The 144179-nt window shown below is 38.5% G+C and overlaps 2 long non-coding RNA genes across 2 annotated transcripts; one reads left to right on the top strand and one right to left on the bottom strand.

Moving 5' to 3' along the window:
* Positions 1-37059: 37059 nt before the first annotated feature.
* Positions 37060-50898, bottom strand: LOC142052415 (uncharacterized). The gene is made up of 3 exons (XR_012658829.1): positions 50648-50898; positions 38422-38564; positions 37060-37829 (listed from the first exon to the last, which is right to left on the bottom strand). It is a non-coding gene; the product is annotated as an uncharacterized LOC142052415 (long non-coding RNA).
* Positions 50760-100104, top strand: LOC142052414 (uncharacterized). The gene is made up of 5 exons (XR_012658828.1): positions 50760-51418; positions 54619-54764; positions 93590-93799; positions 96094-96246; positions 98106-100104. It is a non-coding gene; the product is annotated as an uncharacterized LOC142052414 (long non-coding RNA).
* The last annotated feature ends 44075 nt before the right edge of the window (positions 100105-144179 follow it).

The following is a 144179-nucleotide window of genomic DNA, read 5'->3' on the forward strand; positions in this document are numbered from 1 at the left end:
CTTGTTCAAAGGAGAGTAAAAAATTCTTATCTGAGTGTTCAAAGACACAAGCACACGATAGTGCATGTGTACAGATCATTAAAATACCATCAATTCCCTGCCTCCACGAACTATAACTCAGAGCATGTGGTGTCTCTGTACATTTGTAAAGTATCAGGCAGTGCTATAGAGGCTGCTTCACAAATTAAAATGGCACAAAAATCGAAAATTCAAAAAAATGCAATTAACTGTGAATAAGCTCTCCTGGAGATTTTTCAGATACAGAAACACTGCTTGGTTAAGTAAAATTCCTTTTAATCCAGTAGCTTTCAATCTTCCCAGATCCCTGTGGGATGAAAAGATGAGCCTTGTGGCATGCTTGGAAGGTTAATGAATGTGGATTCTGGATATAGTTTCAGGGTGAAAGACTTCTTACTAAAAATGGGTTATGGAAAATGTTTAAAAAAGGGCACTAATCTGAGCACTTCTGTGAGTTTACAACAATAGTTCTACATAGAGAATAAACACGATTTTTTTAGCTACTGCCTACGCCATTGAAATATAATACTATGAATATCAGCCACAAGTAAGTAGCTCCTGCAAACACTAAACTCTGGTGTAACAAGCTGGCTTCATGAAATCGTGCCTTGTCAGACAGCTGCATTCAGCAATAGCTCTTATATGTGAATAATCATTGGTGTAGCTTCAGACAGAGGGCCCAGCACCAATGTGCAGTAGTTCAATCTGCACATTGCCAAAGGGCAGGATACCTGCGACAACCTCTTCAGCCGGAATAAGTGGTTGTGCTTGTCTCACCAAGGAAAGAGGTCTTTGCCAGGACTGTTATTTAACCCTCAGGGTGCATCCCAGGGTCTAACAGTGCCCTGAAACACAAACCTCCCATCTCAAACTGTCACCCAGAACAGAGTCCTTTCCAATCCATTCAATTACTTCCTACAGCATTTCAGTGTTGCTTTAGTTTTTTTTCAATCTTGGGACACATCCATGTATCCATCATCCATGCTTCAGTCTTGAAAAGACATATGGAACATTATTTTTCATACCAGGAGGCTGAAGTAGGACAGAGTTAGATAAATACACAATATGTGTAGTTCTTTCATCCATCGTGTTCTCAGTGGATGTGCTTTTATTTCAGTACAATTGCAATAGTACAGACCACTTATATTAAATCTCTAGAGCAACAATCACTTTGTGAAATGACTTTTCTTGTGAAAATTCAATACGATGGTATCTCTCAGCATGATATTTAATTATTTGTAGAATGCCCTTTTTCCCTAGCCCCTCAAAAGTTCTGCATGTGCCCAACTGCATCTGACACTCACACACCTCTAAAAAATTTGACAATATTTGGTTTTAATTTTAAGACCTTTTTCCTGGAGGCAAGTGAATAGGTGAAAATCTGAGTTCTACCAGAAAAATAAATAGTCTGTCACTGCCTTTTGGCATTTGAGAAAATCCTAAAGTGGCAACCAGGGTGCCTTTCAAGGACTCAAAAACTGGAAGCCCAAACCCAACAACACTAACACCCTTGTAATATAAAAACATACTTTCAGAGCAGTGTAATGAATTTTAAGAAGCCTGAGAAATAATACTTAGTGTTTATTTAATTGATCTGTTGGATGTTGTTTTTAATATTCCAGGTGTCATCAGTCAACATGCTAGGTATTTCACTGCGTTCCTTCTGAGATCACTGGGAATCTTTTCAGATTTAAATAGGATCTCAAGCAGATCAAAAATACAGAATTATGATCCTTCGGCTGGCTTCCATAGAGGCTGCTCTGGTGTCTAATTTAGATTTCATTAGGCTGACATGATATCATTAATTAGACATTTCACTGATAAGAGAATAGATTTTTGTCTTATCAAGAGAAAATCAATAGCTTTTCTCAAGGGAACTCTGACAGATCTAATTTTCCTCGACTTCATGAAAATATTTGAAATGATATTACATGGAGAATTATTATTAATATTTCCATTCATGACCTTGGCACAAGAAGTAGGAATGTAGTAATGAAACATACTGACGGCACAAAGCTGGAAGATGTTGTCAATACAGAGATGGATTGTACTGTAATACCACAGAAAAAGAAATGGCCTTGAGGGCTGGGGTAACATCAATGGAAAGAAAAAAAACAGTATGAAATTCAGGGTCACGCACTTATGTACCAACCCCAAGGATTTATTTTGCACTGCAGATCATCAGTTAGACTTGACAGAAGGACGAATAGGCCATTTAATCACTGAACATGAGATCACCTGATCATGAGATCACCTGGTTCAGCAGAGGAATTTCAGCCAGTGGCAGGAAGGTAAATGAAATCGTGGGGTACAAAAGGCATTTCCAGAGATAGATGCTAACATGGAAAGTCCTGAGTTAGATCATGTCTGGAATACTGTATCTGACTGTGGTCTTCCATGTTTAGGAAATATGCTGCACGTGAAAAGTTGCAGAGAAGGGTAACACATGGCCTAAAGAATTGTTGTTTTAAGAGAGAGAAAATAAAAAATTATGCTCATTTAGCCAAAGAGAGAACAGCTGAGAGGTTGTGTATTTGTCCTCTGAATGAAAAGGAAAAACTGTCAGTGAGGAAGAACTAGTTCATAAACGTGACAGGCAAAATAAGAGTTGTATAGAAAGTGGTTATGGAAGGGTCTAGACTGGAAACTGGGATGTTTTATGGTTTTGGTTTAGACTGGGAACAAGGATGTGTATTAAGTCTTGCAATATGGGTAGTAGAACAAAAATCCCGTTAATTAGCAGTAAGAAAAGAAGGCGTCCCTACTGGATCAAGCCAATGGTATATCAAGTTCAGTATTCTGTCTTCAACCATGATAAAATTTGGGCATAAATGTCAGAAAATCAGCTTCAGAACTTGTGGTAGTTAAAGACTAGATTTGCATTCTCCCTTTGAAATAATAAGTACAAAAGCCAAGTGGCATTAATTTTAGTTAGGGAGAGCCTGTGAGCGTAGACACTTCCTGCAGTCAGTTCCCTTTGTATTCCCTTCGCATTCAGAATTGTTGGGCTGGTGATGTTAGATGCTGTACCCCTGTCTTAAAGAAATCTGTTTATAGACCTGTTCCCCATGAATTTGTCTAATCCCTTATTTGTTTCTTTAGTGTTGTTTTATTGATGGTTTTCTATTTTCTGTGATAATGGGGGTTTAGGCTCTATATCTAGGTAGGTCCCTTCCAGTCATCTCACTTGTTGCAGCTCTGAGCAGGAGCAAGTGTCTACCCTTGCTGGACTCCTGTGATCGCTTTTGTCACCCATTACATAATTAGAATCCTCAGCTATGTGACGCTTTTAACGTTAAGATATGTTTAGCTTTTTAAGAGCAAAATATTATGTTTCCATAGCATAGAAACTAGTATTCTGATGGTATCACATGTTCTTTAGTTGTCAAGCAATATTTGAAACAAATATGCATGCATTCACGTTTTAAGATGCATAGCAGACATATTTCAGGCTTTAAATAGGCTTTTTGCCTTTTGAAATGACCACTCGACTAGAGTTGTTAGTTCAGTTCCCACTTTCAGAAGGCAAGGACCAGTGGTGATTGCCCAGCATCTGCGCGTTACACAACAGAGAAAGGGAAGGGAAGTTGAATTTCGTTTACAGTGCTGATGTATAAAAGACAGTCAAGACTGTCCTTGCATGAGTTCAGACAGTGGAGCTGGAGGCAGATCTGAGCTGGCACTTACTCACCTCCAACACACCTCAGTCTTTCAGACTCTCATGGGAGTGGATATTCCATTGTCTAGCTGCTTCACTTCAGCAAGACTGCTGGTGTGATCAGCATCTGCATGGTCTGCATGGTCTGCATCATCAGTGGCATTTTGCCTGTACCTGCCACGTGCCCTTGGATGTCATATTTCCCATACAATGTTTTAGAGCCATGACTCCCATCCTTATTCTCTGTGAGATTCAGATAGTCATAAAGAACGCAGGAAATGTCTCTCTGGGAACCCCCAAATATCTGTTAAAGGTCTGATCTTTTTTTCAGTTCCCTTTTTTTCATTCATTCTTTTATTTGCTTAATATTTCTAAAAAAAGATTTTCTTTCCTCTTTGGAATATGTCTCACTCCTCAAATCAAAACTACAAATACTTTCATAAATATGCAGAAAGGTTGTCTGCTTTCCCTTCTGCTAGTAGTTAAGTATCTTTTGTTGCAATAATTTTAACCAGAATGGTATTGAATTTCTTGAACTGATTCACAACATGCATTTATGACCATTATAGTACCTGCTCCACAGGCTCTTACTCTTCAGAGATGGAAACATATCATTGCTGTTAAGAGCTGTGTATGATGATTGTGCTCTCCCCATTTTATGGTTAACAGGAAATATGTTTAAACTGCATAACAAGAAATAGGCAACTCAGAAGAGGAATTGGAGCACAAAACCCTGTTCTGCAAATGATATCATTTTATAGCATTGAGTAAATGTTAATAGTCTGTAGTGGTAAGTTTAGAATTCATTAAAAACTGCTAGCATATGATTTTTTTTTCTTGGAAGATGAGAATTAGTAATTTAAATCCTATTTGTACTGGCAAAAGATCCATGCTTGTAATTGACATCCAGAGCTTCTGGTAGGTGGTGGACTTGTGGCTCATTGGTGAGGCAATATTGAAAGAAATTCTAACCTTTTCCAGACATGCACAACCTCAGGTCACAGTCACATCAAGGATGGAGGCAAGGGAGGATTTAATGTCTTTGAAAGTCAATTCAATACCATCAGCTTTAGTTTGCCAGTAAGTCTTATGAATTCTGTGTGTAAGCTTGGAGGGCTGAAGAATGTTTCTGGGCTTTCATATTCAACAGTGTAACTTAGCTGTGTCCCAGCTCTCTATTAGTACCACTGTGCCCTGTCTTCCTTTTTGCTAGGAAGAGAACCTTGGCATGTGGAATAAAGGCAGAAAACCCATGCTACAAAAAGTTCTAGTCAGAATGATCACGAAATAGGAAATGCTGTAGTGCACAGAGGGAAGTAAGCCCCTATCTAGCCAGCAGGAAGCAGATTACTTGCTTAGGGAGGTTGGTTTATGACCTTGTTGGCTGTGGAAGTTATTAGGGAAGGCAAGACTTATTGACCCATAAATCTAGGAGAAGAATCAGGCATTGTAAATATCCTGAAACAGATGAAAACATACTCACAGAATCACAGAATGGTTGGCAGGGACTTCTTGAGATCATCTTGACCAAAACCCCTGCTCAAGCAGGGTCAGCCAGAGCAGGTTGCCGAGGACCATGTCAAGCTGGGTTCAGAGTATCTCCACAGATGAAGACTCCACAACCTCTCTGAGCAACCTCTGCCAGTCTTTGACTACCCTTACAATCAAAAAAACAACAAAAAAAAGTTTTCTTGTGCTCACACTGAATTTATGGTTTTTATTTTGTGCCCATTGCCTCCTGTCCTGCCTGGCTCCCTCTTCTTTTTTCTCTCCCGTCAGGTATTTGTACACATTGATAAGATCACCCTGAGCCTTCTCTTCCTCAGGCTGAACAGTCCCAGCTATCTCAGCATCTCTTCGTATGAGAGATGTTCCAGTCCCTAATCATGCCCTGAAACCCAAACACAAAAAGTCTGCAAGGCTTGGAATAATTTCTATGAGACCTCTAGGAGGACACATACATATTCCATACACCTTCACCTCAACATATCAAACAATGATAACAAGAAAGACAAATCTGTGAGGATAATTATGGAAGAAGTGCACAGCCTTGGTAAAATATCTGAGAACCGCATCTTCATTGGTGCAATATGCTTGCAATTCCTTGAAGATGTTACAGGCTACATTATTATACAGTGAAATCCTCAGAGAAGTGGAGAGTATTAGGAAAAGCATAATTTTTCAAAATTAGATTATGATATAACGTCAATGTAGTACATTTTCACTATTCGTTTGTATGATTCCTGAGAGTTTGTTTTTCTGACTACTACTTCTGTGACCCTCTTAGGATCACTTTTAGAATGAGTTAGGCAAATGAAGACCACTTTCTGAAACACTTTTTCTAACTAGAGTTTCTGTGTCTTTCTTTAGTTTCAAGGAGGGCTTGTCTCCTACGCAACCTGCTTCCTTTTTCTGTTGTTCTACAGAGTTTCTGCAGTTTCTCTATTCCCCCCTTATTTTATATGCTGCAGTACATATTTAAGAGAAAAACAATCACAATATGATTTAATAGGTCTCTTTATGTATGTTTGATAGTTGTATTCCACCAAAAGCTTGTGTATTTTATAGGGAAGTCATTTTGCATGCCCAAAATGAGTTTTCAGAATGTTTTAATTTTAGAACTTAAGAACATTAAAATGCATTACGGCAACATCACAAATGTATACAACCAGGAAAATATTTTGTCCTTATGAAAATGTAACTTGTATTATCTTCCCAGCTTTACAAATCATTAGTATTGTTATTTGCTACTGTGCCTCATAATAAGTTAAAATAATGTCCTGTCTGACAAAGAATGAAAAAAAAAAAAAGCCATTTATTTGAAAAACTCAAAATGGTTTCTACATCCCCAGCTCCTTGGGTCAGCCTGGCCTGAGATGAAGCTGGGAGGCACACACAGTAACAAGCAGGTTACGGTATATCTGTTCCTGTCAAGTCCTGCTCCTGACTGAGCGTGCTAAATCAGAGCTCTGGAGTCTCTATTTCAGTAAGAAATATAACATCAGGGTTGAAACTTGTCAGTTCCTAGATTAAGGCTTCATGTATGATGAAGGCCCATTAAAACATGAGTGCTTTTGAGAAGAACACATGCGAATGGAGGATTTGTAATCATAAAACTGACATGGTGCCAATGGAAGATGGCAATATATTCATGCCTGTTGAATATAACGTGGAGAAAGCTGACTCCAAGCATCCATATATTAAATGTTAGGTCCCAGAAAAGCAGAACATTGGCCTTAAAGTAGTGAAATGTGGATAATATGAAATATAAGTTCCTTTTATTATCCTTCAAGTGTTAAAACACTGGAGGCTTGTGTTTTCAAGCCTATCTGAGCAAATACGAGATATATAAAAAACCCTGACATATATATGTGTGTGTGTGTGTGAGTGTTCATGTATAAGATTGCAGTTCTCAGGGAATAACTTCTGTCAGACAATTGCAGCAGTGTACTGTATCAGGAGACTGGATATGGAATAGGAAGAGTTTTGCAGTAGAGCTGAAATTACATTCACATTGTGTTCCATGGTTGCACGGTTGGACAAAGAAACATGGTTTCTCAAATCTAGTGTTAAGCTATGAATAGATAGTGAGCCTTTGTCCAGCACTTAAAGACGACTATCTGGTTAAAACCATCTGATACATAACGGTGCTCAGAAGGGACAGCTAACTGAAACATAGACTGTGTTAGCAGTTAAATTCTGGAAAAGTATCACAGAAGTACCTTTCTTAAACAATATGCCACAGTAGTTTGAAAATGTTAGGGTCTGATTGTCAGTATATTTAATAGGTATAACACTGGAGTTACTTAAGCTTCTGCAATTTGAAATCACAGAAGCACACCCTGTGTTTAGTAGTTTTTGGCAGATGGTGGAACAAGGTAGCTGTTTTTTCCTGCTAGAAGATAAAAATGCTACTTGACAGAGCATAGAAAACCATGTTGCTTTAGCAGCAAAATTATGAAATCTGCTGTTTTAGTGGGCTGGAATTATAAAATAAGGCTTGTGTCACAAGGAAGATAACAGAGGAATAACATAGGACACTGAGGTTTTTTAGGATATATTTTATTTAACACTGAATTGTAAATTCGTATTCACTGTAATGGCTTTTCAAAGAAGTTTAATTTTTTCACACATTTACAAAAATAATGCATTTTGATGTCAAAGAAGAATGCTTGAGGCCTTACTGTGTCCTTGCAGTGCCTGTTGCGGGAAATTGTCCAGAGTTTTATTTTTAATACCTAAAATTAGGCTCTGGGCACAGTATGGAGGCAATAGATAAGCACTGTTGCTATAGAGTTTTTAAGTTACCCCCATGAACCTTTTTTTGCCTGCTCCCTGCCCAAGATAAAGAGCTAGCACTGTTAGTTATATGTTAGTTACATGTTTGGAAGGAATATTTGAGTCATTGTGATCTGGAGTATTGTGCTTCCTTGGTATTTTAAAAATATAAAACTGACTGCAGATCAGGAAAATATTATGAAGATGACGAAAAACTGTTCTAGGAGTGCTGCAGCTGGTGGTGTGTTTACCCTTCATCTTTAGAGGAAGAATTTTAGTTTGGCTTGAACCGTTAGTTTCTTTTTGTGCAACCTTTATGCAGTTGTGAGCTGTGCTAAAAGGTACTTGAAGCAAAAATGAGTAATACCAGTGTAGCATTTGAAGGAGAAGTATTTCTTCTCTCTCCACATAGTTGTGTGAGGTTGTGTGTAATGCAAAAGATACACGCAATAAGAAACAGTGCAGAAGCAGAGAAGGAATGAGACTGTTCTAGGCTAGGCTGGATGCCAGATATTAAGACGATTTTTGTTTTACACTGATTTTAGGAGAAGCAGCATCACGTCATGTGCCATTTATAAACAACTGATGAAAGACCATGTAATAGGCCATTACAACAAGGCACATATTTACTTCAGCTGTAATGCCTGTGCAAAGTAGTTTTACTTTAGCTGTAACACTGACATCAGTCATGTAATTGTCATGGAAAGTTACTGGTCCGGGCACAAATCTCCTCACTCGTCGTCACTCTCATGATGATAATGTAGCTGGTGGCACTTTACTCACCCATGTTGGAGAATTCTTGCCTGAGGGGGTGGAATTTTGTACAGGCAGCAAATTTAAGAGAGTTAAAAGGACAAGAGGTTTCCAGATGCCTTGAATTAAACCGAATGGTTATTCCTAACCTTAAATGTTTAACTTCACTCTCTCAGCAAATTGCTTTCAAGATAGATATTTATTTTCAAACAAACCAGTTGCCTTGTGAAACTGTTGGTTGGTTAGGGGAAAAAGAATTACCTAATGCTTCTGAATAAAATATCTGATCTCCTGTTGCCAAGGCTGAGTCACTTCCTGTTACAATAACAAGACTGTCATCAGCAAACTTCTCTAGCTACACAGCATAGTTTGCCAGTGTATGCATGGCTTTATTTGTCCATGTTGTTAGAAAGTTAGCGTAGAAAAACATACTGTACTAAATTTGGAGGCACCAGCTTTGTATTCAAGTGCATTAGTGTCAGATCTCAGTTGCATTTATTCCTGATTGTATAATCTCCAATTTCTTCGTGCAACATAATAATATCCACCCAGCTGTGTACAGTAATGTTGTAATTCTATCAAGGGATTCTGGACACAACATAATACATTAATATCATCAGAGCTTTCTCAACTGGAATTTGCAGGATCATAGTCAGCTGTTTCTTATTTACAGGCATGAGATTTGAAAAATACCTGGAAGTTCATTCTACTTGTCGCCTAACAGAAAACCTCTAGCTTTTTTCTTGACTGTGGTGGGTTTTAAAGACTTGTTTAAGTTATCTTCCGAAATATTAAGCATGTGGTGGTTTCAGTCACATCTGAGCAGGATTGGCGCTCGCTCGGCTCGCAGGCAGAGGTGGTCTGCTTTCGCTGCACCGCTGATTCAGCAGAGCAGGAATTCATTAGGGCTTTTACATAACAGGTTGGAATTCATTTCCTGGGCAAAATAAGTTGGCAAAAGCCCTTTCTGCAGTTAAAGCAGCTAGAAAATAAAAGCCCAATCTAGTGTTTAGTTTCAGTACTATTATTGCTTCTCCCCTCCCCCAGGTTTCAAATATTATTTGGGAGCAGTGTCTGGCAGGCTGGGTTCTGGATGATCCATCAGATCTGTATGTGAATCGCAGTTACTGACTCACTCTGTACAACACAAATGACTCTTCCAAGTCTATTAATAAGAGGTGGGGGATGGGGGTTTTCTTACATGTTCTTTGGGGGTTTCATCCTGGTCTTCTGCCCTAAAAATCAAGTGCCGTATCAGGTCCTCAAAATTAAGGGGCAGTTGAAAAGTTAACCTGCACTTTTTGTGCCTCAGTTTCCTCCCCACCCCCACCCCCACCCCCCACCATAGGAAAGAGAAATGATAAAACTTTAAATTTATTTGATATTCACAGACAAGCAGAACTACACACACCGAGAACTCTGGTCCTTTTGAGTACACAAAACAGATCCCTAGGATCTGTTTTTGTTTTACTGTTTACTATATTTACTATATTTAATATCTGTCCTGCAGGATCATTTATGGTAGTGCTTCCTGAGAGCCATGTGATGGTTAGTCCTAGATAGCCTGCATCTCTCATGCCTGAGTTCTTCAGCCACATCCAGAGGAGTCCAATGGAATGAAAGTACTTGTGAAGTGCTACTCACAAGAGGGAGGGCATCAAACTGATCTGAAGTATGTCAATTTGAACATCCTTTTCATTCTCCCACTTTCACAATCAAATTGGTATAATCGTGGCACAGAAAAAGGATCTTGTTAAGGGCTAACCAAGCTTAATCTGCAGTTTTCATGCTTTTGCATTTTTGTAAAAGAAAAAAAAATTTCAAATCCTTTTTTCTTTTTAGTTTAAAAAAAGAAAACAGAAAATGTAGGTTGATATGTTTAAGTTGACCATGATGAATCTGGGATAAGTTACTATGCTTTGTTCTCTGATACACAGAGACATTATTGTGCAGTCCTGGATAAAGTCACTGATTATACTGTTGGGCCATGAAAGCAAAATGTGTTGCAAGGGTTTGGGTGTCTGTAATTAACCGGTTGTAAATGCTGTGGTTGGTGGCTAAGCAGCTGTTGAGATCACTGTCAGAATTTCACCACTGTAAAGGAGCTATCGTGTTATTCCAATGTTTCAGGATGGAAAAGAACAGTTGTTTATGTATGTTTCTTTTTTCTCTAAAACAGAGCAAATGTGCGCTGCAAACTGCACTTACAGTGGTCTGGGCTATATCAGTGGAAAGGATTTGTATTTGCCTGAGATTGTCTTTGTCTTCAGTGTAACGTATCAGACACTGGGAGTATCACTGCAGCCTAAAGGTTCATTTTTCACAAGAGTTTGCTGCCACATACCTTGAACAGTGATTCTGCTGTGCGCAGCTTTCCCTGTCCATGCACTGATTCACTCCCAGAATACATCTGTGAATATAATTGAGCCTTAAGTTTGGATATTAAGAATCTCATGCATTTTTTAAGAACACATATCATTTTAATACTGGATTCAATCTTCTTAGAGCTGTCTTAAAATAAACCTTGCAGTTTGACATGGGTAACTCTTTAGTATTGATGTGTAGACAACAAAGAACTTGGCCACTAGCAAATTATATCAAATGCAGCAGGTCAGCTACTGATTGCCTGAAAATCCTAATACTTGTAGGTGAAACTATGGTGTAAGACCTTTGGCACTCAAACCTCCTGACTATCTAGTTCAGGGAACGGTGAGTTTTCAGTTACAGGGAGTGGGAAGGTGATGTCATTGAAAAGCTATTACCCTTCTTTGATATTAGTAAATGTGTTCAAAGTTCTCTAGGGACCTCTAAGGGCTGGAAAAAACCTCCCTACCAGAGTTTCTGTGGGATAGAGGTATTTTCTCTCTCTGTCAAAACTTCTTTACCAGTTTTTTTGATTAGAATGCAAGTGAAAGGCATTTAGGAAAATAAATCTGTGTCCGCACTGTTTAAGAAAATGTTGAAAATGAGGCTGGATATATTTTATATCGCTAATGAAAACAAAGACAGGAACAGAAAAATGCCAGAAGTGTGTGCGTGTGTTTGTGTGTGTGCATGTGGAAGAGGGGGAGGGGAGACAGGATAAAGTCCTTTGCAAAACAAAGTAGTCAGTGCCAATGTTGATGTTTTTAAGGCATGCCTTTCACTAGTCACTATGCAATAACTTATTAGCAATCAGAACCGGAGGGCTGGATTCCTCCTTTTTCTCTTCTGCATGTACAGTATAAAAGAAAAAAAATGGAGTGAAAGGTCCTGACAAATTGCCAGTCCTTCTCCTCCTCCTCGGCTAAGGGAGCAAGTGATGCAACACCATGACTCTTTCCTTCTCGCGTCTTGCCTATCGCATGGGGAAGTGAGTGATCGCTTAGCTTTTTCATGCCTACGAGCTGGGCTGGGCTTTGTCTTGCTTGTTCCGATGACAGGCAGCTTCACACCACTTCTGACTGTGTGCTGTCCTCACAGGGCCCAGCCCAGCCTTCAGGACATTTGAAATTTTAAATACGTCTGGGTCTGAGTTCTGCTGCTGGCCTTTGCCTTTGTAACAGGGCCGTCACATATACTAGAGCCACAAGCCCAGGGCACGTGCTAATATTGCCAATAACAAACATAAACTTCTAATTTGCCTCTGCCTTCCCCCTCCCAAATGTATGAATTTAGATTTTTGAGCTTTAGGGTCTATGTATTGTGAGTTTTCTTCACAACTGTGAAGCCCAAGCTTGGTTTGATTAATTAGGGAATAGTGGATTCTCTAATATTTTCCGTGCTGCGTGAGGCTTTTAGCAGGACAGCAAGTATCACGAGACTCCTGATAATATCATGGGAGTTAACAAGGGTAGCACTTGCAGATTCAGCCTTTTTCTGAAAATAACATTCCAGTGACACAGAGATAAACTGAATGTTTGAAACAATCTTGGAGAATATTTTACTTTGTGGGGGGTTTCTTCTTTACATAAAGACCTTCTTCAGAGCATCTGAGTGGAATTTCAGTAGTCACGTGACAGATCCCGTCTCACTTGATCAGTGACATGATTTGGAGAGGGAAGAGACGAGAGGAAGGGAAGGTTCGACTCTTTTTACAAAAGTTAAAAAATGTGACAAGGACATTTGAAACATATTTTTAAACTGTCACTGGTACTCAATAGCATCATAGTCCACTTTGTAGCTTTGCTGAAACAAATAACGTTTAGTAATAGCCAGCAGTATGCACAGAGTCACTGGTGATTTCATTGGTGACACGTCTGATACCTGTCCTCTGCTGGGTTGCAGCTGGTGCCACGGCCTGAGAACGCCGGAGCATCAGGCAGAATTCCAGCACACTGAGTCAAAGGTGAAATGCCAGCACCAGGGAGTGATTGCTGGTTTCGCTGGCTGAAATACCAGTTGTATAACACATTTATTATACTTACACAGGGAGAATGCAAATATAAAGCAAAGGAATAAACAGCAGAACTACACTGACGGGACGAGTCAGTATTCAAACATGATAAAGAGTACAGCTATGATAAAAAAGCAGTAAAGTTGGCTGACATGTATTGTTGATACAGCATGGGACATTTATGAGGGCACTTTTATTTCCTTAAATAGGGAGCTGCTTTTTTTAATGTGTGTGTGTACACCACATCTCACATGCAATTCTGAAAACCTGCAGCTGTTCTGATTCAAAGAAGCAGAACTAAAGCAATATTTATAACAGGCATATGGGCAGTACTTACTGAAATTTAGGTCCCAAGCATGCAGCTAAGCCCATGGACATGAAGCATACACTGGCCACCAGTTCTTGTGCTTAGTCAGGCATATGCTTCAGTGGCTGCAACAGTATTACTTTGCTTTGATTGACTTCTACCATTTCCCAAGACTGAAATGTATTACTAATATTGGCCTATATTACTCATTGATCTTAGAAGTTGGGGAGCCTTTGCCTTTTTTTAAGAAGAAAAACTAGCTCTGGAAATAGAAAAATACAATTTATTGCCTGGTTTGCATTTTTCAGTCTTTTTCTGTTATCTTGTGAGATTGTTTCAATTTTTAGAACCAACACAGGACAATCTTCGTTGGTATACTGCATCTTTTTTTTTTTTTTGTTAAATGTGATCTACCTTGAAAGGGTACCACAGAAAGAATGAATTTTGTTGCAGCTAGGAATACTAGTTTTGAAGTTTTCTAATTCTGAGGGAAGAAAACTTAAACACATTTAAAAATAAAGCCAAGTACTGCACACAGTAACGATACTAGAAAACCAGCAAGATAAAGTGATATTTCTGATAGAGAAGTCTTACAATTTTTGGCCATGAAAAGATGTAAGAAGAATTTCTGTGCATCAAATTAACTTACCATAATACTTACTGAGTCCTCTTTCTTAATGCAAAGATTCTAATTTCCAAAGGGAGAAAGACAGAAGTTTAATGAAGAGAAAGATCTCAAAAAGCTGAAAGAAGAAAAGACTCAGTTACGGTGTGTTACTGATACCATGATTAACATAATAGCTGTCTCTTAATGAAATCTAAGAAGTGACAGACTTCGTGATGGGGTGTCCTCCAAGCAGACATACACATATGATCTCTCTCAAAGGATGTTCAAGATCTCAATTCCATGACGACTTGGTAATGTGCTTAGCTTTATGCATGTGAGGAGCCCCTTTGCTTCAAATTACACATATGCTTCATGTTTGCAACCTTACTCTTCCAGGACATCTTCCAGCAAATTCAGCACTCCTTTTCTTCCAAAAGCTAACTATGTTACACGCTTTCCTCCCTTTCAGTCACTTAAAAAGTCATGATCCATTAAGTCAATGGCAGAACTCCCACTGACTTCTGTAATGCCAGGAGTTAAGCTCTCTGCTTATGAAATTTAAACATTTCTTTTTAGAAAACTTTCCAACTTTATGAAAAGGTCATTTCAGTCCTGCAGCTCTCCAAAATGGTCAGTGTCTTACACTTTTTCCTTATATTTAATATCATTTATTATCAACACTTTTTATTATTATTATTCTTTGTGCTTTTTGGAAGAGATGCTAAGGATTGAGATCATGTCTACTTTGTCTGAACATTTAAAGATCCCATTATAATATTTATAAAATTTTTTGAGCTTTATTTCTCAACCCTGCCCTCCTGTGCAAGATGCTGGATGTCAGATTTTTGCTACTATCTGCATCAGAATTGTCCGCCATCCTCTGATACAATTCTTGTAAAAGATCTTAGTGGGAGCTCTGTGATTGAGAGACAGTGGCCAGGAGGTGGAAGATGCTGAAGATTTCTATCGAGGTTCATTTTCAAAGAAATACAGGATGAGTTTATATTTAGCCTCAGTCATGCCAAATTTGTCCATATCTTTCATCTCTCCCCTGAAACAGAGGTATGCTGGAAAGATTTTTGTGTTCTCCATGTGTCCTCCTCTAGCCTTGGCACTGCTAAGAGGTAACAGAGGGGAAGAATGTGCTTCAGAAGAAACAAAAGGAAGCTGTAAGGAATTGGGGAGTTGCTGCTAATGGATTTCCTACATTCAGTTGTTTCACCATGTTGGTTCCAAATATACTATCAAATACAGGGCACACAACAGCCCTCAAAGCAGCAGAGGTGACATCACATCTGTAAGTTCAGAGTCAGGGGTTGATGACTACTGGCATCAAGCACTGGTTCTGCAGAACACAGATCATTAGGTAAGATGGATCCTACCTTTTAGTTCACATGTAGATGCTTCGGTATTTTCAATTTCTGTTAAGCTAATCTGAGTTGAAAGTGCTCTGAAGTAACAGTGCATAATGCAGAATTAAACTTCAAACCCTTCCTGAGTGCACTGAAGTAACCCTCTAACATAATTATATACTATTCACCACCATATTCTTCATAAAACAAAAATATTCCCACTTTGAGTGTTGGTCTTTATGGAGTTTTTCTGAAAGTCGAGGCCAGATACCGATGAGACAGTTCGGCTAGTCAGTGCCTTGACATGTTTCATTTTTGGCTTGATTAAACCCTGATTTAATGAGATACTGTACTACATGGAAGCACATCATCTTCAGTCATTTAACACTGAGTGGAGCCTGAATGTTTCACTTCAGCAGTGTCTCTGCACTTTTGAAATTAAAAGAAAAAACACAGAATAAAACATAATGTAAGTAGACTGGTTCATTCCAACTGCAGTAGGCAATCACAAAGAGAACCATTCTGAGACTGCCCACTTCTTTGCTTCTCTTTTCAGTCCTATAGACTATGCATTAGTGCTTCTGAGGTTTTATTATACTGTATAGAATGTGGTTTGAATTTAAGATTTGTAAGGGAAAAACAGACAAAAGAATAATCTCGTGTTTCCATTCATCTTCCCTATGTGTTATTCCAGAGACTCAAAAGGGTGACACATTGTCTAGATTTTGTGACTGGTGAATTTCTTTGTTACACGGTGTCTTAGGATGACAGAGATTTTTGACCTTCTCTTCTGCACGACTTCCAGTGGAGGGGCAGCTCCAGAGCGCTGCAACGCCCCTGTGGATCTTCTCTGTCGGATGGCATCTAAGCATCTAAAAGCTTCACTATATTGTACTGTAGACTGAGCAGTCCTGGAGCTGTACAAGGTCTGAGGTACTACTACTATGGTTTAGGCTCACCTCCCTTTGCAGTGGTTTTGCACTGGATGGATTTCAGTTGAACCCAGTGACACAAAGAGTCAAGGTAATGTTACCGGTAGACTTGTGAATATATTGTTCTCAAATACATTCTCACTTGTGAACAAGGCCTGATGCCATATGGAATGGCTCACATCTATTTCTTGGCTTTGGGTTAATTGTGTAAATTGAAACAAGAGTCTGAAGAAAAAAAAGGGTATATTAAGAATAAATTATGTCATGCTGAGATGAGGTTAATTATTTAACATCTGGCAAAAGCAGATGGATTCTCAGTTAACACAGTGGAATCCATTCAGTCAGCACCTTGATAAGCACCACATCTTTTTCACTGTCTCAGATGCCTTCCTGGAGATCCTGTGCTTTCCAGTTGCTCTGAAGACTGGCTAGGCAGCACATCAAGACAGTTTAAAACGATTGTCTGCCATTGCCTGCAAGGCTTTGGTAATTTGCAAGTGTGAATGATGTACGCTGGCAGACAGCTTCTTAGTGTGTGGCCCATTTGTCCAGCAATTTGACTTTTTACTTAGTAGCTTGAGTGGGTTTGGTGCTGTACATCGATATCCTGGGATGGATGTTCTCAAAGGTATTTTTTGTTGAGGTGTGGTCACTGCATACAGCCAGTGCCTATTAAAGCATTGTATTGCAGCTATCTGGGAGAATATGATTCAACATGGTGACCACACATGATGTGCTTGGTGGCCACCCATAGGAGTGATGACTTATGGCTTGCTAGCAGGGGAGGTGGTCTTCCCTGAAGGAATCCACAATAAGTTGTCTCTATGTTACACAGGGTCTAAATAGATTTAATGTTTAAGGAGACATTTTTTACTAAATGTTGGGGCAACATGGCCATCTTGAACTTATTTCAAGAGGAAAACCCTGTGGTCCCTCTTAAGGGTCATTCTCAAAAAAGCACTTTCAAATTATAATGATTAATTATTCATATGTGTATGCTCTCCCCTGGTCCCAGGTAGTATATCTGTGCAGGACTTCCCATGGCCTTCAGTTTCTCAGCAGCCTTTTTCCATGTGCCATTTGACTGTGTAGGAACCTTGTAAGACTATTCTGTATCAGCAGAAAAAGCTTCAGCCCTGCTGTATGTTACATTCATACAAGAAAAAAAACCACAGAAATCAGAATTTCAGGTATATTAAAACTTCTTGTGAGCAAAGAACAAATATAAAATATCCTTGAAGGAGAAAAAAGTCAGTGTGAACTTTATTTTTATACCTCTCTCTTCAGATCCTGTACACCCGTGAACCTGTTGGAAGTGCAAGGCAGTACTACCAGTGCTGTCATGCCCAGTACGCAGAGACAAATGTAAGAGAAACACTTTTCCTAGTACTTCATATTTGTAATCCACTGGATTAAAATCCCTGGTATTGCTGTTTCTAAGTGCTGGTGTTCCTTACACAGCACCTGGAGGGTGATGCCACCGGCCTGTGGGGTTGCAGGAAAGTGCTGGTGTTAGGCATGACATTCAGAAAATGCTGCTCTTCTCTCATTTTAAAATGGTATAAATCACAGGTCATTCCACTGTAACCAGCAGATTTTTCTGCAGTCAGTGTGAAATCATCATCCAATTCAACAACTTCATGTCTCCGAGTCTGGAGATACTCAGCCTCAGTGCTTCAGACCATTTAGCCAAGGCAAGTCTTGTGTGTTTCCTACTTAACTAACACTTACTTGCACAACTGATGGCCAAACATTCTCTCTGGAGTATTTACCATTTCCAAATATATTTATCTTTCAAGTAAATAAATTTTGTGTTAATTAGTGACAGCTCACTGCGAAAATATTCACTTCATTCTTTTATCGCCCTGTGGCAGAGTTCTGCGTGCCATGCCAGCTGTCCTTCACAGCAGGTCTTAAAGGTTTGAAGCCTTATTTGGTGTCTGCAGTGACCTTTTAAATTCCAGAGTAAAGTTGGGGCTAGACAACTCGCAAATATAACACTTGTTAATAAAATGTCAGCTTTGTAGCAGTCAGGCTTGTGTGCAGTTCTCAAACTGCATTTTCCATCAGCCTCATGGCTCAGGACTGTATACATGTGGTGGCACAGTTGCAAGAGGGGTAAAAACTTCAAAAAAAGCTTCCGTCTGTTCCTGCCATGTAACCAGGTCACAGTGCTACCCCCTGGGGAAAAAATCGTTTCCCCCAGTTACATTCCAACAAACAGTTGTTAGTTTCTTCATTGCTTAGGTGACCTCAGCTAAACCCAGAAATGCCAGGTTTTAAAGACTAAAAGATTGCCTAAACCTTCAATCCTTGAATCAATAGCAATGTAAGAAATAAGAGTAGCAGAGGAAAAAAAAAAGGGTGGAGCGGAGGGAAGGGGGAGAAGAAGCAGCAGAATGGCCAGCAGATGTTTCCTAAATAAGGTATAAACAAGGAAAATGAGCAGTCAGATTTTCCTTTAACTTTATAGTGCAGTTTACAAGTTCATTAAACAGGATTTCTGAGCAGGGCAGCCATTGCTGAAGGATTAAGTTGAAACATTCTTGATTTCCTGCTCAACTGACTCACTTGATAAGATGGTCTCTAATAGCATCATCAGCCAGCCACTGAATAGTTAACAAAACATTTGGATTGTATAAACTCCTGTCGTTTAGATGGTTCTTGACCTTTTACGTGTAGGTAATGATTACTTACATATCTGCAGGCATGCTGAAAGCTCTTTGTAATGTACGCAAGAAAAATAACACTGACATCATTCAAAACTGTCACTTTTTTAGTCTTTTAATACAGATATTATAGCTGTTTAGATTTTAATGATCTGTCTGTATAGTTGCCTAAAGCCATTTCTTTTCCATCTATTTACTGAAACCACATAAGCAATTCATGTGCTGTTTTAAAGATTTATCCAAGTTTAGGTATTGCCTGTGTTCCTCCTGGAAAGCTAGGTCTGGCGTTACTGTGATGTTTGGCTCTTGTCATACTGTAAAAAACAGTTTTGGTTATTCTACAGTGGGACTAATTTTTCTCGTGTTCTGTAGAAGATTTTTAGCTGCAGAAAATCTCTTGTTATCAATGAAAACTTTACAATAGACCTCAATGGATTTCTAATTGACTCAGTAATGCACTTTCATTACTGCACTAATACTAGACAGCTGGAAGTTGTCTAGTACGCATACAATTCTCATATAACCTATAATATGGAATAATCAGAATACTTTGAAATAATCATAAAGGGAAAATTGGCAAATGGCCTGTTCTGCATGGGGGCGGGGGGAAAATCGAACCTTTGAAAATCTATGTCATTGCACGAAACAATACAGGCCATTTGCAAAGTCTCTCTTCCACAAACTGACTTGAGAATGTCTGTACAAAGCCCTAATCATCTGAGATCACTAATATAGCTGCACTTTCATAACAAAATAAGAATGTTGGCTCTAATGTCTTTGTTAAAATAGAGATATTCCCATCTTTTTCCAAGCCCAATAGAACAGTCAAAATCAGCTCAAATTATTATCACCTCATATTAGATATGAGACTATTGTTAAATGGTGTATGCCAATGCTGTCTATATCACAATATAATAACTGTTTTCAATCACATGCTCTAAAACACTATAAATTAGTATTCCATAGCTGATTAGAGAATAGATTTTTGAAGAAATGCTTAAGAAATGCCTTAAGAAATATTTAACAGGACAGGATATATCTTTCTATCTTTGTATTCTTTGTGGAGCTGCTGTGTTCACTTAATGGAAATTGACCTAGAATCTCTGCAAATCCAACAGCAGCATTTGGTCTACAGTATGTAAACTCATTTGTTTTGTTTGTAAATCCTTTTCAATGCTCCTATGATCTTGAAAGACGTCATTTCTCCCTTTCAGTGTAAATACTTTTATGGTGTTGGCAGTCCCAGCATTTAAAAAAAATGTATTGAAATCTTGTGAGGAATTAGACTACAGGTCTCTTTAAAAAAACAGGTTCCATGACATTCAAAAATTAGCAAGCATTGCAAGCTACTTACACAACAAAATAAGTGCGATTTGACAATGTTATTGAACTCCATCATTTAGATTTTGTTACATATTATAACAAGAATGTTTTTTAGCTCCAGTGAGGATAAAGTCTGTGTGTGTTATTAATAAAAGCATCTTCCTTCTCAAAGCAAGATGGATCTGGATCAGCTAAGGTCTGTTTGTTTGGGTCTTTCCCCCTTATCCTCGCTTAACATAAGATAGTAGCTTCCAAATAATTTAGAAACTTTTTTTTAAATAGAGCATTTACTTGTTTACTTACTTATTTTTATGAGTCCTCCTGCTAACCAGAAATTTTTCATAGCCAGCAATATCTGAATGACTAATTTACTTGATAAAATACTTTCTAGTGGCATCAACATCAGTTGCAGGCCTAAATACAGAGAGGTAACTACTGCATGCACTGATCTTTTAGACAAATGCACATAAGGTATCCATGTTAGGTGATGTCTTCCATAGGATTAAGTGTTGTGGGATGGAACTGTGAATACAGCAAGGAATAAGATTATGTAACATGGACTAAGAAAGGCGATTCTTATAAATTCGCTGCTCTCTACAGATCTCACAACTGTATGGTAAATTAATGCTCACTGTCACTTCTTTCAATCAGCAGAAGCCAAGCAAATAAAATAAGCTGTCACATTTTTAGTTCTTTTCAGAGGGAAACTGAAAATATTTCTCAAGCTAATAAACTTGAGTCTAGGACTGCTGGTATGTGCTTGACTTTTTCAAACAGTATACTTCAAAGCGTAGAAGCTAGATAAGCTAACAGCTCATTCAGTGAAGTTATTGTGTCGAAGGAAGCATGTCTATCAAATGCTTGCTTTACAAATTTGAATAGATGTTGTTGTTCTCAGTAATGTCACCCACTCTGTGGCTGCAGGCATTGTTTGAACAGAGGGAATGTGAAGCATTTTTTATATTTTATTCAGGGGTTCTTCTTTGCAGGGAAATCAGCCATTCTTTCTCTGGATCTTTGTTATCAAAATGATGATGGAAGCAGTGCTGGGGAGACTAAGTAGATAGATGGCAAAGGTGCTGAAGTTCAAGCTGATCATTTAGCTGTATGGTCCTCAGAGCAGATGAATCCAAGTGTAAGAAAAGAAAGATACCATGACAATTAAATGTTGCTTCTCGTTTTCAGAGAAACTGGGTCAGAAGGCAATATTAACATTGTTGGGGACTACTAAGGAATACATCTTTGTTTTTGTTGTCTACCAGCTGTAAGTACACATCACACAGTGGCTGACTTCTGTTTCTCCATGATATGCTAGGTCAGTGTGCTACAGACATCTGCACATGCTGCAATCCGATTGTAAGATGAACACCAACAGCCCAAATGCATTCCTTGTCTCAGTTACACCAATACAATCTGGCCCCTTGTGTTTATTTCAGCACTGAGTGAATTCTTTTGGTTATTTATAGATCCTTCTGAGATTGTGTCAGTAGGGTGAGAGTGAAGCTGCATTAGCAGCTGGAGTACTCCAGAGAGGTCTGTTGGCTGGCACTTGTCCACTGGCTGTGTAAAAGTCATGGCAGAGAAGTGGCCTTGCATCTTTGCTACCATGGAGCAGATGCTCTGTGGACTTCGGGCCAGCAGTGAGACACCTCAGCCACAGACTGGAAGAAGGACTATGACTCATGGTTCTGCTTTTTCTGCCCTGACTCTCCAGGAGGGAAGTAATCTCTTTCTCTGATATGTATGAATCAGAGGTAGTATTTTTTTCCTGGTGTTCTTGAGAAAGGCGTTGGGAAGGAAATAGCAAATTATATGTAATGGGCAGGACTTTGCTTTGTCCAGAGAAAGTCAAAGGACAAGACATTGGTTGCTTTACACAGCTGCAGAACCTGTTATTGCTCCCTTATCTGACTTGCCTGAAAAGCTGTATAGCTCTCTGCTTCTTCATGTATCTGCACTGACAAATACCTTTAACAGACTGTACTGGGTTTCTGTCAATGCCTTCAATCCTCCATGGCTCCATTAGAGTTGCTCAGGGAGTCTCAAAAATGGCTAAGGAAATTAGATGGACAGGAACTGAGTGGAAGCTTTCTAGGGAACGAAAGGATAGAAAAGTAATTTTGTAGGTTGGCTGAGCTCTTGATGAGATGTTTAACGCTGCTGCGATTTAATTGTATTGCTAATGGTGCATTAGGGTTTTTGAGCATTTTGGTAGGAGTCTCTTGGTTATTATTTAAATTGAAGGGAATAAAACACAATAGGTGTCATTAAAAATCTCTGTCTTTATTTTGGAGAGATTTAGTAGCACTTTGTGTGTATCTGGTAAGAGACATTGCTCCTGATTCTTATTTTCATCAATACTTCTTTACACACTTTGGCCAGGTAAAAGACTCATGATGTTGTCATAAATTATTTATATTCTTCCTTTCCGCTCTTGACAGGACTTTGCTCAGGCACAGTGCCATACTATACTGCTTTTGAACAAGCCACAGCTGTGCTTCCAATTCAGGCACTAGCTCAGGGAATATGTGTTTGTGTGCCTTGGCCCATGGGATAAATCAAACAAGACCTATCATTTCGACCAGGTGAATATTTTGGTCTATATCTTGGACGAGCTTGTCTTTGTTAGAGACACCACTGTGTTTTTTAGCCTATCTTTTATTAATTAATGAAGGGCCAAATAGCAAAGATGGGGGTCTCAGAAAGGGGAAGCAGATAATACCCATGCTATTTGCTAAGGATGTGCCACTCTGCTGCACGGGAACGTACAACAACACAGTCATTGAGTGAAGGTGCTTAATCCTTTAATTCCTGTAACATAAAATGATCTCCTAGAATTTTTCTCTTCAGATTACTTGATGTAATTTCTATGAGTTTGTGTAAGAATATATTTTATATACAAAGACAAACCCTCATGTGAGGTCAAAAACTTACCGAGGATAAATTCCTTTGGGTGAACTTTGAGTTTTATTGTGTTTTTCAGTATGATTTCAATAATGGCTTCTTTTCTGTTGCTTTGCTTTGCATTTCACTTTCCTTGTCTCTGTAATGTTATTTTGTGTTTCTGAAACATCTCTCAACTGCTCCATGGCCACATGTGTTTCAAAGGAGACTGCAGTAGTGCCTAAAAGATGTTCTACTGATCTCTTAACCCATACATTTTTATCCTCTCCGAGGAAAGTCATTTCTAGATGACAACACACTCATTTATTTTGGTTGCATGTAGATGACCTCTACCTCTGTTGTCATTTGAGTGTTAAATTTCAAGCTATTACATTATGGTTTCCTGGCTACAGAACTGGGCAACCTTATTAGTTCTTCTTGCAGTGCTAGAAGAGTGTATCAAATCCATTACTGAAATAATGCTGTGTAATTGTGAGCCCAAAAGACAGAAAAAACTTCAATCACAACTTTTTCAGCTGGCGTAGTTGAGTGCTTGTTTAATTGCACGAATAAAAAGGCAGTGCTGCAACTTGCTTTAACTCAAGCCTGAGTTAAAAGATCGTCAGGAATAAGTACTCCTGGAATATTACTGGACTACTGGAGTGATTACTATCTCAGTACTACTGTCAATAACAACATATTACTTCTGCATATTGCTTAACTATTTTCATTGTAGCAAGATGACCACCACTATTAGTAGCCTTTTGGGCAAGGGAATAAGCTTTTAGATACAAGAAAAGGTATGAAGTGAAATGTGTATTCATGTTTCCTTTTAATTTGGAAGGGGGGAAAAATCTATTTTTTTAAAATATGTGCTTTAAAACAAAGGACAGTCTCTGCATTGGTTTCTTCATTTAGCACTGTGCCTGATTTAAGACCTTTTTTCTTTCAGGATTCAAAGCAGAGAGCTGGCCTGAGGAATCTGAAGGGCTTTCAACCACAAAAACCACTGTATATTTATCAAAACCAATAATTTTTCACATAAGATTCCTAAAAGACAGAGGACTCATCCTAATAATGTTCATACTTAATTGCCTCAGGGGACACCATCAACAGAAAATACTCTTTGCGTCTGACAATGAAAGGTAATTATTACCAATTAAATTAAAGCTTCTATCTCAAATACATAGGAAAAAAAACTAGAGATGGTCTTCAGCATTGTAGTTTCAGTTTCTGTTATTTTGTTTCCCTATTTCACTGCAGTTGCTATGTCAGCATAACAGTCCTATGGTGATATGAGGATATGGAATAGAAACTTGGAACCTACTTATTTGTAGCAGATTTGTGGGTTTGGACTAACTAGTTTGGTAATTTTTGTTTAGACAGTAGCAAGAAACTGCTTCATGGGAAGCTTTAACATTGGTAAATATTTTTAAGCACAGAAACATTTTTCTGTGTCTTTGCCCTGGTTAGTCTCTGATGTTACAAACAGTTTTCCACCACTTTCCTGAGAAGATTGTTTCACAGCCCGAAACTTTGATTAGAGAGTTTTATAATTTATTGTTTGCATTTTGATATTAACTCTTTTCATTGCTGACTTCTGAGGAAAACAAGGATCTGGTCGTTAAGTGGGGATACACATCACATAATTTAGAAGTCTGCCGCATAAATGTCTGCAGCTGGGTGGGTGGGTGAGTTCCATTTAACTGGCAGAGGCATTTTCAGAGTGTACTCCCTCATACATATTTTAGGTGTTTAGTTCAGGAAAAGATGTGTGCCATCCTATGACCCACTGACTATGTTTACTAGATACCCATTGAATCTATTAAGCCTGGGAAACTGGACTCTATGTCCTGAACTGTAGAAGTCTAATGAGTCTTATCCAGAAAAGTACGTGCAAATCACAGAGATGGTGAGAACAACCTGCAAGGGTATTATGTGATATTAATTTGCAAAGTATATAGGCCCATGATTGGTCCATTTGGCTGTTCCAGACTGCTGGCCAGTGAGAAAGAAAGGACAAGCATAGCTGGAGCAAAATGCTCACGTGGATGCTGGGATATCAGAGAGAGATGAGATCCTACAAAAATTATGTTAATTCATGATGCAGGTAATTCTCCATCGCAGGAAAACTTTTTGAGACCTCTGTATTATGTGAGATGATAAGCAGGTATCTGCTGGCAGGAGAATACTGAATTAGGGACTCATAAGAAAAAATCATTTGGAAAACAAAAAACGTGAGTTGGAATAATGAAAAAAAATTAGAAGTTGACATGCAGACAAAAATACACTGAAAATAAGACTGAGTAAAGTGAACTAAGATTTTGTTAACGCCCTTGGAAAATCTGGGTGAAATTGGGTTCCCGCTGGAGCAGACACTGGATGAGCCTTACATATGAGACATCTCAAATAATTTGAAAATAGATATTTTGCTCAGTTTACAAAATAATTTTTCCATGTTAAAATTTTTCCGTGTACATTGACTGGGCTCAAGACAAAGACAATGCTCTATGGGGATTATTCAGTAGATAATCTTCATACTAAATAGTTATTTCTCTTTCCCTTCCTTGTTTTTTTCCCTCTGTGTGATTATTTCATCTGGTTCTTGCCCTCAGCTACCTGTCTATAATTATTACAAAGATTATTCAGGAATGTGTTTGTTGGAAGTAAGAACAGGAGCATCACCACAGCTCAACAGTGACATCTTGATCCATAAGTCAGTGACTACCAAAAAGGACATCTCAGACAGTCATTCATTCATTCCTGAGACATCCACTGAGTTGCTTTCTGGTACAGTAATACTATAAAAAATGCTAGCTGCAAAAATGCTAGTTTCTATCACAGTGTGTTAAATCAAGTGGAATAAAGAACTGCAGGAGTTCTGGAGCACCCATTTTCAAGATTGTTTTGGATCAATCGCCCTGTGTAGCTCAAGCTTGTTTCTTCAGTATGAAGAAACCTACACAGTTACAACTGATCCCAAGTAACAATAAGAAAAATAAGGAAATAGGGACATATTTTCTTTTCAGAACTGTAGTTCTCTGAGAATTCAGTAAGAATCAATAAAGTGCAAAGTCAGAAAGCAGCTTTTGTATCTGACAATTTATTCAACAGACAAAAGAACTAAAACTGTGTCCATTTAGCAGTGTTTAAACATACAGATCAGAAAATTCTGATGCAACCAAGTTTTAATGATACAAAATCTACCAGTGGATGTGTTGGTATATAAATGTGTTCCAAATCACATGGTTTGAATGAGAAAAGTTTTGTTTAAGGAAATTCAAATTCAACCAAATCAGATTTAAGTGACTCAGATTTCTAATTTTCACACACCTTTCTGATGATTTGATACAACTCTGTTGACGTCAATGATAATCTCCAATTAAACCCTATGGGAAAGTATATAGTAGTAACTGAATTTTCTATAATCAGATTTCTATCTATAAAATTAAGGCTGAGCTCCCTTTAGATAAAATACAGAACTACATGTAAATATGTACCAAAAAGATTTAAGATTAAATACATGCACATTTTACAGTAGAAAAAGGAAATTCAGTACCTAGTTGATATGATGTGATGGATTAATTCCTTACAGCCTGGCAGCGTGTAAGGATGCCACTTATGGCATGTAATAGGCAAGGAGAAGGTATATTCTATATTTAGCTGATAAACACTTTTAACACTGTTTATAGAGAGAAGTTTAACTGCAAAAATGAACTCAGTTAGCCAATAGAGCAAACAATAATTTTTAACACAAGATGTAACACAAGATTCTTATAACCTGGACAGGTTCAGATGATACTGGCGAGATGTGCATTTGTTTATAATAAATCTTTCCTTTTGATCTCCAGCCTGCCAGTATCAATCTCTCCTGATCCAAGGAAGCCCCATGTTTTAGTCAGAGCTTAAATTAAGAATGTTGGAACCACATAGTAGTAATGATCCTGGTAATCGCTAGGAATCTGGAAACAATTGCAGTTCCTGTTGAACGTATATATGTATGTTCAAAAAATTCAAATAAAGAGATTCTGTTAATAACACTAGTTTAATCTACAGATTTGTGAATTCCAAGGATTCTTGCATGGTGTTTGCTTTGGAATAGTTTTGTGAAAGTTCTTTTGCTACTGGATAAATGAAATGGTGGTTATGGGGTGCCAGGACTGAAGCCCAAAGTCATGAGCAACATTTCCATTGACTCCCTTGGATGATAAATCTAAGACTCTTCAGAATCTTTACCAATGTCTTTAGGCTGCTGCTGATGTGAATTTCCTCCTCCTATTTTTCTTTTTTCTTATATTTCTAGGCTGCTCCCTTTCTTAGATTGAATTTTGTCTACTGCAACAGAGTTCTGAACTTCAGTATGAAACATATTAGAGGAATAAGCCATAAACGACTCTGCAGTTCCCAACTGGGTGTCCATAAGGTGCCCTCACATAAAAGCATAGAACAAGAAAATAACTGCAGTAAAATAATAAAAGATCTATTTCACTACTTATGCCATAAAACCAAAACTAATGTCTGGCTCTAGCAGACGTGCCATATTCTTTTAAATGGCTGAAAGGACAGGAGCTGCTAGTAACGATTAATTTCTGTAGTGGGTAGAAGGGAGATCTCAAGGGAAGCTTGTTTTAGCCTATTAGTCCTCTTTGCATCCATTGATCTCCATTTCCCTTGAGGCCTGCAGGTGAGTATTTTGCTTCCTCTTGAAGCTGGTAATGCCAGGAGTTTTGTCTCCAGCTTCTTCTTTCTTCTCCCTCAAAAATTTAGTTCACATGGGTGGGACTTGTTATGCTGGGTCCCTACCCAATAAATCTCCCCAGACTTGATGCTGGAACTAGAGGTATACTGAGTATGTACAGGACAAGATCCCAAACAGCTATAAGTCTTGTTTATGGCCGTAAATGGGGTTATCCTGGTGAACATCTATCTATTAAAGAAAGCCAAATGTGTGGTAACTGAGGTGCTTCTTAACTAATACTACTGGTAAACCAGCCTCTTACACTATATAACTGACTGGGAGATAATTTGCCACTATTTCTTCCTGGCTTTTCTTCGAACCAAGGGGTAGAATGAAAAGCTCTTTTTACCTAATTTTTCAGCCCTTTCTTTGAATTTGGTGAGTGTCTTGACAAGCTCTACAAGCTAGGACATGGAATGGTCTTGGTGTTTGGATCACCGGGAAGGTCAGGAGTAGCACTATTTGTATCCATTACTGATGGCATGTGCAAACTCATGAATGATTAATCTCAGAAGTGCTTAAGTATGCTCCATAAGTTCCTCTCAGGTTTGTCTCCCACATCCATGAGGACTTGCAGTTTTAACCTCCATATCATCAATTCCTTGCTATTTCTCTGTCTCAACTGTCTTTCCTTTAAAACCGCTACAGCCTTGAATTAGGCCATTATTTCATCCCTTAAAATCAGTTTCCATTTACCCAGTTCACCACGTTCTGAAACCACAGTAACTCATGATTGCTGGGGCCAGAGGGGAATTGCCTGAGAGATGTGTAATGCACTGAGCTAACGTGTAAGGCTAAAGTATAAAATTTAAGTTATAAATGAAAGTGACAAGCAAAATTTTTCTCCACTTAGCTTTATTAATGATGCAATATTTTATTGCCTGTGGCTAAAAGTATTTATTGTCATTGTGTTTAGCTGTAATTTGGTTTCATAATTCAGTGTGCTTTTTACATTTTTTTTTCCATTTTTTCCCCAATATCCCTTTGTTTCCATGCAGATTGTTGTCATAGAGTGTTCATGTAGTAAGTGTGTGGTCTTCTGGGAACAAATATATGCAGATTGGCATTAATCTGAAGAAGCAAAGGCTTAACTGTGGGCTTATTTTTAAGCATGCGAGTATGTGGCTACACAGAGTGTCCTTCTAGGGTCACTAATAAAACTGCATGTGTTTTTTTGGTTGTAGGCAGAAACTTGTATCTGGCAACATCAACCAGCAATGTCTTCAACATTTATTTAATTACACAGAAAGTCCCACTGAGAGCAAAGGGAATATTTGTGTGCTTTAAATTAAGTATCTGGTGGGTCACAAGCAGTGGCATCTTGCAGAATCAGGACTTGAATTTGTATATCATATATTAGAGTGTGTTCAGAGAAAGATAATGAGAGTGACCACAGACAAGAAAAAACTTCCAAGAGGAGAGTTTGAAAAGATTAAATGATTTGGTTTATAAAGGAGAGGAATAAAAGCAAACGTATCAAAAGTATGTGAAAACAGTGACTGCTATTTAAATGGAAGAATGAGAATGTCCCTTTTCTCTCATAAATAGTATAACAACAAGGAAAATAAAAAGCAAGCTGGAAACCATTACAAGGAAACACTTGTTCTACAGCGTGTAGTTAGGCAATAGAATTCATTCTTAGAGTAAATGAGACTGCTGAAGATTCCTAGTGAGGCTGAATATTCCCATGGATAAGAGCGGTACCTGGAGTTATAACAAATGGTATGCAAGCAATGTAATAATATTTATTGAAATGGCCATTAAACCTTGTGCTCCAGGGCTCAATGTAACCTAAATGGGACTAGTGCTGCTGTACAAAAGCAGATGATATCTGACAGAAAGGGCAAATTATATCATACCTGTTTGATAGGAGGGTCTTCTGCCATCTTCTCAGTTATCTGCAGTCTCAAAGACAGCATTAATGCTTAGATAGAGCTAGAGTCTTTTCTTCTGTAGGTTAACCTAGTATAATCGTTCCACTTCTATGTATCTAATATACTTTAAAAGGTATAGATTGAACATTCAGTGTACTGTCTGTTGGTAGCTTTGTGTAGTATTGCTAGTTCAATAGACTGTGCATTTGAGAGTTTTCTTCAATCTGTGTTAAAAAAAGGGAAAAGGAGGTAAAAGAGACATTGGAACTTCATTTTTTTGGGGGTTGTTTTTTTAATTGGTTTGTTGCTTTTTTTTAAAATTAATTGGAATAAACCCCCTTGATGATTAGGTCTTTTCATTGCAGCATTTTTCAGCATAAGTGACCCTATCATCGAATATGTTTCTGTTCTGTCACCTGTTTTTATTGATTTTAATATTCTTTTTTTTAAGATGAAAAACCTTTAGAGTACTTTCAAATCAAGGATCTTCATAGAGGAGTTTCTACACTCTTTGGCTATCTTTCATCTTTATTACCATAATTCTAAAGAGAGTAGAGAAGGATGATGGTCTTGATGAAATCCATAATGACCACAACAGAGCAGAAGAAGCATCATGAAACGCCTCTTTGTGCTGTAAGTACATGGACAGCATAAATAAGAATGTGGTCTCACAGTACTGATTTTTGCTGAACCTCTCATCCTCAAAATCATGTGGCTTTTCAAAGCTGATTCAAGGTGGGCACCTAAAATTCCCAATTTGCCAGCAATGCCAGTTATGTGTATTTCTTTGCCTTGTTGTGCAGCTTCAAGTGTGGATTACAGAAGTTAACATCTTGGTGGGCACTGGCATGTTTACAGCAAATTGGTTGTTTCACTTCTCGCTTCTGTTATATGCACATCTTAATTTTTTAATGTAATATTTCTACTTAATTACAGGAAATGTCACTTACTATACTGATGGTAAAATGAACACAGGCAATGTAAATGACATTGTACATTTTTACAATGAGAGGGAAAATGATTAATTATGAGACAGAATAAATTACTCATACATGAAATGCTTCTAAGAGGTGTAAGAGGTGGAGGTAGGAGGTGCTTCCAGTTTAATCCCTTCTGTAGAGGAAATTAGCGTCAAAGTATTTAAGACACTAAAGAGCAGAAATAGTCTTCGTGGCCTAGAAGGGCATATAATGGTACCTAACCTTTATAGACATACAACGTATCATCTTGAAGTTTATTCACTGTAAGGATCACTTCATTCATCACTCCAAGTATGTTGTAGCGTCATAGCATATTCCTTTACAAATTCTATTAGAAAGCATGAATTCAGTCATGGCTAGTATAAACCAGCTGGAGCATGCTTGCAGGAGAGGTCACACACATAAGATGAATCACAATGAATTTAATGAAGTAGAAGCTGCAAATTGATGACTTTAGGTCAGCCATGGAAAATTTCTGGAAACTTGATCTTAACTTGTAAAGAGGCTATAGGTCTATACATTATTTCTGTTCATTGTCCAGAGATTTAAGCTATAGCGGTCCCTGTGGATGAACACTGTTCACCCAGTAATAAGGTCAGATTTCTAAAGAAGTTCGTGTACTTCAGCCTTACTCTGCCTAACCTAGGTTTAGTCTTTCTTGCTTTGCTTTCACATATAAGTATTTAATGCTTTCTATCAAGATGGAGTTGGTATTCTAAGGGAGTTGAGAAAGAAATTGCTAGAGGAACAGTGTTTTAGGAGGGGAAAAATATATTTATTTGCATGAAGAGGACCCTTTTCTCCCATGAACCCTTGAAGCAGAATGCAGCATAAAGCTAACATGTCATCGCCAAGAGTTCACGACAAATAGTTCAACAAAAGCTTTCAACATTTCCCTTTCAGCTTAAATGCAGCTCTTCCTCAGGCTGAGGGGCCAGCAAAAATTAAAGCATCATTTGTTCTGGAGGGTAGGAAAAAAGGAGAGGGAAGGGGAGTTGGATCAGCAGAGGGTCACATTTTTGGGCCTGGTAGAAATGGGACAGCCAAGTAGTAGAAGGAGACAGGGAGAAGATTGGAGGATATTGAGGCTGGTTATTAGATACTCAAGAGTGGGGATAGCCTTTTCTTGTATTTATCTTTGGTGAACTTTGTTAATAGAAATAATTTTCATTCTAACATGGAGTGTAAAGAGGTTTTAAAAACCCTGCATTTGCCACAGAACAGATGGGGTTTTTTGGTTTTTTTTTCTCCCAGAGAGCCGTACTGGCAACCAGCATTGCACAGGCATCTCTTCACATTCCTCCCTCTGCTACATCCCTCAAGGTATATACACACACACATATATATACACACACACATATATACACAGACACACTTAGAGGATTCAAAATGCTGCTAACTCTCCTGGCGTCACAAAGCCAGTAGAAATAAGCATAAGTCACTAATAAATGTTACATCCCAAAGCTACAGCATGAAGAAAGATGGCCTCTTTCCCAGAAGCTGTGCACTGAATATTTAAATTTGTTTGCAAACCAGCACTGAATGCTGTGTTGTCAGCCAGTGCACGTAGCTAAGTGCAAGTGGTGCAGACTGCAGTTAATTAGTAAGTTTGCTTTGCTAGACTGTGACTATACCAACTTTCTTCTCATAAAATACCTTTCATGTACAGAGCTGGAAACAAAATGTTCCTCAAAGAACAAGAAAAAAGTTCTGTCCACATGTTTAACTCTTCTCCAGAGTGTCACCAATTCACAACCTCCTAAATAAAACCAAATCAGTGTTAGTGTGAACATGCAAGGGGTTTTGAATGTCCTTATCACATCTCACTATTATCTAAAGACTTCCTCGTGAGTATACATTTTCTCTGGTATGCTTAGTGCCTTCTTCTTGTACAAAGTCTCTTCCACACGCAGTTATACATACACTGAGTGTCTCAAGTGGTTGGTGTAATGTGTAAATTTTTTATTGTTGTCCATTATGTAGACAATTTGAGTTTTAAAAAATAATTTTATAGAGTTAAAATAACAGGAAAATGCTATTTAATCATAGATACGATTTGGCAACCAAGTCTAGTCCTTGAATATAAATGGCTAAATATATTTGTGTTATTTGAAATATTAATTAATTTATTTTTTACGTGAGGCAATGGCACAAAAGTGGAAGGGCAGAAGTCAGGGATCATGCCTGATATATTATCTTTTTTTCCCCTCATTCATGGGGATTTATTTTGAAACCCAACCTGCTCAGGACTTTGGAAGGGTTCTTTTGCCTGCAGTTTAAATCCCTTGGTCCTAGTTTGCTTTTCTCATATATACCAGAATAAATGGTATTCCACTTTGTTGAAGTCAGTGGAAATCCAGAGAGGTAAAACCAATAGAAAAAAAATTAAACCTTTTAAAGCAAACTTACCACAGTACGTTTGTAAAGGTGAAATTAGTTTAGTCTGTTGATCACTTGTCAAAGTCTGACATTATATAAAGCATTAGCAGCTGGAGTCTATTGTTCAGACAAGGATAATCAGCAAATCCAAGTTTATAAATTGTTGACTGGAAACAATGGTGTAGAGATAACCCTGGAGATGTCGTGAAAGACTTCACTGGAGTTTATTTGCATTGCAATTTTGCTGGAAGTCACAGAGGCTTGGCTTCCTACCTACTTACTGCCATTTATTTTTGATATGCCCCAAAGCATCCATGACACTTATTAAAATAGAACGGTGTCTAGGCAGCCAGCAACGCTACTGTATCTTGTTTCAGCTGTTACTCTATTTTAAGAAGTTCCAAAGAGGTTCAGTGTACATTTTCAAACCTACTGTGTCTGTTGATTCATGTAGCTTGTGCAACCTTCGACCTAGATCAAAATTTCCAATATTTAAGAAGGGAATTTGCGTAGCTTCCAGTGTCCATTTAGTGTTCTGGTTCAGCAAGCTATTATTCTCATTTATAGAATTTTCTGTATAATTTTTTGTACAACCTACAGGTTATATTTGCTTGTAATCTAAAAAATTCCACCTCACTAATCCATATTATGCACCTGTATTTATCTGTGCCGTATCTTTATATGCCTTTGTTCAAAATGTGCTTTTTTTTTTTTTTTTTGCATAGTGTCATTTACACTATATATGTATGAATTTCCTCTTCTAATTTTTTATGGCAAATTCTTTCTGCAATTTCTGGATGTGAGCCAGCCACGTTAGAGTGAAAATTGGAGCTATTCTCCCCTCAAGCCTGCCAATATTCTCACAACGGGGAATATTAGTTTATAAATTACCCCAGGGAGAAATGCCAGTCACAGAAAGCTCAGGAGATCCACAGGAGCCAAATCACACCTTTCTGATATTTCACTGCTGTGAGCGTTCACATTCAAATGTAAACAATGTTTACATTTAAAGCTGCATCCAGCATTATGAAAGAACACTCTGCCTCATGCATCTTGGTGAAATAGTTCTGTCTGAAATGTCTGTTTCTTATGGACTGCCTTATATTGTATTTTATTGGGGGAAAAATTCTTGTGGGAAATAAGCCAAACTGCCTAATTATTCCTGACATATTACCTATCAGAATATTACCGTTAGCAGGGGAACAAAAGGCCAGCTTCTCTTATGAAGTTTGTTCTCGTTGCTGGTAATTTAGTTTGCTTCTCCCAAAGAAGCAGAGTTTTGAACTGATGAGCATTTTGAGATGATGAGTCTCTGTCTCAGAAGCTGAAAGTATGATAATGCCATGACGCGGAGGATGCAAGTCAGATAGCATAGTCTGTAATGAGATACATAAAAGGACAGTGAATTATCTCCTCAAAAGTAAAGGCTATCAGACTGGAAGGGTACTTTTCCAGGTTGTTTCAGTCAGCATATCACTGCATGAACCACTGCAGTTACACCAGCTGTGAAATCTTCCCTCAAAGAACTAATTGTTTGATGACAATTGTGTCGCCAATTTCTGAGTCTTGTTTAATACTTCATACTTCCTGTCTGCAGTGCTGTTACTGGATGTTGCATGATTACGCCGTTTATGGCTCTGTCTTCTTCTCAGTGAATATGCTGGAAAAGCAGTTTCTCACTTAAAAGGTTCAGGCTCACTGTCTATCGCAAATGTCCTGGACACTTCACAGACAAAAAAAATGGCACACAGCCCGTGACCCAAAGGCCTGGAGTTGTAATTAGATTTTGAATTAGAGGAGAAGATACAAACTCGTACATTTGCATTAAATTTGTTTGTCAGAGGTTACCTAAGTGTTTAGTACTTTCTGGCCTAGACTACCTCAGAGTGAATGTAAAATTTAAACTCAGCTAACCTTTGCTTATTTATGCCTATGTAGTTTGTTGTTCTGAATTTCTTTATATACAGAATGCAACTGAAATGTAATTGCTACTGGAGAGGAATCACACCAGCCAAACCCCTTCCAGTGTCTCATGGGCCACACAACAGGGGGTAACATCCTTTAAACCTCAGTGGGGAAAAGGCATAGAAACAATTGTCCTGCAAGGAGCAGGGAGTTGGCCTCGGTGATCCTCATAGGACCCTTCCAATTTGAGATATTCTATGAATACTGGGGACAGTGGACCAAGGCAGGTTTGTGGCCCTCTGTGGAACAAAAAGTGCTGACAGGAGGGAAAAGACACCATGAGAAACAAGATTTGTCAAATAGAAAGGCAAAGAATTAGGTTGTGAGTTGAAGATAATGTCAGGAAGAGTTAAAGTTGACTGGACAAAGTGTTTAAGGGTGGGAGGGGGTATTATCAGGCATCTGTGTAAGGGTGATGTTCTTAGACTGGACTTCAAAAATACTTTGCCATTTACATTTTTTAAGACAAACAGTTACTTCCCTTTGATTTGCACACCTCTCCATCTGCTCACGGATACTCTGTCGACCAGCTCCAGACCTGCATGTGTCTAGCCCTCCAGCTATCCTCTCTTCCACGCTTGCGCCCTGCTACTTCAGGGCACGATGGGCAGCAGGCTGGAATTCCCACTGCTTGGAGGACTAGTTTTCTTCCCCTCTCCTCATTATCTGGCCCAGCCCCAGACACCTCCTTGCAGGGACAGAGAAGGGTGTCCTGGGAGGAGCAGTAGCCCTTGCTACGATGCTCTCACTCCCTCCAACCCAAGATGTGCTTTCCCACCATCTAAAATTGGGTCCAGGGTGGACCACTTACAGAAGCCGCAGCAGGGCCTGAGGGACTTGGGGGCACGTGCGGGAACTGCTGCTCTAGAGAAAAACATTTTCCGTGTTCCCTACAGACAGTTTTTATTTGTTTATGTTCAGATACAAATCTCTTCAATTGTTTGGGAATGATAGGTTTCTCCCCTTGGAACTGAAAAACACAACCTTTTTGAGATAGAGGTAGAGAAAAGCAGCTGGCATTCATAAGCTGCTGCTTGGCACGAACAAAGGATATTGAGATAAGACAGTGTAAAAGAAAGGTTTCTGTTCTCCCCATTAAGGGCCTGATTATGCACAGATGCAGTACAGGCATGGGGGAGGCTGTGGAAAGAGAAGGGGCTGTGAAGCAGCAGGATCACAGATACATCACACACTGTGGGAATTTACCCACCAGCTGCCTTAACACCTTAGCAAACCAAGCTGGGGTAGTATTTCCTTTTTTTTGTTTTTCTGGCTGTGTAGTCAGAAATATTTAATATGAGAGCAGTTCAAACACAAAGAGAGAGAGGAATGGAAAAAGTATACAAATATGGTCCATGGTTTTTATGCCTTTTTCAGCTCTGCAGAATTCTGGAAAACAAGATTTTATCAAAATCTTAAAGGTTCCAATTGTTTGAGCAGCTACTTAGGCAGATTAGAAAATGAAAGCAAAGAAGTGTGTAGACTAGTTTTCCTGCTTTTATTTTTAATTTTTAAAATTTTGATATTGAATATCTGTGGCATTTCAGTGAGATCAGGTCTGTTTGTATTTCTTTCTGAATTGTAATAACTTTGAAAAAAAACCAAAAGGGCTTAAAATAGTTCTTACGAGTAGAAACCTTGCCCAGGCCCCTGAACTGGGTTTATGTCTTGTTAGATAGAAGTCAATGGAAAACTCACATCAATGTCAATGCTTTGGGGCTTTTTTTGTTGCATTTATCATGCCCAGATAGACAGGTGATAGATAGAGAGCTACACATACCTGGAATATTTTTTCCATTAAAAAAGTGGCAGATATAAACAGACACTATTACAGTAACAAAATACTTCAGCACCAATTTCCAAAAATTCATTATGGTCTCCATTAATCAACGTATAACCTGTAATTATAATTTATAATATAAACATTATTAGAATAATAATTAGAGTTTTCTTTTTTTTAGATTTTTATTCCCATTTATTTCAGAATTAAAATTATTAGCAGAGGTTGACGGAATCTAAAATAGCATTCATACAGTGAAGAAAAGCATCAGTCCTACATTCTGTATTAAACTAAAACAGATAAGCTTACAATTAATTTAGGAAAACCCATTTGAAACAATTTATTTGAGTAAAAAAACTTCCCTAAGTGGATTAATTATATTTGTTGCTCAGATGGGTATAGGATCCATAAATGATCCCATTTTCTAAAGGTTGCTTTAAACTGTATCACCTAGATGAAATCAAACCTAGTGGTTTGATTATGAACCGCGTCAATCAAAACAGCAGCAGAGTCTCTTCATGGCTGAATACAGACCTTCAAAATCTGTGGCTAGTTCATCGTACGTCAATTCACCCTGAAGACAGTACAATCCATCTGAGCTGCTGGCTCGTCACAGCCTCCCATCCAACGCCTGGGTGCTGGTGCCCCCCTTCATTGGTAAGACACTGCCTGGTGTAGGGCCGGGTCGAGTCTTTCCGTGCACCCACAGTAAATGTCGACTCCAGTAGCCATCAGATTTAAGTGAACAATCCAAAGGAATCTCAGGTAGCAGGAGGCCACACAGGTTTCCTGGAAACTTTGCAAACTTGCCTTAGCGTGGAGGCGTTGCAGTGTCACCCAGCTTGACCCTGAATGCCAAGTCCAAAACCCATCAACTGCCGCTTTCACAGCCAGCCGGCTGAGCAGAAGGCAGAGCTGTACTCCATGGCCAAAATACATAATGGACCAGATCCTCATCCTATGTAAATAGGGAATTGACTGTAACACAGCTATGCCAATTGACTCTAATCAAGGCTCTGGGCCAAGAACTCAAAGGGCATGTCTACATGGCTCAGACCGGTGGTGTATTGCAGATCTCTGAGCTAGCTTCAAATACTGCACAGTGGAGTTCCATATTGGGATATTAACTTGGGTCCCAGAAGCTCCTCAGATTGCCAGTTACCTTGGCTACAACACATCATGATTACAGCCATGTACATACTGCTTTGTACGTGTCTTGTCAAGATCTCTGTGTCCTGTCATGTTACATGATATTGCGCCCAAAGTCACACAGATTACCTGGTGATAGCAATATTGAGGGTTTGTACACTCCCAAAGCAGCATCATTTTTTTTTTTTTTAGTTATGCTTGAATATAAAAGACTGTGCCCTGCTTTTCAAAATAAAACAGTTTTGCCACATATTCTTGTGGTCATGCTCCTGGTGGGAGATGCATTCAACTGCTTTTGTCTTCATTATGCTGCCCGTATCTAGCCCTTGAGTACCAGAGATGCTGGAAGGCTTGAAATCCTTCACAGTGAGCCCGGTGACTAAAAACTACCATCTACCTACCTGAAATGATTCAGATCCCTTCCTTGTGGATGGTTGGATCCGACGGACATGCACAGTCCCCCTGCTGATGGCAGCGGAAGGGCCACAGATGGAACGAGCTGGTCACTGACATCCCACTCCATCTTCCTGAGCAGCAAAACCAGCTGCGGCAAATGCCAGATTATTGTGGGGAAAATTATGTTACAAGCATCTTATAAGCAGTAGTAAATTTCTGTGAGTTTCAGAATGGCTCCTTTCACAAGTAACTTGAGATAACGAGTGTCTGTCTCCGTGTACCTACTACACTGATGTGCAGAGGGTTTATATAAATCAGTGCTGGAGAAAGGCCTTTTTTAAAGTTTGTGTTTTGGTCCATTGAGAGGGAGCAAACCAGTGGGTTTATTTGTTTTATCATGCTCACTGCTGCTTAAAAGAAGACAAAATGTGTCAAGCAGCTCATTAAAAGAGAGGACTGGATCTGTGTCAATATGCAAATGCTAATCCATTAGGACCCTGCTCATACACCAATCAATCAATTAACTCATCTGTCTCTGTATTGTTCATTATTTGAAAAATGCTTTTAATCATTTTACTATGCATTAATTAATAGCGTGCCTAGTTGAAAAGAAAAAAAAGAAATTTACCATTCCTTGGGGCTTAGATGTTCAAATATTTAGTATTCAGCTGTGATTCCATGATTAAGATGTATCACGTAGCCAAAGATAACACAGGGATTTTCAGGAGCAGAGATACAGGGCAATTTGATTTTATATCAACTATTTCACATATATATATTTTATAAAGCACTAGATACAGTAAGCCACTATATGTAATAGACTTACACAAAATAATTTCAGAATTGCACAAAGAGAAATCAAGAAGATAAAATATGTTTTTCCATCTGCTGTTTAAGAGGTATCTGTGGGCCAAAATAATAGCAAATGGACACAACCCCACTGAGTCAGAAATACTACAGGAGATAACGAATTTGGCTTAAAAAATTCAATGAGATAGCAATAGACAGAAATGCTGTTCCAGACAGAACTAAATTTGCTAAACAATAGTGACTTTCTATATTAAAAAAAAAAGAAGAAATGTATCAGATGAGGAAGGATGGGTCACAATGCGGGGATGAAAATTCTATACTAAGCAATAGATGTGCAGTGGGACAGGCAATCTGAAATTAATACAGAGGTATGTAGAATCATTTGAGAATAGGATGAGCTGAGCTTCCTGAATATCCTAGAAGTCAGGCAGCATTATTTTACATATGCCGTACGCTGGAGCTTGGGGATGTTGCAGGAAAAGGAAGAGCACCAGTCAAGGTGAGAGGAGAGTGATATACATGAGAATTTAAACAAAGGTGACAGTCGCAGAAAATGTCTGAGGCAGATTAATAGACACGGGAAAAATAGGAGCTGAGGAAAGTTGAGGATCAAGGATGAAATGAAGGTGACAAAGAGGTAAAGCAAAATGTGAAGGCGGGTTTTGAAAGAGTCAGGAGTGATTGTATGGGGCAAAAGGATGTTTCTCTGCAGTGTGCAGAGCTCTGTTTCCCTCCTTCAGATGAATATGGCTTTTACGCAGGTTAGTAATCCCATTAATGTAATTTTCTTTCGTATCAGCCATTGAATTCAGGGAAACTCTATACCTGAATACGGGCTCAGATGCAATGGTTTGCAGGCTCAGTGTTCAGCCTGACCTAACAGCCAATTTCTAAGCTGCCCCAGGGCCTAATCCTTGTCCCTCTGTCAGTGAGCTTTTGATGCTGTTTGCACCACCATGAATGAACCGCTCCTCTCTCTCACTGCAGCCTTCTTCATGTGGCCGTTACCAGAGTAATCTCCGTGTCCTGGGACAAAGAGAAATACAGTGCTGCTCGAGACTTTGCATTTTCTGCCTGCTCTGTCTTTAGTAATTTAGTCAAACAAGACTAGGAAAACCCATGCATTATGGACTGCCAGTTCTCTGCACACATCTGCCTTGTTAAGTATGACTCACCAAGCTCAAATTGCAGAGTGTTTATGCATTTGAAATCCTGAAGCTTTTACTGTAACAGAAGGAAAATGACTGATCCCCTTACTTAAAGGGTTGTTTTCCAAAATGTTACTAGACTAAAGATTTCTAGTAACATCACTAGTTCCACGGATAAAGCGTCAGGTTAGATTTTATTAGTGAATATATGCTGAGCAATGTGCAGAGTTTAAAATACTATCTACAGTTGTGAAATAACCCTTATTTTTATATTGCATCAGCTTATACTCTTTTTTATTTCTGACTTTTGAGAGTTGTGTTTATATATTCTATTTCGGGAGAATATTTGAGAATCTGTTCAAAAGAAGCATGGAGTAGTAAAATATGCAGAGGGCAGGACCTCACCATTTATAACTCAGGTCATGCCACTTATTTACTATTTATTACTCATATTATTTCCCCCTAATAATATTAATATACACTTTTGGTCCACCATGATGGTTTTTTTAGATAGAAAAATCAGCTTGTCCCTTTCCTGGATAATGTTTGTTCTGAAGCTCCTGAAAACAGAACCAGAATAATGGTGCACAAATACAGACAAATGAAGGCGCTTGTTCAAGGTCACCTTCCAGGCAAGTAGCAGAGCTGGGAATAGATAAATACTGATGGCAAGTGAGCCCTGTGGAAATGCCAAGGACAAAAGCATATGTTTTCTTTTGGGGGGAACTGTTGGGTGGGTAAGATAGACCTACTTGAATAATTAAACCTGTGCTCTAACCTACTATATTCCCTGTAACACTCACAATATACCAGGCTTTGGGGGAAAAACTGATGTTATGGAAGAGATGGCAGCTCTGGGCAGGAGCTGACTGCGGTCTGGTTCCTGAGCAGATGCACTGACCGAAAGGGCAGCTTCTAGGGAAGGGAAAGTTCCCCACACTACACTTTGGGTGCTTCGTAACTGCTTTCATAAGAGACAAAAGGGCTTGCTAGACATAACTGGTTAGAATATTTGTAAGTATGTACGATTTGGACTGAAATCTTTTAACTGATTAGGTTTTGGAAAGTTTTCTAGACTTTCAGAGGGTAAGAGAAGAAAAAATTATTTTTCTTCAGCTTTTTCATTATAATAAATGGAAGTGAATTTCTGCAAGAAATATCACTTGTAAGAACACAGAACATCTTTATTTTTTACCAGCTCTAATTTTGAACATTATACAAACACTGTGCCTTTCCCTGTTGTAGGAGGTGGAGTTTGCTAGCACGGCGTGAGTAACTCCTCTGGAAAACCACCATGCTAATGTGACGGGGAGTGGCCACAGGGTTTGGGAATCATTTCATTTATTAAAAAACATCATTCACTCACTGACAGGAGGGACAAACAAGCTACTGTGGCAATAGCCCAAGACGTGAAAGCCCTGGCACTCACTCCTTACTCTACCTCTGTGCTCCAGGCCTCAGACTAAAAAATTCTCAGAAGTGTTAAATTCTGAGATGTTTAATTTAATTTACCATCCATAAACTGGGAGTTTCAACCCTTGCCTACTTCACACAGGGTATTGGGTGGAAAAGAGCACATGATGTCTGTGGAGTTGTGTGGCCACAAAAGCCGGCAAAACATCCAAGGTCCTGTTGCTAAGGAATATTAAACAGGAATTCTGGGGGCAGAGGAGATATTGTATCCAACATTATCCCAAATTCTGGTGGACACAAAGGAAATGAATAAACTGGGACTCATTCATCTCAGTACCATTTAAAAGATTTGGACAATGAGTTCTCACTGGGAAAGGACAAAAATCACTAATGGAAGTTTTATTTTCAAGGCATTAAACAGGAAATTCCAAACAATGGAAAGTTTAAAACATTAAATCTAGCACGAAGACCATGAGTGTATTTCCTTTCATACGTATTTGTTTAGATATGAAGTGAGTGAAAAATATTTATTGCCTTTTCTTCAGTGGTAAAGGCAACATTTTTTAAAAGTCGTAGGCATCTGGTCATGGGATATGTTTATACATAGCTGAGGCCAGATAGGCTGCAGATTTTATGTGTTTTTGTATGGAGATGCAGAAATCGCACAGCTCTCCATGCCGATCTCCCCTGCATTCCTGGGAAGAGAGAACTGCAGAACTAAGCACTTCTGACGCTTGAAGAATTCACCAAGAGATGTTCGCCTAACCCTGTGATTACTTCTATCTGTGCCTATAAACATATTGTAAATCATTATGGTATGGGAAGTTGTCTCCTTGCATTGACTGCAGATAACAGATGACATTTTAAACAAGAGAAAAATGAAGTCCTCCCACTCCTGACATTTTCACCACTTCTTTTCTTTACTAATTTCCAATGTCAGAGACAGTTTGTGCCGAAGTGCTAAAGTGTTACTTCCATAGATTTGCAAAGTGAATTAAGCTATCCATCCATCTCCTCTGAAGAGCGTATTGATATGTTCCTTGCTGTGTGTGAGGGATGAGAGAAACAGCTTTCCAGAGGCTTGGTGATTGGTATTGGTGACTATATTTAAGAATTTACAGTTAGGCCACTGGTTTTGAAAAGAGTTGTATCGGTAGTTAGATTTTTGCCTTCTGCCTCTGAAAAGTTGTGACTAACTGTTCAAAGCTGAGACCTTCACCCGTTAGTACATTGCCTCGTACCCCAGCTCCCTCCCTGCCCTCCTCCTTTATCTCACAGAGCTGTTTGGCAGGTTTGTTGCCAGAGTTTGACATAGAAATCTGGACATACACTAATGAAAGGCCTGCACCTTTTAAACCCAGCCCCTTTTCAGTCACCATAAATGTCTTGTCCCCAGGAAATCTGTCCCCAGCATTTTTTTATCTACCAGACCTATGATCCTCCATGAGTCTCCCATAAGAAATATGAAGACCAGACTAAAAACCCTTCTCTGGAGCTATACAATCGCTAGTCCTGAGTCATCAAAAATGATGAGCAAGGTTTCCTGAAAGAGGAAGTCTTATAAAAAAAGTAAGTAAATAAGTAAAAGTGCACATGTATTGGACTCTCTTAATTCATTCCTATTTTCAGGGCTCCCAAGTTCACATTTTACAGTTTTATTTCATAAATTAGGGCTAGAATTTTATTTGAAAAAAAATCAGATGGAACTGCAACTTGAAAAAGGCTTTCCCCAACACCTCCAGGTATTACAATATCTTTAGAGAGAAATCCCAGTCATTGCCACTGACTTGAATGCACTGTTGTAAAAAAAAGTAATTTATGCCACTGTGCTCAGGAGTGGCTTTGAAGAATGAAGTGCTTTTAAATAGACACAGGTGCTTCTAGCATTATTAAAAATTGGTTCTCATAAGTAATTTTTTGGGGGAACTAAAAATAGTGGCACATGACATCAGTGAGACAATATAGATGATCCATCCTGGACTCCACCAGCTAGTGACTTTCTCTATTAGTCCCACATTTGTGTGTATAGACCTTTTCAAAAAACCAGCAGGGGCCCAAAGCAGATGAGCAGAGGGGTTAGTTTAGGAGCCTACACAGCTGATCACTGGCCTGGGACTGCGCATGCTTGTGTCTGAGTTCTCATTTGACCTCAGGAGAGATCTTGCACCCTCCCTCCCCCTTGTGCCTTATTTATCCTCTTTGTAAGATGGGGTTAATGACCTTGACTTCTTTTGTAAAGCACTGAGATCTGCCAATGAAAACTGTCACAGGAAGAAGGCTGGGACTGTTTTAATGACTGTAACGGTCATTCCCAGGGCTTTGGAAATAATGAAGATGGTACTGACCCAGAAATAAATCCTGTCACTAGATGAGTACTCATTGGGTGCAAAAATATGAACTGCGTCAAATACCGATTGCATCCCTTGAGTAGCAAATCTATTTCTCCCTCTATTTGGGGGTTAGCATCTTTTTCTGTGATATCTAGAGGATCCCTCTTAGCAGCATCCTGTGCCTGCCCAAGCAAAATATCTAAACAGTGATTAAATGCTTTGCTGAATCACACCTTCCAAGATTATTTGCTGGGAATTAACATTTTGTCTAATTCCTTCATGGAGCTATTGGATCCCACTGCTGTATTTCCACTTCTCTTCTGAGCCCCATTTGTAGAGCCAGCTAAACCCCTAATTCTTCTAGTGTGGTCTAGGCCTTCAGGTCTGAATGTCACCCCTTTCCCTTATCTCTAATAATCACAGCAATGCCATTTTGGTTAAGTACTTGATTTTCTCTTTTTGAGTGATATTCACCCCTGGGAGCTCTGTCTGGTAGGGCCACACCACAGAATAGTGGCTGCATTGCATCTAGAGATGTCTTGAACAAATGTGGTCCTGAACCCAACTCCTATTCTCTTCGTCTGCAGGTCTGGCTGCAGCTCCCAGCATAGCTATTAATGTGTCTTCCTGAATGGTTCTCCAGGACTTGTCCCCACCATGAAATCAGTAATGTTTTGACAGGGATTTTTGAAGAAAGCCAAGCCAAAGTTTTATCACAGTGCAAGTAGGAAACAAGTTGTAGGAAAAGACCATGGGATCAATAAATATCTTCAGCCAAAAAAACTTTTGTTTAAAAAAACCCTACTACGTTGCTTAAATTAAAACCCTGTTAAATAAGAGCAGTGACTACAATGAATCAGTGAGAAGTCCAAGGTTTTTGTTAGCAGGTTGTAGCCCATAGCGACGACAGACTGATTAATACTGAAACTGCCTCCAGCAAAGGGATCCTGTGTCAGGAGATGAGACCCATGCATTAGTCACAGAGGTCTCCTGGAGAGGCCAAGAGCACTTTCAGCCGTGCAGTTTCAGTCCGACAGTGGGGGTCAAAATGTACAAACTTGGAAATGGAAAGGAGAGAGTTTCACCGGGCTTGGGAAGTTTAAGATATTAATATGCATAACAAGATTTGAATCATTTCAATAGTTCCCATCCTGTTAGCTAAACAGGATCTAAATACTATGCTTTCAGAAAAGGTTGTTCTGTTGGGTTTTTAAAAAACATTTCCCTCTACTCTCCTTCTCCTCTCCCCTCTTCTCCCCTTTCGTAAATCTTTCATAATCAAGATACTTTTCTCATTACAATTGCTGTCTGACATAAAAAATGTTTTAAAATTCATAGCACATAGCTTGATGTTAAACTTTGCTCGATAATAGACCATTAGTTTACTTGATGCATGACTCGCTGAATACTCTGTACCAGTAAATATAACAAACTCATGATAATTACTATGTGTAACATGTTTGCATTCAAACATGACCTTGAACTTACTTCTCAAACATTTCAGAAATGTCAGCTATGATGATGATCTTTGTTCATTACTGCAAGGAGTTTCTGGGTCTGAATTGTGTAACACACATTTATATCTATTAAAAATGACACAGTAAAGCTATTTTTATTATTTTAAATTTTTAAAACATGTTTAAATCTCAGTAGCCCTCTGAGTCATGTGATCCTGTGACCATCTCAGCACTTTCAATCTAAAAGTCTATTAAAAGCTTTCATAAAAGAAACCTTATTTTATTTCAGAAGCAGTGACAAGGCCAACCTGTACATTTATTAACACCCTGCTGAAAAAGACAGGGGCATATACCAGTACATTTTGCTAAGAGGTATGTAGTCCTAGTTTAAAAAACAAATGTCATTATTTTGTGTAGAAATGAATGCGATCAGGTGTTCCTCTACACAGGAAAACATCCACAGCAAGTGAAGGCAATACAGTGATATAACCCCTGCCTTTTAAGCCACCTGAGCTTGCTGTTGATCCGTCAGTTCCAGCTGGATCAGGCCCTCCGCAGTGAACACAATAGCTCAGCGGTGAGTTCCCCTGCCTTGGGGCTTGTCTCCCGCTGTGGCCAGAGGGTGTTTGGGCCACAGGACAGACTGCTGTCTCCATTCTGTGGAGCCACAGCAGCTTGGTTGGCTGTCCTTGGTTTAGGCAGTGAGCTAAGGAGGCTACAGCTGACCAAATGTTCAGGAAACTTGCTATGGGAGAGAAAACATGTCAGCATGAGATACCATGATGGTGAAAACACACAGCTGCTGAAATATCCTGCCCTCTAGTAGATGACAGTGACCTTTAACTTACAGCTGAGCAGTGACCCTCACCTGCGCTGTGTTCTGCAATCATTTAATAGCTTTGCTCCCAGTGGAAAAAAACCCAATTCTCATAAGGAAGAAATTGGCTTAGGTGTAGGAACTGGTGTGATGTAAAACCTAAGTGACTGCCTCCAAACCAGAACATGATACCACCTCAGCTGGAACTGCCTGTACTCAGAGGATGGTGAGATTCCTTCCCTGCTTCCATCAGTGTCTCTTGCTCAAATGCTACATTCACGAAGAGTTAAAATTAGAGGGTCTCTGTCATTGTGCTAAAAGCAGCAGCCAGTTCCACTTCTCTGATGCCTGTTTGCTTCCAAAGCACCAAGACTGCTTTTAATAACAAAGTGAAAGTGACACTGGTGCCAGTCATTTATATTCCCCTATGCACATTTACATTCAGCTTCTCCTGTGTCTTTCCTAAATTAGGTACTGTCCACATCAGAATTCAAGCCATGCCAGCCACAGCTATGTTTAAATGTGGTTGCATACTAGTACGATTCCAGCATACCATTTCTGACCACAGGGGAACAAGGATTTTTAAACTGTTGTTGCTCTTTCCCTTCCCTCCCAAAGCAGTGTAAGCTGCACTGTGCTGTTGATGGCAGGTCAGGCCTCCAGTCGATATAAATTGTGTGACTTTGGGAAAGCCATACGTATTTTGACCATCTAGACTGATTCTTTTTCTCTGGATAGACCTACGGACCATGATTTGGTACCGTCATTATTCTGGCAGACAGAAAACACATGGATCGTGTTGCTCAGTTCATTACTGGAGGATGCTCAGACCTTCTGGGGAGAGACACAGAATGGCATAAAAAGAAAATCCTCTGGGACCAAAAGCATTGCATGAGAACGCTGTTAAACAGGAATAATAGCAAAAACACTCCTCATAGCATCTCAATAGCAAGGCCATTCCTTCCTCTTCAGAGGTTAAATGCTGCAGTTATGCCTAAAAAAAGTATTAATACAACCTTCTGAGCAAGAATTCTTTACTCAAAAACATGCCATGGATTCTGCTTGCTTTATACTACAGTTGGAAAATGGAGATTTTAGATAACACTGTGCTTTGACTTCTTTCACTCAGTGGAATAATGCACTAGTGTAAAACTGACCCCTGTAGTGATGATTCACGACTGTGGAGAATTCAGCCATTCAGACTTCTGCTTGAAGAGCCATTAAATATCAGCTTTACATGATGATGGACAAGTAAAATCCCCCGCAGTTCACAAAGTAGTAATGTGACATCTGCATTTTCAACCCCTCCGATACAAACTGGTCCAAAAACTGAGGTGTCAGAGCATGGATTGGGGCTAAAATTCATAAATCCAACTGGAGGTAGTCCGCTAGTTTGCCTATTGCTATTCGTTGAATGATGGAATCACCTTCCTCATGCAGAAGTCAGGTTTAAATCCTTGCCTATGCCTTAGCTCATATGACTGAAAACTAGGCTGTGGTTCACATGCAAACTCTGCTGTAGACCTACGTAGGACAGAGGATGCATTTTTGACTCCTTAAGGTGAGAGATAAATTGCAACTAGAACAGGAAGTTGCAAATTTTTTTATATCATGAAGAAAAGCAGTACAAAATTGTTGCAAAAACACTTCTAACAGGGCAGACTATGCAGTTTTTCAGATAGGAGAAATAAGTGCTTAAATCTGTAAGAATACTGTTTCTCCAAAAGATCTTGGAAGCTTTTAAGGGAAAAGTATCTCAAGTTTCTATTTGGACACTATCTTGAAAGACCTGGTACTTGGCTTTTCTACCCAGGCCTGAATGTACATATGCACCCACCGCTAGCAAGTGGTGTAAATGGCAAAATGAATTCGTTGAGCACACTGTTGACTATGACGGCATTTCTGTGGAAGGTCTGAGAAAGGGATCATTGGTAAGGGAAGGAACAGTGCTTGTTTCTTGATTAAGGAGGTGGGTTCGTACCCAGGAGATCAATCTGTGCAACAGACTTATTAACTGGCGTTGGGTAAGCCACTTCAGTCAGGGCTTTGGGAAGCCACTAATATCACACTTAGAAATGTAGGCAATAAAACTGGGAATGAAATAGCTTTTTGCCCCAGACCTGTCAGTAACTTCCCCTCTGCTTTTGGTCTACCACTATCGCAGCAGAGCATTCATCATCACGTGTCTCACCACCCTTCTGCCTGGCATTGCTGATTTGGAGATTGCTTGCTGATGGCCAGCAGAGATTACAACAGCCATACAAACTGAATGAGTGCTGAGGGGCTGCCCACAGTCACTCTTTTGTAGAGAAACGAAAGGAAGGTTTAGTGAGAAACTCAATACCACTTGTGAGAAATACCACTTTTGATTCACCTATTAAGAATCTATTCCTTTTACTTTTTAAGGAAAAACTAAGAAGTAAAAAGGTAAAAGTATATTGCTTTGTAAGTCCTGTGGGAGGGAAGCCTTTAATGGAAAAGTATCTCAAGTTTCAATTGGGATACTATCTCAAAAATTTCTCAAGATCATAAATTAGAATAATCTAATTGGACCTACCTCATTTTTATACCAGCTAAGAATGCGACCCTCAACATCTGTGTGCAGAAATCTTCAGTCAGAAATTATGCTTCTTTATAAAAGTGTTTCAAAGCCTTTGATGGGCTGTTGAATGGCAAATTGCAGTGTTCTAGGCACCTTCTTTAACTTAATGGAATAGTTGTGCAATTAAAGAGATAACATATTTTTGGTGCGGTGTACATTTGAGTACTGCTAGTTCTGCCTTCCTGTAGAATAAAAAACTTTGTTTAATGGGAATGGCGAAAAGCAGTAGGTGGATTAATTTGTGTTTGCGGTATGAGAAGGAGTTTTTATTTTTCAAACAGAAACACATTATTTTGATTAACAGACTTTCAGCCTTCAAAATGCCTTTGCTATATTCATGTTTGGGTGAAAAGCGTTTGTTCACCTTCTAATAAGCTTTTATACTACTGCTGGCATGACTTCTTACCACAGGTTTGCCACAGGAACCATGATTCACACTATCATGTGTTCTGGACTACTTAAAATTACAGTTATTAAGCAGTTCTGAGAAAAGCAAAGCTCTTAAAGATCAGCACATCCTGCAGGGTCTCAACTGTTTTACAAATATGTCAGGTATCTCGTCCCTGCCACCCACCCCACTGCGAATACAGACAGGCATTTTTTATAGGGTTAGGTCCAGAGCTATATCCTGCAACAATCTCTTTTGACCCATCCTTCAAAAATGTTCTTATTTTTCCCTCCTTAGTTCTCTACTTTTCCCTTCCACCTTCCATTTTTTTCCTACTACTTACCACTTCATGTTTTCACTTCCCTAATACTATTACAGTGTCTTCCTAGCTCTCTTTTCTCTTTAGCTCTCGTCAACCCTTCTTTCACTTCACACTTCCCCCTACACCACAATCAGTGTGCGTAGAAAAAGCGACCTGGGTCCTGCTATGACATTAACCAGTATCCACCAGAGCCAGATTCGGGTTTCCCTTACTGTCAGTCTTGCCAGGATACTGAATTCAGCAAAGTTTTTGCTGCTTTTGGAAAAAAAAGTTAGGGGGGGGGAAAGTTAGAAATCCCTATTGCAAAGGGCAGTAGTGGGTTTTGGTTTTCGGATTTTTTTGTGTGTGTGCTTTTTTTTTTTAAGTGGGTGTGCCAGTCATGCTGGGGCCCACAGCTTAAAATAAATAAAATCCTGGGTTGACTGTGCTAGCTAATTTGTGAGATAAGCCTTTTATGTTGGGGATTTTGTCTGGACAAAGTGAACGGGCTCGAGAGCTGAATATGCAGGCAAACCACTTACCGTGCCTCTTGCATCACTCGCACACATAACTAATACGTTAATCATCAACGTTCAAACACAGTTACCAGATATGATGCCAGAAATAACTTCTGTCTCTGTTATTTTTGTTGGCCTACCATATTTCTTCGCTTTGGTCTCTTGTTTCTAACCTTCATTCACTTTTGGTTTTGAAATCAGTGGACAGATCAAGAGCTTCATAAAGCCCGTCATTCTCTAACTTTGCCTTTGTATGAAATATCCCCCGATACGCCAAGCATTGCCCTTGGTTATTAACTTTCACTTAACAGAGTATGAATTAATTTACCACGCTGACACGGGCAGTTTGAGGCACAGCATGAGTCACAACTCATGTTAGAGTTTGTTCAATTATATCCCAGTCATTTGAGCTAATTGAGTCAAATGATACAGTGTCACAGGACTTACTGTAAGTCCAGAGGATTTCTCCTTCTGCCTAAGCTGCTCATCTTCAGCTGTCAGCAGCCCACGGCGCAGCCGCCGCCAGCCCCGGCAGCCCGCGGCAGCCCGCACCCCCGCCCGCCGCCGCCGCGGCCACCCGCCTCCTCCCCACCGCAGCCCAGGCGGGCCTCGGGGTGCCCGCCGCCCCTGGGGCAGCCCGCGGGGGGCCCCGCGCCGCCCGGCCCCGCAGCCGCTCTCTGCCAGAGCTGTGAGCTGCAACCTCTTGCGGCTTTACTCGGAAGAGGAATGGAAAGTCACGGCGTAAAGCTGAGCTCGATGTGCTCTGCTGCGGAGCTTGGGTTCGGTGCCCAGGGAGGGCGGCCGCTTCGCTTCTTGCACTGCCTTTCCCATAGGCGAGTCCTCCGTTCGCGATGGGAATAGTCCCGCTGGACACCGGGCAGCGTGGCACTGGCGTTCACTCCTGTGCCGTCATAGAGCATCGCACTTAAACGGGCACGTTTTACTTGGACTGTCAACTACTCCGCAGACATAAATTAAGTTAGCCTCCTGTCAGCCCTCGGAGATCAACAAAGAACATTATGTCTGTTTTAGAGGCAGATAATCTGAGGCACAAGGAACCTGAGACAAGAAGCTTGGCTGCCTAAAATTAGACACCTCAGTCCAAATGAATAGATTGTGAAGCCATTGCTCTTATTAGAAAACAGCTATTCCCCTCCAACAACGTCAGGAAGACTGCTGTATGTGAAGCCTTTGAGCTGTGCTTCACAGCCATGCATGGTAAAAGCTGGGGGGGGCATTTAGACACTAAGTTCCCAAAATTAAGCCTAAAGAGTTTTTTTGCACTGAGATTATTTTCAAGGGAAAATGTGACCCTTAACCAAATCAATTGTTTTGGATTGTAAAAAATCAGTCTTTAATCACAAAATGCCTTCACCAGAAAAAACTCTCTATTTTCTTTGGAAAAGTGATTCATTTATCACTCAAATACTAAAATAGTACTTCACGTGAAATTAGGACAGCAGAACAACTGTGAGGGTACACTCTGAAGCAGAGTCCAGACACAACTTTCAGACACCTCGGTTTTGGATAAGGATGAGCCCCAGGAAGGCTTCTCTTGTAGGTTACAGAAACAGGGGCGGGAATTCTGCTGGGGCTTTTAAGTCAAGTTTCACTAAACCCTTCCCTCATTTGTCTGCACTCAACCTATGAGAAGCGAGAGTCGTTCACTAGCGGAAGGCTAGTGGAGTGTGGGATAGTCATGCCTTGGGGCAGGACCTGTGAGAGGTCTTAGAAGTCCTCTCCAAGTCCTAGAAGAAGGGATCTTCTAAAGAAGGCCAGGAGGGAAAAGTGCCAGTGGTGGTTTTGGCTGAAGGTTGACAGGCTGTTATGGAATAACCTTTCTCTCAGTAAGTCAGAGCCCAGAGGGACTGACTTTTTGCCCCTACAGATGCTGCTCGCTCTTTGGAAGTCAAGCAGTGACTCCTACCAGCTTTTCAAACCACTGACTTGTAGAGGATTTTTAATTTACTGAAACAACCTTAATTCAGTTAGGTTTCTCCCTGGATACCAGGAACTGATGTAATCCCTTTATAGTAGAACTGACAGTAAAATGCATCGCTGGAAAGAAAAGGATCCCTTCTTCCTGTTTTATTTCTGGTTTTAACCCCTGCTATAAAATAACCTTTGGTTTTATGCTTTGCTCAAATAACATACATGATTCATGTCTGGTGACTCCACATATGAAAAGCGAGGCTTTTACCAGATAAGATTTTCTCATTTAATTCCATTTACTGACTTCATACTGGACTGACATTCTCACAATTCAAAGAAGTCTGGTTTTCCGATGTAAAACACTTGAACAAAAGGTCAAAACAATGCAACATTGATTTAGATGCTACACAGGGACTATTTGCACATAACTAGTTGCAGGAGTACATATTAGATGTTCACTTCAGACTGAAATTTAAGATGTATGCAGATTATAACGCACTGGCTGATCTATTACTTTGCCCTCTGAGCTGCAAATTGCCTTGGTGCCACTAGGCGCCCGGGCACAGCGGTACTGCTGTAGCCATCACTCTGAATGGATGGTCAAAGGAGGCGAAGCTGTACTCTCACACCAACAATATTTGTTCTTGATGGAGATCTATTTATACATTTATAAAACAATGCAAAACACACATTGAAGCATTTCACTAATAGCAGGAATATTCATTGCATTTTTCTGAATGTGAGGACCCAATTTACATGTTGATTTGCTTAGCATCTGCTGTGATACTGGAGGAAGAAAACCCCACAGAACCACAGAACTCACATAATAGAAATGCGGGTGGGAGGGGATCTCTGAAGGACGTTCACTCCAATCTCCTGCATGAGGCAGGCCTGTCACCAGCACTAGATCAACACAACCATGGCTTTGTCTACCCCAAATCTTTAAAATCTCCTGGGATGGAGATACCACAGCCTCCCTGAGCTGCCTTTTCTAGCAGTTCTTCATCTTTCCCGTGAAAAAAAAGTATCTGTTTCACCAACCAAAACCTTCCAAGCCGCAGTTTGTGGCTGCTGCCACTTGTCCGTTACAACTGAGAAGAGTTTGGCCCTCTCATCTTTGTAATTACTCTTCAAGCAATTGTAGGAAATCCTGGAGTAAATAGGGAAAGTCTAAGTTACCATATTAATTAATAAATTTGAAAACTTGTGTATTAAAATATACCAGATGAGAGCTATTGGGGTGCAGGCCTCATTTGTATGAGCCTTTCTGAATCTCCTAGCTGAGATTCATCCTACAGAGGTGAGGTCCTCCCATTAGGAAGACAATCCTGCAATCCTCATCAAGAGCCAGTGGTTCTGGAGCCAGAATCAGGTTCTGGAGGTCCCTGACTGTCACCACTGCTGGTTTTAGTTAAGTCAGCAGCTGGGGACAGCTGCCTGAAAGTAGGTGGAATCTGATGCTTTATATGTCCCATACTGTGTGACTCGTACTGTGTATGGTATTTTAGCCTGTGGAGGAGGGTACAGCTTATCCTGCCCAAAGCGTTAAAATGGCAAAGGCCATGGGTGTCACATTTGCCATCATTCTTAAGACATTAAGAAAAAAAATCACAAGTTTCCCTTCTTATTTTCTGTATAATTTATATGCTCCTTAAAACTTACATCAGGTTTTATTTCCTTCTAAAATGAGAATAAGATCATCAGAAACTAATTAGATCTGGTTCTACTGTAAAACCACAATGGAAACTTTTCTAAAATGTCAAAGCTGCCATAGTTATTACTTAGTTACTATTACATAGTTATTGTCTTGGGCTCTAAGGGAGCCAGGGTAGTTTCCAGGCTTTGTGTTATTTCTTTTCTTACCATTACTTTTTTGCTCTTGTGTTTTTTTTGTTGTTGTTGTTGCCTAATATATACAGCAATGGTAAAACATGGTGACAAAGACTATTGTGTATCCCAAACCAGGTATACCGCTCTCACTTTTATTTTTTTATTCCCCAAACACTGACGTTAGTCCTGACTGTAAAATTCATGAGCTTTGGGTAGAAAGCAGATGAGCATATTTGTCTTTTTATTTCACTCCAAGATATCTGAATAAGTAAGTATGCATCCAGACAGTCAAAAATAGCTGTGCTGCTAGACTAATATTTCCAAGGCCTCTCCAGTTGGTTGACATTATTTGGTTAAGGGCTTGTTTTTCTTTGTTTGGAAACTGTTAGCTCGGAACAAAAGAAGCGTGTAGAAACAGGCTACTTTTGGTAGAGTGTTTTTCTTTTTTTGAGATTTTATTGCCTTTCACCTTTGATGAAATTTTGACCAAAGTGAGAGTGCAAGGATGAGCAACCTCTTGTTATGTGCTAATACTGAGGCATGAATTAAAATCCCCTCTGGTTCTCAGGGGGAACCTGAGCTATGTCTTGATTCAATGTCATGACAACCGGACTTTGGGGAAGGAGTAGTCATGGTGTCTCTCTCTTTCTTTCTAGAATTCCTACCCAAGTATTGGAGTGGTGATTGGAAGCTGGACTGCAGCCCGAAGAAGGGTTCTAATCACCTGCCATAGACTCCTAAAATCACAAGGCTAGAAAAGACCTCAGGAAATTATCCAGTTCAGTGTTGTCCCTGTCCAGAGGTAAGCTATGTGAAGTTGTTCCTCACAGTTGTTATTCTAATCTGTTCTTAAAAGCCTTCAGTGTAGAGGGCTCACACCTCTGGGGATTTCTGTTTAAATCTTTAAAAATTTCTAAACTAGAGTCAGTATAATAGTTTCTAATTCGGGGATTTTTTATTTTTTACAGGAAGTAAGATCTAATAGTCTCATCTCTAGGTGGGAAACTGAATTACAGATAACACTGGGCTCATTCTGATGATGCAGAAATCTCCACCTTCCCATAAACCTGCTATTCTACACAACGCATAAACACTTAAATTCTATCTTGATGAAAATAGCAACAATTCACAAGTGTTGATAGTATTTTCTGTATAATTAACCTCTAATGTAGCAATTTACATCAAAGACAACAGTGCATTTTTTCCTGTACATGCCTTACAAAGGGTTGTCTCTGCATGTGGTATGTTTTTCAAAACTAAGCACATGGTTTCTTTTTTCCTATAATTCTTTCTAAAATCTTGCAAAAGAGTCCTCACAAAAGGTGAATGAATTTCCAAATAACTGGAAGGGATTCAAAGAGCAAACAAAAATAAAGGAACAGAAAGGATTGTAGATGTTGGTCTTGTATTTGAAATTGTTTTAGCTTTTAAGAGAAAAAAACAGGGCAGGTTGTAAAGTGAAGTAAATTTCAGTGTCAGCAACTTGAATGAATTTATTGCAAATCTTGCAATATTAAGTATTTGCTTTGAGCTCAAAACCTCTGAACACATGGGATTCTTGGGTTTTGAAATTAAAAAACAAAACCCAAAACAAAAAATCACAAACCTAAGTGTCTACTGTCAAATTGCAGTGTAAGGTAGGAAATTATGTGCTCACACTTTACAGGACCATGAAAATTGTCAGAACTTATGTTTTGCATTAAAAAATATATGGTAATTGTTAAAACAACCTCATATTTGTTCAGAGGTACTGTGTAAAACAGCGTTTACACCAGCTGCAGATTTGTCCTTAAACTTACAATAAGGAGGAGCTTACAAGACCTGCAAAAGCCAAAGAGTAAATTCTCCTAAACAGTGAAGTCTTTTTGCCACTGTGTCAACTGGTATTAGCTATATTATCTCATTTGAGATGTTGGCATTTTAGACTGACTTCCATCTGAATGGTTTTCTGACATAAATAGGCTAGTACCTGTTCTAGCAAACTCTTGCTGGCTTGGATAAAGCCAAAGGCTTTGAAATAAATGCCTTTCATTTTCTTTACAAGAAATTAGGCTTGATATTGATGGCTTAACTTTATATCTTCATTAATTATTATTTCCGTCACTTTCTCTCCATGTCTCCCCTAAGGAGGCTTAAAATACTTGCTATAGAAGGATCTTCCTGATTAGCAAGTCCACTCCCCCTTGTCATACTCTCACATCATTAAATCACTTCTGTAAATCTGTCAGATTTCCCTGTAACTGATTTTTTTTCTTTTCCCTACCCACTTCTCCAAATGGAAGCTTGTTCCTGAGCTCAGATGTGGTGATAGTTTGAAACTTTTAATTTCCAGACTATCTTATTTCCTGGCCATTTACTTCTGTGTGGTAGGTGGCATCTATCTTTATTTTGTATTACTACTTATCCTGACAATATACATTTCTATCTATATTACAGTGCTAAGATTGCTTGGGATTCTTACATTTGACTTTGTAAAAAGTATGAGGTACTTTTGATTATTGTGGGTTTTATTCAATAAATGGAAATTTCCCATGATTTCCGTAGAATTCTTGGTTGCTAGGAACTTTTTACCTGATTGCCTCACTTCTATTTTAAATCCCTTTCTCTGACCTGCAAGAACACAGAAGAATGAAGTGATTTGTGTAACCACAAATTAATAGCAGCTAGTGTTGTAGGGTTTTTTTGGCTATGTTATTGGACTAGATTATATAGGTTGGACTAGATGATCCCTGAGGTCCCTTCCAACCTGTAATTCTGTGATTCTGTGTGATTCTGTGATTATGCAGAATTATTAAAGACCTTCAAGGTGCACGCTATCCTTGACTAAATGCAGTAGATAACTACTATCTCTAGTTACTCAAGCTCACAGCAGAACCCAATAGAAACAGGAGTCTGCATGAACTTACTGTTTGATAGCACGATGGTCAATATAGCTGTAAGTTAGGCTATTCATTCCTCTCGGTTTTGTCCTTTGTCCAGATGAATTTGCACTTCTTCACAGGAATATGATATCTATTTGTCTACCTGTAACTCTGCTTTATCTACAAGCCTGCTAGTTTGTCCTCTCTCCCCTCATGCCTGTCGTGCCCCTGGGAACCACCTCTGGTGTCATTTGGGCAACTATTGAGAATAAAGTTCATGGTGGTGCAGAATTTTGAGTCTAGCATAATATCACTTTGGCTTGCACTATCTGTAATCAAGGGATCAGAGGAACTTAATCACAAGATTCTTTCTCTTCTGCTTCTGCAGAGCCATACTTGCTGTGTGCAAGCCTTTGTCTCCCATTGCTAGTCTTTCTCCTTCCCTCTGCTCTCCCTCTGAGCAAGATAGACAATGCACAGCAGGAACCTCTCAGTATTTGTGATGTCCATGCTCTGTACCTCCCTATCCTAATTTTATTTTAAAACACAGGCAGGGTAGTGTTAACAGAAAACTTCATAAACCTGATGTTCATGGACTGTATATAGAAAAACTCTGCTGGTTTTTTTTTCAGTTTTTGTCATCTGTAATCCTTAAAAAATCTGTCCAAGCCTATAATTAGGTTCATTATTCAAAATCATCTTATAGGTTCAGCTGCTGAATTGCCTTTTTGATATTTCTACTGTGATTTCCCAATATATAATATTTTCATTCAAAAGGGAGTAAACAAGCATTTTCAGGGCTGATACAAACAATGCAGACCGCAGCAAGGAGTCCATGTCACCGAACAGGAAGTGAAAGAGTATTTTTGAAAACAAACCTATTTCAGAATAAACTGAAATAAGTATTTTTGCATAGAAAAATATAAAATCTTTTTACTGTTTCTAGGACTTGAGGATTATAAGAAACACTAATTTTTCAATTTCTTGTCTCCTGTATAGACTGTTTAGATATACCTGAGAAAACTACTCTTCTAGTGGCCCCATTTAGGTGTTAAGAACACATGAATGCAAACAAGAATAATTTTGTTCTAGCCTCTGTACGCATGATTATTTATAATAGTTGCAAGTGATCAGGCTTGCTCAAAGAGTGTGGTGGCTCAAAGGGTTACTATTTAGAAGCAACAGCATGTCAGCTGCTTGTGTTAAGTGCTCCAAACCACTTGCAGTCAATGACTAAAATAGTGCTTCAAGCTAATGTATTTCACCTGGGAGCTGCAGAGGGACAGCAGCATACACATGCTTACTTAACCGGGCTCAGCGAATGAATAGTAACTCACTAAGCTGCAGTCATTTGATCATTTACAATATGACAATATGGCATAATCCAGCAAAAACTAAGTTATCTTTAAAATCACAGATCTCACCATGTAATATAAAATTGCGTACTCTGGGATTTAGTTTTAGCAATTATCAGAAACATTCCCTCTCCCTCTTTTTTATCCACAAACTTGCATAAAAATAAGTGGTTATTTATTTAAGTGCCTTGGTTGCTTTGTCTGGCTTTTTTTTTTTTGGTCTTTTTAACACTCCAATTATGATTTTGCTGTAATATTATCAAAAGCACAATCCTTACGATTTCTATAGTGGTACAAAAGTCTTCTCCCTCAAGATCTGTTAGTAGATTTTGCTCCAATGACATCTGAATGAATAGAATGCCTGTCATATTCCACTCACTATTTTGCTCTTAATTTTGTTTATCTAGTCAGTGGCCAGAAAAGTGTGGAGATGGAAATACTTTGTTTTTCAGAAAAAAAAAAATTAATATTCTGATCATCCCATGAAGCAGGTAGTAAAAAGAAACATATCAAAACTGTCCTCTTCCTCCAAAAACAATTATCACAATTTCTCAGATGTCTTTAACACTCTGTGACCTGGATGACCAACTGTGAATAACAAAGACCAAGTGATGAATAGCTGGAATGATTAGTTTGCAAACAAATCATCAGCTGAGTATCACTTGTCCAAACTATTCTCCAAATATTTATAGAGTAAGAAAGTAGCATTGCTTCATGAACAATCTGATTAGATGTGACACTCCGTATGAGTCAAGGAGCTGTGATATAGATGGTGAGCCAGATTTAGTGTGATACCCAGAAAATAAGACAAGATGTGCTTTCTCTGGGGCCTTTCAACCACTGATGTAGCAATCAAACCAAATATACATAGGATGAAATCATCCAACTTTCATGGTCCCAAATTTATGTAGCAGAGGACAGTGTCTCATAATGCAGTTCAAAAAGCAGTGAGATTTTACAGCTGGCACCTTACATTGCAAAGTCTTTTATGATTTATTTTTCCATTACCAATCCCAAGTTATTTTGGCCTTGCTATCCTCTGATACATGCCTCTTATTTGAATAAGTATTTTGGAATAATTTCCAGGTTGTATTCCTATATTTCAGAATATTCCAGGAGAATGCCCTCCTTCTGGAATTTTGGAAATAAGTCTCAATATAATATCACCTTCAACCTTAACTGATATGTTCTTTCAGATCATTAATGAAGAAACTGTGAAAAATGGAATCTATATACACAGCTCCAGTGTGTTACTAGGAAGCTTCCCACAGATTGTAGTAGTTTATATTGCTATTCTGATAGCAGTACTTCAATGCTGTAAAAGTATTTTTAGTGCTAATTTAAGAGCTAACTCGAATTGTTCAGAGGGTAGCACTGGTACCATTATCTTTTCAGAAAAAAAAAAAAAAAAAAAGGAAATTTCTGTATCTCATTGAAAAACTCACCTTTTCAGTCCAAAGTTGAAAGATAAAATATTTTTGACTGGAACGTAAACTATTTTGATCCAAAGACTTTGCCCCTGGGTTTTTTGGGAATCATAGCTTTGGTGGAAAAAAAGATGGTCTTTCTTGGAATTTCAGGTTTTGCAATACATTTTGCAAAATAATTAAGAGAAATATTAACATCTGGACATGTCTGTTTACTTTGTTTCCCTGGCTGTCTGCCAGCATGGTGATTCTGAATTCAATAAACTTACACTGGTATAATAGCTCAGTGGAACACAAAATTGTGTTATAATCTACTTCCTTTTGCCCACAATGTTTAAGTTAAGCAAAAATTTGCTTTCCCTTGCACGTCACCTAGTTTACAACATAGAAAAGGAGTCATGCAACTGTGCAATACTTATGAATAATTGCTTTATGGAAGGCCACGTGTGCTCCACCCAGTTAAAATCTGAGTTTGTTCTCACACCAGGTGTAGATGGGTCAAATGTGCGCTGAGACAAAATCTTATTTGGTATGAATGGGCAAGACTCCATAAAGTTTATGGGGCTGCATAAATATATACAAGCTGCTCCTTGGAGCTTTCCTGTTAAAAACCTTCTGCTCCATTGGAGGCACTCTGCATTTAGCTGAGGTAAATTCAGAGCCAGGGCTTTTGCACCTACTATCTTTTGTCCTGTAAATTGTCTCCAGATTCACAACTGCTAGGATTAAGGCTGGGAAACTGAATACTTGTTGAAAAAAAAGGATTTAGGCAGGAAATCTGAAAACACAGGATCATATCCTTGACGGACCAAAGTTCATGTAAGCTATTTTCCCTTCTCGGACCAGAGCCAATGCTACAGGAATTGATACAAATTTGGAGTAATTTGGCCTCAGAACTCATACTGATCTCTGACAGAGTGGTGAACACAAAATGCATTATTTCTTCTAATGCATTTTTTTTGTCAGTCATTACTAAATATATTTCCAACATTTATAAAAGTATGTATGCGTATACATTTTGACATGTATAACTTCATTCTGTGATCAGTTTTCCAGTAAGAGCTTGGAATCAGGATGCATCAATGGCAAAATTCAAAGAAAAAGGCCTTGAATTCTTGAATGCAAACAATTCCTGAAGTACTTTTTATGAGGCAATGTGCTATTTTTTAATTTAAAATTAAATGCACACATCACTTGTGTTCAGATTGTGTACTTGTTTAGAATGGCTGGAGGATGGTATTTATACAGGCTATTTTAAGCATTTAACTATTGTGATATTCAGTGTACCAAAGCCTACAAACTTAAGTTGTGCCTGTTGTTAATGGAGAGAGATCAATATCTCCAGACGATGAGTCTGAACATCTTTGGAGGATATTTAATATAGGATTATGTTAATATCTTATACTGTGGCAAAGTTTTGGGTTTGGTTTTTTGGGTTTCGTGTTGGTTTTTTTTTTTTTTTTTAAGTGGTGTAAAGAATTCTGTTAGGTGAATAAAGTACAGAAAAAATATACAGAAATTTTGTATATTTTTGATACAGTGTAGGAAATCACAACCCTTTGCCTTAGCAGGACTTCTCTGTGGGCTGATGTGAACAAACTGTGGTTAGTGACTTGAGTCAAATACAGTCCCTAAGGTAAAAGAAGATGCTTACCCCACGTAGACCACGTCCTCAGCATCAGCAAAGTTCTGTGTGTGAGTAACTGGGATCCTCCAGCGCATCAGAGATTGAAACAAGGATTTATGAAAATTGCCCAGTGACAGAAAACAGATTTTCGTTGCAGGAAATATTTAATTTTGACAAGCTTTTCTTAGAATTAGTAACTTCAGCTTACTAACTTCCTCTTTTTGGTATCACAGTTTACACCACTGTGATTGTTACCATAGATATGGAGTATGGTTGTTTCCATGGTAACATGTGGTGTGCCATAAACAAACAAACTGCATAGCTATAACTTAATTTGAATGACATTATTCTATGCTACTGTAAGCAAAATGTAAATATTAATTGAAAAGGATGTGAACAACATTTAACTTTTTTTATGGTACATTCAAGTTGTTATTTAAATGCACATTTTAATGAAAATCCAGCAAGGCAAAGTCATCAAGACTTTACAAAAGTATGAGATAATAGTTTAAGAATCTTAAAACCCCAGTTCTGACTCCTTTTTTACTCAGACCATGTGGCTTCACCTCTGGGCCTCAGATTTCACCTGAATGAAAAAAGGATAATGATATTTACTTGCTTTTGGAAGTCAGACAAAATAGTTATGGTTCAAGGAATTATTTAAAGGAACTGTTGTTATTATTATTTAAGTTATTATTTTTATTAATATTATTCAAGTTACTTATTTGAATGGCAAAAAAAAAGAGTCCAGAACATGTTTGTTGTTACACTGGATCTGTTCATTGAAATAATAGCAGTCTCACCTGAAACTGCGCCAGGCTAAAATGTTTAAATTGCATATGGCCCTGAGTTTGTGACAGTGATAAAATATCAGTCTCAAGATTCCAAATTGTATAAAGAATAAAATTTTTAATGCTTAAAATATTGCAATTATAGCAAACAGCTTTTTTTTTCCTCAGCTATGCAAGCCACAAACCAGACCCAATTTCCACCACAGTCCAGTTAATGGCATTTAAAATTCTTCATATATTTGGTTCTCAAATTAGAAGACCTTATTTTTAAGATGGTTCAAGCATCAGCCTCCGATTCAATATGTCCATATGAGCTTAGAAAGACAGGTTTATTTTCTGTGTTTGGCTTGACAGGGCATTTTGAAAAATAAGGTGTCAACCTCCATGGTTCACTGAGGCTGCATAAATGTTGCACACATGGGTAATTGGAGGGAAATTCTGTTTAGAGAGTGCAATAGATTGGAAAGAGAAGTAGAATCACAACAGTATTCAGTCTTTCAGTGCTAGTAAAAGCATGTAGATTAAAACCCAACTGGGTAAATCTAGATAGTGTAAGTGATTTTAGAATAAGGCTCCACTAAACGTCCTTGCAGCCATCATCAGACCATGCACTGTGTGAAGAGCTCATGTGAGCGCAGAAGTTCAATGCTAGGAACATCATCCCCTCAGCAAAACCACCCTCAGCAGCTGCTCTCCATTCAAATCAGATAGGAACTGCTGAACAAGGATGTTGAGGCCTACCAGGGGATGTGTAAAATGTACATATGTTAGCCAGCCTTGCCTATTGAGATAATGATGTTTTTTTTTCATTCAACTTCTTTTATATGAATAGTGTGGTATGATTTTGCTAATATAGCATCAGATGATTCTCTCTCTTGCCATGGGCAAAAGGCTGAAGATCTGCTTGAGAGCTGAGGAAAGGCAGGCTAAAAAGTTTCATTCTTCCCCATTTCCCAGAATATAGTGGAGATACTGCTCAGCCTCTCTGCGATGCTGGGAGAGGACATCAGCCACAAGCTGTCTCCCAGGCAGTGCTCCAGACATACCTCTTTTGGCGAGCATTGCACAAGGCACTTGGCTGCTGCAAAGCACGGTATCTCTTTCTAAAAGTGCTGGGATCAGTCTCCTCTTGGAGTTACTCCGTGGAGATATAGCAATTACCGTTCACCACAGTTAAACTGCAAAAGTAAAGGGCAGGCTTGAGATTTTTCTGCTTCTAGGAACAGAAATCCCCACTCATGTTTTATATTCCCTCTTTCTAAGAAGAGAGCAATACTATAGAAATATATAGTTACAGTTCATTAGAGGACATGGTGTTTTCACCCCATTTCCTAGAGGTTGTGTTATCACGTGCGGTACACTGACACATGTCTCTGGGTGATACAACTGGGACCCAAATCAGCAATCCAGGAAATGTCACTTACAGAGATTGCTTCGTGGAAAACAGGCAAGAGCAGAGTCACTCCTTTAGCTGTCACACATTAATAACTGAGTTTTTTCAGAGCTGGTGTGGTGTCTGTGGGGATGAAAAGGCTCAAAGTGTTGGAGCAGACCTGCACAGTGCACACTGCAGTGTTCTTGGCTGGAGAAACATACCTGGGTAGCTACTACAGCCTGCTTGGCAATTACAGCAAGCCTGAAGTCACTATAACTTACTCTAGTGCATCCATGCAAGTGTCCTAGGAGTCTTAATATCTGAAGTGGCTGGATGCTTGCTTTGCTTCTTTTTTTGTGCACTGTAAGAAAGAATAAGAGAGGAATAGGACTGTAGTTTAATTTGACTCATGTTCCACTTTCAATTCCTGCACCGCTCTGACATGTCAAACCTCCTTTGTTGCAGCTGAGCCACCTTTCCCAAAGCAGTTGTATCACAATAGCTGATAGCTGATTTAAAATCACCTATATGCAATGGGTAGCATTAACCTAAGCTTTGGCAAATCATAAATAGTAAAATGTATCTAGCTTTTGTGGCTGGAAAATTCAGGCAAGTGAGTGCTGTGAAGCTCAAGTGCTGAGAAAGCAGAAAAAGATCCCAAAAGGCCTTAGATCTCATGAGTCAGTGTGGGGATTCTTGGCTGACCTGATTACTGAATGGTCAGAACTAGCAGTGCTTTGCTGGCCAGTAAAGCAACTTTCAGGTCTCTCTTCTTTATTGCATTTCATAAGATAGCCTGGTAAACAATAGGAATGCTGAAAATGGACTTTCCTAATCGCAGCAGTCAGGGAAGAAAGGAGAAGATATATATATTTGTATTAAAAGCCTAGCAGAAGAAGGTTCAAAGAAAGCAAAGGTTTGTCTTTCATTAAAACCTCTGACAATGCAATAGCTAAATATGTAACTCATATCAGGGCTTGCTAACACCATGCTATGCTTTGTATTAAAATCCCATGAAAAGCAGCCCCCTGTGACGAGATCAGCCCCAAGAAGACAGTACCACAGTAACAGATGGCTGAAATAGGAGTCAGGTCTCACCCCTCTCTTCTGCCAGCTGTGGAAGGAAACGTATAGTTAACCCTCAACGTACCTGTCGCATCTCACTCAAGTCACACATTTGGATACCTCCCCACCTCACCCCTTCCCTTCTCCCCCACGGCTGGGCCCTCATCTTTCAAAACTGTGGTGAAATACTGAATTGTCCCTTTCTGCCACCTGGCCTGCATCTGACACATAAAAAGGGGACTTCAAAAGAGACATGGGACTTTTACCTGACACTTGGAGCCAGAGGAGCCCCAAGCTCACAGGGGCATTATCTGCACATTACTAAGCTGCAGCCTAGTGTGACAAACCCTCTCCCACCATGTCACAGCACAGATCGGTGGAGGCCAGCTTCATGTGGCCCCGTGCAGACTGTTTCATGCACTGGGAGGGCAGACACTGGAGACGTCTGCCTTTAGGGGCACTATGATCTCAGCCACAGCTCAATTAGTGCGTTTGCCAGCTACAAGCAACAGGGGTTGAAGTCATAGATTCAGACTAGGAGCTTTTTAGGACAGGCACTGACATGATTTTACTGTCATGTGCTATCACCAAAGCAGTGTCAGTTGCCCCCAAAATAGATTTTACTGTTGTAAGTTAGCCAGTAAGGGCTAACTTAGTCAAGATGTTAGCTCTGGGATTGAAATGAAAAACTGAAGAGGTGGTAGTGCTGAATAACAAATTATATTAGCCATAAGGCATTTTAAAGAGATAAGAATACAATGCTGGGATGACAGGCTGCAGTTTATTCTGTGTCTCAGGATCTTCTACTTATTTGGATAAAACACCTTTGTACACCAGATGAAATCTGATGCAATCCCATCATCTGACTGAATATGCTGTTTCCCTCTGCTGCTGAAAACATGTGAATTGCCCCAGTCAGTCAGGATCTAGTTGTACTGATCTGCGTAGGGGGATCAAGGTTCCTTTGCTCAATGATCCTGGATGTTTCTTGCATGACTCACTTCTAAGCCACTAAAGCTAAACACCTAGAAGAGAGACACTGCCCCTCTCTAGAGAAAAACTGACTGGGAAAAGTTGAAGTAGAGGTGTCCATTTGTTTTTTGGTTTGTTTGGGGGTTTTTTGTTTTTTAATATATATACTTGTGAGGAAACAGTTCAGAGTACTTTTGCCGTGAAGGGCTCTGGAATGGGAACTCATTCTTCAGTTTGGGCTGCTCTTTAGCATGAGAAAATCCCTTGCCTTCAGAGGAGGAGAAGACTGGAAAGAATTAGTGTACAGCTGTTTAAGTGCACTTGGGCTTAGTCATCGTTTGTATTGCAGCGTGTGGACTGACATCCAGCTCCTGCAGCTGAAGCACAATGGAGTTCTGACTTCAGTGGGTACTGGGTCAGCTGGCGAGCAAGAGAATAAATAAAACATCAACATTAATGGAGGTCACCTATACTTTCAGTAATTATACAGCAGTATGAATGGAAATGCAAAACAAACATTGGAAGCGCAGCAATAGAACAGTTTGAGGAAAGAGGATCTGTTCATTCAAACTGACACTGTAACTGCTAGACATAGTTTTCAAATGAGCTGTCCCTCTTGAATTGGGCAGACAAGATCTTTTGGTTTCACAGGAAGAGGCAATTCTCATCGGAGCAGCTCTAGCCCAAACTGCAGCAGTGAAGAGATAGCTTGACAATTCAGGCCCTTTTAAGGTTATTGCCATTAAACTAGTCACTTGAAACACCAGCTGTGAGATGATCTTTTTAGTAGGCAAAGGCCTTTTAATTTTTATTAAAGCAATTAGTCCTTTTATAAGTCTCAAAATAAAATTAATCTTATGGTAATACAGCATTAAATAACTCTCCTGGTTTCAGTCAAACACACGATTTTCGAAGAGGTTGGTTTGTTTGTTTCTTTGCTTTGAGGGGGTGGTGTCTTTTTCCTCTCAGTTTGCAGCAAGTTTTATAAGCAAGCATGGGCTTGGAGGCACAGATTTCTGAAGGCAGTGGCTGTGTTCAGGAGGGAAGTTCACCAAAAAGGGAATTCCCTAGCCTTTCTCAATCACATTTTTTTCTTTCATCTGAATACACATACAGCCTCAGTGCAGTTTCCCATGAAACAGTGAAATGGCACATCCATTTAAAAGGATCAGATGTTAGAAAGGTGTAATTATAATGCAGTCCCTTCCCTCTGTCTCTTTTTCTCCTCCAAGACAAGTTCCACTTGGATAAATAACATCTTGTTTCTTCATTTGCATTTTTAATGTCTTGTTTACCTTTTTAGAGCCATCAGGGTACAGAGCAGTTTTTAAGTAGTTTCTCAACATGTTTTTAACCACTGCAGCATAACATATTTTTATGTTGCTGTAATTTTTGCTTTTTTAATGATTTCACATATTTATGTACTTAAAAATTGCATAATTTTTAAATTCTATACACAGTCACTTGTATGGTACCCCTTGTGTAAGTGCAAAGCGTCAAGGTCTTGCTACCAAATAAAAATTCTCTAACAGCTAAGGCATTGATTTTAGTTTACTTAGCTGCAGAAGTTTAAGATGTTATTTAGTCACAGCTCTTTGTTCTGTGTTTCTGCTTGACCTCACTATGTGTCTGCAATCCTCTATCTCAGCCACTTCACAGCAAAGTCCAGCATTTGAGCTCAGTCTTCAGGTGACTGTTAACATAATAACCACAATTCTCCCCAAAACAGGTGAGTTACGGGCATAGTTTCCCCAAGTCTCCAGTGGGATGGTGAGCCAACAAAAAGACAATGCATGCAGCTGGGCCCAGGAACAATAAACAAGTCCAGTGAGAAAGTTCCGTACTCAGCTGTCAAAAGTCATGGTCTCTGATCTTACAAATCCTGACATGTGTTCTAAATTCTCTACAAATGGGAAATTAAATGGGATTAATCAAATTCGTACATATAAGCATGTGCATGTGTTTCCAGATGCACAACATAATAATGCTGGCAGCATAATGCAACGAAATTTTCTATCTACTGCCAGATCTCACTATTTGGGGGTTAAATTGCAGCAGTCGATCACCTCCATTTTAAGGATCCTTTAACAGCATATGAAACAACCAAACTACTATAACAGTCAAAGCCAAAACATCATACTGTGAATATAGTAATGATATTGCCATTTAAATATTTAAAACATAATTTAAATATTGCAACAATTTGAAGTATTTATGCATGTGCACTCACAATATTTAATAATTACAGCATTGAGATATCAGTATGGGGTTCATTTTATTTAACTACAGAAGCCTACAACTCAACTAGTCACTCAGCTTGCTTTATGGTTAGTGGAGAGAAATAGCCCTTGGAAGGGCACAATTCATCTGAGTTGTTTGGAAAGCCTTTAGTGAATGTACTGCCATAGCAAAGTAGGAATTTGAGGTCTTCCTAGGCATTTCCAATGTAGTTGTCCACATCTTGTCAAATGAGTCCTGCCTTTATTGCATAGATGTTCTTGTCTGTATCTCTACCTTCATGAGAATGGTTAGCAATCTGTATTGATGTCTTTTAGACTTTAGCAAATAAAATCTTATTTAGATTTCTGTTTATGCTGATATTTACCACAGGGGAATATTGACTTTAATGCTATTTTCCTGTTCTCTTGCCACATTTCATCTTGAAATGTCCTCTTTTTAGCTGAGAGTTTAGCTGAGTTTAGCTGAGTTTAGCTGAGTTTAACAGAACTTTGCAATCTTCCATTTTGATAAACAGCCACAACCCTTTTTTTGTTTTGACATTTCCAAAACAGACTTCTGAAGCCTCTTTCCTCAGTTAATGTCTGTGGTATTTTGACTTATTGTATCAGTCCCCTGCTGGACACAAATTCCATGTTCTGTCTTGCCCCAGTACCATAGGTGATCTCACAAACTCTCAGTTTCCTTCAAATATCGGAGCAGTTCTTAGGTCTTAGAATGGCCTTTCTAAAGGAGCAGAGGAGGCTAAAACCAGATTTATTCTAAAATGGAGCTTTATAAATTTACTTAAAACACTGTCTGATGTGGTTGTCTTCAACAGCAGAGAGCTATGACACTGAGCATAGCAACTGAGGAATCCATTTTTGTGTGCCATGTTCCTGTGTCACTCAGTGTACAGTGATGTGGGTAATCATACAATGTGCTAAGAAGGAAGCTATGTCTCAGTGTGATCAAGAGGATTTGGTAATTCTTATCACATACTTAGGACCTGTTCCAAGAAGAACGAGCAAAAACTATTAGAAAATATAAACAAAGTTTTATAGCCCTTCTACTCCCCTGACATCACAGGGCATTTTTGAATGCTGGTAGCATGACCAAAAGGAAGTATTTGTCAATATTTGCTGTTCAGCAGGAATACTACTGTTCTTTGTGCACTTCTCTATAGTTTTGGAAAAAAAGTCTCTTGCTCTCCTTTCTTTAAACCTTCTGCACAACACAGGACAAGAGTTTCTACCTCATGGTTCCTACCATTAACCACTGGTGGGATTGCCCAGTTGAATTCTATTGCTTTGAATTAACCATACAAATTATAATTGCAATTATAACTATAATAAATTATAATTTATTTATTTATTAAGTAGCTGCTGTATTTTACTAACAAAAGCTGTGAGTTTGATGCTGGAGTAGAAGAGAAGTTTCCTGAACCACAAACTTTGAGGATTGGTTCTTCATTGATTGGTGTCCCTGAAAGCTGGAATGTTTCCTATAACTCAAGACTTTTAAACATATGGGGACTGGGCTTTCAGAGTGGTGAATACATTGGACTCCATTCCTCAGAACCTTTTTGCCTATATTTGACTTTGAGTACCTGTATGAAAAAGGCTTACTAACTCTGTGAGCCTATGTGTTTATGTAACTTCAATTTTTTCCTTTAATGTTTATCTATTATGTTCACTCCCTTGCAGAAGTAAGTTCATTATGTTTCCCAGTACTAGTGATGTATAGCTTCTTTGAAGCTGCAGTGTTTGCATTTGAGTTTGTATCCCTATTTCAGCAAAAAAGAAGAGTGCTGCATCTGTTTCCCTTCTGATCAAGCATCTGTTTTCAGCACAGTTCACTTGGGGCCTTTGCTGTAACTCCAGAGCATGGCTTCTTGCTTCTGGTTACATACTGATGTGTATTAACTGCTCTGGTAAAACCTCTCAAGGCTAAGCATTAATGGGGGCTCTTATTTCATCTTCTCACAACCTTCTCTTATTGGGCTGAAGGTGGATTCTAATACTTTTCTAGAAAGACTTATTTTTCTAATTGGGCTGCCATAAGCCTGCCTAACCGTGGTTTACTCCAGTTACTGCAATTTGCAAAATACCTTACATGTTACAATTCTGTGCTGGTTTGGTAAATCAGTGAAAGATGCTTGCTGTCCTTTGGTGGGAACACTTTGGTCTATTCAATCAGCTATGTAAAGTAAGAAATCAGCCTCCAGGTCCATCTCATTCCAGCTGCCTAACATCATTGATTTAAAAGCTCCTGATTCTTATTCTAGTGAGTATCACATGCTCACGTATTGTTGAAAAGGCAACTTCAAATAAAAATAATGTTTAAAGATGTTGGAGGAAGTTACTAGGATTTTAATGGGCAAAGCACATTTGTCTGACTATGAGATAAAGGCAGGAGCATGAGCGTGCTATAAAGGAGTTGAATTTCTGGAACTATACTGTGTTCGTTCTTGTTACAATGTGTTGGATGTATTCTAGTAGTCAGTGTTGTCTGATGTGTGAAAACAATATTGTGATGCAGACTGTAGCTGTCAGATGACTCTCTCTCAATTATATAATAGTCTTTGGAGACCAAGAAGTGGAATCATGCAGTAAATGACAAGTTAACGCAGATTATTAATCAAAGTTATAATCTTATTCTGCATCTTCGGAAACTGAGGAGTTACTTGTGAATTCACTGCACTCATTGTTCTTAATTATAATCACATGTGAAGAACCTAGCTTCTGGACACCAGCTGATACTGCTTGTGTTTTACTGAATCATATAAGACACATGACCCTCCTCGTGCAAACATCAAATCAGGGCATTTGTGTTCTTATGACTGACCATAATTAATCTGCTAGTCATTTTTCTGAGTCACTGGATTTTCAGTGACTTTGCATCTCTCAGAAATCTCTAGTAAATTAAATCAAGAATTTTATTTGATCGTATGGGAAAAATCTTTTCTCCCAATGTTAAACGGGGCTACAATTTTCATTTAATGTATCTGAACTCGTATTAGTTCAAGGCAAGGGACTGAAATGCCTACCTGATGTATAGTAATTGGACATGAATTTTTTAAAAATCATGTGTATTATTCAGGAAGTCAGCAAATTCTAGCTACATAACATTTTTGTTCACTGTTGGAGAAAATTAGTGATCAGACGGTGCTCAAACTTTATCAAATGTTTTTAAACTAACAATTTCGATAAGGTTATCTCTCTGGTGACAATTCTCAACTAAATGTAACATTGGAGAGTTTAGCAATTTCTTCTTGGCCTGATTTTATGTAGAGAAATGTATTTCAGAATAGATGAAAGGACTTACTGGCATTGCTAGATTAGTACACAAACACTTTTTTGTGTTTTTACTCACTTTTCACTTTTACTGAATAGAGAATAGCTACTGAAAATTATTTTTCCTTTCAACTTATCCAGTTAACCTAATCAAATTGTTCAGTCTTCCTACAGCAGAGTAAGTCTTTCTAAATGCATAATGATTTGTTATTGGGATAAATCCATTCCCCACACAGTTCAAAATAAGACTTCCAGACTCATGGGATGTGTCAGTCATGTAAATTCTTATCCTTGGAGATGTACGGGCAGAGTTGACCATAGCACATAAACCAATAAATCCACAAAGTTCTGAAGATGCTTTCATTTTATAATTTAGTAGAGAGTCATACATTTCACAGAGACTTTTTTTCCACTTCTCAGTGAATCTTGCGTAGGATATTGTCCGAGACTGTCATCTAGCATCTGAAAGTAGAGGAAGTGTATTGATTTCTGTAGCATTACTCATGATCTACAGCAGTTCAAGGGATGTTAAATTTAAGCCCTCTTTGTATTTAGGTAAAAGGCTTTCAGCAAATGGTGGAGAAGCTAAAAGTTAAACTTCCAGAACCTAGAAATGATCTTTTGTAAAAAACCAAACCAAACCAAACCAAAACCCCAACCTTTTGTAAAAGGTTTACAAAAAATATATATGTAAATGTTAACGCCTCCCCCTCCCTTTTGTAAGTGTTTTTCTTCTGCATGAATTTATATTTTGCATTTAACCAGTGATTGCCATTTATGGCTTGTCCTAACTTTCCTACATTATGATTGCTGTTTTGTTGTGCCTAACACTGTGGAAAGTGGAAGGTGACAATAACCGGTTAATCTTGTTGAAGCTCAAATTATTTCTTCCTATGATTTGTGAAAAAGAGACGGAGATGATAATGATTAATTATTTTAGCTTTTTGATCTCCTGACATCATGTATAAGAGTGAGTTGTAGATCTGAAGGTTCACAGTACTGAAGTTAGAAAAAGGTTAAACAGAACATAAAACCCACCTTAAATGTAACTTAAAAATGCCTATTAAAAATAATGCTATTTCATTCATTAGTCAGAATGAGCCTTGAAACAGCAAATACGTCTGTGCACTTACGCTTGACTCTCTGAAAAGTCCCAGTGAATCCTAACAGAGGGATTTAGGATCTGGAGAGTAAAATAACTTGGAGCTCTGGTAGCAAAGTACTGACGTTTTTGATTCTGCCAATTTAAGATCTTAATGTCCTCAGTGACCTTCCCTGTTCTTTGCTAGAGATAGGACAGCCAAGTAATACATCTATTGGCACCTCATTTCTTTGGTTCTCACCTCAACACTGAATTATATGCTACTGTCCTGGACTGTGAATTTTGGTGACTGAAATAGGGCAAAATCCATTTTTCTACCTTTGACAAAAAAGCTTGGCCATGCAATGTGGGCATTAGTACCTTTACTGCCAGAGTTAAATCAGAACCCTAAGTGGATGATGCCTTGCAGCCTAGAAGTAGGACAGGTTTTCATGGGGTAGATGAAGGGAGGAATCTATTATAAATTGTGATATAGTTTCTGAGGACTCACCAGAGACAGATTTTTCTGTTATTTCTAAGCATGAATTTCTTTTTTCCTTTAAAAGGCATTTGCATTATGGGATGTTTCCACAAAATGATTTGGCACTTCAATTCATTATTTATCCTTCTAAAATGAAGCTGACCTAAAATCTCCATGATGCAGAGTTACTGTAGGAGTGTTAATATTAATGCTGTTTTTTTAACTCCCACACTGATGGATTTAGGCAATAGCACTAATTGCAAATTCTTAAAATCATTATGCTTTCTTTTAACTTCTGAATTCTTAGGTCACAGCAGTCACTTTATAACATAATTTAAACCATGCAGCATTAGATGCTTCTACCTGAGATTTCATTTTGGCCTGTGTGGTGTTTTAGATATGGGACCATATCTAAAATTTAAAATCTCTAAAAAGAATGTGCCCTCTGTAGAAGTGAACTGGTATCTTCAGAGGGAGGGAGTAAAAGAAATGTGGACCCATTTTAAGCACTTTTTTTCTCAGTATATAGAATCATAGAATGTCCTGAGCTGGAAGGGAACTGCAAAGATCATCAAGCCCAACACCTGTCCCTGCACAGGACAACCACAAAATTCACACTGTGTGTCTGAGGGCGTTGTCCAAATGCTCCTTGAATAGCATCAGGCTTGGTGCCGTGACTGTCTCCCTGGGGAGCCTGTTCCAGTGCTCCACCACCCTCTGGGTGAAGAACCTTTACCTAATATCCCCTGGCACATCTTCCTGCCGTTCCCTTAGATCCTATCATTGGTCACCAGAGAGAAGAGATCAGCGCCTGCCCCTCCTCTTCCCCTTGTGAGGAAACTGTAGATTGCAATGGGGTCTCCCCTCAGTCTCTTCTTCTCCAGGCTGAACAAACCAAGTGACTTGAGCTTCTCATACTGTTTCCCCTCAACCCTTCACCAACTCTGTGGCCCTCCTCTGGACACTCTCTAGTAGCTTTATATCCCTAATGCACTGTGGTGCCCAAACCTGCTCACAGCACTGGAGGTGAGGCCACACCAGCGCAGAGCAGAGCAGGACAATCCCCTCCCTCGCCCGGCTGCAATGCAGGGCTTGACGCACCCCAGGACTCGGTTGGCCCTCTTGGCTGCCAGGGCACACTGTTGGCTCATGTTCAGCTTGCTGTTGACCAGAACCCCCGGTCCCTCTCTGCAGAGCTTCTCTCCAGCCTCTCATTCCCCAGTCTGTGTGTACATCTAGGGTTGCTCTGCCCCAAGTGCAAAACTGGGCACTTGCCCTTGTTAAACTCCATATGGTTGGTGATTGTCCAGCTCCCTAGTTTGTCTAGATCTCTCTTCAGGGCCTCTCTGCCCTTGAGAGTGACAACAGCTCCTCCCAATTTTGTGTCATCAGCATACTTCATTAATATTCCTCCCAGTCCTGCATCCAAGTCATTTATGAAGACATTAAAGAGTACTGGCCCTAAGACGGATCCCTGCAGAACCCCACTAGTGACTGGTCACCAGCCCAATGTAACCCCATTTACTCTGACCCTTTGAGCCCGACCCATCAGCCAATTGCTCACCCACTGCATTCCGTGTTTATCCAGCTGTGTGCTGGACATTTTGTCCAGGAGGATACTGTGAGAGGCAGTATCAAAAGCTTTACTGAAATGCAAAAAGGTCACAATGACTGGCTTTCCTTGGTCAACTAGGTGGGTAACCTTGTCATAGAATGAAATTAAGCTTTTTAAGCAGGACTTTCCCCTCATGAACCCATGCTGGCTGGGACCAATGACTGTTGTCTTTTAGGTGTTTTTCAATAACTCCCAGAATAATCTTCTCCATAATTTTGCCAGGCACAGAAGTGAGACTGATAAGCCTGTAGTTACTGGGGTCATCCCTGTTGCCCTTCCTGAAGACTGGGACCACATTTGCCAGCTTCCAGTCAACTGGGAATTTTCCAGATTCCCAAGAGCGTAGAAAAATCATTGAGAGAGGTCTCGCTATGACATCAGCCAGCTCTTTAAGTACCCTTGGATGAATCCCATCAAGCACCATTAACATACAGGGGTCTAGCTGGAGCAGCAAGTCCTGAACAAGGTTGGGGTTGACTGGGAGTTAATCACTCCCACAGTCATGGTTCTCTAGCCCAGGGCTCTTGGGGTCCCAGAGCCCGCCACCGGTGTTGAAGACCGAGGCACAGAAAACATTAAACGTCTCTGCCTTGTCTATGTCCCTGTTTGTGGTGACCATTCTCATCAAGCAGCAGGCCGATGTTATTTATGGCTTGCCTTTTGCCATTAATGTATTTAAAAAGCCCTTTTAATTGTCCCATATGGTATTGGCCAGCTTCAACTCCAGTTGAGCTTTGGCTGCATGAATTTGTCCCTGCAGTGGTGAACAGCATCTCTGTAGCCCTCCCATGTCGTCTGAGACATGTCCTCCCATATCTGAGAAGAGGTTCCAATTTCTGAATTTTACTTATTCCTCATGAAGAATTGTTGGTTTCATTAAAGAAAGCTTTTGCTGAATTTTATGCATGCCTTTGAATTCCTGTGGATATCTGTAGAACTGAAGTGCAAGATTAAATTTTAGCATAGAAATATAGGGAGGTTGTCCTCACCCTCTCCTCACCCTAGGAACAGGAACAACCCCTTGCACCAGGACAGGCTGGGGGCTGAACTACTGGAAAGCAGCTCTGCTGAGAAGGACCTGGGAGTGCTGGTGCACAGCAAGCTGACCATGAGCCAGCACTGTGCCCTTGTGTCCAAGAAGGCCAACAGTGTTCTGGGCTGCATTAAAAGGAGTGTGGCCAGCAGGTTGAGAGAGGTTATCCTCCCCCTCTACTCTGCCCTAGTGAGACCATATTTGGAGTCCTGTGTCCAGTTTTGGGCCCCCCAGTTTAAGAAGGATGTGGAACTGCTCGAGCAAGTCCAGCGGAGACCTACCAAGATGATCAGAGGACTGGAGCATCTCCCTTATGAGGAAAGGCTGAGAGACATGGGTTTGTTCAGCCTGGAGAAGAGAAGATGGAGAGGGGGATTTCATCAATACCTATAAATATCTAAAGGGTGGGTGTCAGGATGATGGGACCAGGCTCTTTTCAATAGTGCCCAATGACAGGACAAGGGGCAGTGGGCACAAGCTGGAACACAGGCAGTTCCACCTCAATATGAGATAAAACTTCTTTCCTGTGCGGGTGCCAGAGCAGACATTCAAACCCCACCTGGACGTGTTTCTGTGCCCCCTGCTCTGGGTGTGCCTGCTCAAGCAGAGGGGTTGGGCAAGATGATCTCCAGAGGTCCCTTCCAACCCCTACCATGCTGGGATTCTGTGAAAGTTTTTCTTATAGGAGCTGACTATGCCAAATCAAGATAATGTCACCAATTGCTTTTTGGTTTAATTTTTCTACTGGATTGAAACTGGTAAAATTCTGGATTAATTTTTGTATTTGTTTAGTGAGTCGAGTCTGATCACTGAGTACTAGATTTCATAGAATCATAGAATCGTTAAGGTTGGAAAAGACCCTTAAGATCATCGAGTCCAACTGCTAACCTATCACTGCCAAATCCACCACTAAACCATATCCTCAAGCACCACGTCTACCCTTCTTTTAAATACCTCCAGGGATGGAGACTCAACCACCTCCCTGGGCAGCCTGTTCCAATGCCTGACAACCCTTTCAGTATCTGAATCAAAGGAAGCAGCATCAGTCTGAAGTTGTTGGTAAGGGGAAAGGACTGGGACTACCCCTTCTGGTATCACTAAGCCATTCCATTATCTTAATTACGTGAGAAGATCAGCACTTGTCTTTTATTTATGAGCTAAAGTATACCTATGAAGTCCTAAGGAAAATAATTAAACTTGATCATTTTTAGATGCTTATTGGTATCATTAGTAATCCATTTAAAATTTTTTAAAGGAATTTGTCCTTTCTTCTCTTCTTTCTTTCTTTCTTTCTTTCTTTCTTTCTTTCTTTCTTTCTTTCTTTCTTTCTTTCTTTCTTTCTTTCTTTCTTTCTTTCTTTCTTTCTTTCTTTCTTTCTTTCTTTCTTTCTTTCTTTCTTTCTTTCTTTCTTTCTTTCTTTCTTTCTTTCTTTCTTTCTTTCTTTCTTTCTTTCTTTCTTTCTTTCTTTCTCTCTTTCTCTCTTTCTCTCTTTCTCTCTTTCTTTCTCTCTTTCTTTCTCTTTCTTTTCTTTCTTTTCTTTCTTTCTTTCTTTCATCGTTACCAATCTCCTCCTGGGTGCAATGATGCCCTGGGACTCAGAGGCGTACATACTCAGCAATGTAGTACCTTCTGCAGAGACTGAATATTAATGTGGGATTTATGTACTTCTTTCCCTGAAATGAAGACATATAATCACTATGAGTCATCAGTGACGTAAGAACTGTGATGACATGAGCAGCAGAAAGGAGACATCATTACTCACTGCTTTTCTCTTAGAATTGGAAGAATGACAGTTATATATCTAAACCTCTAAACTGATTAATCCAATGTTTCAGATCCAGGTTCAGATAGCCTCGCAGGCTGAAGGGAAGAAGTTTCTATAACAGATTGAAAAGTTTCCATAAACTTGGGGTGTAAAGAACTTTTAAAGAATCTTTATACTTCAGTCTTTTGTTGGATGAGTAGAGCTACAGAGCATATTTCAATTTCTGCTGTAGATATTAATTCTTGTTGCCCACTATCCATGTCTGTCTGTCAGAAAAAAAGAAAGATTTTACATACGTAATATAAATTATATGCAATCTACAGTTTTCATTCCACATGACAGAAATACTACAATAGCCTTATGAAAGATAATAACTTTCAGTTATCATATAATATGGCACAAGGTGCATGTAAAGCAGAGAATTATACAGACATTATGAAGCAACCGTATCCACAGAATGCAAAGAAAAACGATATCCAATTTTCATGTGCGGTTTAGATTTGCAGTTCTTTCTTGAGATGAAGACATTAATATTTTGATAGTAAAAGGTCATTTTTCAGTAGCATTCACAGATTGCCAGTAAAAGATAATGCTTCCCTAGTGGACAAGCGTTTTTACAATATGTCTTCCACATACTAATGAAATCCCCAGAAAGCAATGGCTGGTTCTGTAGTTTGCTAGATAAAGAAAAAAAGGGAAAAAAAAAAAAAAAAAGACTTGGGAGACTACTTTGTGCTGAATAATATATTTGATTTATTTCTCTCCCTTTTCTGCTTGCAGAATATGTAAAGATCCATTTAAATTTCATATTTTTATGGATTTATTTTTTGTTCAGAAATGCTCAGTAAGCACTTATTACATTTTTGTATTCTTTGTAAATGCCCACACCATGATCTAATGGTGACCTAAGTTATACACTGTTGTTTTGTTTTGCTGTTTGGGTGACTTAAATACCGTACCTTGGAAGAAAGAAATATCTATCTGAGAACTTCTTAAATGCATATATTTGTTGGAGATTATCACCAGTCCCAAAACTACAATTAGCAGCTGCAGCACCTTAGGGCTCTTCTCTGTTCTCCTCTGAGAAATGCCTTTTAAAGTTCCCAGGAGATATAGCTGGGTTTTGTTAATGTATAGAACTTGGAAGCCTCACCCAGCGGTACTTAAGGAGACAATTTCCTGGGGAGTAATATCAGAAGTAATTGGGAATTTTCTAATGATAGAGCTTCCCTCCTTGGGAAATTCCATTTTGTTGAAATGGGAACTTCCCACAGTAACGTAACAGTTTCAAAGAAATGAAGAGCCAGGGAAAGGATAGGGAAGAGCAACGCAGAGAATAAGACTCACCCACACCCAAACAGCCTTGTGGTTAGGTTGTTCGGCGTAAAATGGGAAAGACACCTGAGGTTGAGGTTCTGCCTCATTCAGAACAAAGCTTTGTCTCCTGCTGAGAATCCCAAATAATAATGTGAAGTCACCATAGATTTTCAGGGTGTGTTTTTCCTGTTGGATATAACCTGCTTTGCATAAGCAACTAAATATTCATCATATAAGTTTTTTGGAACTCCATAATCTGTATCCTGGGGGAATAGTTAAACATCCAGACAACTTTTAACTCTGAAAAATATCTTCTTCAGTTGTTCTTACTGGAGCTGGAGCTCCAAAATTGGAGCATTTTGGACAAGTATCTTCAAGTGGGACTTGACACAGCAATTGCACTTTCACTGCAAAATAAAAAGTGCTTTGACTTTCTTACCTCTACTTTGTATTGGCCTGCTTTTGGTTCACTATTCATTCTAAGCATCATGTCAGACTAGAAGCCCTTGCCCAGTCAACTGTCCTAGGAAACAGTAACTAAACATGTCTGCCCACCCCCCAAAAGTAATTAAAAATCAAGTGAAGGTGGATAGTCTTCCATCTGGCAAGCATAGCCTATGTGCATTGGTTTTAGATGCACAGAGCTGGCTGCACTGAATCCCAGAGTATTGAAATATGTCCAGTTTGGGTGACATCTAGATGACAATGTTTTCTTCAAGGTACACTGTAAAAATATCAGCTGTTGTAAGGTTAAAACATGCAGAATCCCACTATCACTCTTTTATTAAAGATAAAACCATATAGGTTTATAATTTAAGGGATACATTATCTTTCACTTTAGACCTCTCTGGACTACAGGGAACCACTCCCCACTGAAAAGCTGAAGTTTGAGTATATATTACATAAATTAGATCCATGAATTCAAAACAAACTTTTCAATCAGAGAGGTAAAAAAAAGTTGAAGAACTTGAAACAACTAGCACATGTCAAGTATTGAACTATTTATCCATCATATTCTAAGTCTGTGAGAGCCTACTTATTGTTCGGCTTCTATAGAATAATAATTCAAAATCATCTTTGACTACATTTCATAGAATAATAATTTAAAATTACATTTTATTATGTACTTCACTAACCCACTACCAAATTTGCTATGAATAATCACAGACAGCTACAAAGCTAAGAAAATAAAAAGATAACAAGAACAACAACAGCAACAAAAATAAATACTGAAAGCAAGGCTTTGTAGTTGTAGATGAAAATCTTTCAATGGAGTTCAATACTGTAGTTATTTTACTTGAAGATAAAGCCAGGATGCTGTGGGTTAATACTGAACAAGGAGGGTACTATTATTTAGTATGTTTAGTATATTTATTTTACAGTGATTTACCATGTGGATATTTATGATGATGGATATTTACAATTATACTGAGCTGCTCTAAAACTTCCTATTTTGATTACTCAGTGTAAAAGGACAGGGGATCTCTAAAAGGAGATTCACGTTCTTTCAAATACCTCCAGACTGGAGTTCATACTGCTGCTTCTGTGTGAAAACATGGCCTGTAGAAGTCAATGGTAGTTTTGCCATAAAGTTCAGCGTGTTCAGGATTCTGTCTTACATTCTTGATAGTATTGACTGCACTCAGCAAAGGCAGAGAGGGAGAAAATGTCTCATAAGAGAAGATCACAAGTTCCTCATAGTCTCATCACTTTCTTCCTACCTTGTACCATTCCCCTGTCCTAGTGAGACCATTCATTGCCCCAGCTATTTTATCAGCTTTCTAAAATCCCAGCAATGACCTTGATGTCTCAGACCCAATGCCAGAAAATCTTGTGTGATTCTGACCCAGCTGATATTTTCAGTTTGCTATTCCTAAATAATCTCACTTCACTGTAAAAACAAGCAAAAAGCCCCCACAACCACAGTTGTGAGAATTATGGTCTCAAAGAATGGTTTGGGTTGGAAAGGACCTTTAAAGATTATCTAGTCCAACCCCCTGCCATGGGCAGGGACATCTTTCACAAATGCTCTATGTGATAAATTATGCTCTAAAATGATACGTTTCTCTCTGGTGCATTATGGCACTTCTTTGTCTAGAGAACAATTTAAGCTAAAATACAATGCTATTAAGCAGAAGGATTTGGAGGATGAGTCTCTGGTTTGAACCATGTGTATTCAGCTGCCTGTGTGATAAATGGGTGTAAACTGCTATTGTTCTAATTTGGTAACATGGTGGATCCACTATGTGGAGCTGTGAGTGACAGCAGCAGGGAGAGAGCCAAGGGTGTTTGCCTTCTGACCCACATAAACCAAGATAACATCAACAAAGTTGACAATAGGAACAAAGTCAGGCAGTCACTAGAGTTTTTTTATCAGTTCCACTGATGTAGGCTATACCTCCAGGTAGAGAAAACAACTGGCACCCAAAAAAAGAGCGGAAGGGGCTGGAATATGTAAGATGTAAGCTCCTTAATGCTTGCTGAAATGAAAAACCTAACCTCACAAGATACAACCTCGTCTACCATAAGCTGCTTTCCCTCTCTATCCTTGTGCTCTCCATCACTCAGCAGAGGTTCTAGAAGAATACTGCATTTTTGGTTCAGTAAATAGATTGTAAATTGAAAAAGAAATACCCCACAATGATACTACTACTACTGCTACTGTAATACAAAATACAAATTTAATTTTATATTTCAGGTCACATAGAAAACATTTTAAATTCCAGGATGAAATATGATTTCCAATTATGAATTACCTAATGTTATCTGAATCCTCATTTCTTTGCATTTCTTTTTTAAAAAAATATTGTTAGGTTTTAATAAGAAAAAAGTTTTATTATTATTATGGTAAAAATATTGACATGAAATAGCATTTCAACATTTCAAGATAAATATAAACATTTGAAAATCTTGAATATGAAATATTTTGTGTGTGTTTCAGTGTGGGTTTTTTCTTTTTTTCCTCCTTCCCTTAACTGTAATATCTTGTTTAGTACTATTGTAATTTCACAGATAATTCTTGGTTTCCTCCACAGCCATCCCCCTTTGAGAATTCTCACTCTTCAGAGAATCCAAAAACAAAGTTACGCAGTTTTAGTTAACAGTTCAGGGATTTAGGAATAGGAACAATTTTTGTTCTCAAGGCAAGAAGCTCTGAGACATCTGTTTAAATTTAAACAGTTAACCCTTGTGTCCCTATTGACTTCAGTGGGAATAGTGGCAATCTTAAAGGTAACATGAATAAGTGCTTTTGTTAGTTCAGGACACTACTGCCATTCTCACTGTAGTTCAGCAATGAATGTATGCAGCGGAAAATATGCATGGCACTTGAACCAGAGGGGTTTGTAAAACAGAGCACAGCCAGGCCCATATGCTGTGAAAATAATTCACAATGCTGTATTTTTGATGTCTTCCTCTTGAAGTCAGATGAGTGTTGCAAAGTGGGAAAGGTTACACAGCTGCACACATGCACATGCCAAGAGCTCTTATCTTCTTGTTACCTTACCACAGACTGAGCTGATGAGCTTATAGAATTAAGGGTTAGTTTAACAGCACCTTTGAAGAAAAGCATTTTAGATGTCGTAGAACAGTTGTCGGTAGAAAAACAGCCACCTCCAGTGAAGTTTAAGACAAAACAAATGCTGAAAAAGGTCAGAAGGTCTACAGAGCCTAACCAGGGGGTTATTTCTAAAGACCAGTGACAAGGCTGCTGCCATGGAGGGATCACCAGCTCAGTCTGCACAGCTGCGGTTCAGTAGGAGCAGACCACTTTTGAAGTTGCCTGTTACCCTGACAGAGGAGTAAGATAACTAACTCATCCTGTGCAAGTATGGATTACTTTTTTGGCTGTAGGTAGTTATCACAGAATCAGCAGTCCAGCCAGCACAACTGCCTCCACACGTTTCCACCACCGGACGCTATCAGTGAGAAGGAGATGGCTCAGAGGAATGTAGCATTAAACCTGCTACACTGGGGTTGACCAGAGGTTTGTAGTGCTTCATAAACCACCACCAGTCTGTCAGTAGCAGAAGATTTCTGTCAGTAACAGAAGATTACAGAAAAAAATTAAGCAACTGTGATTATATGATGAGATCAGCAAGCAGACTTGGCTGACATCACTTAGTTTTCAATTGAATCAGTTTCCTGGGCCAGCTGGATAAATGGATGAGGCTGGAATATATGCCTAAGGCAGGAGGAAGCGCCATACTTATATTGTCTTGAACTGTTGTGAAACTGCAGTCTAAGAATGAGGGCAAGTACAATGTGTCTTTTACTGGCATACTTCATCCCATCTTTGGCTAATCGGTAATGTAGAAACCTTCTGAGGCAAAGGTTGGATTTGGATTGTCATGGTTAATAGCCACCAATAAGCCCATCCTCTGTGCTTCTGAATAATCTTTCTTTGAGCCTGTTTGTACATCTGACGTCCCCAGAATTCTGTGGCACTTAGTTCTACAGCGTAAGTGTCCTTCAAAACAGTACTTGTTCCTCTGTCCAGTCACATAAGGCAATCACAACTGAAGCCCTGATCAGGTCAGTGAGCAGTTCTGAAAACAAACAAAAAATAAAATATTTGAAATGGAAATTACAGTTACAAGTTTCTTACGTAAACTTGTCTTTTATTCTCGGGGTCTCATATTCTTAAGTAGCACTGCAATTTAATTTTTTAAAAATTAATCAGTTTTTTCCCCCTCTCTAATTTTCCACAGCAATAATTGCCAATGAATGGTAAGAAAGAAATTATTTCAGGATTGATCTCATTGTTGGAAGAAGTTAGAATATTATGCTTTCCACTGCGCTACAAGAAAATTGCAGAATGAGACCGCTCATTCCATTCTTAATTTCACAGACAGAAGATATACAGGCTGTGCCAGTCTGCTTACCCTTTAGCTACTCAAGAAAATTATTACATCTTTTTACATACTATTACATACCTCAAACGTATATTCTCACCTTATATTTGATAAGCCCTCCCGCCCTTGTCCCACAAAGAATACATAGTAGGATTTTTGTTCACGGAACAGAGAACCGTATAACCAAATTTGCTGTCCCAGGAATCAAAGTCAGTTTCATAATGTATGTCAGAGATCCCTGCTTATTTTTTGAATAATTTTTGAATGACTGATATGGCTAAGGATGAAAAAGACAATTTTTTAAGAAATCACAAAGTTCGGTGCTCTTTAGTGGAAAATCTGGATTGTTGCTATATTTGCTGCAAAGATTTTGCAAAAAGAAGATACAAGTTCTTTCTCAGGCAAATGGAGATCATACCTATGATCTTTTTTGTATCTATGAAATACAAACATTTTAAAATCTCTCCACTGGAATTTTATCATCTCAGTTACTCATTTGCAGTTGCTGTAAAAACAAGGATAAGCTTTGCGTTATTAACTAATGTGTTCTTTTCCAGACTGAAACAAAACTGTTTCTTTTGGCATATTTTCACTTTGGGTAATATTAAACAAGGGAAAATCCTGAAACTAAGCTTACTGTTTTAATAGACCCAGTTTTGATTTATGGTTAGGGCTCTCATCTCTCTACTGGCTTTTCAACACGCTTTTTGCTCTGTTCCAAATGAAAGCTGCTCTGCACAGTTCAGTGTGTTGCCTACTGTTGGATAGGTTGTTTTCCACTGTTATAACCAGTAAGGCTGTCACACTGTAGTGAAGACTTGGGATCTCATTGTCATAGCTAGAGGGCCTCAGTTCATATTATGTCTGTGAAGTTTTGGAGTCAATCCTCCATCTTTTTGGTCTCCTTCCTGTTGTTATAAAAATTTATCCCATTTTCTTGATCCTACTCAAATATCTTTCTTCTTCTGGGTGCTCCTTCAAGCCCTTCCTGCCATAGCCCTATGACCAGGATTTAAATATAGCTGAGTTCTTAAAGTACAGCTGAAAAGGTAACAGATTTCTGTGGCTGAAAAGGTACACAAATCAAAAGTAGCCATGGAAATTTTTTGGTCAATAAATTGAAAACAAGGTCAACTTCCATTTAAGTTCAAAACCAATTAAACTGAATAGAAGATAGGAAGTTGCTCTTTTCCAAACATGTCTGTGTGACTTTATAGCCTATGACCCTTGGCCACCTTAATGAGGCTCAGGTCAGGTCTGTAATACGAAATTTTGCTGGAACAGCTATGTTGATGAGCAGGGTGGTAAAGTGTGATGTGTGATTGACAGAACTGTGCTGGTGAAATTGCTGGTGTAAGCACAGTCATATTGGCAAAACTATGCTTTTGCTGATGCTTCCTTTTACTCTGAGGAGTGTGGAGGAGGGAGGAGGAAGGAGAGAGGTAGTGTAAGATTAAAAGATTTTAGGCAAAGTATGGTTTTGTTTGTATAAAATACATTCATATTAGGAAGGCTTTGATGCTAAAAGGTATCAATGATTAGAATTGGCCAGTCAATGGTAGTATATCACACTGGCATTTCAAATATGTATATTGGTGTTAGGGTAGGATAAGCAGGTGTCACACAGTCTACATTTACAAAGGGGTCTCATACTTCCTTTTAAAATCAAAGTACAGCAAGCAGAAAAAGGAAGTGTCACACTGTTGCTGAAGAGGCATCCCAGATTTTTACATGGAACTGAAACAACCCCTGATTTGACACCTAGAGGTCACAGAAGTCTGTGATGTCTTCAACAGAGTTGCAATTTTAAAAGCTGAAAAGTAATAGAAGTGGGAGAAGACCCTAGTATCTTACTGGTTGATATATCAGAATACCTCCTTGAAGAAATTATGCAGTTAGGTTGTTTTAATCTGGGCACCAAGTACCCAAAGAAAAGAAGTGGCTCGTTTAGAACCATCGGCTCTATTGGGTAATTACTTTAATTAGGTAGTTTTTGAAAACTGCACATTAGCTACATGACAGATCAGAATTATTTTCGTCTATTGAGTAATTATTTAATTGGGCCACATTTTAAAAACAGTTTATCTCCAATATAATGGTTGGAACTAGCTCCTTCTGGATTATTTCATTTATTTAATGAGGCCAAATGTATCCATTGCAAAAAATCCTTTCCAAGCATAGTGTTACTCTGTGCTGCAGAAGAAAATAAAATTTTAAAAATTCTAAGGTGTTTTAATAAAAATTTACTACATGCAGGCATGAAATGTCTTTCATTGATAATGTTACAAGGACTGAAGCAAGGAAGACAGAAAGGGTACAGCCTTTGTAGAGAAGAACCAATGCAAAAGACTAAAAATTAGTAATAAGGAAAATGTTAGTAACTTTTGTTAGACCATCTATGCAAAGGTAGAAATGGAAGAAAAGCAGCAAAGAGTCACCTTTTTTCATCTAGCTACAGGAAAATGAATCAGGGATACAAGATATTCTGGCAAGGTAAAGATGATTCAGAGTTCTTAATTAAACAGAGATAAAAGATCAAAGCAGAAGCATAGTCTAAGGAAACTTTGTTTCTTTGTAAAAAATCATCCTGGATTAGAGGGGAATGATGATCCAACATAATTTTTGAATTAGGGAGATCTGCAAACTAGATATGATCCTGTCAACGCTGAAGTCAGTGCCACAACTTCCACTTATTTGAATGGGAGAAAACCTGAATGTGTGCCATTTAAAAAATGAATGATATTTTGCAAGGAGCCTTCTAGCAATGGAAGGTACTGTTCCCAAGTATGCTTAAAATAATAATAAAAAAAAATTGTTTTGGTGGTAAATGCATGGATCAATGTGTATTTTGCTAAGATATTTAATCATACAATTCTTACAAGGACGTTAGAAAAGCATTGAAAGTGTGCTGCAAAACCTAAGACTTTTCCTGAACTTCTGTATGTACAGGAGGCTTGTACATGATTCTTGCCAACCCTCCACAGATATGTGATTAAATTTATGAGTGCTGGATTTCATGGGGTGTTGATGTTGTAAAAAAAAGGAAAGACTGAAGGGATATAGAAACTGTGGACATGGGAGAAATACAAGACACCAGCAGCATTTACCCACTGCAACCCATTATGAAGAATGATATTCTTCAGATGTCACTGCATAATTTTCTGCTGCTTGATAAGGGAGAAAAAGTGAAGGTAGAATGGTCTCAAAGTAAAAAGAATGGAATGGCAGTAGTGATAGTGTTGCTGTAGCTGTCATGTCTAACCTTGCCTTACTGAAATAGCAATAGAGTTTCAAATAAAAAGATGAGACTCATTTCTGTAGCTGTAATATGAGAGACCTTTGCCCTGAATCCATCCAGAATTATGGCAATTTAATAAATTACTACCCATTGGTAGAACTGCAGGAACTGTCTGTGTGCACACTGTGAGCCTGTGTCTGGCAGGGGTTTGAATCTGTTCAACAGAGATTTATTTTATGTCACTTTATCTCAAAACCAGGAAAAGCTTGTGAACATTCATAGTAGTTCCATGCTAACAGCAACTGAGCCACCCTAGCATTGCCATGGGTCTGAGCCAGTCGGCTCCTGAAGATTGGTGAGTCACAGAGCTCAGAGTTAGAAGGCTTTTCAATCCGCAAGGCATCACGAACTTATCACATCTGAACTCCCATAAACCATTGATTTTCACCCAGGTGGACTGTATGGGGACCAATGATTTTTATTCGTCTATATCCTACACAACAACTGAGGTCTCAAGGAAAGAAAAAAGAAAAAAGAAAAAAAAAAAAAAGAGGAAATAAGCAAAAGCTCATGCTGCCCAATCTTCTCCTAAACTGGATTTATGTGGAATCTGCGTCACTCATTAATCCTTCTCTCCATTCCACTCCTCAGCTCAGTGGCTACATAAAAGGATCCAGTTAACATCTTTAAAAACTCCCCAGGCCTCAGTTCCTGAAAGGATAATGCTTCTGGACAGAAGTAAAAAAATTGTCTTTCTTGGCTTCATCTCAGGACGTCCTTCTTTCCTTCAGACATTCCTTGTACTATATTCTCTGATTCTATCCAGACTATTGTGTCTTGCCAGAATCCCCTCTGAGCTTTGGTGGAAAAACCCTACATACAACTCTTCTCTTGACTGTATTTTTCCTTCTTTTGGTCTCTGGGTGTTGGGGCAGATTTCCTTTTCCAAGGAAAAAATCTGTTTAAGAGTCCAAGAGTAGGAAAGTTCAAGGAGTTTCACTGTTTCCTTCACATCATTCTTTGTCTCAATGTGGAGAGGGAGTGAGGCAAGAATGGGGGGAGGAAAAAGGGCTGGATGGTTGACCTTTTGAGTATTTAAAATGGTTTGGTGCTTAAAACCTTGAGAATCCCTGAGGTCTGCTAAAGACTTGGATTATTCTTTCCTACAGCTCTGTACCTCCTCACAGGTCCTCAATTCATTGCTCTCTTGATGACTGTCTCATGGGAGGATGCTCACTCTACGTAAGGCATACTTTATTTAGTAGTGATGCTGAGTTGGCTTAACAGTGTGATAAAATGGAGGGCTCTAGAAAGGGCCAACCTCCTTGTACAGAATATATATTGTGCATTTTCCTAGGGTTTTGTTGCTCGAATAAAAAAGACAATTGACTTTCTTAAAGTCAGTGTCTCAATTCTAAAAGGAAGGGACAAAAAGAAAATAGGCCTAGCTAGAACCTCTTTAGTGAGCATAAGATGAATCAGACTGACTGCTTGTCTTCCATGCTTTTGGCTTGTGTCTCTGGTATAAATGGGAGATAATCTCTGTGTGCCATAGGGAAATGCCCAGGGCTGGTGGTGTTATACTCCCTTCAAAGCATTAAAGCAATGTATAGCCTGTAAGAGGCTCAAATGTGATCTCTCCATCATCTGGAATAAGAAAATAGCTGTACATTTTTTATTTTTAGCTAAATTTTAGGTATTATTAACCTCTCTAATAAGAGACATCAGTATGAACTCTATGGTATTTTGCTTGGATTCATCCCATTTTAGAATTACACAAGTGCAAAAAGTCTGTTTGAAAATATTAACTCAATTCTTTTAATACATGCAAATAACTCAGACAGCCTCTGTTTATTTGTATGTAAAATTTGGGAAGGGAGGGAAATGCTTTTGGGCAGTTCTTATGCCAGTCCTTCATTTGCTGATTTTCGAGTTTAGATGCCAAGTATATTTTTACAAGTTGATTACAAACCTTTGGTAAATATTATTTCTATTGGATTACTGACATAAGCTGACCTACAGAACCGAAAATGTTCTGCAGGAGTTCTCAGTTATGGCAAAACATGATAATATGCATCAAAATAGTTATGGGTTTAAAGAGACAGTATCACATTCTGACAAAAATTGCTTAAATCACGCTTCAGGAAATCCTCCGAAGTTCCCATTTAGTGCTCTGAATTTTCTTTCCATAATGGTTGATTGCCAGGGAATTTGTACATAAATTAAATTTTATTGCCTCATTATATTTGACTGATTTATGTAGAGGCATTTGTGTAATGATGAGTGAACCTTGAAAGGTTTTAGGGGTTTGGTTTTCTGCAGGGAAAAATGCCACAGTTTCGATCTCGCTATTGGTTTGGATTTCCTGAGAACAGGCTTTCTCATCACATTTTCTCCAGTATTTCCTAGTAATAAACCTGGCTAAAACAACACGCTTGCGCACAGTCAAGATTTACAGGAGTTTCTCAGAAGTGCTATGGTTGTCATTCTGGAATAGTGGAATTTCCTTAGCTCGTAAAAGGTAATTGTAGGGCAGTGACAGCTTGTTTCAATATGTTTGTAATGCTGGTTTTCTCTCTGAGGGGTGCAGTTGAGTATTTTTAATCCCAGAGAAGCAAAACCAAAAAAGTCAGCTGAAGAAAGTGGATGTCTCTTTAGTCTCCATGTTGATCATGTGTTGCTGAGGCATTTCTGAGCAGTGGGAATTGCCTGATGCCATTTTCGTGTGCTGGGAGGCTGGACCATGGCCAGAGACTGAGGAAGCCCGTGGCGGGCAGTGACGTGGGGCAGGCAAAAGGGGCACCTGTCAAGACACCCCACAGGATGGTGGCTCCCCATGGAGGGCAGCCAGGGGCTGTGGGGACTCCCTGGGGCAACAGTCAGGGTCTGTCTCAGCCCTGGACAGGGTCGGGGCAGCCCCAGCCCTGAGCATTGGGCACCTTGCTGGGGACAGGGACAGGCTGGGATGTTGGCCTGTGGGTGGGCCAACAGGGGAGGGCTGCACCTGGTGTCCCAGCACAGGGACTGACAGCCCTCGGGAGCTGAAAAGTTGTTGTGGGCTATGGTGGGGGTGGGAGAGGCCCCGGGGGACTGGGCAGGGATAGGGATGCCCTTAGTCCTGACAGTGTCTCCCAGAGGGAAACCTTGGTACCAGCACTGCCAAGGCTTGCGAAGCTGAAGATAAACCATAACTGAGTGCAGCATAAGTAATGTGTAGCTCCATCAAAACCCACAGGACAAATTCCCAGAGAGTGGGCAGAAGCAGCACTGCTGTCTTATCTCTTAGGCTGCTTCCTGCACACTGCCTGAGCGGCCATTCCTTGGGCTGAACTCAGCTCCACCAAGCTCACACCAGAGCACCAGCCTGTCGCAGAGCTCAGCCGGTGGCTTGTTCCCAGGGGACCAAGGAGCTGAGGCGGGAGCTGGGCACAAGCGCAAGCCTCTGGGAAACATCTTAGGCTGAACAGGAAGGTGTTTTTGGAGTGTTAGTGTCTGCTGGCTTTGACAACCACTTGCTGCATGGGTTTTCTGGATCACTTTCCTGGAATTCACTGCCTACATTTCATCCAACTTCCATTTCAGGCAGAAAGTAGGCACTCTGGATCTCATCTTGCAGTCTTCTCTCCATAACCTAGCTCCAAAAAAAGGCAGTGGCAGTGAACAAAACCCACCAACCTGCTGGGGAAGTGGTGCTCAATATAGGTTTTTGGGTGTTTGGACTTTTTGAGCACAAAAGCTAATTTGTTTTCTGCTTTCTCAATTGTTGCCACTCAGCTAAAAGTGACAAAGTGGGTGCTGACTGAAAAAAAAAACCAACCAATCTCAAGCTCTGTAATGCCAGAAAGTTATTATTTTGGGGCTCTGGTTGAGAGGAGAAAAATGTTCTAATTCATCCTGCCATTTTGTCATGTGTCATTTAGGAAGCTTCTCCAAACAACGTTTTTTTAAGGGGAAATTAAAGACAGCACAAAACCTTTCAAATGTTCTCCTGAAGTAATTATGTAATCATATGTGTTTTCTAGAAAGTATGGTTGGTTTGGCTCTTTCTGGTTCTGCAGATTTTAAGAGATCTGAACTGGGTTTGCCCAGGCTAACTCCAGAGCTGGAACTGGGTGACTGACACTGTAGGTAGCTGAAGTTCAAAAGCAGCCCCACAGCATTTGTGTTGCCTCTTGATTAAACAGTGCCCTGTGGATTTCATAGACTTTGCCAATGCAGAGCACAGGTCTCTGTAAAGTAATCTTTTATGCAATGCAGACTTACCTTCAGGCTTAATGCACCTCACAAACTCATCCTACATTACTGGGGAGGTGGAAATCTTAGATTTAAAGCCTAGACTTAAACAAAAAGAGAACCTGGCCCACCATTTAGAGAAAAGTGGGTTTACTTCTTTGTGAAAGATGTGATCCTCACCATGGAATACCGTCAGCTCCAAACAGATTTTAATTATTAAAAATATTGGCTTGAATTCTGAAATGCCTCAGATCATGTGTCAATCCGTGAGAGGTAATGGGGCTGCATGACATGCGGATATCACCCAGCATCTCTGGCAGCTGGAGCATTCAAACATTCTTGGTGTTTTTTTGCAAGTTACCTGGGTTATTTGTCATATGAAGTATATAAAGAAAATGCTGATGTTTAGTATTGTGCCATAAATTTTTTCTACTCTAAATGCCTTTCTTTCAGATGGTGGTCCAGATTAGAACATGTGAAAGGTTTGAGCTTATATACATCATGATTTTTTTTGTATTTAAACTTTCCTTCCGTTTTACTTGTGTATGAGGCTGTATCTCCCGCTGCCCAAAATTTAAGAAGAAAAATTTCAACGCTGATATACTGGAGCTTAATTTTCTTTCTCTCTCTTTTTTTTTTATTTTAATTTTTTTTTTTTAATTTTGCCTCTGCACCTGTGGCTTTCTATCAGTATGGAGAGTTAAGATTGTACTAGCAGATCAATACATCACTTAATCCTATTCTCTTTTGTCACAGAAGGAGCAGTGTGGATCTGAACAGCTCGCTATTCCCATAAAATCTCAAGCTTAAAAAACCCAGCAGCTCCCCCACCATTAATCTTCTTTATGATTTGCAAAGGGTGTTAATTTTTGCATAGATTAACCTAGTATGTTTTGGTGTGTACTTTTGATGCCTGATATACAAAGGCTCCGCTGAGATTCTTGCTTTGATTTATTGGTTGCTTGGATATCTATAATTTCAAAATAAGGGAAATGCCTGAGGAAATTTCTGGGATCTTCTCTTTCACAAAGGGGAAGTAAAGGCAAGATGAAGGATATAGAAAAAAAATTAGGTGGTTTTTTTTTTTTTTCTCTGGTTCACACAGGTTTACCTGAAGACTTTAATTGTTCCTACAACAATTAAGCTGAGGTATGTTTTATTGTCTGGGCTCAGACTTTACATTTAGTTTTCTCCTGTCAGACCTGTACAAAGTCAACTCCTAGTTCGTAAGGATGGAGTTACGTGCTTGTCTAATTTGTTCATCTGCCTCCAAAGTTGGGCTCTGTTGATGGGTTCAAGAGTCTGTGCCCCTTTGGGGTGTGAAGATATGACGCACATGTCTATTCTTTCATGTATGTGCAACATTTTCACCAAATTCACAGAGTATTTGGAAGTAATCAGGATGCAGTCAGTAACCTATAAACTTTTCACTTCTGTAAGTTCATCGTCTTTTCCTTACAAAAGGGAACATGCTTATTTCATAATAAAACTTTTTATAAAATTACTTCCCTCTAGGAAACAGACTCTTTACTGTTAATCCTAATAAAAAGATTACTGAAAATTTTTTGCAGTACTAATTAGACATTAGTATAAATTGTCATCCAGTCTATAGTGGTTTTCTTTAGTAAAGGATATGGTATCTATGACGATGTACTCACCATTCTCAGTACAAATGCCCAATCTTTTCCTGAACAAATCTGACTGACTCTGTTAGAGATAAGTCTGCTAAAAGGAGGGCAAAATATGCTTAAAACTTTATGAAATTACCAAAGAGGAATTCTCATGGAATAATTCTGTTCATATGATTTTGCATATTCACAGAGTTTAATTGATGAGACCAAAAACCAGGCAGGACCACTGAATTTCTATTCCTACCCCTGGCTTATAATTTTGCTTAGTTACCCCTGACTGGAAACTGCAAAGTTATGTGTTTTTTTGTGCTTATTTTCATGTAACATTTGAATTTGAAAATATAAAGAGATAGAATATGTCAATTCCCTGGAGATTTTGTTCTGATGATGAATCATCCTCATTCTTAAAAATCTGCCCCGCTATTGTTTTGAATAGGATTGACTTTGTTTCCAACAATTATTGTTTGCTATGCCTTAAATGATAGAGCCCATATTTTCACTATTAATGTCTGTCAGTCAGGTCACCTCTAAATCTGATGTCTGGTTAGTTAATCAGGTAGAGGTCTGTAATCCCTGAATTTTAAGGTATTTTGTCTATAACTTGAGTAGTTTTTCTGCATCCATTCAAACTTTCAAAAGATGTTTTATTAATAAGCACAAAGAACTGCTATATGTTTCAGGAATCAAACTGCATCCAGTTTTTGCATTCATACTTGAAAAGTGCTACTGAAAAATGTGAATTGTGTGTGGAAAACACCTTAAAGAAATCAACTATATTATAAATGTTTCCTATCTGATTTCTAGTGAAATCACTGGGATTCATCATTATGAACCTTGAGATCTGTTCTTTACTGGTATTGTCTGCTTTTTTCCAAATGAATGCTTATTGGTAACCCACTCAGTTGCATGTATACTCAGGTGCAGACCTTCTTTTCATTATAAATTTTGACTTTTGCAAGTTATCTAATAATTCAATTAGCTTTTAGGTTGTTTAATATGTATTTTCTTATTTTTGTCTCTTTGGTAGATGGAATATCCAGAGGAAATGTCCCTGGCAGCTGGGAAGCACACACTGTTTATTAATATTACAGGGGATATATATAAACTTTCAATGCAGCATTTAGCCTTTAATATGTCTCTCTTCATTGTTATTAATGTGATTTAAATCACAAAAAATTACATTGTCTTCAGCAAACAGTGACTGAAGTTGGGCCAAAAGTAACTTAATAGCGGTGAAGCTTCTCTATTCGGGCAAGGAGAGGACTACATGTGTTCATACTTGCTGGGAGCTTTCATGTATTTTGTGTTGCAGAGGAGTTCACAGGGTTCATTTTGTACAGAGGTATGGAATTCTTGCCAAAACAATCCCTTATACAGACCCATTTGTCACTCAGGTATCACGGACCTGCTACATATCATGTTGGGACAGCAGTTACACCAGACCCTGAGAATATGAAATGGAGGCCATCTGGAGATCTGGATAGTGTTTCATTGTGCAGCTGAAAATTTACATTCGTCGTTTAAAGACTGTGAAGATCTCAGAGAGGTTGCTTGGCTGAAGTGATTCAGTTCCTTAGAAAGAAGAAATATCCAAGTTCCTTGGGGTAGGTTTGGCATAAACTGATGCCAGATTTGACACTGTGAAGTCAAAGCAGCCATTCCAGTTTTACCAAGAAATGTATCTACTTTCCAATCCCTTCATAACTACTAATTTACTAGTTATTTTACATGCCTATATGTGCATGTTAAAGTCTTTTTAAATACCATAATGTATTTAAAGTCAAAATTATGATCAAATCATGAAGTTTTTTATACTAACCCATAGTATGCAACCTACCAGTTTTTGGCTTTGACTACTGTGCATTCTTTCTTTGACTTATGCAAAATATTTCACTTTATGATTACTAAATTATCTTTTGTTTGTTTCTTCTTTTTATTTCTCCTACCTGTGGCATTTCTTTACTTCTGAGTTGCCTTGTTATATTTACTTTCAAGATGCAGTTGATTTTCCCAGAATAGTGAAGATGCAGCCTTCTGTCAGACTTTTGCTTCAGCTACCTGTAAAAAGAGGTTTTCATTCACTACTTTCAGTGTTTAATGACTATGGATCAAATCATACCTCCTGCTAGGATGCTGTCCAGATGCTTCCAAGGTATTATGACTAATGGAACTGGAGAGTGATGCTTGTCATATACCAACAGTTTGGAGGAGCATCAAGAGCTCTGCAATGTGAGCAGAGATAAAGTTTGTATAAAAAAGACAGGTCTTTCAGCATGTAATATTGTTTCCCCGAAATGTTCAATATTGATTGCTTTTCTCCTAGTTCTGTTGTCTTGCTGAATTCCCACATATTAATCAGAGTGAGAAAGTGTGTAGAGTCTCTGCTAGGAGACTCTACAGCAGACGACGATCATCCAGCTTAATGCGGGGCTCAATTTAATTCTACCTTATTCCGTTTTCATAGTGGAAAATCTAGACCATAATAATGTTGATGCCTTAGTATTTTTCTGAGACATTGCTTAATTCAAAATGATAAATAATGTTAATCCACTCCTTACTGGCTTGAATTTGTATATTTTCATTGAACTGAGCAGTTCCACTGATGGCAGTGAAGATGCATTCTTACTGCAAAGTTTTAGTAGTGGATTTGTAAATCATACGTGGGTTTCAGTTCAATGAAAAATATGCAGGAGAGAGAAACACTTGGTATCCTGTGGTAAGTCAGCTTATTGAACTATGATTTCCATGCTCTTTAGCAGTAGACATGGTATCAGCCAGCCTTCACAGTATTTGTGCAGCCATTTGAGAGAGTGAAAATGCAGCTTTCTTCCTGCTGAGGCAGCATCATCGGTATGCTGTAGCCAACAGCTAAACTGCAGATTGTGCTCAGGACAATCTTACTAAACACCTTAAGTATCTACCGTTTTCATTAATGGATTTAAAACAAACTAGAAGAACTGTGACAAAGCTTATTGCAAATATGTTACAGAGATGAGAGCAGGCACTGGTACTGCTGGAAGTGGGATGAAGCATGGGATCTGTCTAAAATATTACCTGCTTCTACTATTGTTCTGTTCAAACACTTCACGGTCTTTAACATTATTTACCCTCACAAAACTCTGTAGCGGCAGTTGTGCCTTTATCTCTGATTTACAAGGGAGGAAGTTAGAGTACAGCTAAACACCTTGCCTTAAGTCATACAGGAAGCATATAGCGACTAGAGAAGTTAAATACTAAATTAGTTCACTGTTTATTAGACCTTTCTTCTTCATTAAATAACTTTTGTTTCTGTAGATGAAAATGAAAGAGTTGTTGTTTACTGTGAAATGTGGTGTAGAACACCAATTCTAATGCTTTTGCATGACCAGTGATAACACAGTAAGTGTGTGTGAGTAATTGCTTAAAGCAAGCCAGAAAATAGCAGGAATCACAGCAAAATTTTTCTTGGAAATGAATGTAGGCTATATAAAAATTGAAATTATTTGTGTGTAAATAATTCACAGTAGTATTTCCCACAACTGACAGAAAACTGTCTTGAGATGGAGCAGCAAACCACTACAAGTGAGTAGACCTGAAATGAGAGTGGCTAATGGAAAGGCTTTGCTGTTGGTTCACACATTGTGCTATCACAGAAGTCAGCCAGAGATGAAGTGCAGTCACTGAGTGTTGTGTGTGAAGAAATAAAAGATGCAATGTGGATGGTGGAAAACATTTAGGTATTTACAATTTGTTATTGCATACCAGAGCAACTGTGATATAGTAAGATTAAGATTAACCATTTGCCAGATAATATCATATCAAGCATCTTACTGGTGTTGCACATCCTAATGCTTATCTCAGAATTCAGGGAAGTATCCAGGAGCCTTGTTTCACAAAATGTCTTCTTTCCTACACTTAGGATGATTCAGAGATAGAGAAGGGCGGAGGGCTCTGGTTATAGACTTGCCACAAGGCATCCTGGTGAAAGATGTGAGACAGGCTGGATGGAGCTGGAAGAGTTTTGTAGAATCTTATACGAAGAATCTTGTGCCATCCTACAGAACAAAACACTGTAAGTTGCTTTGAAAAGCCGTGTGATTTCCATTAGATCCAGCCATCTGATTTTTCTCAGGTTGCTATTAAGGGCCCCATCTATCACAATCCAGGGTGACACACAGTTCGTAATCATTTCACTTTCTTTCTGCGTGCAGAGGGTTTGTTACAGTTGAGTGTTGCTTGAGGGTACACTAGATGGCATTCTTGATAACTGTGCATTTCTGTATACACTTGCTGATGCTCAAATATGGTTTAGGGATTCCTGGAATAATTTCAGCAAGTGTGCTAAATTCCCCATCTGTGGCAGTTGCTTAAATGCTACACATATAGTTCTGGCTGTATATCACTTTCCCAGATACAGGCAAGTGGATGACTGGTGTTTAAGCTTTGACAGCTCGTTAACTAGTCATCATCAAATTGCTAGGTTACCTGTTTGGAGAGAGTAGTCTCTTCAGTGTAAATCAGGCTGCCTCTACTGACTTCAAAGGGAGTAGGCTCTTTATGGTAGCTTTGGATCTGGCCCACTGCCTTTCAAACTGTACCCCTTGAAAGCTCTTCTGTGAAGAAGCCTGGGGCAGACAATTATGATGACCTTCTTCATGATCTTATTGTAGCATTCATCCTCTTTCACCTTGTAATATTTGGCACCACCAAGTTGCATTTAATGTTAGATAAAAACCAGCTTGGGGCAAAGCCATTTATGTTTACATTTTAAACAGCAGAGAATACTTTGGAGATCTGTGAAAATAAAAGCCAGCAGGGGTGACGTCCACCTCTTCTGTGGCCCTTATCTGCACCGTATAAATGAGCACAGTCAGTATTTAGAGTTCTTACAGGAGATAAATCTATTGTATTTACATTTTTGTTAGCAATCCAGGAAACTTCAGAAGTAAGATTTGTTATAAATAAATATTTATGATTAGATATAATATTTCTATCTGACACATATGTAGCTGTGGGAGGATTTTATGCTGTATTAATATAAAAGAATGAAGTGTGATCGAAATGTCTGTGTTAGTTTGATTCAAAATGTCTAAGAAGGAAGTAATCTTTCAGTCAAGAATTATTACTCGCTAGAGGGATATTTATCAATCATTTTAACTGAAAAAAAATGAAAGAGCAGGCTCAGCCTAAATATTCATCCTTACTCTAGCTTTTGAGGTTTCAGATATGATTTCCTGGTCAGTGACTGTTTTTTTGAATAAACCGCTACAAGGCACAAGCAAAAGATAGACTGTTGATGAAAGAAGCTTCTGTGTCAGTTCTTTATAGTCATCAGACTATGATCATCAAGCATGATCTGAAGTTTTGAACCACTGAGCTGAAAGAGATCTTAAAACTTCATCTAGTGCATCTGCATTCTCTAAGACAAGATGTAGTGTTTTTAATCTATGTCAAATAACCTCACCATCATTTTGTGGTCACTGTTTGCATAGCATTTTGAACATATGTTAAAACTAACTAAATAAACAATCCAATCCAGCCAGCTCAGTCAATATTAAACATGCTGAACATTAACTTGAATATTCAGCTGAGCAAAATGGGAAAGGAATGCAGAATGTGGTATTTGTTTTTCATTAAAGCAGTTGCTTTATATGCTATAAAACTATTTTGGTGTTAATAAACTGTACGCAATCCTTTAAATGTATGTTCCCCCTAAACTTACCAAGTCTGTTATTTCTCTATCCCTGTTATTAATTTTCCATGTGCACCTATTTAAACCCAGGGTTAAAATGGGGTCAGTCACACTGTCATGTGTAACTAGTTCAGCCAAGCAGTTTGGTGAGCAGTAAAAATTAGAGGCACTAATTGACAAATAATGTCACCTGGAGTTTTACTTGTGTAACTGTGTCATGTTTTGCTTTTGATACACAGGGCTGAACCTCTCCCTCTCTTTCATTTTGCCTGTGGATTTTAGACTCCAGGGTAAGTTGGAGGGAAAAAGCAGGAAAACTTCAAGGAAACTGCCCAAGTTCTTTTACTGTCATCTTACACTGAGTCATCTCTTTCATCAGAAAATGGTTTATCCAGCAAATTTAAGTGTTTTTGAAATACACATAAATATGCTCTGACATGTTCCAGTGTGCTCAGCATTTAAAATTACTCATCAAATGACATATTTCAGTTAAAGGTTGACTCTGAGTTGTTCATAATATGCCTGTGGGCACCTTGTCTGTATGGCATGCTCAGCAAAAACCTGCTCCAATAATAAGCAGCAGATCCTAACCTAAAAGATTGACTATTGTTTTGAAATTTTCACTATGTTTATTATGCTCTGCTTGTCTAAGTATTTGGTCATCTCTTTCATATGTGACACTGTTTCTGTTTCCTTGTTGAATATATTCCCATGCCCTCAGCTCTCAAGACAGACTCATGAACTCTTCCAGCACAAACACTTGTACATATGTATTTGTATGAGTCAGCTCCTATTTACATGCTAAGCAAACAAAAAGTTGCTGTTATAAACACATTGGCAGATAAACAGAAGGGATAGTAAGGACCATCAAACTGAATTTACTGTTTTTGTTCTGAACAAACAAGCATTTTGTCTTGGCCTTTTCTACCTTTAATAACATTTCTTTAAAACTATTTCCTGTAGTGTCTGCTTCAAAACAAAAAATCTATACAGGTACAGTTACTTCATCCTCTAAAATATCACACAGGCATTATAATGACCCAAAGGTGAATGTCAAGCTATTAACAAAACCCTGCCTAGGTGAGCTTTAATTGTTTCCAGGTTTCATAATCAAATTTCATACAGTTCTGTACAGTGAGTAACTGCATGGAGTTGAGCCACATGTAATTTTAAAGAAAAATTATAACAATTCTTTGTTAGAATTCAATGTTCCCTGTAAAAGAAGGAGGCATGCCTCAGTGCTACCAAGAAATCACTGTATGATTCTTATATTAAATATATTAAAAGTATACCTATGTGTGCATATGCAGAGATATGCTTTTATACATGTATGTATATATACATATGCCTGTATACCAAGATACATATGTATACCTATATGCATATACACATCTGTTTATATACATAAATACATAGAGTTACAAATATGCACGCTTCTGGCATATTTACAATTACAAAACTTTACAATTTTATAGCTATAGAGAAGAAATCAATACAGCTTTGCTTTGAAGACATAGTGGATTTTCGGTGTTTTTTTTAAGCTATAGTGTGAAAGTAATTTTATCTGGAAGTCCAAAGGAGGTCAGTTTTGGATACCTTGCTGTGCCAAGAAGGGATAATGCATAATTATGCTATGCTTTTGGTGTCTCTTTAAAATAAAATCTCATTGGAACAGATAAGGGTTCAAATACATGTTACTTTACTTAAGCTCTCAATGACAATAATAGTTTTCACAGTTCATTTGCTCTTGCTCTTGTTTTACTTCATACAGCTGTGCATGGGAATCTGGTCTGCAGGTCATTATACAATCTTTATGCTCGTAGCTGAATCATCTGCGGAGATTGATTGAAAACATACTTCACGTTTGATGTGTTTTTTTTTTCCCTGCATTTGCCTTAATACTTAGTTCATTACGGTATTTCTGGAATGCTGAGTCTTTTTGACATTCATACACCCATGAGGACAGCAAAAGGCCTAGCTTGCACTATTAGATACAAATTACATCTAAGATCCTTTATTTAAATAAATCTCAAAGTACTGTCGTAAACTGATAAATGCCAAGAAATATAAATTTAAAGCAACTTTGGATCATACTGACATGAAAAATACCATAGCAGAAAGACTTAGGTGTTAAATATTGACCTTAACTTTGCATTCTTTGGCTGTTCCTGGATGAAGTCAAAAGCTTAATATTAGGCTTTTATTGTATACATTAGCAATCTTTCATATTGTACTGGAGCTGCATGACAAGCAAAACCACATTAAAATGTGTGTTATATCACTAAGAGATGATGTAAATCTTTATTGAGTCTTTATCTCTTTTCACATTGAAAGCTGGTTAATCCCTTCCATTTTCTTTTATGAAGGCAGAGGTAGACCGCAGAAGAGCCAGAGGGATGAGGCTAAATCACATAATGTCTGACCAAGAAGTAATAGGAGCCCTGAGCATGTGTGTTTTTGAGATACACAGGGTGTAGCTAGCAAATCTGGAGGCTGGCCATGCTCAACCATATCATCTTTTTGACCAGAAGTAATTTCTCTGTGTCTGACAGTGGTGTATTAGCTATGACCTTATTTATCCCTATTTTGCATAATTGAGCATAAGTTGTGTTTGTGGACTTTACATGGAAGCATGTTTGTAAGAGGCTGGGTTATTAAAGAAGGTGAGAATTACAAGAATATACTGAATCTCTATGTTCATACCTTCTATATAAAATATATCTTCTTGGATTTCCCATAATAAACATTGATATATTATACGATGATTGCTCTCATCACAGACACCAGGTTATAGCTAACAATCTCTGAAAAACTGTGTTCAACCTGAAGTAGATACCAGCCACAGCCACTTCCATCCACTTTGTATATGGCATCTGGATAGGGCACAGCCTGACTTTGAAGCTCTTTTCAGTTTTCAGGAATCTTTCAGTTCCTCATTGCTTATCCTCAGGCAAATGCAATAACCACAGAGCTCCAGGTAACATTAGCAGCTGGAGGAGGAAAGATAAATTCCACATGCTTGTTGAAGCTTGCGTTGTCACTTTGTAGAAAGGAATGCATGATTCAGGGAGTTTTAAACAGAAAGCACAGTTGAAGTAGCCAGTCACTTTGTAGCCAAGCCACAAAGGATGTGTCATTCTCAGAGGAGCCATGCTGCCTTTTTCTGGTTTCTTTCTGGCCCAGATAACCTTAGTTATTGTCTGCATGGCCTATTAGCTCTGACCACTGACCTAAGGAGGAAGAAATCCCTTTGGCATAGGAAAGATTTAGCTTTCATCTCCCACTTCCTGGGGAAGCCACTACGTTTTAAATAAATGGTTAGTTGTACTGTGTCCTCCTCCAAGAATACAGTAGCTGTGAAAACAATTCATGCTTTCTGGGGGTCTGATCCAGTCTATGTGCATAAGGTCTACCATGATAATGCTTACCAGGTCAGGAAGACCCTGGGAGACTTCAGTGAAGGAACGCCTGCTTGACACCCAGCCTGGTCTTCAGTGTGAGCTTTACAGTGCAATGCTCAACCATGCCAAAACATAAGAGCCTCTGCAGTTGTGCAGAAGTTAGGCTTTTTGGGAAAAGCAACAGCTATGAAGACTAGGTGCCTTGATGTTTATGTGGCACCTGAACAGGGGCTTTCGGGAACACCATTTTGGATGTAGTTACCAAAATATCACCCTTTCCCCAGATAGGTGTCTAAATCTTTTTCTTTTTGTTTATTTTGGGTTTGGATTCAACCTTAAATCTCAGGCCAGATAACATCTTGCCCCTAAGCAAGACTTGTGTTATCTTGTACTCAGTGAGGTGAGCTTAAGTATGAAATTGGCCCTTTAGTCACCTGTCAGTTCTCTGAACAGCTGGCTAGCTTTCAACTTGTCGGCTTTGTAGCTGGTTTAATCATGAGAGCAATGATTTGAAAAGAGGGGGGTTTTTTGTCTTCTGAATATGTATAGTGCATAAGTAAAGGGTGTGTTCAATGCAAGCTCTCTATCAGCAGACCAATGCGATGAGGAGTGTAATAGTAAAGCAAGATACACTGCATCAGGTCCTATTTCCCACTGCAGGTAAAATTATATCCTCATGGAAAACACATTGCTATTGATTCAGAGAAGGCCAGAATTTCTTCTACTAGTAATGTAAGGCATAAACATTTACCTAACATATGGAGCACTGCATAATTTAGCTACAAACTTACAAGGCTTACAGAGGTTCAGATGAAGGAGTCTTTATAAGTAGGCAAAGTATCTCTTTTTTTTTTATCATAGAGATTATATTTTCATAGCAATACCATTATCTTACATGCTCATCTCCAAAGAGCTTGATTTCTCCAAAAGCAGGAAATTATTCTCATAACAAAGAAGAGTACGTTTATGCAAATAGCACCTACAAAACCACTTCCCTTAAAAAAATAACATAAATTATAGGGCAGAAGATATTAGGCATCTTAGGTACTGATAAAAGAATTAGGCATGATCAGCACAGTAATAAAATCGTTGTTATCAGCTATTTTCGATGAATTAATGAAGTTTCATGTTTTGTTCCCTGGAGGAAACTACCTCCTCATGGCTGGAAAGTATACTTTACAAGTGAAAGACCAGTTCATTAGCTGGTGCATCTCAGTATTGCTAAAAAGACTGAAGTGGGGAACCTGCTTCTATCAGTTGTAGGACAGTCTGCTGTTGCTAGATGAAAGATGAAAATTCTCATGTGATTTAGAGGTCTTGCTTCAGAGCTGGAGATATCTGACAGGAAAAAATGTGTGAGATGGTGTTAGGCACAGGCCTTTGCATATCAATACATTGACCTAGGTATTAGAAAGAATACAAGGCCCTCATATAGAAAAGGTCTCTAGAGCTTTGCTTTTGCAAATACATCACCTTTCAGCCTTTATAAAAATGTAGCAGAACAGGCAGTGCACAGTCTGGAGAAAAGGGTTCAGATCAGTTCTGGGAGATACAAAGCAGCATGAACAGACAAAATGGATATGTCTTCAGGAAATGGAAATACCTAGCAGAGGCTCAGCCTCTGTTTTCCTGACATAATAAAGGTCCGATATTCTCACTGCATTAGGAGCCCATTTTTTTTTCCAGTCCTAATGTAAGCTTCCAACATGCCATGGGCAATGAGGTGTAGCCTCATTGAAATCCAGTAACATATTCCAGCAAGCATAATAGCTAAGCATAGACAAATTAGAATAAATTGTTAACAACTCCCTGCAGATGTCCCTACTTTGCTATGTACAGTAACTTGCAATTTCTGTGGCATCTTCAAACAAGGAGGTTTGTTTACAGCACTTCAACCAAATACTTTGCTTTACGTTGCGCGTTTCCCATATTGCTTAATATTCAAACAAGGAAATGGGTAATATCTTTGTGCTTACAAAACTCCAGAATTGTGGTTAGAGTTTTGGTTGGTTTGGTTTGAAATGAATTGTACTAAATTATATTTCTTGAGAATTTTAATTTGATTCACCAGTTCCTCACCCTTAAGGGGATTATTTGTTTAGTAGAAATATTTGCTAAGGACACCAGAAAATATCTGCCTTGTTAAAACTCATAGATCCCTCCCTGGGAGGCCCTTTCAGTCTACTGTCTGGGGAATTTCTGAGCCAGATTGCATCCACACAATTTAATTTAATAGCTACTGATATATTTAGCCTTCATGAATTTCATTAATCCCATTTTGAACCTAAATATATATATATTTGGGGACTCTGTAAGCTGCTTGTAGCAATGAATTCAAACAATTATGCTTTGAGCTGATCTATCAGATCTCAGTATAGTGTAAAACCCTAAGTGTTTCATGTTTATGAGATGAGGTTTTACAAGACCACATTGGAACCACGCTAGATTTTGATAGTGGTTTAAGCATATAGCAACATATTGGAAAAATGTAACAACAATTATATGACTTCTGCCTGAAATGTCAAAGGTTATAAAGAAGTGATTTTGAGATTTAATGCAATGTCAGACCCTTTAGTCTGTTTGTAATCATGGACAGAATTTGAGTACATGTAACTTAGCTTTGGCAGTTTACCATCTCCACCTTTTAAAAAGGCAGAAACCTGTCATTTAGTGTGTTGCAGTCTGACGTGTAAACTTCATTAAATTTGTTCACTTCCAGACCATGCCAAGTCTACAAGGATTACTTTATAAGTTCATTGGTAATAAAAAAATTGCTGAACTCTCAAAGTCTTACCTAATCGTTGGAAATAATGAATACTTCCAACTGTATTAATAGTAGTATCTGCTTTAGAAGCACAATTAATGGCTTCCCTGAGGTAATAATGATTCTTGAAAAGATTAGTTCTGATGATCACTGTTCCTTCCGTTTCCTCAGCTTTCAAAATCTCATACAGCTTTATGCCAGGAAGTCCTAGACACAACTACAAAGCACAGTTTCATCATCCACCTGTATTCCCCACCATGAGGTTATACCAATTGTGTGAAAATATACAGATCGAGCACTAGAAAAAGTAGAATAGAGTGTACTTTTAATCTGAGGATAGTAGTGTTCATCTGATTTCTGAGATTCATATGGATTCTGCATTTACAAGTCTCAAATAAACGACTTCATTTTACTGGCTTGAAGAGAGTTTTAATAGATAAATATTTCATCTGTGTATGTCTACAGCTATCAAAAAGGAACATTCTATATTCCTTCAATAAAAGCAAGACCGGGGTGTTAGGAAAAAAACCAACTATTGTTAAGAATGGATGTTTAAAGTGACACTTGCAGAATGGTTGGGTGGGGGTAATTATTCAGTTTTGAAAGCCACATTTCAAGACAGCCAAATAGTTAGTTTTAGACCTCACAATTAAACCAGAAAATTTAACAATAGTCTTTTAGTAATCATAACATTATCAAGATTTTAAAGAAGCAGGATACCGATTTCTTCCTCTGAATCTTTCACTGAAAGTCATATATTATAGGAAAGGTTTCATAGTAGATACAGGCTGCACGATCATTTGATTTCCCTTATTTCCTTAGGGAGACTTCTCATAAACATCATGTCCCAGTCAGAGAAGGACAGTCCAGGGAAGAACCATTTAACAAAAAGTAACCCTCAAGGAACAGAAACATTCTGACATACTGGTGTTATACTAAGTACTCTGACCAATGCCTGCAGCTGGTTGCTTTAATAAGATATTTTTTTAAAGGAAGCATCAGAAACTTTAATTTCTATTTGTCAAGAGTTGCTATGGTCAATTCTGTGGATAAATCACCTTTAGTTCTTTTACTATATGGCAATAATTTATTACCCTTGTTCAAGGGGTAATCAAGTGGGGCGGTGGGGGAAGAAGTCTTGCAGTCTTTGCTTTTTTTTTGTGTAATATGATCTAGTTGAGAAAGGTATAAATTATAGGATATAGAACTCACGGTGCCCTGTTCCATCCATGAACGCAGAAACTCCTTTCTTATATCTTTATTATTTTGTTTGTCATTATTATCTTGATCAGAGAGATGGTCCAAATCAGGCAAACCATGAGCCCATTTCTGTGTTTGTAAATCTTGATTAACCGACCAGAATCAGAGACCTTGTTGGTTTGAGTACCTAATGGTCATTTGCATAGCAGCGGACATTGAACTGAACAGATTTGAAAATTAACTTTATTTCTGACATTTCAGTTCAGATTTATGTCATGTTTTCTTATCAGTTAGAATGAAAACTGATCCACAACATTGTTTTCTTTCAAGTTATTAAGTAAGGCAAAGCTGAACATGCATTTTGTTGACAAGATGCATAGGATTCAATGTGTGAGGAAGATTTAATTGCATTTTAATGATCAAAAGGAAATAATTTTCAGATATAAAAATGATCCTCAGAAATGCTTCTCCAAAGGGATATATTATGTGCATAACACAAATGTTTTCTCTTACAACAATAAGTTTTCTTTTCGTTTTTGGCTAGGGTTCCTGGATGTCTCATGAGCTGTAGGATAGTTAAAGGACAATTAATATAGAGCAACAAATTCAAAGGGATATGCCCATGTTTACCTGCTCTTAGTACTGCAATGCTTTTGCAAAATTAAAAATGGTATTAAAAATAAGATAAAACCTTTTTGGAGTAAAAAAAAAGTATATTCTTTATAATTAAACTGTTTCACAGATAAGATATTGCTTGTGAATGGTGCTTGAAGATGAAACCGTGTCAGCTCTGTGTCCTTGTCCTAACCGAATGCACAGGTGAAAAGCATTTACCTGAATGCAGAGCAGTGAACATTAAACTTGTTTATGTTTGGACTTCTCCATGTTCTTCCAATGCAGGATGATGTGTGTCACTTCTCTGTAAGCCACTAAGCAATTTAGAAGCAAAGAAAATGTGGGAAATGTGAGTGATCACCTGCACAAAAGGTCTACTTGGAGGTTTAAAGTATAGTTCCCTGACAATATTTAGTGGGGCTAATGGCTCTTCTTTTAAAAATGCAATCATGCAAACTACTGATTTGATGGCTTTTTAACCATAACTGTCAAAATTTTGAAACTTAATCTGTTCCTTTGTATGAAAACAACATTTTCACATAAGACATGATTAAAGTCAGTCGGGACAAAATTAATATATCTGGCTTTTTTATGTTGTACCACTACCAATGTCTGAGGCTTCATAAATTGTTTTGTTTTACACAGACACTCAATGTATGTAACTCAGTCTTTTTGAACTTGCAAACCACTATTCAGAATTGCATAACAAATCAGAGGAAACTGAGTTCTTTGTCTTCTTTGCAGCATCTCTGGACTCAAGATGTTCATTGTAAGAAAGTATTTACAGAATGACTACTTCAAGAAGAAATAAGTTTTTAAGAGGAAATAAAATATTATTAAAAAATTAAATGGGGGCTGTCTATGAACATAAGGGTCTGTACAACTCCTGCCAAAATGATCCTAGACAGATAGTAAGCTAGTCATTATAGCTAGCAATTCACTTCCTGGCAAGAAAAATCACAAGATTATAAATTAAACTCTTTTGTAAAAAGAATCCGTAGTCAAGTTAAAAATCCAGAAAGACAAAAGGACAGAATGACTGCCTTAATGCATTTATAAAACGGTAGATGATCAATTTCATGAAACATTTACCTCCCAGATCTTCAAAGTAAACAACTTTTCTCAAGGAATTTAACTGGAATTGAGTAGATAAACTTTGCCTAACAGCTGAAAGTGTCAATCATTGTCTCTTCTTCAGTAAGTTTTTTTAATTCTTATTTATCCTGTATGTTAAAGTGCACTGGCTTTGAGCCTTACAATTGTTATTTGTTCCTGTGCGTGCAAAATGTTTAAAAGGTAGGGATAAATGAACATCTTCAGATTCTGCTATTTTAAAGCTTATAAAATATTAAAAAGTAATATAAAGAGATGCATAGCAAACGATAGTAAGAACCAAGCTGAGATGATCAAGCATTTTATTTTTCTCATGGTATGTGCTATTAGTCTGTATTTTAATATAACAATGACATAATAGAAGAAAATAGGTCAAAATTAATCAGTACAGTTTCTTCATGGATATGTTTAGTTTCTATAATCATAGTCCAAAATGCTAAGAAGAAAAATGTCAGTTTCATAGCTGCTATTTCACAGATTTTCGGTTTTCCCAGTAACTGAAAAAGAAGCACCTGAAAAATTGTCAGATTACTTAGCAATCCAAATTCCTAAAAAGGGTGTGAAAAAACTATAATTTGTGACTGCTTCAAAAGATTGCAAGAAAAAGAATTGATAACAATATATATATTGAAGACTGGGATAGATAACAAGGTGGCATTATGGCTGCGGGGACTTTTGTGCGCTTTGGAAAGACTCTTAAAAGGTTATTGGTAGAAAGAAGAAACCAGGGAGCTAATGTTCCTCTTGTCTCTGCAGCTAATCTTTTTCTTCTGCATTCTGAAAAATGCCTCACAGGCAAAACATCACCTCTAACCTTGTTTTCTGTTGTGTGTATTTTATTAACCTTTCTTTTTTAAGTCTACATTTTTCACCCGAATGCAGCCCCAATAGCAATCTAGGTTGACTGATTATTATTTTTTACAAGTAAGGTGTTACCATGATATTATTTCAGCAATAAGGCCATGGTTAGTTGCCAATGCAATTAAACAATAATAACTGTAGTCTTTACTTGTCTATCAGAGTTGTCAATCCAGCTCCTGCGTCTTAGTACCAAATTTGGCATTTCTTTTTCCATCAGTATTGCTTCATTCAGGTATTGCAGCTAAGCTTGTTCTGAAGTAGGAAACAATCAGTTGTGGGCCCATTAGTAGCTGGATAGGAGTCTGGGCATCCATGGCACAAATCAGTGTTGGTAATATACTAGAATTGAGTAACGAAATTTCTTTGTCACAGCTCAGATGACAGCTAAAAGTGAGGGAAGCTCTGTGTTATGGTAAAATTTTGGAGGCACAGAAAATATTTCTTGTCAGAAATGTACAGCACCATCAACATCCTTGGGTTTCCATGTTTGGACACTTCTGGGACAGATTCAGGGCACAATCAATGATTTGAGTTATCTGTGAAAAAAACAAGAATAAAGCACCAGCTGCGCAGAAATCTGACTTATTTAATTTTTAAAGGGAACTTAGTTAGAGGCATGATTTTCACGGAAAAAGCTAAACTTTCATATTCTTGGTGTTTCCTTAGGTTATGGGTCATAAGGATTTGGGAGAACTTCCCAGATTCTGTGTGGGATCACAGAATCACAGAATGGCAAGGGTTGGAAGGGACCTCTGGAGATCATCTTGCCCAACCCCCCTGCTTGAGCAGGCACACCCAGAGCAGGGGGCACAGGAACGCATCCAGGCAGGGTTTGAATGTCTCCAGGGAAGGGGCTCCACAGCCTCCCTGGGCAGCCTGTGCCGCTGCTCTGGCACCCGCACAGGAAAGAGGATTTTTTCTCATATTGAGGTGGAACTGCCTGTGTTCCAGCTTGTGCCCATTGCCCCTTGTCCTGTCATTGGACACCACTGAAAAGAGCCTGGTCCCATCATCCTGACACCCACCCTTCAGATATTTATAGGTATTGATGAAATCCCACCTCCATCTTCTCTTCTCCAGGCTGAACAAACCCAAGTCTCTCAGCCTTTCCTCATAAGGGAGATGCTCCAGTCCTCTGATCATCTTGGTAGCTCTCTGCTGGACTTGCTCGAGCAGTTCCACATCCTTCTTAAACTGGGGGGCCCAAAACTGGACACAGGACTCCAAATATGGTCTCACTAGGGCAGAGTAGAGGGGGAGGATAACCACTCTCAACCTGCTGGCCACACTCCTTTTAATGCAGCCCAGAACACTGTTGGCCTTCTTGGACACAAGGGCACAGTGCTGGCTCACGGTCAGCTTGCTGTGCACCAGCACTCCCAGGTCCTTCTCAGCAGAGCTGCTTTCCAGTAGTTCAGCCCCCAGCCTGTCCTGGTGCAAGGGGTTGTTCCTCTCCAAGTGCAGGATCCAACATTTGCTCTTGTTGAATTCCATCAGGTTCCTCTCGGCCCAGCGCTCCAGACTGTCCAGGTCTCGTTGCGTGGCAGCACAGACTTCTCGTCTATCAGCCACTCCTCCCAGCTTGGCATCATCAGCAAACTTACTGAGGGTACACTCTGTCCCTTCATCCAGGTCAGTGATGAATATGTTGAACACGACTGGACCCAGCACAGACCCGTGGGGAACACCACTATTGGCAGGCCTCCATCCAGACACTGCCCTTCAGCCAGTTCTCTATCTACCTACTGTGCTCTCATCGAACCCATACTTCCTTAGCTTGCCTGTGAGGATGCTATGGGAGACAGTGTCAAATGCCTCACTGAAGTCAAAACAGACAACATCCACTGCACTCCCTTTGTCAACCCAGCCAGTCACACCATCATAGAAGGCTATCACATTGGTCAAGCATGATCTCCCCTTGGTGAATCCATGTTGACTACTTCTAATATCCTTCTTTTCCTCTACATGCCTGGAGATGACCTCCAGAATGAACTGTTCCATCACCTTTCCAGGGATGGAGGTGAGGCTAACTGGCATATAGTTTCCCAGGTCCTCCTTCCTGTCCTTTTTGAAAACTAGGGTGATAATCTTCACTATGTGTAGTATAGTAATCTCTGTATTATAATTATTATTAATAATTATATAGTTGTTTTAATTATATAATTACTTATTACATAATTATTATTCTAATTTAATTGTATAAATGTTATTAATTATTGTAATTATTAAGTATATTTATTCTGGGTTAGTAATCTCTGCATATATAGTATAGTAATTGCTGGATTGCATAGTTATGCATGGCACAGAGAAATGCAGTCCTTCGTCCTGCTCTGCAGCTTCTGTGCAAGGGAAACCATGTTCATAGGCCAAATGGGTCTGTGGTTCACTCAAGTAGGATGTATTACTCCAGGATACTTCAGAACATGGCCTAGAAAGTAAGTCTAGACACAGCTTCAGAGTAACAATACCATTTGGTGTATTCTCAGCAGCCATTTCTCAGACCTTGCTGACAAAGTAAATGTGGTTTATACACATCTTTTATCTTCATGATTTAACTTTGTGAAACTGCACCTGGTTAAAGAAATGTTCTTCTGATGAATGAAACATCTCTGGACAAGCAAAACCACCTCACTTAACTTGTTAGACCATCTGACAGATTGCAATTGCTGGTGTTCTTCTTGACAATAAACTGCTCCTTTATAGTTACATTTAGTCAACAGAAACAGTCTCCCAAATTGTATAGCATTTTTTTCTATTGAGCATTGACATCAGATTCCTAGGTTGGAATCCTATGGTAACACATAGTTCAGGAACTCTACAGCTGAGACATAAAGTGTATTACTGCGTTGGCTATTTTCATTCATATCTAAAATGCTATATATGACTTGCACTATTAGAAGTCTATCTGGATAATTAGTTTACTAGTTATAGGTAACTCATTTCACAAATGGTAATATGCCTTTTTACTTTTCAATAACTTCTTTCTTACTAGTCTATATCAAAATTGTTCACTTCCTAAATTAAAATGCTGACATTAGAGCAACTGATTTGGCATTTGGTTATGGAGGGGACAGAAGAATAAAAATCTGGATGACGAAAGGGAATCTCCTAAAATTGATCCACAAGCGGTGAATAGAAATCTTTCTTCTCTCAGTATTGAACTGCTTTAATTATTTCTAGCCCAGACTACCAAAACTTTCAATTTCTATATCCCTTTCCTGGGGCTAGTGCCTTACAGGGTCCTAAGATCTGTGCTAGGCCACCTCCTTTTTCGATACCCTATATGGAGTTGTGAAATGCTCTTGTCCCCAAATTCTGTTGACAAGTTCTCATCAATGTTGAAGCATGTTCAGGCTAGAAGGAACATAAGAAGCAGCCCTAAAGACTTTCTTCAATTTTTATTCTGACAATCTGTTCTTCTGATTACTGGACATTACTTCCATCCCTGCTGTATGCTTTGCCTGAGAGCTTCCATGCTCCTTTTTCCTTCTCTGTCTCTCCATTGATGCCCCTGTTACTTCTTATTTTGTCTTTTCATTTTCCTTATCTCCTCCTAACAGTACATCCTATGGTTAATTCACCTCTATTGCTGCTCTTTTTCCAATCCTGGACCTGACATGATGTTGGCCAGCCATCACTACCCATTCACTCCCCCTACAATTTTCCTGCTTTATATCTTTACACCTCAGGCTTTTCAAGAGGGACTGTCTGCTGGCTTCTGGTGAGTCATCAGAACATAACACTGTAGCCTTGATCTCTGTTGATCTTTGAGTGATTCTGTGATAGCAATCAGAGAAATTATGGACTATTTCCATTAACTGTAACCACAGTGAAAGTACTTGGAGTGCACCCTGTCTAAGCAACTTGCCTTGAACTGCAGGAAAAGAAAACAGAACACTACCTCCATTGTTAAAAACAATAAGTACCTTGAAAAGGCAGGCCACCACCAGTGCTTGTCCCAGAAGACAAAAAAACTGGAGAGAGAGAGAGAATGTTTTCCTGAATTAAAATGAATTTTATATCAGATTCCCCTTCACCGTGGACAGGGATTCACATTCAAGATAAACTAACAAAAGAGATTTTATTTAATAACAGGCAAGTTGTAACAGGGTCAGACATACAACAGGAGAGCATGTCACAGCTGCTGACTTCTCAGTCTAAACAGAAACAAATTAACTTCTCAGCCTGTTTGCTTATAGAGAGAAGGTGCCTCAACACAGTATTTGTAAGTCTACCTTTTCTTGACCACTGAAAAATGCAGTCACACTACTTAGGGAAAAGAGATTCAATACCTGACGACAGGCAAATTTTAATTCTGAGCTAACTTAATTCCTTTTTTAAACAATCTCTTCCTTACAAGAACAAAACTAGTAATTTTTGTATTATTCATCTCTTTCACTCAAAAGGAAGAAAGTTAAAGAGGAAAAAAAAGCAAACCGTGCATTTTTTCGAAAAGAATTCTGACATGTTCAGCTTCAGCAAAGATACTTTCAACAATATAAACCTTTCAGTCGATGAAGAAAAACTCAGTACAAAAGTGGCCTTTTAGAAAATCCTTTCCCACAATTGTTTGAAATGACAAAAAATTTACATATATATATTATCCTACAAGTGTGAAACTATTGCATCGATATTTTTAAAACTCCTGACAGTACCTCTTTCCTGAAGGTTTCCAACTTATGGTTCAACAAATTCTTGCCATAAGGGAAAGCTGAAGGTGACATTGTGGAAGAGCTTGGAATGCCTGTAGGTATAACTTCACAACGTATGCTGGTATATAACAGGGACTTTGCTTGAGAGTATATTTTCAGTCATTTTTTTATCATTCTATAGTGTATCAGAATCAATATGTTGAACTAAAGTTTGCTAGCCTATCAATTTCTGAATTTATGGGAACCTATTACATTTTGTACATACTTTAAACTTCTCTAGCTCTAGAAACTCAACAGAAAGCCATTACAGGGGAAAAATAAGCAGTCCTCAGCTGTCTTTGTTAAAACCAGTGTACAGTGTACTGTTCTTGCTTTTTTGGTCATCAACAACTGTATGAGGAAATAATCTTAGTAGTAACTTCTCAAAAAGGATTTTCAGTTCAGTATTGTATAATAAAGATCACTTTTCTCCTTCCTTTAAAGTAAGAAATCAAGAGCCAGTTGAAGGACCATATGGCTTAGAAGTTCTTATTTGTTTAGTTAGCGGATACCACAGACAGGAAATCAACGTATAGGAATTTCACAACCACATTTCCATCTGTTTTATGTGGGTGATGCCATCAAAGAAGTTGACAAGTCTCAGCAATCCTCCAGCATATGTCAGCTTTTGGTAGTGCTACAGGTCCAAAGTCCATTCTCTCACCTGCCTCAAGCAGCAGCAGGAGCCAAAATTGGAGACGATCTCTGTGGAAGGCCTATGGCTAGACAACATGGTTAGGTGTGAACTGTGATATTTCTCATTTTAGCTTGTTTAATAGGATATGCCATCTTTTGTCATAGAAGTTTTGGTGTAATTAGTACCAGCTGAAGTAAATTTCAGTATCAAAGATCAAAACAAGACTTTATATAATATGTTGGCAGGCTGAAAATCTGCTCATCAGGTGCAGTGTCTACTGTGAGTTGCTAGTTACTGGAGAGTATGAAAGGCTCCTGAAATCAGACATTAAATTTCACAGTCCCTGTGTGCTTTGAAGTCATCCCCACTCTCCATGTCTGGAGAGTGTAAAAGAAAACCATAAGTTGGATTTGTGTGTCATTCAAAAGGACAGATCAATTGAAACATTTAGAAATATTAATGTCACTGACAAGTCATGGAGAGTCTTGTAACTATGCTAGTTTTCATTATTTTCTCTCAAATAGAAGAAGTTCAAGCTGCTCATTCTAATTACTATTCTCAAAATACCGGAGAGATGGTCAATTATAAATTTAGCCTCTAAAGAGGAATTTAATCAAGAGAAGAGAATTTTCATTCTTGTATAAATAATCAGCTGAATTTTGCAATTTACATTCAACTGCTTGTGCTTTCACTTGCGAGTCTTAATTAGGATCACTATTGCATCTTGTAGACAGCTAGGCTATTAGTATTGTTGGTAGCTTGCCACCATATTTGGCAGCCCAACAGAATCACAAAAACTGAAAAATAAGCCTATTAAAACAGTCAGTAAAGCCAACAACCTTTCTGAAAGCTTTAATATAGGTTTCCATATGCTATACCTTCGCTGAGGGTAAGAATTAATTCTCAAAATACTGCTCTCTTTCCATCTATCAGAGCATTTTCTCTGAGTACCATTACAGAAGAAATTTTCTTTTTTTACTGTCATCTGGATATTGATTATAATTTTCAGCTTCTACTGCCTTCCTTGTGAGCACTCGTGAGAGGTCTTCTTAGGACTAAAGAGAATAATTTTATTGCTTGTAATCACATTTGGACTGCATGATGAATGTATATCCTTAAACAAAAACAGAATGCATCCTCATGTTTTTGTAGTACTTTGTACCATCTTCCTTTGTAAGGTTAGCTTTAGTGGCAAATTTGAAGTCCACTAATTCTAAGGAACAGATCATTAAAATCAGACAGACTATAGAATAGAGAAAAGTCAGGAGGAAGACAGTGGCAGTTCTATTTTTGGCTCTGCTGTGAATCTTTTTTTAGACCATAGGTTCTTCCATTTCCTTTCCTACCCATTGCTGTGTCCATTTAGAATGTAAACTCTTCTCAACGACTTGCTCATTCTATGAGTTCATATAGTACCTAATGTAATGGGACTTCAGTTTTTCATGGGATCTAAATAGAATATCAATAAAAGCAACAAATAATAATAATTATTACAACCTAACAAATAATAACAATTATAATCTAAAAGAAAATAATCAGTTCATCATTAAGCCCATTTACAAAAAGTATCAATTATTGATTAAGCAGTATTCATGCGTGAGCTTCAGTTGGGAATATCAGGGAATCATACAGTTACAGAGGGAATAAACCAACCTGTCTTATCTTTGTGCTAAGAAAGAGCATTTATATCTCCTCATCCATAATGCTTCCACTCTAAAGGGCACTTCCCTTCCCTGTATGACTTTCAGGTTGTGTATTGTATTGTGAAGTGACCTAAAGGAATTAGAAGGCAATAGCTTCTGCATTGATATGGGTACTTAATTCCTTTAGAAATCATAGAATCATAGAACAGTTTGGGTTGGAAGGGACCTTTAAAGGTCATATAGTCCAAACCCCCCAGCAATGACCAGGGACATCTTCAACTAGATCAGGTTGCTCAAAGCCCTGTCCTACTTGATCATGAATGTTTCCACATGTTGTGGTTTAGCCGGCAACTCAGACCCACAGAGCCACTCGCTCACTCCCCCACCATTGGGATGGGCGAGAGAATCAGAAGGATGAAGCCTGTGGGTTGAGATAAGAACAGTTTAATAATTAAAATAAAGCAATAACAACAGCAGCAACAATAACACAATGGAAAGGAAAACAATGTGAGAGGCATGAAACCAGGGGGCATGGGGGGGGAGAAAGAACAACTAAAACCAACCGCACGTGATGCATATGCCTGCTGACTCAACACCACCAGTCCCCGAGCCCCAGCTGCCCCCCGCGTGCCAACTGCCCCAGTTAATGCACTGGTCATGGCATTGCATGGTATGGAATGAACATCCTGTTGGCCAGCTGGGCTCAGCTGCCTTGGCTGTGGCCCTGCCCCTTCTGGTCTCTTGCCCATGCTGCAGAGCACGGGAAGCTGGAAAGGTCCCTGACTACTACAGGTGCTACAGTAAAGAGAATTAACTCTATCCCAGCCAAAACCAGGACACGACGGATGGGGCATGTACCACCTCTCTGGGCAACCTGTGCCAGTGTTTCACCACCCACACTGTAAAAAATGTCTTCCTCATATCTAATCTAAATCTACCCTCTTTTAGTTTAAAAACATTACCCCTTGTCCTATTGCAACAGGCCCTGCTAAAACTTTTATCCCCACCACTGTATCAGGAATAGCGTGGCCAGCAGGAGCAGGGAGGTGATCGTGCCCCTGTACTCAGCACTGGTGAGGTCACACCTTGAATATTGTGTTCAGTTTTGGGTTCCTCAGTACAAGAGGGACATTGAATTGCTGGATCATGTGCAAAGAAGGGCAACAAAGCTGCTGGAAGGACTGGAGAGCAGGTCTTCTGAGGAGAGGTTGAGGGAGCTGGGGTTGTTTAGTCTGGAGAAGAGGCTGAGGGGAGACTGTATCGCTCTCTACAGCTATCTGAAAGGAGGTTGTAGCAAGGTGGGTGTTGGTTGCTTCTCCCAAGTAAGAAGCGATAGGGCAAGAGGACATTACTTCAAGCTGCCTCAGGGGAGGTTTAGACTGGGTATTAGGTAAAATTTCTTTACTGGAAGAATGGTCAGGCATTGGACAAGGCTGCCCAGAGAGGTGGTAGAGTCACCATCCCTGGAGGTGTTAAAAAAAATGTAGACGTGGCACTTCAGGGCATGGTTTAGATGACATGGCAGTGTTGGGTTGACAGTTGGACTTGATCCTAGAGGTCTTTTCCAACCTTAATAATTCTATGATTCTATGATCTCTCTTATAAGACCCCTTTAAGTACTTACTGAAAGGCTGCTGGAGCCTTCTATTCTCCAGGCGGATCCCCGCAATTCTTTCACCCTTTCTTCTTAGGAGAGGTGTTCCATCCCTCTGATAACTTTTGTGGCCCTCCTCTGGACATGCTCCTAAAGGTCCATGTCTTCCCTCTGCTGAGGGATCCAGAGCTGGACGCAGCACTCCAGGTGGGGTCTCACCAGAGTGGAGTAGAGGGGCAGAATCACCTCCCCTGCCCTGCTGGACAGGCTGCTGGCTGATGCAGCCCAGGATACAGTTGGCCTTCAGGGCTGTGAGTGCACATTGCCAGCTAATGTCTAGAGAGAAGGGTATTATGGGGGACCATGTCAAAGGCCTTACAGAAGTCCAGATAGAAGATATCTGCAGCTCTTCCCTTGTCCACTGATGTAGTCACTCCATCATAGAAACCATAGAAGGCTACTAGGTTGGTGAGGCAAGACTTGCCCTTGGTGAAGCCATGGTGGCCTTAACATAGGTTCTAGGAGTATCTGCTCCATGATATTCCCAGACACAGGTGTGAGGCTGACATGTCAGTAGTTCCCAGGGTCCTTCTACCTTTTTTAAAATTTCTGGTTTTCTTTTTTTTTCACCTGGATAAACCTAATAAGTCAAAGAATCCCCTATGTTGTATGACTATCAGCCCAATATCTATCAGAAGTAGAAACTCTAAATGGGACCTCTACTGTACGAAGTCAAATGTCTTTTTTAAGCTCTGCTACAGATGAAATCTAGAGGGCAATGCAGACAATATAGTATTTACCCGATATGATTTTTCTTTTGTCTGATTCTGTATTTATTTTAAGTGATATCTTTGCAGGCAGTTGAAATGTGCAGTGGTTTCATTCCCAGAAGCAAGTGAACTTTTCCTTATTCAAGTGATTTGATACAGTACATTGCAGACACAGCAAAATTCACAGCAGTAAGAAATATATTCATTTTATCTTAAGATGCTGTCACAGTTTCCTATTTCATGCCAGTATTTGTAGTCACTTGTTGTTGGGATATGTCCTTTCCCTTTTTTCCTTTTCCTTTTCCTTCTCCTTCTCCTTATTTTCCTTTTCTTTTCTTCCAACCTGCCTTCCTGCCTTCCCTCCTCCTTCTCCTCTCCCTCCCTCCCTGTAGAGTATAACAGATAGAAATACACAAGAAAAAGTTCTTTTAAATCAGACCATCTATTATTCTCCTGTGAATTGGAGATAAACTATTTCAATATTTCTTCCAGGAAATTTTCATTTCATTCAGTTTACAGTAGGAAACCCTAAAAAATTCCTCATCTCCATTACAAATGTAAAGATAGAATATTAAAAATAGAAAAAAAAAATTATGGACAACTGAAAATGATCATTAGTTCAAAAAAACTCTCTTATGCTTGAGTAGCTGTTAAAATATGGTTGCAGAAATAGAATTCTTTGGCTTATACTCTCACTAAGTGACTTTTAGGGTCATAAAATACTTCAGCTTTTCTCTGCCACTTAATTACCTGAAAATGCTATTTATTACTTTGGGCAGTCCAGCGCTGTACTGATTATCCTTTAATTATAGTACAAAACATAAAGGTTCATAGATGCAGAATTTTATTTATTTTAGGATCTGTAATCCATTATATGAAATGGTAATTGTAGGAAAAAAAATATAAATCAAAATTGGATTCAGAAATTTTTTCTGTTTATTTTGAAAGAAAAAAAATTTCTTATCCATTCCACTTGCAGAAACGCCGGCATTATTATCCTTGTTGTTTTCTGTGCTTATACACAGTGAAATAGATGCATATTAATACTCATAAAGCTACCAGTATCAAGAAATTTTTGTAATAGTATTTGCCTAAAAGAAGCCTACCTTGATTAATACGTCAATAAAAATGAAGGTATTGCCTCTCATTAGTTTAGTTATTCATAAGTAACCCCAACCTGAGGTGTCAAATATGAGAACACAAGTAGTGCAGAGGCAGGATAAGCTCCTTTCTCTAGAGATATACTGTGATCTGCTGCAGTACCACTTTTATTTTCCATGCTTGCTCTCTGTGGTGGCTGTAAAGTATCACAGTCACTGGTGCTGTGTCCCATACTCTCTAGGACCAACTTTTCTGCATCAGTTGGCCAAAAGACCTTTATGCTGGCAGGAAAAGGCAAGAAATATTGATATTCTTGTGGTCTGCCAGCCCAGAGAGCTGAGGGGGAGAAACTCGAGACACAGGAATATTCTTGGCCCTCCACATGGCCTTAGGTTATGGATTGGAACCATCACAGTAGTTGCAAAGAAAGAACTTGATGCCACTACTAAGGATGCCAAGAAAGAAAAAAGAGATGGCAGGTTAAGGAGAAATCCTTATATGAAAAAGTCATGAGTGGTCCCTGCAAAGAGCAAAAGAAATGCTGTGACTGGGATCACAGATAGACTTTCTAGAAAGGAGTACCAATAAACTCTTTTTACATGATGATTGTTTTGTGGTTGGACAGTAAATTATAGCAAACATCATCTATTACAAAGAAATAGTCACCAAATATTGAATGAATAATTCTAATATCAGAATATAATTGGAGAATGCTATATGGAAGTAGCCCCCCCCAAAAAAAAATTTAAAAAAAAAGGAAAAAAGGGAAAGAAAAATAGGACAAGAATACCAGGTTGTGTACAAAGAAAGAAAAAGAAAGTTTCGGTTCTACAGGATGAAGCCTAGGCATATTGTTCCCTCTCAGTACAGGAATCAACAGATTGATACTTCTGGACAGCCTCCAGAGGTCCCTTCTGACACCAACTATTCTGTGATTTTGTGTGAGCAACCAAATCATGCCTTTCATGTATGCTCCGACAGGAGTCCACCTCAGTGACTTGCAATCATTTTGGGATTTGCTTTGAAGATGATGATGGTGATTTTTAATACATAAATGTATTGCTTGTGGAAAGTTTATGTTCCTCTGATAACATTACTTTTTCCAAGGTTAGGCTGGTTTAGCAGTGTTTTCCATATTTGAGATGTGAAAATAGTGATTACTAAAATTCTTAACACTTTAATCCTTTTGTGGATGTATAGCAAGCATTTTCTAACACCTGGTATAGACACAGAGAGAAACTGGAAAGCTCAAGATAATAAAATGAAATGAATGTAGTTCCGCTATCTTAAAGGAGCAAATGGAAGAAATAGGGAATGTTGTACCTTATTGACTTTTCAACCTGAAACTGTCATATGCCAATTACTGTTAGGAGAGGAGCAGGTGGCCATTTAAAAGTCAAAAGATAGAAAAGTCAGAAGGCAGAATAGAAAACATAATCTGATTAGTTTTAATGCCAGTATCATAAGGTCAATGTCAGGTTTTGGTTTTTTTTTTTTTTGCTGTCTGACTGATGACTTTTGGTCTTCTAAAGCTGGCAATACTACAGGTGGTGTCTGTGTTGCTGCAGGCCCACCCGCAGATGTTTCATTAAAGTACGGGGATATTAACAGTGTCGCAGTAGTACCACTGAACTGACGCCCTCAGAAGACTGCGAAGCAGACCCTGCCACTGGCACATCTAGCTGACTCTAGTCCTACTAGTCTTTGCCCATCTGCTTTTTGCCATGTGCTGACCAGTACATTTGCTTATTTTTCATTTCTAGACCAGTGGCCAAGGTGGCCCATATAAGCAGGTTTAACATTGCTATAGACCAAGTGATAGTCTAATCTTTACACATACAAATAGAACTTAGTGCATTAAAAATACAGAGATTAATACCATACTGGTGAAAACAAATAAGGTCTGTTATACAACCAAAATACCATTTTAAGATTTTCCTGCTGTGAGAGAGAACCACAGAAATAAATGTTATTCCCACAAAATTTGGACTCTGCAGGTCCCAGATTTATGAAATTAGTGTAATTATAACCCAAACATACTTAGAGTAAATCTCTCTAACCATGCAATTAGAACATGAACTGATCCAATTATGTGATGTAATGGTGTAGAGTAATTATGCATAATGACACAATTATAATTCATGATTATATCGTAAAAATCCTTCTGAAACTTTCAGAAAGAATATTGGGCATAAACTGTCACTCTTCAAAATGGAAAACCTCATCTGTTTCAGACATCAGTTCCAAACTATTTATGCAAAGTTGCAAGTAAATGATATATTAGTTTAAAATTTAAAAAAAAAACAAACCAAACCAAAACCAAACCAAAACTAAAAACTAAACAATAAAAAAAAAAAAACCAAAAAACCCCAAAATAAAGCAACCAAAAAATGGATGAGTCAGAGATTTAGTTGTTTAAAAATGATTTCTAGGGACATGGAAAGGTAAATGTAGCATTCACTGCAGCAATGTCTAGAACTATTTAAAAGGTGCTTTTTTAAAAGATACAAAAGGAAGTTTTTACCATTTCCATTAGAATTTCTGTCGTAGTAGTCTGTCTTGACACTTTTCATCACAGTACTTTAGCACCCTTCCTAGTAGTTATTCAGACCACCTCTATAAAGAAATGCTATATAAAAACAGATAGCAATGAAAGTTTAAGACTTTATATTAACATGTTTTTTAACAGGAAAATACATTTTAGGGCAGGTAGGTATTTTATCATTATTTTTCAAAACAGATTTTCTTCAGCTGAAAGCAAAAAACACACATCTACTACAGAGATGTCGAAAGTGGAATAGCACTCTGGAGACATCTGTCAGCTTTTATATTTCTCACTGAGACTAAAGTTGCAGTCATTCATTGAAAAGATGTTCTGTCTTCCTTATTAAAGAACGGAAGAGAAGCCAAGTGGCTCATAATAGCTCATGCCATTGAGCATGGGGAGGCCTGGAAAATACTGCGGAAAGGTCCAGGTATTCTTGTTCTAATATTGAAAAGCATTTCAAAGTAATGTCAGACTATCTTTGGAGGCATCCCTATATCTTACTGTTACACACTTTTAAATAACAAAAGCGAAGACAATAACCACTACCCTTCCCTGTGAATGAGCTCCACATCTCTTATCCCCTATTATTTATTTATTTATCCCTTATTATTTGCAAGAAAAGGATAATAATCCCCCCCAAATCTTATAAACATCTCTTCTTTACTAATGCAGATCAGCTGTTTGAAATGCTTCTCCAAAAGCAGTTCTAAATTGCCATTCAACACGGCATTTGCAAACAGTAGGAAAATTTGATTCTAAAGATACTTCTAAGATGACATTTCTCACTAGGGATGGGATTAATCTGACTAAATTGTGGACATCTGCTTTGAGTTAATTGTATAGGCATCCCACTGTTATTATGGTAGATTAGTCAGTATAGTCAATTCTTATCTCACCAAAGTAGAGTTTAAAAAAAACTCAGATGAATCAGGCTAGAAATGTCTGTTCTCCATTTATATAGAATGAATAATTTCACTATGTCCAATGAGAATAGGATTTCTTTCTTTTTGGACAGTGATATTAGGAAAACTACTGATAAATTTATTATATAACTTGTATTTATCACTGAAAAAAATGCTTTGCACATAAGCTTTTGAAGATCTAAGTAGAATTTCTCATGGCCAACTAATTTCTGTTTATGTCTGAGTTATCTGAACTTTGATGCTGTGGAAGACTTTCCATTTTGAAGGGTGGCTGAAGGTACAAGCATAGTCACAGACATTATCATCTGTGCTGCTCTTGAAGTGCTGTTCTGAGCACTACTTATCTATAACTCAGTGTTAGTTAAGTTGCTTATTTGTCTAACAATACCAGTGGACAGGGTTTTGAAAGGAGAGGCAATATCCTTTGTTACACAAACAGATACAGCTAGGAAAAAAAGGTTCACAATGGACTTTGAGCAGAAAAGTTTTAAATATATTTTTAATATATTTAAATATATTTTTCTTGTAAATAAGATTTTACCTTTCCTCGTCTTGTTTTTCCTAGGGTTACTTTAATATAGAATTTATTTTTGCCTTTCCTAGAAAGCCTGAATTTTCTTTTCTGTTTCTGAATTGGGTGACTTAGACATGCTGAAGATTTAAGTTAAAGCCTATTACAGTGTTAGAAAATACAGTACTTGTGATATACAGAATTATTTTCTTTCTCCTATGTCTAAATATGCCTTTTTTAAGTATTTGTAGTGCTACAAAAACGTCTTGAACTTTTTTGATGTTTCCAAAGTTTCCTGAAGGAAGTTTTCAAAATGTCATAATCAGGTTCTTCTATTTTTTAAGTAGAGCACATTTTTATCTAGATTCATAGGAATTGTTCCCATAGCTTCCAAAAGTGGGATTTAGCCTCACAGTAGACACTCCTCTAGATCAAGAGGTCTAAGGAATGCTGCAAAATTGAAATAGTACTACATGCTTTTAAATTCGGTTATTAAGATCTCTCTTAGTTCTCTCTTTGAAATTAGTCATTCTTTGTGCCACATTGACAGGACCAGGAAGTTTTCTGTGAATGACATTACTTTTATGAAACTCTAATACACATTGTGAATGTACAATGCAGAGGAAAGCTGCCTCAAGTAGCATATCATCTAATACTGAAAATGATAGAATATTTATTATGGAAAAAAAAAAACAGTGAGAAAAAAATCTTTTGACACATAATTTATCTGTTTTATGGTAGTAGGAGCTCCCAGGCATTAATGTAATACACATTGTGTAAGTAGGAAGTCAAGAAAAATGTCAGTCTTAGAGACATTAATGAGCAAGGAAACAAGAAGGTGGAGATCGCTGTAAATAGGGATGCACATGGAGGGTGGGGGGAAGAGATAGCCATAACGTGTAATGGAGAGACACAGTTAGAAAGAAAGGGAGGAATCTAAGACACAATTAGAACAAGATGAATTTTGGAACAAGATTATAGAAAACTATGAGAAAACTTTAGCTTTACTATTATAACCTTCTGGAAAGCAATGCACAGAATTAAAGAAAAAAAATAGCTACAAATGGAAAGTGTGTCTAAATAAACCGTAATAGAAGGGACAACAACATATACAATCTAAAGGATGGAAGTAATGTATTTAAATATTTCCCGGGGGGTGGGCAATATATAGTTAACATAGGAAAGATGCGTAAGATTTAAAGAAAGATAAGGTACAGTAATCTAAGACGGATATGTATTACCATTGGAATAGATTAGGGCATACTTTTTCTGTGAGGCTTTTTAAGACTTCAGTAGTTATCACTTCTATTAATAAGGGTAAACTGAGAATCCAAGAATCCAAATCACAACCCCAGGTAAATATACTTACCTGAGATGCAGAAAATTCAGACTTGCATTTGTGTTTGGTCATGCTCCCTTTTTCCAGAGCAATCATGTTCTGCATGATTCTGGCTTTGAGTTAAATGTGAAGGTTTATCTTGAACCAGAGAAATCTTGTTGACAGTTTCCTTGAGAAAAGTATCTCTTTTGGCAATTAAAAAAATTCTGATGAAGAATAATAAAACTTCCTAAAAAGATTTCCAAGACAGGTTTCATTTTGATGAGAAAGAGTGGGAAGAAGTAAATTAATAAAAAGGCAAGACTTGTTCACTATGACAAGAGGAAGAATAAGGTGGAGAAAGACTTGGGGAACTAAGAGGATCCAGTCTGAATTCTTTCCATAGGGAAAGATGAGAGGGTATCCACATTGAAATGGCTAATAAAAGGGAACAAAGGAGGGGAAAGCAGAAAGGATAGTGGAGGTGGATAGCTCTCTGTCTCTCAGGAAATAGTTACTGGAAGATCCGGGTACAGTCTCCTAGACAGTAGCTATGGAAGGAATAAAATAATTCAGAATGACAATATGCCAAAGAAGACTGAAACCGGGAGAAGACAGGTTCTGATAATGAACAAACCAGCAATAATATGAGTATTGTCCTATCTTAGTAGTGAGAAACTTAAACTCTTGCATGTAACTTCATTGGTACATAAGGAACAATATGTGTCAAATGGCATTGACTTCCCTTACTGATTCTTTTCTTAATTAATACATCTGACAAATTAATTCACATTTGGTGCATATATAGCATGCACCAGCACTGACAGCTTTAATTAAATAATCAGTTGTTATGTGTGATGTAGCTACTTAAGATTATTACTCACAAGACTTTCTTCACTGTCTACAGCTTTGACACCTAGATAAAAGATATAGACACATCCTACTGGACAGTTTCCAATGAAATTGCAAGAACTTAGCAAGTATTAAGTGCTGAATCCAAAGCAAATATTTAGTAAGCTGACCTTTTTAATCTTTTGTATTGCTAGTGTTAATAAAAGCCAGACAAGAGGATTTGAATTTAGATATTTTGGGGAAATGTGCCAATATTTGCAGGCTCAACAGTTCCAGGATCTCATTTAGTTCTTTTACACTGGAGTGTGGTGGGTTGGAAGAGCCACTGTGTATCTTCTTGGTGTCAATTTGGCATCAAACCATCCTTTTCAGGGAGTCACATTCTGAACAGAAAGTGGGAGATGGACACAGAAATATTTTCTGGCAAAATGCTTGGAAGAACAATGACAGTTGATGAAGATGAAGCATGGTTAAGAGTTCACTTTCCTTGGAAATTGACGGTCCAAGCTTATGCTAAAATTTTGATTGAAATATTTCCATCAGTCAAGGTCAGAAACACTCTCAAATATATTCCCATAGCTACTTAGAGGCATTTAAAATATTCACACAAATATTATTACTGTAAGACCAAGAATAAATTTTCAACTTACATCAAAAAGCCTATTACTCTACAAATAGGTCTGTGGTACTTAAGGGCAAATGCTCTCACAAAAGCATATGCAACTCTGGGTGAGGAACCAATTGGTCAATGCCGATGAACAAATAAAGGACAATATTTGGTAACATTTGCCAGATGCATGTAGATGTGTAGAAATCTCTGGCCTGAAGCCTTAAAAGACTTGGCGCTATTTGTTGCTGATACCTGTTTATGGGCAGGAGTGACAATAGCCAAGAGCTCTCCAAGAAACTAACCTGAGACAAAGCCTCTTTCATGGTAAGAAAGTTTCTGCTGTCTTTTCTGGATGAATAAAAGAAACTAACCGTGTGTATCAGAGTGTGCCTGTACAATTATGATTTGGTAGCCTGAGGAATATTTGTTCAAAATACAGGTGTAGTGGTGAGATATAGCTGGCTATAATTAATGTCTTCAGTGTTAGCTACCTGACTACTTTTGTGGGAAAAAAAACCCCATGTTCTGTTGGTTAAAGTAGTCATCTAACCTATGGCTGGTTATTCAGAGTTTGTGTTTTTCTGGAAAATGTACTCTTTCCCCAAAAAATACAACTCTGCCCATTACAACTATTTGCGTCCAGAAGTTGGGATCAGGAAATCACACCCTTCATGGCTATCCAGCCAGTGCAATCTGCCATCTCATATTTGCTAGAGTGCTTTAAAAAAGAAGTGAGAGCTTCAACAAGATAGTTTAATTTCTTAGATAGAACCCACTAGAAACCACACCGAAAACATTTTCTTCCCAATGGCAGAAAGTTTTGATGGGTTACTGTGTCATTTCTTCAGTTGATTGTGGTCAGGAGAAAGATGAAGAAACTGAAGGAAAATGATAGAAGAGTGGCTTTAGATAAAAAAAAAACAAACACAACAACAACAGTGTTTTAGACTGAGATACACCCGATCATTTATCTTAAATAGAAGTGAATCATGCCTTAAAAATTCCTACTTCATTCCACTGACTGTAACGGGAATTAAGGAGTCTGTCTCAGTTCTAGATGTTTACAATACAGCTGTCTCTGTCTTAGTTCAGCCAGCGCTACAGCCCAGTGTGACTAGGAGGTTGAACTGTGTTATTGGAAGCAGTCAGCTGTAACTGTGACAGAATGTGAATTTGAAGTAGTACAATCTTTTTTTCCCAGAAAAATCCTAAACTGTAATCCCCATCCTTTTTCTCAACCATGAGATAAATAAAGTTATCAATGACTATCCATTTAAATTAAAGCAAAAGTCCTTCTTCAGGGAAGATCATTTGATTACAATTTTAACAAGATTTTAACTTGAACCTGTATGAAGTATATGATCTAGATAACAGCAATGAGGATAATAATGTAGCCTCTTTATTTAAGAGAAAATGTGCTCACTTGCAGATTTACCAAGCTGAAGGCTGTGACTGTCAAGTCACATCATGTCTGAAAGTAACATGACTTTTGGGGGTTCTCTGCTGCTTGAAAAACAAACAAACAAACAAACAAAACCCAACCAACCAAAAAAACCCCCACCAACCAAAAAAAACCCCACCAACCAAAAAAACCCCTGATATGAATGAAGTGGATCTGGAACTTTAAGAAATAGAAGAATTCTCAGTTGGTGGCTTTTTATTTGCTCTTAGTCAAGGCAGAAAGTGTTGGGTTTTTTATTAAGTGAATTAACTGGTTGATACTGTTCACCGAATGATGCATATTTCTAGCCCAGTCACCAGATGTTATTCTTAGTGGTTGATGAATAGGGAGTGTTTACCTAGCTGGGTTTTATGTCACTGGAGTGATAGGCATTGAAGAAAACAGTGATTTCACTGTTGGTTATAAGTTATGGAAACTATTACTCTTATCTCTTCTCATTACTCCTGAGTATGGTGGGTAGACTGCCTCTAACTTAGAAAGGCACCATGAAATTTCAGACAATTAAAAAAGCACTGTTAGCACACTGTACTAAAAATGGGTAATCACAGCTAGAAAAATGAGCAGAAGTTATTTCGTCCTCTCAACATCCATGGCACTACTGGGAATGTTTCCTTGGTGATATTTGAACATTTTCTAAAAAGTGAGCAAATTTGATTACCTAGTGCTTATTACCAAAAAGGAAAAATAGTAAAATTAACTCCATGCTTTTTAGTATATTTAAAGCCAAATTTATTGGCTGAAGAAGGGTTATATTAGTTTGTAACAATTTAATGAAATCATGAAGAAAAGGAAATAAATATCTTCTGGCTACATTCAAGAATCTACCTACCATGTTTGCAAGTGGGCAAGTGACACTTTGATAGACAAAAGGAGTGATTAACCTTCTGTCTTTTGTAGTTTCATGGTTGCTCAAGAATCCCCAAGCGTTTTAAAAATAATATTTTAATCTCATAATCCTTCATATTATAAGCAAATATAACCAGTTGTCTATGGTTAATAGATGGATAAGAGCATTAAGCAGAAATATGCTGACATTCAAGATATCACATTTAAAAATATCTTATTTGTAAATAATATTGTTTTAGTAAACTTGTATTAACCAAAGACAGTTAAAAAAAATACATTTATGTTGTTCAGTAGATCAGTGCTGGGCAAAGACACTGAAATAGGAATATATTACTCTTTTCTCATTCTCCAAAGTATTTTCAAATATTTTTTCCTGCAATTAATTTTCCTATTTTCTTCCATAATATTCTTTATTACTGTGATATCAAGGTGGTTTTATGTAGTTAATATTTTATTTCAAATGTAAATTATTTCTCATAATGAACTCTGTGGCAACTGATGCTAATTTCCATAAATATTCCCCATGATTAATTTAAATGATCAGATCAGTACTCAGAAGACAACTAGTTACGGAAAACAAACCACAGTTATTTTACTAATTCAACCACTAACTGCTGTGAGCAATTTATGAGTGCATGCTTTCAGGATAGAACCGCATTGTCACTGAGAGAAATTATGCATTGGCATGAATAAAATGGCAACTATTATCATACTGATAGCATCTCTATTTCTAATTAGGCTCTAATTATCCTTAAAACATTTCACTTTTCTTAGTAATTTCTAAGAATTTTTTTAATTGCTGCTATTCTTTTGTCTTATGATAAAAATCTCTGTCATTTGTCACACAGGGTTGTCTATATTTAAACAAAATTTAATTTTCTGTGGATATCTTTATTCTTGAAATGCTGATAGTATGTAAGAGTGAAACAATATGAAATTAAGCACTGCTTTAATCCATTCCATAAAGCAGAGCCTGTGATCCTTCTTGTTTCCTGCAAGGCAAAAAAAAAAAAAAAAAAGATTAGAGGAAAAAAAACCCTCATAATTAAATTCCTTATAACAATTTATTTCTAAATTACTCTTTGAAAGTTAAAGGGCAGTATTGCATAGTAGTAATAGAGTTAACTGTATTATATGGTTTTCAAAATGCTCTTAAAGTGTGTGCATCATCAGACTGTTAATGTAACATTGACTCTCATTTTAAGTGAATTTTTCATATACATGCACTCCCACTTATCTTCATTGCAAACTCAGGAATCCATGTAAAATATATGCCATTCAATCTTATTTAGATCTTTGTAGACAGCTCTTTTGATCTCACATATGCTCTGCTTACTCCTCCGTATCTCCTGAGGGCACTTCCAATATGATCATTTGTTTAAACTTTACAAAATAACAGCTCAATTAAAGAAAGAAAAGGTTTTAGAGGACACTGATTTTGTGGTAGAGGAAAAAATAATCATTACCTTGTTTAGAAACAATGGGTGTAACTAATGAATAACACAGCTGCCTTGAGCAAAGGGATCCTAACTCTAAACCTCCAAACTTGGCGTTTCCAGATCTCCTCCTAAAATTACCATGTAGCAACTGCATATGACCATTACCCATATGTGCCTCACAATAAGTAGCCTGCTTTTTTCCATTCAGAATTTTAAAAATCCTCTCTTATCTCCTGTGATGGATACAAGGTTGTTCATTGTACTTTATGTGGCTTTGGTAGTGTGAATCTGTAAGATGGAGCAACTTTGACATCTGCCTGTTTGATCTTTAGCACTTTGCTTTTCAGCTAAACTTGTTTCATGGCAACCAGTTGTGCTCTTTAGGTGAGGACCCAGAGGAAGAACAGGCATATGGGAATGAAAAATAAAGGGTACGTACTGTAGCATGGTAGGAAAACTAAGACGTGAGGGACAAGGGATTGTAGATGGGTAATGTGAAATGGATCACTGGGAGCAAGAGGACTTGTGAAGGATTTGGACAACCTGGGGACTACTGTCCTTATCAGCTGGTAGAGCTTGACAATGCCCAGCCCTAACCTTAAACCCACATCAATACATTCTTATACCACAGCTAAGTATAGGATCATATTGCTGAGGGAAAGGTGGAATGCAAATATTAAATAGTGGAACTACTCAGTAAAATTAAAACTTCCTGCCATTCCGTAAATATGGAGCTTCTCCTGCTGTTATAATGGACTTGGTCCAATGCATGCAGTTCTCAGTATTTATTAAGGTAATTATTTCTCTATAGCCTCTTGATTTTTGGAATGATTGATTGCCTGATATTCACCATCTCCTGAGATGGAGATTTCTCCTTAGCTGTAGGGAAAATCAGGAGGCTAGCTTTCAGTTGTATAACAAACTTAGGACAATTAAAGATAGAGAAATAAATTTTTAATCAATTAGTTTTTCATGTCACCTAATACAACTGGCTTTACAAAAGGTTGGTTAGAAGAAAACATTCAGCTGGAATAGGTCTTCTGAGAAAAGCCTCGTGGTAGCAGAGGAGAAGCAACCTTTAACAGCTCAGCTTAGAATTCATTGTTTCATACTGATTTCAAAAGTTTTTAACACCTTGCTTGCCATGCATTCAATCTGACAAGAACACTTACAGGTAAAGGACCTTATCATTCTCTATGAGTAGTTTTATTCTCATTAGAATGAATGGCAAAATGTTCAACTAATTTAGCAATTACAGGAACAGGTCCAGAATTTAACCTTCCAACCAATCTTGGTGGGTAGCATGGAGTAGGACTGCGAAAGTTTTTTTCTGCTTCTCTTAATGGCAAATTAATCCATCATATCAAGGTGATGACATGAGTGTGTTTGCTATATGCACATGCATACTTTTTATGCTTTATATGTTAAATTGATAGGTATATTTAAAGCTCATGTTTCTTCTAACTTAGTCTGATTCAGCAGAATATTTTGGCAGGTGCATAGCTTTAAAAGGTTGAATGCTGCTATTCAAAGTCAAATGCAGTTCACATACCTCAAAAGGTATGGATGATCTGAGATACTTATGTTATCTAACATGTGGAAAGTATTTTTTTAAGCAGGTAAAATGAAAACAAGGGAGAAGAGAGCAATATTTTATAAACTGAAATTAATTAAAAAACGTTTTTTGAGTTTTGCCAGTCTTGCTTCATTTTCTACATTTGCTGCTGCATTCTGCTTCCTGAAAACATTACACTATCCACATCAAGAACTGTGAGTACATACAGGGAATAAAATGCCACTCCTGGAAATTCTTTATGTCTTAGGAAGGCCGTCCTCTTCAGGAACCCAGGCAGATATTTTATTTGTCATTACCACAAGCAGAATACACATGCTACATTGTCTGTCTTTGCTCCCTGGGAGAAGGTGCTCAAAAGCCTGCAAATACACAGTGGAGTCGGTTGTTCAAGACTTAAACAGGCAAGTGGGAAAAAACAAAGAGTATAAAACCTTTAAAAAAGCCATGAACCAGTTAAGATAAAAAAAAAAAGCAATTAACTTCTTACTAATGATGCAATCATCATTTGCCTAGGTTAGAGGTTTCAGTCTGCACAGTCTTGAGCATTCACAGGAACTGAAGCTGCTCAGCACCACAGAGAAACCCTTAGGCCATTGCAGAGCATGTTTGCCAAACACAGACATTATCTCAGCCTTTGCTAACCTAATTAAAGACATTCTGCCACATAAAACAATGTGAAGCTGGAAAAACCGGAAACACTGAACCTTGTTTTGAAAGAGTTGCACTCTTTTCTAATGCTTGCTTAGCACATAAAGATAGCTGCTTTATTCAAAACTTTCCCATTTACAGCATTTTATTATCTGCCTGCTCCAACTCACTTTCCTGTGGAAGCAGTGTGGGAAGAGGCAACCCACGTTCTGAGAACTAGGGTGGACAATACCAACGCAGCCAACTCACTTCTCAATGAAACTCATTGTTATATTAGTAGTTGGACACTCACTTAGGAAAACTTCAAAACTTTCTCACCTGTATGTTCTAGCTGCTCTGAATACTAGGTAGAAATGTCCACTCTTGTTCCATTTTCACAACTAGCCCTTCAGACTACACTTAGGCCTGACTTTAAAGGAAAATGCCTGGCCATGTTAATTCCAAGACCACCGTCCACTTTTTGTGTGAAAAAGCAGGGGGCTAGAATGCTCCTCCATCCATTTGAAAGGGGAATAGCAGCGTCCTTTTTAGCCTGAACAGGTCCAAATATACATCCCAGGAAATGCCCTCAATGTTAACCTGCAAGTAAGACTGGAGTAAGGAAAAAGGAAAATGAAGGGTAATTTGATGAAGCTAGAGGTGAAATAGATTCATTAGTCTGCATCATTGCAGAAGATATTCTTGTGGGAATGGATGTGATCTTAGAGTTGGTCTCTGCTAGAGACATGTACATTTGCTCTAAGAACAAATGAGATAAACAATAAATAAACTGTTTCATTCTTATATTCCTGGATATTTTGAAGTCCTCATGCAGGCATAAACCCCTTTTCATTAGTATATATGGAACTGAGGATTCCAGTTCAGACTTGTCAGTTCTGCTGTGGCAGTCTTTTCTCTATGTCTGTTTATGGATTACCAGTTAATGCTCAAGGTATATTTAATCTTAACTTTCAGTGCTTAAATCTAATGCCCAATCTAGAAGCAGAGTCACCTTCTATTTATTCCATTGTCAGTGGTGAGAAACATGCACCTTCTCACACAGTGGTGATAAAGGACCTACTGCAGCCATCTCAGTTTCATATCTCAAGTTTTGTGGGACAGTAGGATTCATCTCACCTAGGTTAAGACACCTAGCTTTAGGTGTCTGCTAGTTAGACATCTGAACCTAATTCAGTCAATGTAAGCTCCTTCCATAGTCTAAAAAGCAAATGTACGGGTGTTGTCTGCGCCAGTTAGATGACTATCTTAAAATGGATTGCACTATGGAAACATCTGTTTTATCCTTTGAATCTCAATGGTGTCTTGAGTAATATCCTTAGGTTCAGATGTTTAAGTTCTAGATGCCCAAGTCTGGGCAGATGACTCAACCCTTGTGTTGAAAAGCCTCCATTAGCAGTTAGTCATACTCAGAATCCAGTGAGTGACTATTTCACCATGAGTCATGCCTTTGTAGTCTACTACATGCTTTTTCTCAGAATTGCAGGTCTTTCTCAACAGGTGCTCTCTGACTTTATAAAGTTTTCCATTTATCTTTTAATGTCCATAGTCAAGCAGGTCCTTTCAAGGCCTACCACTAAAGGGTGTTTTGCTGCTTTTATTTGGGTGTTCTGTATTCAAGCTTAGGGTCTACATAGACTTTGATGTCTATCTTTGATGTCTTTGATGTTAATGGAAAAAAAATGTAATATCCCTTTCACCCCTGACTCCTGCATCCCAATCCTTCCCTTATTTGTAGGTTCAGGTAAAAAGATTGCTAGTCCTGTCACTTTGAAGTATACAGAGAAACACAGAGAGAGCCTGCACATAGGAAATAAACTATTCTCCCTGAAATGGGGTAAGCAGGAGACATGTGGTCCTTGGGCGGATGTTTGGAATATTTCAGATGCACTGAAGTAGCTTCATAGTGCTGGAGGGGGTGGATATTGGAATTAAGTGAAGTCTAGTCTGTACATGGGCTTAAAGACTCTTAGTATCAGTGAACAGCATCACTGCAGGACAAGACATGATGAGTTATGCCCCCTTCTTCTCTTTCCATCAGAATCTGTCTTCTTGTGGAAGACTTTCAGTTCCTAATGAATTGCAAAGACAGAAGATCCTGATTGTCAGAAATCTTATTTTTCATATAAATTTTTATATTTACTTCCATTTGGTTCTGCGTTCAATACTTCCAGAAGCCATGCCTTTGAGTCCAAGCTAAATCAGTATATTGATTGACCGGTTCCTCCCAGCTAACATCCCAAATAAAAAGGTAAGGAGTAACTCTATCCATTTAAAAATATTTTTCTCTCTTTACTGGCAGAGGGAAGGGAAGGGAGGGGAAGGGAAGGATTCCAAAATATGTTGAAAATCCTCACACATGCACAAATGTGGATGAAGAAATTGAAGAGTGGGTGAGACAAATAGGACAGATGGCAGTAGTTTTTGATATCTACCCTTCTTTTCAACACCTAATTAACTTACCATGTAACTTGCCAAGACATTCTGAAAACTCGCAATCGGGGGCAATGTGGATCAATGAGATGGATACACAAGTAATAGCAAGGGATGGTTTGGAAAAACATAAAACTTGGCTAATTTACTGCATGAATTACAAGGCTGAAGAAATACAAAATGACTAGCAGAACATATATTTCAGCTACACACCTAAAATGAAAGTGCTTATAAAGTGTAAGATGACTTGTCTCTTTTTCTTTTTCTTCCTCTCAAGACACCAAATTTCTTCCTAAGTAAGTCATACATTTTTGATGAGTGGGAGTTATGTTAGATCCAAGATATTGTTTTTATGTTATATATTCACTAATGAAACAAATGGAGAAACTTGCATGACTAGTAATAGATATGGATGTGGTCAAATAGGAAAAGTAGATGAGTTTGCCAAACTAAGATGAGGAAAAGACTTCAGAAGACTCCAAAGAAAAGAAAGAAAGAAAAAAAACCACCAACAAGAAAAGAAGATTGCATAACACTTTAATTATGCGGCTAACTGCCAACTGATGACATAGATGAAGTAAAGCAGGTTAGGTCAATATTCATTCAGGAAGGATGGAAAAGAGTTTGGAATTCTGCTATAGCTTCATTAACTCTCCCTGTTACCCTTGTATGTATAAAGGCATATCTGTAGTGAGATGATTCTATCACAATCAACTTTAATTACTTAAAATCATTTTTATCATAACTGACTTCACAGTATAAACTAGAGAAGAAATTATACTGTTAAAAGTAGATCCAGCATATTTCTTGCCATGATAGTTGACAGATTTCACCATCAATCAGTCACTGAGAAAATGCAAGGGTTAGTACTGTTTTACGTGTAGTTCTAGTAAGCAGCAGGGTCATACAGAAGAAAACCACTTGGAGAAATAAAAACCTTGTACTGAAAAAGCAAGGATTGCCTGTGTTTAAATGTGTGAAACACTAAGCATGAAGTAAGTCTGTAAGAAAGGTTTTCAATATTAAGAATAGAGGCTGAAAAAGTAAGGATAATGGACTGATATGAAACAAAGAATAGAGACTGTACGAAAATTAAAACTTTAAAAAGACTGTTGGAAAATACAGTGTGAAATCAGAACAGATAGTTACATGTTAAAGGTCTGAAAACATTATGATAAAGTGAGAATGTTTAATAACTGCGTTAGACGTTGCAAAGAAATTAACACAAATGATAAAGGGATCTTTAACCAGAGATATTAAAAAGCAGGCCATAGTGGAATTGGCAATGCAGTAAGACAAAAGCTAATGTTAACTTTAAAAAAGCACAGAATAATTTGAATAATTTTCAATTTAGACAAGGATGCAGATCATGGATCAGAAGGTTAGATGACTGATGGAGATGTGCAAATCAAGACAGAAATTACTGTTATCTGGACAATGCCAAAATGTAAAAGCTGTGCTGATATAGATGCAGTTTTGGGAGTGATCCTTGTCCCTCAGACTACGTGCTGACGAGTTGCTCATGTTTACATAGTTCAGAGTTACTTAATCTGGAGCAGATTGGTTGTATCTACATTTTGTAACACTTGACCTAAACTGTTTCTGGGGCACATCTCGCAGCAAAAAAACGTGTGTTTTTGATCAAAGTGCATAAATGGTGTAAATGTTGTGCCATGATAGAACTTTCACATCATGCTGTTGCAGGGGTGTGACAAATGCACTGGGTGCTGGTATGAGATTACATAGAACATGTAGGAGACAGATATATGATGATAGAAGGTGCTTTAGAATATTGGTAAATGACTCTGTGAGACAAAGAATTTTTGAAGGAACTAAGCCTGGCATGGTCCACACTGCCTATAACAGCCCTTCCTCCTCTGAGGTACTGCCAGAACTTCATCTGGCTTTCATTTTAAAAAAAATATTATTTTGTTCCATACAGAAACCCCAGGAGTGATCCAGCACATATGTGTGGATAATCAGAGTGTGAATTAATTTGCTGTATGAATATATTCAGGTTATTGCACACAGATTAAGGGGATGGCAATGTCCATCTCTGAATACAGGAAGAAATTGGAAAGATATAGGAAACTACAAGTTTGATAGAAAATATTCTTAGTGATTGTATAAAATTTTTAAAATGGGACTGTATAAATCCCTTCAGAATAACAATTATTAGATCTGTCTAAGTAAGCAAGAAAAACAGCACAAAAAATGAAAGATCTCAACACTACCATTACCTCTGTCTTTACCAACACTGTCAGGTCCCAGGCATTTGGAATGAAATTCCTGGTTGATCCAAGCATAGACCCACCATCAGTGAAGGAAGAGTTAGTACGTGAATTATTACAGGAGCTTGACCCCAACAAACCAATGGGCCCTGACGCCATCCACCCGAGGGTGTTGAGAGAGCTGGCTGACATCGTTGCGAGACCACTCCTCATAATCTTCAAGAAGTTGTGGAGAATGGGGGATGTCCCAGAGGACTAGAGGAAGGCAAACATTACCCCTATCTATAAGAAGGGCTCAAGGGAGGATCCGGGTAACTATAGGCCCATCAGCCTTACTTCAATCCCTGGGAAAGTTATGGAACGAATCCTCCTAAGGGCCATCACAAGTCAAATGAAGCATGTGATTGGGAAAAGCCAACATGGCTTCACTAAAGGCAGATTGTGCTTGACAAACCTGGTGGCCTTCTATGACAAAGTGACTTGCCTGGTTGACATGGGGAGGCTGGTGGACATTGTTTACCTGGACTTCTCCAAGGCCTTTGATACGGTTCCCCATAGTCTCCTTGTGGAGAAATTGATGTGTTATGGCCTAGACAAGTGGTCTGCGCTGTGGGTGGGGAACTGGCTGACAGGTTGCACCCAAAGGGTGGTAGTAAATAGCTCTTTCTCAAACTGGCAACCTGTCACTAGTGGAGTCCCCCAGGGATCGATATTGGGCCAAATGTTATTCAACATCTTTATAAGTGATCTGGATAACGTCATCAAGTGTAGCCTGATGCAGTTTGCTGATGACACCAAGTTGAGTGGGGAAGTAGACACCCCAGAAGGGAGAGCTGCTCTGCAGGGAGATCTGGATAGGCTGGAGGAGTGGGCCAGCAAGAACATTATGAAGTTCAACAAGGAAAAGTGTAAGGTCATGCACCTGGGAAAACATGATCCAGGAGTGCAGCACAGGCTGGGATCCACCTGGCTGGAGAGCAGCTCTGCGGAAAGGGACCTGGGGGTCCTGGTGGACAGAAAGCTCAACATGAGCGAACAGTGGCTGCTGCGGCCAAGAAGGCCAACAGGATGCTGGGTTGCATCAAAAAGGGCATCACCAGCAGGGAGAAAGAAGTCATTATCCCACTCTACTCAGTGCTTGTCAGGCCACACCTGGAGTCCTGTGTACAGTTCTGGTCCCCGCTGTACAAAAAGGATGTGGACAGGGTGGGAGGGGTCCAGAGAAGGGCCACCAAGATGATCAAAGGCCTGGGAAGCTGCCATATGAGGATAGGCTGGGAGAACTGGGTTTGTTCAGCCTTGAGAAGAGGAGGCTCAGAGGGGATCTCATCACCGTGTATCAGTACTTAAGGGGTAGCTACAAAGAAGATGGAGACTCCCTTTTTACAAGGAGTGACATGGAGAGGACAAGGGGGAATGGACACAAGTTGCTCTTGGGGAGATTCCGATTGGACACCAGAGGGAAATTTTTCACAGTGAGGACAGTCACCCATTGGAATAATCTCCCCAGGGAAGTGGTTGACTCAGCCACGTTGGACACCTTCAAGAGTTGTCTGGACAGGGTGCTGGGCCATCTTGTCTATACTGTGCTCTTCCTAGAAAGGTTGGACTAGATGATCCCTGAGGTCCCTTCCAACCTGGGATTCTGTGATTCTGGGATTCTGTGACCTTGCATGTGTCATGGTTTCAGCTGGGATAATTTTCTTCACTCTAGCTGGTATAGTGCTGTGCTTTGAAATTAGCAGGGAAAAAAAACCCTGTTGAGATAACACACAGATGTTTAGGCTGTTGCTGGGTAGCGCTTATACTAGTCAAGGACATGTCCAGCCTCCCATGCTCTGCTGGGTGCACAAGAAGCTGGGAGGGGAGGGGGCACAGCTAAGAGAGCGGATTCAAACTGACCAAAGGGATATTCCATATCATGTAACGTCATGCCCAGTATGCTACCTGGGAGGGGCTGGCCGGGGGAGGGGGGGAGCAATTGCGGCTCGGGGACGGGCAGCGTCGGTCGGCGGGTGGTGAGCAGCTGTATCGTTCGTGTTGCTGCGGTTTTTTCCCTGTTTTCCCTTTCCTTCCTTTTCCCTTTTATTATATTAACATTATTGTCATTATTATCATAATCATTTATCATCATCATTTTATTGTAATCATTAAACTGTGCTTATCTCAACCCACAAGTTCTTTTGCTCGTCCGATTCTCTTCCCCATCCCACAGGGGTGGGGGGGTGTGAGCGAGCGGCTGCGTGGTGTTCAGTTGCCAGCTGAGGCTGAACCACGACACATGTAATAATAAGTTGCAGAAAAATATTATTAGAAATGGTCAGCTTTTCCACCAAGGATGACACATGATCTAGAGACATCAGTAAAACATTAATGAGATGTGATCACACACAAACAATTGTGTCTGTAGTATCTATCAGGCAAGGAAATGACAAAGAAATAGTGGAAAATATAACAAAGCCACTGGTAGGATCTTTTATGCAGTGCCATGCATAGTTCTAGTCAACTGTGTTCAAAAGAAGAGCATTCATACTGGAAGATGTTGCAGTGGGGGACTACCAGAATGAACAAGGTGGAAGATCTCTTTTACAAAGAGAAATTAAAAGAGCATGGCTTTTTTTTTTTATTGACCTTCATATATACCCGAAGTTATAAACACCAAGCTGAAAGAAGACATATTTAAAGTGTTGGGACAAGAATAAATTAGCTTTACCTGGTCCTGGCATAAAACCAAAAGGTTCCTAATTTTCAGAAGCATGAGGCCTATCTCAGTCATCCTATAACAAGAAACCCAACTGGCTTCAACATCTTAGGAAATGGAATATTTGATACATTTTCCTGACACAGCAGTGTCTGGATATGGACCTGAAAATGTCAACATCTTTTTCTATTTCTTTTAATCCTATTTCTTTTAATCCTATTTCCTATTATTTTAATTTAGGGATAAAGAATATGGATTTTCTTTTTTTAAAATACACTTGATGACTGTAAAGCTATTGTGTAAACAGATGCAATATACAGAATTAAAGTATGGATTAATGTTACAAGGCAGCCAATGTGATTAATAAGCTACTTTTCCACTTATCATCAACGTTATATGTAGGTAGATTCTTAGAGACATATATCACAGAGACATATATAACACACATATGGAATGTGCATAATATTGTCAGATATTATTTCAATAAATTTTATGATCTAAAACATTACTGTTTATATTTGAAGAGAAAGTGATAGAGGAATATGTAATGTTAAAGAAGAGGATAGTGAAAGAAATTGCAATGGCAAAACATAGTTTTGAAAAAGAATATAACTTTTTTGCTGATTTGCAATTCAGGCACATTTTTACAAGTAATTTGGAAGATTTCAGAATGAATATTTAGGAATCTAGTTATATCCTTCAAAAGCTAAATTATAACCTCAACATTTCATTTTATCTTCCATTTTCCAGTTCCTGTTACATAATATATCCACATATTCAAGTAGTATTACACACAATATTTTTTTCTCCATTTTTTGTATGTGTAAATAGAAGAGTGATTCATTTTTATGAGTTCTCCTTGTTATTTTACTGAAAAAGAATTGGGTTAAAATGATATCAGTCTTCTCTCACAAAAATGTCTTCACAGTTTCTAGCATATGTAGAATTAAATCTTGTGCTGATTTCATGTTCCTGGAAGAATGAGAACCTAGGTAGACTCCTTACTTTTTATCTATATTTTCATATCACTAGTCTTGTCCAGTTACTACCAGAGTGAATGTGAGCTTTGTGATTTATTTCAAAGGCAGTAGAATATGTTATCCAAGTATGACACTTCCTCAAGAATTAATTCACTTGTAGTTTTTCTTATTTCTTTGCAAGAACTCGAATGCATTATTTTTATGACACAAGTACAGCAGAAACCATCTAAATAAACACCTAATATCTCAGTAACCGCTATGATCAAATGCATTTACTTTTTCCTAAGAATCATCTAAGGATGAGTTACGGAATAGCAACTGATGTATTCACATCTTCATGCTCCTCATGCCCTAAGCAGGCAAAGCTACACATGGATCTACCACATGGATGTTGGGGTTTTTTGCTGCCATGAACTATCCTTGTAAACACATAGCACAGATGATGCTCACAAATGCCTACTATTCATCAGCCTTAAAAAGTAATTTTCTGAGTAGTAAAAAAAAGTTGATTTCTAAAATACAGTGAGTCACCAAAAACTGAAGTAACACCTTCATGGATAATGGAAAAATTTTATGCTATCTGCTCCATATTGGACCTTGCTCTGTTGATGAATTTTTAGGTTACTGTTGTCAAAATTAGTATGACTTGAACTGGACCAATGGTGCTTCTCTGTCACTGTTGTTGTTCACTAACAATATTTCCAGCTTCTTAATACCTCACAATCTCTTTGAAAATGTATTGAACCATCGTTCATACAAAGAACTGTAGCGTTTTTACAAAGGGAAGCAGAAGTAGGAAAAATGTGGAAGATCTTTAAATTTAGATTTAGGGAGTGTGATTAAGTTTTTGGCCAGAAACATAAAAGAAATTCCAGGCAAAAAGGGTTAATAGCATGCCTGTAATAAATTTTTGCAAGTAAAAATGTCATCTGGATACAACTTTCGGGGTGGATGGAGAACCACTGAAAGAAAACGGAAATAACACAGTGTAATTTTTAGGATTTTTGATCTCCAGAGCTGGAATTTCCAGATGGCCTAACTAAATTAGGATCTCAAACCCTACAGAAGGTCCATAGCACCCTGAAGAAGTGCTTTTGAAAATATCATCTTTGGATTTTATACAGTAAGAAGATGTTTTAGAACAACTATAATATTAAACATTTTGTTCTTAGAAGGGTGGACAATCTTCAAAAGGAAAGGTGAAACTTTCACTTGTCTCATTCATTTATCCTTAATCACATTTTTGTGCACACTGCGTTATGTTCATTTGAAATATTATTGCTTAGTGTCATCCTTCAAGTATGTGAACTTCCCTAAAAGCCTTTTTCACAATTTAGAAATAGTTTTTCTTCTCTACAACTAATTTCTTTAACTCTAGAAAACTGTTAGGAGTGAGAGAAGCTGTCTTGCATGACCTCCAGAAAGACCACAGAGGAGCTCGACAGATTCCTCAAATGCTTTAGATGAATCTAAGCAGTGATAACTAGATTGGGCTGTAAATTTTAGGTTTCAGCGTTGGTCTGTCAGAAATGTCTGAGTCAACAAAGCAAAACATTTTAAGAAAATATGCTGCTTTCAAAAAATCTTATAATAAAGGGTAGGCAGGGATCTGACATTGCCCTGCTCTGTTTTCTGCTAGCTCACCCCAGCCGAAGGGGCATCAGGCTCTGGGGTTTCACAGCTCAATACTGACAATATTTTTAGCATAGGGTACCCAGGCTGTTATTACCAAAAGTCCAGGCAAACTGGCATCCCTGTTCCAAAAATATAGGTGAAATCAGAAAAAAAAACCCCAAGACCAGCACTGCGATAAATTTTGGCATCTCTGGTGTCTCTTGGCACAGAGCAGTCTGGAGTAACGGACTTTAGAAGCCTCAGGGAGCTGCTCAACAGACCTTTTCACCTAGGCAAAAATCCGATTCAGTTCAGATCCATGAGAACACAATTTCAGGACTGCTTAAATGAAAGATTTATAGCATTTCAGGGTATGTTGGTTTTTTTTTTTTTCAAGTATGAATTCCAAATCAGAACAAACAAATACAGAAAATCTGAAAACATTTATAAAACAGAACTTTCAGCTTTTTTTTTTCCTTACCTCTAGATTTTATTTTTTTTCAATTTTGCTTTTTAACATTTCTTTATTTTGATTAAATTTACAGTTTAAAGTATGACCATGTCAATAATATCCTTTCCAGAAAAACTTTATATTGTTATTATTTTTTATAAGTATTGTCAGAAATGCACAGGAGATAGCCAATTTATATGTGGCCCATTGTCACCCAATCTTGATACAATATTTATTTTAATCTGTCTAAATTTTTTCAGTTGTTATGTGAAATACTGTGTTTGAAAATGGCTGCTGGTCTACCTCATGCAAATTTTAGCTTGTGCAGTTCTTCCGCATTATTATTTTAGTGATCATCAATATTTCATGACAAAAAAAAATAAGTGTTTGCATTGGTTAATGAGGGTGGATACCACATCCTTCTTTACAAAACAATCAGCATTTCCAAGTTGTCCACTATCAATAATTTCTTTTTTCAAGTTTTACTTCTTATACTGAGAGTGTACTTAACAGATAATGGCCACTTTTAGTCTACCTGGATGATTAAGAATATACAACAAAAGGATACTACATATTTACAAAGTGGAAATCAGCTCTGGAGTCAGTACCGATGAGTTTACTGTACATATCTGTTCTGCTATCCAACACTTCTTTTTCTTAAAGGAACAATTCAGCCACATGGGCAGTTTATATTTGTTTCCTTTGGTACACATTACTGAGCTGAATCTGCGAGATATTGTAATTAATAAAAAATATAATTTGGAGAGCTTATAATACAATTATAACAAGATTAAGTAAAATAAATCAAAGCCAATTTGTGCTTGGTAGTTTTGGGAATAACATTTCTGTCAAGTTGTTGAACAGTAATCATTAAAACATGGGAATAATCCACCTCCTAATTAAACAACAATAAACAATTTTCAATGGCACATAATTTTTAAAAGTCAACAAAGGAAACATTAGTGTAAACAAAGATTAGACACAGTTCTTGAAAATGAGAATGGGAATGTTATTTAATGCCTGACAGAACAGACTAGACGCAATAAATATTTGCAGTACTGGAGTCACAAATGCCTCCATCAATATCATTTAGATAGTGGAGAAGCTGAAGTAGTTTGTTGATAATACTATTGTGTTGCATGTTTTGTCTCCTGTCTTTACTTACCCTTGGAAATGTTATTACACTCCTTGTTACATAGCTTGTTTGTCTGTATTTTTTCATACCTCCTAGTCTTAGGAACAGACATATTTTTAAGATATTTTTAGGTCAAACCATTCTGTTTACCAACAGCTATCTCAGAAGTCACACACCGGTTAGTGTGGAACTGAGATTAATTCACCAGACCTTGGATCTCTCTATTCAATTCCCAGCTAAGATACTAAGTTATAAGCTTATCTAAGTATGAGGACACATACACCCACCCCACCTGCCCCCCATAAAAACCCATATGTACACACATACAAATATGTATGCAAATATGTACATGTTAAACACTTAAGACTAGATCTGCAGAGGCATCCAGGCGCCTGACATGTACATCTTTAATAATTAAGAATCTGAAAAGTCTTGTTTCAACACAATTTAGAGATAACCTAAATTCCACAGATGCCTCTGAGTATAGGCACAGAGATGAGTTGTCAGAGGGCAGGGTGGGGTATGAAATTTCAGAACTCCTGGGAACTCACTGTAATTGCTAGTGCTTGTAGCCTTACTTTGTGAGTTTACCTACAATGTGCTTTGCTGGAGGATGACAGTCAAGCAGTTCTCACAGGAATGCTGAGGTACCCAAAGTTTGCATTTACCACGTGGAAATTTGTCCCTGTTCCTGTATCCATCTAAACCTGAACTTCTCCTCAGATCCTCATTCATGTGAGTGAGTTTGTATATGACTCTGAAAATTCTGAGGTCACTTAGACTGAAAGCTGCACCAAACTCACACAGAGCGTGTTTTCTCAGCTTTCACCTGCACAGGATGGAGTCTTCTTTTGCTAAATCTGCAATCTGCACTGCAAAGAGTTTTCATACTCTGAAAAGGCGGCTCCAGTAAATAAATGTACAATTGAGCCTTGGATTGCAAAACCTTTCTCAGCTTCATACTATTCATGTCAATGACATGGTGAACTAGGCACCTGATATGCCATAAAAAAGCAATTCCTTGGTTTTGAAAAGTTTTTGTGGTGGTGCACATCTCACTCGTTTCCATAGTCTGGTTTCCTGCAGGTCTGTGAATTGTGAAAAGGAGGGAACAATTGTTAAGGACTTAGGACTAGAAGCAGGTAATGAAAATATACAGCTTGTGTAAATCTAATAATATCCTAGAACATCTTTATTCATATACAACAGACCACGTTTATTATTGTTGTAACTCTACTGACTTAGCAGTGTTTTGGTACTAGTGTGTCTGACCCAGCAGCTATTTTTTTTAAACAACACCCGTGGGGAGAAATCAAGCCAAACACAAGACAAAGACTCTGGGACCAAGTCCTCAGAATATATACATACACTGCAATTGCCTTCAGCTGAAGTTCTAGTCTGTAATATTTATAAACATATACATTAAAATGTCCAGGAAATAAAAGGTCTACAAGAAGTTAGAAAACATCGCAAGTGTAAGTTTAGAATGTTCTAGTGACTTCTCGTTTATGAATGAGTCATGAATTTTCTTTGGCTTTTTCATTATTGAAGTTTTATTCATAATCTTCCAGATTTCTCCAGAAGGTAAACACAGTAATTTACATGACAGTAGTTCACTTCAAATCCCATGCAATCTGTCCAAAGCAGA

The sequence above is a fragment of the Phalacrocorax aristotelis genome, chromosome 2 (assembly GCF_949628215.1).
Source record: "Phalacrocorax aristotelis chromosome 2, bGulAri2.1, whole genome shotgun sequence".
Classification (NCBI taxonomy): domain Eukaryota; kingdom Metazoa; phylum Chordata; class Aves; order Suliformes; family Phalacrocoracidae; genus Phalacrocorax; species Phalacrocorax aristotelis.